The sequence below is a fragment of the Rattus norvegicus genome, chromosome 13 (genome assembly GCF_036323735.1).
Source record: "Rattus norvegicus strain BN/NHsdMcwi chromosome 13, GRCr8, whole genome shotgun sequence".
NCBI classification, from domain to species: Eukaryota; Metazoa; Chordata; class Mammalia; order Rodentia; family Muridae; genus Rattus; species Rattus norvegicus.
In genome coordinates, this window is record NC_086031.1 from 95,109,032 (window position 1) to 95,237,578 (window position 128,547).

The window sequence follows — 128,547 nt, forward strand, 5'->3', positions numbered from 1 at the left end:
GCTCACAGTGGAGGTTTAACAGATTATAGATTGCTCAGGAGGTTCCTGTCCTTGAAAAGTTAATAATGGTTATTTCCTACTTTAAACGACAAATGCTCATTACTTGGGACTTCCTCATAATAGGGATCTAAATACAACTGAGGGATTAAAAAGTGAATTCATTCAGACATTAGGTTTGGAGAGTAGTAGATAGTTGTAATAAATGATGTGGACTTTTCCTGTTAGAAAGGAATCCTTCTGGAGCCTTCCAGATTACAAAGAATTATTCTGACAAGGAAATGTTTCCTAACCTTACACTGACCGTGATCTGGTTGCTTGCAGAGGAAGACTCTGCCAGGCTCTTGAAACGGTCACTTCTGATTCCCAAAAGAGGGAAAGAGTAAATTGGCAGTCAGGACCACATGCTAACGGAAGGAATGGGAAAAGATCGAAGGTCACATGCTTCCCAGTTTGTCCCGCTTACATACTGATGAGAGACATCCATAGGCCTCTGGGTCACTACAATGCTCATTTATAAAATGCTGCTTCTATGCACAACATACTTTGTGTAATTTTTCTTCATCTCCTGGAATCTTCACGAAGACCTCTCTCCTGCCTGTGTGCACTAACAACAGATCTATAACTTCACAGGACTGGAAATCCTATTTTTGTTCATTTTCACAGCTAAAGGATTTCAAGATTTTGTGCTTTCTCCTCAGCGATTAGTTCCATCGGCCTGCAACTTTACAGCCGAGAACATGGCTCTGTGGGCCAGGGCATCTGTGTTCAGGAGACTCGAGTTATCCTCCCGATAATCCTCCCAGCTTCTCACTAGCAGCTTTTAAATTGTTCAGTATTTCAGAAACACCATCATCTCAGCATATTAAATATTAAGGGCCTCCCTCAGCACCCGAACCTTAAAGTTATTCTCTGTAAAAATCTGCGCGAGTGTTCCCATGGCACAGAAAGAACGTTGCATTGGGGTTTTCTGGAAGCAGCGTGACTATAAAAGTCACTCCCGCCCCTACCGTTCACAAGGGCCCATTTGCTGTGAAATATTTTGAAAACACAGCTGAAGCGGGGACAGCGCAGAGCGCAAACAAGCAAACATAGGGACGAGCCGAACGTGATGAAGGACGAAGGGGATTCAGGAAGCGAATGTAAACCTAGAGGGAACTAAGCAGGCCAAGGGAATGCGGTTCCGGGACCACTGGGGGCCATTCCTCGGGATTGGGAGGCCTCGCGGGTGGAGGAAGCAGTAGCCGAGCCCGCTTTCTCCCCGCAGCACCGGGAAGCAGTGTCTGCCAGCGCCACAGTCCTCCCAGTCCCAAAAATAGCTACACAAACCCGACTGGAGCGCTGGCCTGCGGCGCAGGGCGGAGCTAAAGGTAGCTTATCATCCCCAGCCAAAGCGCTCCAGCCGCGCCCAGAGCTCGCCCTTTATAGCCAGTCCCTCGAGCCCCGCCCTAGCAACCGCCCCTAGCAACGCCTAGCTCGAGCGCTCTGCGGTCTTATCGGCCCCGGGCAGGCCTTTCCTGTCCCCTCCCCCACGCCAGCTCGCGTGACGCCAGGTCACGTGATTGTCTTCCGGAAAGGCGGGGGTGAGTGGAAACACCGGAGGCGGGGCACCGGAAGACAAGGCCTTCGGTCATCAGGATGCGACCGGAAGGTTGTGTCGCCTAGTGCGGGTCGCGGTCTAGAGGTTCCGTCACCAAACGAAATGGCGGAGGCTGCTGTGCTGGCGTGGGTTCGCGGCCCCGGTACCGCGTGGAAGGCGCTACCGTGTGCCTCGGTCGGGTGCTCAGTGCGCGATGTAATCTACCGACACTGCGAAGAACAGGTGAGGATCGCGGTTCCCGGAAGTGGGGGAGGAAAGATCACCAGGCCAAGCTGGGTTCGTCGTGGGTGCTTCTGTTCTCTGAACATTTCGGTTTTTGAGACTGAGATTTCTCCAGTTTCAGGACTCATATGGGAACTTCCTCTACTATTCTATGGTTGTAGTTGTTTCGTCTCCATGTTGTAAGAGAAAACAACATTCAGTTACGGCACTTAGTCCAACCTTGATTAGAAACTCGTTCCGTTTCTTTTATCCCCAAAAATGATGCCTTTAAGGTTCTCTTCTCTTCTTACATTCACATTTTGGTTAGGACTATGCCTTCTTATCGACCCATCAGAAAACCCACCCAGGCCAAAGGACGGTTAGCGAAGGACATGAATTCATCCTGTCAGGGCCAGTTATTCACAGATGTTCTATTAACACCGTAGGTCCTTGGGCCTCTTCTTTAGAATCTGCCTGTTCTTCTGTTCCATGTGTATTCATGAAACCCTGGTCAAGTACTTCTAAAGTTCTAAGCTTTAATTCCCAAATAAGCGAGCTTTGACTGACTAATCGCAAGCCTCTTCAATCATCTAAGGAATTTACTGGTTTCCCTGAATCTAATTTTAATCTGGGCATTTGGTCTAGAATGGTTTTTCTTTATGACTACACCTTTCCCGAGTTATAGTCTGTTTTTTTCTGTTATGTTTCAACTTAACAGATGTTAAAATACCAAATCTGGTACTAAAGAGACTTGGACCATGGAGAAGCAATGGGTGCTTGCAAATATGGGATTTTCTTTCTTTTTTTTTTTAAGATTTATTTATTTATTTATTTATTTTTATGTAAGTACACTGTATACTGTCATTGTCTTCAGACACACCAGAAGAGGGCGTTGGATTCCAATACAGATGGTTGTGAGCCACCATGTGGTTGCCGGGAATTGAACTCAGGACCTCTGGAAGAGCAGAGCCACTGAGCTGTCTCTCCAGCTCCAATATGTGATTTTCTTTTTTTTCTTTTTTTTTTCTCGGAGCCAGGGACCGAACCCAGGGCCTTGCGCTTCCTAGGCAAGCGCTCTACCACTGAGCTAAATCCCCAACCCCAATATGTGATTTCCTAATTTGTTTGCACTTTAAAAAAAAAAAAAAGCAAGAAAGTTTTGCCCTATCACGTGGATGGTCTTGGCACACGGGAGGGCTGAGATTATTGGTGTATACCACCATATCTAGCCTTCGTTTTCTTCTCATACTGCAGCCTAGTGAGAAAAACAACCTTTTTTTTAACCATTTGATATTTTCCATAACAGTTGACTTTCAATGGATTCGAAGAATAATTTTCACGATTTGTTTTTAAACTTAAAATTGATCCATAAACAATAGAATCTTAACAATAAGAAGTGTTAGGACCCAGAAAAATGGCAGGTGTGATAGAGTGTGTGTAACCTCAGCCCTTGAGAGGTTAAGTTCTCGGCCAAGTCTTTGTAGTGGCTTTGAGACTGCCTGGACTACATGAAACCTTGTTTCAAAACAAAAGAACCTTGTATCACTTAGTCCTCAGATTTAACAGGGGTGATGTGCATGGGCTGTAGGAGGCCAGACATCCAGAAAAAATTGAGTTGTTTGGATGGCAGATAAGTGGAGCAGTTATCAGAGGGAACGTCTGAGTCTGTTTCTTTTTTCTTTTTCTTTTTTTTTTCTTCTTTTTTTTTTTTTTTTTTTGGTTCTCTTTTTTTCGGAGCTCAAACCCAGGGCCTTGCGCTTCCTAGGCAAGCTCTCTACCACTGAGCTAAATCCCCAACCCCCTGAGTCTGTTTCTTAATTATAGTAAATGTGAATACAAGCAGCTTACAAAGGGTAATTTGATGAAATAGGGAAAATCAAAATAGGTCAAGTTCACACCGCACTTTTTAAGGCAAACTGGTTCTGATCCATTTCTCAGGGACAGAATAAAAGCTTTGCCCTGCTGTTCATTAGCCTTAACAGACACCAGTAAAGGCAACCATGAGTTAATGGGAACCTCCCAGGGACCTACTGCAATAGCAAAATGCTGCAAGGATTTCCAAAAGCTACTTTTACTTGCTGGAAAAAAGTTGGTTTCAAAAACCAGAGACGAGAAGAACTCTGCTGTGGAGGTGTCAGCGAGAGGGGGGCATTCTGTTCTGCTCCTTTGCTATGAAGGCCTAGGTGTGAGAACAACTTATGATTAGGTTTTTAAGATTTATTTATTATGAGTACACTGTAGCTGTTTACAGACACACCAGAAGAGGGCATCAGATCCCATTACAGATGGTTGTGAGCCACCATGTGGTGGCTGGGATTTGAACTCAGAACCTCTGGAAGAGCAGTCAGTGCTCTTGACCACTGAGCCATCTCTCCAGCCCCTGGTTAAAGGTTTCTGAATACAATATTTAGTATCTAAAATTTGTAGTTCCAAGGATCCTGGGTATGCTCAACAGTTAGGCCTGACATTGGTCCTCACCGACCTGTAGTCCTCTCAGAACAGTGCTTTATGTAAACTTCCCCTAACTTCCATCTATAGTGATTCTTGCTTTTTGTTAGGGACTGGGGAAATTTTCCATGGTTTCTCTGTAGCTCCTCACTGCAGTGGGTCAGTACATTTGACCTTTGTGGACTGGAGGTTTGTCTCTGGTGCTTAGGCTCGTCATATAAACAATGTGAGGTGAACCTTAATAACTTAAGGTAGACAGTTTCATGGACAAAAACAGCCCTTCATCCCGATTGTTTTATGTAAATGGCCTCAGCCTCTCCCCCTTCCCTGCCTCATTTGCAGTGGTGTCTCCTGTACCTTCTCATCACTGAGAAGGAAAGCGACTGAGCTCCTCATTAGTGTTTCCACCTTGCAGCCCTGTGTGCAGCCTGCCCTTCTCTTGCTGTGGGTGAAATCTCAGTATTCCACAATTAATGTGTAGTTACCTTCTTTGTACAGTTAGGTTCTCTTGATGGTGGAGCCGAGGGATTCAGTTGGAGGATTTTCTACCAAACTAACCTGTAGGATGGTCTGGGAGTCATTTTCTTAATTGCTATTTGATATTGAAAGGCCAAGGCTACTGGGGGCTGCGCCACGTGAGGCAGGTGGGCCTGGGATGCATAGGAAAGCAAGATGGGCAAGCCCGAGCTGAGCGCTAGTCTGAAAGCTGTGTTTCTTCATGGTTTCTGCTTCAGCTCCTGCCCTGACTTCCTCTCATTGATGAACTAGGATCTGGGAGTGCAAACTGAAACAAATCCTTTCTTCCCTTCGTTGCTTTTGGTCATGGTATCCATCATAACAGAAGAGCCATTGGTTTTGAGTTTCCATTACATGCTGAGTTGGTTGACATAGTCGGCCATGACTGGCCCCTACATCACCATCAACCTCCTCCTCTCTGGCCTCCTTTCCAGGCTCCTTACTGCCTCCCACCTCATCTCCTTACTTTCTAACTTTGGAGTTTCTAGAGTTTGTCTTCTGATCTTCTTTCTTATGACTTTCCTCTCACGTGATTTTATGCAGTCACGTGACTTTAAGTGACATTGATATATTGGCAACTTTGTGTATGTTCTGTTTTTTTCAACTTTGATTCCTTTTTTTTTTTCCCCCGGAGCTGGGGACCGAACCCAGGGCCTTGTGCTTCCTAGGCAAGTGCTCTACCACTGAGCTAAATCCCCAACCCTGTTCTTTTTTTGAGACACTCTCTTCTATGTAGTGTTGTAGACCAGGCTATCCTAGACCTCACAGAGACCTGTCTGCCTCTGCTTTCCATGTTCTAGAATTAAAGGCAGGGTCACCTTTCCAGGCCAGTAGTTTGTTTTTTGTTTTTTGGGTTTTTTTTTTTTTTTTTTTTTTTTTTTAAGAGTGAAATCTAAAATCCTCACTGGGTATGGTGGTGCACATCCTGGTGTCTTTCAAGTGTGCATAGACAATCTAGGCTACATACTGAGATAAGAACTCTATGGGGTTGGGGATTTAGCTCAGTGGTAGAGCGCTTGCCTAGCAAACGCAAGGCCCTGGGTTCGGTCCCCAGCTCCGGAAAAAAAAAAAAAAAAAAAAGAACTCTATAAAAACAAAACAAAAACACCTAAAATGTACTCCTGCCTCTCCCTTCTCCTCTATCCCTACCTATACATGTGAGGGTGATTTGGCAGTTTTAAGTATTGGATCAGTTTTGTTATTAAATTGACCCCCAGTTTATAAAGGTCAGGAGAAATGAGTGAGACTTCTGCCTTACTAGGTCTGAGCCCTGTGTGTGCATGACTCACGTGACCTGTAGGAGAGAAGGAGGGTGCGTAGGTCACAGTGGAAGCTGAATCCTATACAGGGATGATGGGTTTAATCATCTTTGTTTTTAGCTCAACACATAGTGATCTAATCTATTATCTACTGTAGAATGATTAATAAAATAAAGTATTAGGCCTTGTCTAATGTCATAAGACTTGCTCTTGTCTCTAGGAAATTCCTGTGGAATGCTTCTTTGTGAAGTGCAATGGAGTCCTCGTTGCTGCTGGTGACAAGGTGTGCCATGGAGCTGTGTACAGTTTGGAGCCCAGGCTTCGAGGGGGCAAAGGAGGTAGGACGTGAGGCTGATAGCTCCAGGTAGCAGTGTCTGTGCTTTTTAAGCAGTGTGTGAAATGAACACACTTGTTGGTCTCTGGCATACCAGCCTTGAGTCATCTTGTGAAACCATTTATACTAAGTTTTGGGTAATAAGTTACAAATCTCAGCTTCTCCAGGCAAGCTGTTCTTTGAGAAGCCGGTCTCCAAGACTTTAGGGAGGTTAAATGATAAAGGTAACCATTGTTCCCTCCAGTTTGTTGAAGGGCATGCTTTCAACAGTCAGTGCCTGCTTTGATCAAGATTTGTCTCCTGGTGTATGTCTAAGCGTGACCCAAAGTCATCTGAGGAAACTGTTTTTCTCAGGTCAGGCAGACTAAGGTCCTGGGTGTTCTGGTAAGTTTAAGAAGAGAGCAAACAGGGTTGGAGAGATGTCTCAGTGGTTAGGAACACTGGCTGTTCCTCTAGAGAACCAGGGTTCAGTTCCCAGCAGCCACATGGCAGCTCACAACTGTCTGAACTCTCGTTCCTGGGGATCCGTGGCACTAGGCACGCATGTGCTACACATATCTGGGCGTGCAGGCAGAATACCCTTTCACATAAAACAAATAAGTTTGTTTTTCATTAACCTGGCTTGCATCCTTAGCCCTCTAAATCCATGTATTTTTGGTTTTAGGTTTCGGGTCTATGCTTCGAGCACTTGGTGCACAGATTGAAAAGACAACCAATCGAGAAGCCTGCCGGGATCTCAGTGGGAGGAGATTACGAGATGTCAATCATGAGAAAGCGTAAGCTATCCCTTGTTAGTTAAATCTCTGTCTTAGTTGGGGTTTTATTGCTGTGAAGAGATACCATGATCAAAGCAACTCTTCTAGAGGCAAACATTTAATTGGGGCTAGCTTATAGTTTCAGAGGTTTAATCCATTATCATGGCAGGAAGCATGGCAGCCTGTAGGCAGACATGGTGCTGGAGGAGGAGCTGAGAGGTCTACGCCTTGATCTAAAGGCAGCCAGGAGGAGACTGTCTTCTGGAGGAGACTGATTTTACACTGGGTGGAGCTTGAGCATAGGAAACCTCAGAGCCCACCTACACGGTGATATATTTCCTCCAACAAGGCCACACCTCCTAACAGTGCTACTCCCTATGGCCAAGCATTTTAAACACATGAATCTACAGGGCCAAAACTATTCAAACCACCATAGTCTCTTACAGTATTGTGACATTAAACATGACACACCTTTCTGGAGAAATATCATAATATGATTACTAATTGTCTAGGGAACATGTTTTTATGTGGTCAAAATGCTTGGGGGTGAGTTCTGGAAAATACTTTGTTAATAGAATTCCTGGTCAAGCACCACAGAGGGAGCATTGGTGAGTGCAGACAGTGTACTCGATCACCTGATGCAGTGAAGAGATTGGCGGACTGTGCGTGAGTGTGGCTTGTAAGACATGGCATACAGTTTCCTGGTAAACTTGTTTGGTTTGTTTGTCTATTGTGGTTTTGTTTTTTTGAGATAGGGTCTCTCCCTGTATCTCTGGCTGTCCTTTAGTTCACTGTGTAGACCAGGCTGGCCTTGAACTCACCTAGATCTGTCTGCCCCTGCCTCCCAGTGCTGAGATTAAAGTCGTTCGACACTATGTCTAAACTTGACTCAAGGCAGAATCATAAGTGAAACAGTACTAGAACAACAGTGCAGTTTGGTGGTAGAGCACTTGCTTAAGGTCCTGGGTTTGATCCCTGTGATCGCCCTCCCCCCTCCCCAGTAAATAGCTAGATAAATCAATGGCAAGTATTAGCACGCATTATGTCCTGTGCCTGATTGGTCTGTACTTTTTTTTTTCTTTTTTCTTTTTCTTTTTCTATTTTTCGGAGCTGGGGACCAAACCCAGGGCCTTGCACTTGCTAGGCAAGTGCTCTACCACTGAGCTAAAACCCCAACCCCTGGTCTGTACTTTTAAACTACTTGTTATTTAAACTACAGTGTTATTAAGTAACAAGAGTTTTTCAAGTCCATCACAGTGTGGGACCACCTTCATAAGTGTGGTCTACCATTGATCTAAGTGCTGTGTGACATGTGATGTATAAGCCTGTGTGTGAGTTACATCCCCTCCCTCCCCCAGGATGGCCGAGTGGGTAAAACAGCAAGCTGAGCGAGAGGCTGAAAAGGAGCAAAGGCGCCTGGAGAGACTGCAGCGAAAGCTTGCAGAGCCTGCACACTGCTTTGCCAGCCCTGACTACCAGAGGCAGTGCCATGAAATGGCTGAGCGTCTGGAGGATTCAGTCCTCAAAGGTAAGAGCGAGGATTCCTCCACATGCTGTGCAGGCTTCTGGAGCCAAGATCCACTGCTCAAAAGCATCTTGAGCGTTTTGGAGGAGGATAAGGAAAGCCTTAGAACCTCTCCTCGGAACCCAGCACAGCCTGTTGTCACATCCTGACCGTCCACCACACCCAGCCCAGCACACATGCAACATCTGAATGGCTCTCCAGAAATTCCTTAGGCTCCCAGCCTCTCTTCTTGGTCGTGAGTCTAGCCCCTAAAGTCTAAGCCATCTCTCCAGCCCATCTTTTTTTTTTTTTCTCCTTGTGCAGTGCAGGGCTAGGGGAAGTCTTCAGGAATTGTGTACACATCAGCACACCCTTTAAAGCGTCAGTGTAGCGTCCCGGGCCTGTCATGAGTCCAGTTGATCTAAAGGGACTTTTCATCAAGACGACTAGGATAGGAAAGAAATGGATATGAACAACTCCAGCTAGGAACCGGCAGCCTCAAGTCACAAATCACATGTTGTGTTTTAAAAATACTGTTCTAAGCTGGGTGTGGTGGTAACCATTAATCCCAGCACTTGGGAGGCAAAGGCAGGTGGATCTCTGTGAGTTCAAGGCCACCCTGGTCTACAAATTGAGTTTCAGGGCTATACATAAAAACACTGCATTGAAAAAATGAAACAATACATCTCCCCTCCCCAAATCTAGACAGTATCCTAGCTACGAGTGATGGTGCGTATGACTGCGCCACTGGAGCGGTGAACACAGGAAGATCAGGGATCAGGGTCATCTCCAGCTACACAGTGCTGAGGCTTGGACTGAATGAGGCCTGGTCGCAAGCAGGTGTGGTTCCACAGTGGGTTTTTTCCTATTTGAGATTAATCTCATAACCATATAAAATTTGGTATGACAATTTACATTCATCAGGTGAGGAACAGCCTTAACTAAGTCTGTGAAAACAACATAAAGAAACTTGTTGCTTTTTCTTTCTTTATTTTTTTTTAAAGAAATTTACGGGTCAGTAGTTAAGTTCAAATCCCAGCAACCACATGGTGACTCGCTACTATCTGATGAGATCTGATGCCTTCTTCTGGTGTGTCTGAAGACAGCGACAGTGTACTTATATATAATTAATAGATAAATAAAAAATAAACAAGTCTTTTTTTTTTTTTTAAGAAGTTTAACTACGGAGCTTCAGACATAGATTGTACCCTGACAGACACTGGCTAACTTTTCTTAGGTATGCAGGCTGCCTCCAGCAAGGTGGTGTCAGCAGAGGTCACGGAGACTCGAAAACGGCCTAACAGGTCAAAGACAGACCAGGGAGCTGGTGCAAAGAAAAAGAGGTGCTTTTGGTAAGTTCTTCCTGTTTCCTTCACATTGATCTTGGAGGACCTCTGTGACTTTCCATCTCGTTGTTGGTACTAATACCAGTTCTCCTTCCCCTCCTCTCTCCTCTTGATTTTCTTTTTCTTTTTTTAATTTTTAAGATTTATTTATTTTATGTATGTGAGTGCACTGTCACTGTCCTCAGACACACCAGAAGAGGGCACCAGGCCCCATTACAGATGGCTGTGAGCCACCATGTGGTTGCTGGGATTTGAACTCAGGACCTCTGGGGGAGCAGTCAGTGCTCTTAACCCCTGAGCCATCTCTCCAGCCCCTGATTTTCTTGTCTCCTTCCTTCCTCCCTCCCTCCCTCCCTCCTTCCTTCCTTCCTTCCTTCCTTCCTTCCTTCCTTCTCCCTCTTCCTCCTCCTCCTCTTCTTCCCCCTCTCTCTCACTCTCTCCCTCCCTCTCTCCCTCCCTCCCCTCCCCTCCCTTCCTATGTATTCATGTGAGACAGGGTACTGTTGCCCGGCTTCAACCTTGGGATTCTCCTGCATCAGCCCTCTCTACTTGGATCATAGATCACCAACCTGGGCTACCACATCCAGGACTTAAACACTTTTTTAAGTAGCATTGGTGGGAGCTCAAATTTCCAGAGTATTCAGGCTTCAGATTGTGTTGATTGGCACTCTGTACACACTAGTAGTCTTTTCTGCCTCAGAAGCCATTCAACAGAATCTGAACAATAAATTCGGGTGTGTACATGGGTGTGTGTGTCTGTGTGTGTATGTGTGTTCCTGACATTACACTCGAAACTTTCCCTTTCTATATTAATTTCAACTGTTGACAATTAGACACAGTAAAGCACCCCATGAAAATGCTTATGTCTGAAGGTGGCTGGCGGGAGCAAGGCACTCCTGTCTGTCCTCACGGTGGTTGAATGCAGCCCTCTGAGATGTTCCCTTCTATTTATGCCTCGGAATGTACTTTTCCGAAACTTGCCCACTGCCATCTTAAGCTAGCCTGTGCTCTCGCTATTTAGAGAGATATACTCCATCCAGGTAGAGGTGCAGGCTGGAAATGGTGTCATGCCCTCCTGCTGCTTCCCACAGGTTGGGCATGGAAGGACTGGAGGCTGCCGAGGGATCCAGTACTGGCAGTTCAGATGACAGTGAAGATGATGACCATGAAGATGCTCCTGGGACCTCGGGGCCTAGCTGCTGTGCCCGGGAAAATGGCAGTGATGGTGGGGAGGTGGCAGCAGACTCTCCTGGCAGTGTTCAGAGCTCAGGATCTGGTACACGCTCTGAGTCGCCTAAAGAGCTTCAGAACCCCATGACTGAGCCTGGGCAGGGCATTTTGGAGAACACAGGAACTGAGCCAGGAGAGACATCTACCAGGGAGCACAATGAGAGGAAGACGGTCACAGTCACAGAAACAGAGGAGACCCCAGCAAGGAAGGAAACAGAGAGTCCCGAGCCCACAGAAAAGGGCCAAGAGACAGGAGTGATTGGTGAAGACAGAGCTGCCATGGCTTTGTCTGGAGAAGACAGGAAAAGCATCCCTGCTGCTACCCCAGAGGGAAGCAACTCAGGAGACACGGTATGTTGGGGTTTGGTTTGGCTGGGGTGGGTTGCACGTTTTTTAGTCCTAGCACTCTGGATGCAGGGGCAGGTCAGTCTCTGAGTTCAAGGCCAGCCTGGTCTGCAGAGTGAGTTTCCAGGGCAGCTAGGACTACACTAAGAAACCCTGCCTCAAAAATAACCAAGCAAACAGGCTGGAGAGATGGCTCAAAGGTTAAAAGGACTGACTGCTCTTCCAGAGGTCTCAAGTTCAAATCCCAGCAACCACATGGTGGTTGCCACGTGTACTGGGATCTGATGCCCTCTTTTAGTGTGTCTGAAGACAACAACAGTGTACTCCTATACATAACTAAATCTTAACAAACAACAGAAATACAGAGAGAGAGAGAGAGAGCACAAGAGTGCATGCTCTAAAACTTGATATGTAGACCAGGCTGTCCCCAAAACTCTCTTCTGCCTCTACCTCTCCAGTACTGGGATTCTGGGCATGTGCCACCAACTCAGCCCTTACCACTTCTTTTCAAAATTTTGTATGCGTGGATGATCTGCTTGCATGTATGTCTGCGTGAAAAGTGCGTGCTAGGTGCCCATGGAGGCCAAAAGAGGGCTTCGGGTCCCCTGGAACTGGAGTTACAGCTGCCTGTGAGCTGCCTTTTAGGCACTGGGAATCCAAGCCATGTCCTTGGGAAGAGCAGGCACTGCTCTCAACCTCAGCCCTCCCTCTCGACACCCCCTTTAGTCTAGTTGGCTTTTGCTGTTGGTTTGTTTTGTTTGACATAGGCTCTCACCTCTGTGTCTGGCCTGGAACTCTGTATAGTCCAGGCTGCATGACTCAGGGCAATTCTCAGCCTTCTAAGTCTATGATTACAAAGTAATCCACTGCAGGGCTTTTTGCGGGGGGGGGGGTTGGAGGGGTGGTGTCTATCTGTACAGTAAATCAGTAAATGGTTATGATGCACATGTGTCTCCTTCCCAATAGCTGCTTAGTGAGAATCATTTAATCTACAGATGTTGAGAAGCTTGTCCCCTGTAAGCTCTGAAATTACACTGTTTTGCCACTAGGTGGTGTCCTTGGTGCCATGTTCTAAGATATGGCTTCACATATGGCCTGGTTTGGAATTGTTTTGTTGTTTTTTGTTGTTTTGGGTTTTTTGTTTGTTTGTTTGTTTTATGGTTGAGGAGAAGGTTTTCCATGTAGATAGGAGGGAGAGTATAGCCAGAGGCCTCTGAAAAGGGTCCAGACTGAGCTGGGCCATGGAGGGTTGGGGATGTGGAGGGATGGAGAGGGATGGTAGGAGAGAGGGCAAGTGCACCCATAACGGAGCTGAGGACCCAGAGAACCAAGAGAGGGAGTGACAAACATAACAGGTTTATATAAAACGAGAAGCTGGTGATAGGAAAGGAAGTCTTGTTTACGACAGGGTTTCACTGTGTAGCCCTGGCTGTGTTGGAACTCACTATGTAGGCCATGCTGGCTTCAAACTTCTAGAGATCTTCCCAAGTTCTGAGAGGAAACTCATACACTACCATGTCTGGCTTGTATTTGTGTGTGTGTATGTGTGTCTGTGTGTGTGTGTGTGTGTGTGTGTGTGTGTGTGTGTGTGTCTTGTATGTATATATGTATGTATGTGTGTGTGTATGTATGTATGTATATGAGTGTATGTGACCTGGTTTGTATTTATTTGTGTGTGTGTGTGTGTGTGTGTGTGTGTGTGTGTGTGTGTGTGCGCGCGCGCTTGTCTGTGTGCTTGTCTGTGTATATGAGTGTATGTGACCTGGCTTGTATTTATTTGTGTGTGTGTGTGTGTGTGTCTGTCTGTCTGTCTGTCTGTAAGGGTATGTGACCTGGCTTGTATTTGTGTGTCTGTCTGTCTGTCTGTCCGCCTGTCTGTGTATATGAAGGTATGTGAACTGGCTTATATTTATGTGTCTGTCTGTCTGTGTATATGAAGGTATGTGACCTGGCTTATATTTATGTGTGTCTCTCTGTGTGTGAGGGTATGTGACCTGGCTCTTATATTTATGTGTGTCTCTCTGTGTGTGAGGGTATGTGACCTGGCTTGTATTTGTGTGTGTGTCTGTCTGTCTGTCTGTCTGTCTGTCTGTCTTTATGTGTGTCTGTCTGTCCGACTGTCTGTGTGTGTCTGTGATTGCCCACATAGCCCATTAAAGGTGTCTGGTCCTTCAGCCTTATAGCTGTTTGTGAACTGAGCTACCCAGTCCTTGAACACTGAGCCTCCTTTCTAGCCCACTGTTTATCTCTAAACACACAATAACAAGACTGGATTGGCACTTTCAAGTTGACAAGTGTGCTGCTGTGTTTCCCACTACTAAATCAACCTTGGGTTTTCTTTTCTTTTTCTGTCTGTCTGTTTGTTTGTCTGTCTGTCTGTCTCTTTCTTTCTTTCTTTCTTTCTTTCTTTCTTTCTTTCTTTCTTTCTTTCTTTCTTTCTTTCTTTCGAGACAGGGTTTTTCTGTGTAGCCTTGGCTGTCCTGGAGCTCACTATGTAGATCAGGCTGGCCCTCTGATCCCTGTTCTGGGATCAAAGGTGTGCGTTGCCACCACCCAGCTAGAGTTTTCTTTCTTTCTTTTTATTTATTGATTTTTTTCAAGATTTATTTATTTAATGTATATGAGTGCACTGTCGCTGTCTTCAGACACACCAGAAGAGGGCATCAGATCTCATTACAGATGGTTGTGAGCCACCATGTGGTTGCTGGGAATTGAACTCAGAACCTCTGGAAGAGCAGTCAGTGCTTTTTTTTTTTTTTCTCTTTTTTCTTTTTTTCGGAGCTGGGGACCGAACCCAGGGCCTTGCACTTGCTAGGCAAGTGCTCTACCGCTGAGCTAAATCCCCAACCCCCAGTGCTCTTAATGTCTGAGCCATCTCTCCAGCCCTAGAGTTTTCTTTCTTATGTGAGACAGAAAAATTGTCACCTGGATGTAAGGGTCTGGTCTCCTGTAGAAGAGAGAGGCCCATTCCTTTATCATTAGATCTGAGCCTCACGTTCTGTTCATTTGTCCTTTTAGTTGGGACCTTTAGCTTACGAGCTGAACCATCTCTCCAGCTCCTGCCTGGAAATGACTATCCCAAGAGCTCTTGTGAAGGTGAAAGGAGAGGGCAGAGTCCTCACATGCGTGCCCACAAATCACACACAGAACATTGTGTTTCAGGGATCAGGGGAGATGACTCAGAGCACTGGCCTCTCTTCCAGAAGACCTGGGTTTGGTTCTCAGCACACACATGTGCACAGCTGTCTTTAACTCTAGTTCCAAAGGATCTGATATCCCCTTCTCGGCCATGAGGGCACCAGACACACACACACACACACACACACACACACAGTTCTCAGATATACCTGTAGGCAAAATACCCATACACATAAAATAAAATAAAACTTTAAAATGGAAGGAAAATCCTGGCAGGGCATTAGAAGTGTTTAGTTTTGTCTTAAAGTCTATAAAGGTGTTTTTAGGTAGAACAGCTGTAAAATGTACACTTTTTTTTAATCACCATGTGAGTGGAAGCACACTGGCCTCAGCTGTGTAGCTAGAATTGAAAGCTCTAAGATTGTGGAGCTAACAGTTTAAGAGGAAGGGGTGGATATCCGCCAGTATTAAACTTTTGGGTGCCTTCTCTTACTTGTGATAAAATTATAAGAGTAGGTTTGGTCTGTATTACTGTTCAGATTCTATAACCAGTGAAATCTGAAAAGAAAAAAGTAACATTAAGAACGTGTTCCAAGGGCTGGAGAGATGGCTCAGAGGTTAAGAGCACTGTCTGCTCTTCCAGAGGTCATGAGTTCAATTCCCAGCAACCACATGGTGGCTTACAACCATCTATAATGAGATCTGATGCTGTCTTCTGGCCTGCACGTGTACATGCAGGTGGAACGCTGTATACATAATAAATAAATCTAAAAAAAAAGGTATTCCAAGCTGGAATGATGGGGCACACTTCTAATATCCCAGCATTTGGGAGGCAGAGGTGGGAGTATTACTGAGTGTTTGAGGCCAGGGATACATACATAGCAAGACCCAGTTTTAAAAAGCTGAAAATAGATGCCGGATATGGTGGTGCATATCTGTGTCGTAGTCCTTGAGAGGCAGAGACAGGAGGATGAGGAGTTCAAAACCAGCTTCAGCTACATAAGCAAATTCAAAATTAGCTTTGAATACTACGTGAGACCCCATCGTGGGATCGAGGGGAGGAATTGTATGCATGTTGCTGTCCTGAATGTGTCTAGATACTGAGATGGCAAGTCAGTAGCTGGGTGATAGTACAGTGAATGGAACTTCCTAAAAGTAGAATGTGGTCAGTACTTAGTCTTCTGAGGAGGAGGAGGGGGAGGGGGGAGGAGGGGGAGGGGGAGGAGGAGGAGGGGGAGGAGGGGCTGGCTTTAATGTTTCTTTTCCCATCAGGCTCTTGGTGTGGAAGCTCTGGATCTGTCGGCATTCAGCTGTGCAGCCGAGTTGGAGTTGCTGGGTTTGGAGAGGCTCAAGTGTGCACTGATGGCCCTTGGACTGAAGTGCGGGGGAACCCTGCAGGAGCGTGCGGCCAGACTCTTCTCTGTCAGAGGCCTCTCAAAGGAGCTCATTGACCCAACTTTATTTGCCAAGCCTTCAAAAGGGAAGAAGAAGTGAATTTTCTCAGCACTCTCCTGGTGTTCGACACTTCTTCCAGTGTGATGGACTTGTGGCCAATGTTCCTTTTGATACTAAAAGCCAGTTTTTTAATAATTCAGTTCTGATTAGTCTCTTTTCAATGGTACCTGGGCTTGAGGTTTTCATTGGAGGAGAAAACTTTGTATCTTATTCTTTCTGGTATTTTTGTAAGAGACTTACTCTATAGGCCAGGCTCACCAAGAACTGTGTAGTTCACTTTGGTCTGAAACTGGCAGTGATCCTCCTGTCTCAGGCATGAGCCACTGAGCCTGCTTTGTCAGAGGTTTATACATTTCTTTGGCTTTATATATTGTGTCATTTGGGTAAGATGTTTCCAAGAATTCATTTGTGTAACCCACAGCAGTCAGGTTTATAGACACGGCTATTCATAACTTCCATTTTAAAAACCTAGTATAGTGTGTGTTACCAGGGGTGGAGCTAGCCAGGCTTCCCACACGGGATTTTTATTTCAGCTGGGGGGCCTGTCTATTTTGTTTAGTTTTCAAAGAATCAGATTTTTGGCTTTGTGGGTTTTCTCAGTTGTCGTTGATCTCTTTGGCTTTTTTTTTTTTTTTTTTTTTTGTTCGAGCTGGGGACAGAACCCAGGGCCTTGCGCTTCCTAGGTAAGCGCTATACCACTGAGCTAAATCCCTAGCCCGATCTCTTTGGCTTTTGAGTTTATATTTCCTCTCCTACATGCCTTGCATTTACTTTATCATCTTTCTTTAGCTCCCTAAGTCTTAGATCACCAATTAGAGATTTTATTTTTATTATTACTTTTAGTATATTACCCAATTAGTGAGTGTTTGTATTTTCTCTAAATGTTTTATTGATACTGACTTTTCAGGACAGAAGGTACCCTGTATCCTCTTTATGACTGACCTAGGATAGGATCTGACGATCTGTGCTGTGTGCACATTCTCACCGAGCACACACTCAGTGGGCAGCAGGCTGTGTGCGAGAACGCCTGTGAGTGGTTGGCCAGCTCATTCAGGTGACCAGCCTTTGCTGGTTTATTTTCATAAGAACTAAGAGAAAACTCAAATCTCAATTATGATTGTGGGAATTGCCCCCCCTTTTTAGATAAAAATAACTTAATTGGCGTTTGCTAAGTTTTCAGTTTTATATTAATATAGTGATCTTATATATGTTTCTGCATTGCCTTAAAATGTCTGTCTCTGATGGGTTTGGGATTTTTTTCCCATCTGACAATTCACACATGGATACAGCGTGTCCTGATCTGGTCCACCGTGCTTCTTTAATTCTTCCGTTTTTACTTTATATCTTGAAGCTACTGTTAGGTCTTACTTTCTCCTTCTTATTGAACGGTTGATCGTGAAATTCCTTCCTCTCTGGGTTTCCTGTTCACCACGTATTATCTGAAGCACAGCCCTCCCCCTCCAGCTTTCACCTCGTCTCCACAGTGCGCGGTTCTGTCCATTTCCTCTTTCCTGCTCCTTCTGTCTACAGTGGGTGTCTGCAGACTGCACGTTATTGTCTCGAATTTGTGTCTGTTCTATCACCATCACCATCACCATCACCCTCATCATCTGGGCCCTGTCTCTGATGATGGGTCAGCGGTGAGTCACAATCATAACATTTTCTTTGGGGGTGTTTCAGGCATGGTCTACTCTTCTGCCTTGTAGTGTGGTGAGCTTCATGGTTTTGTAAATTTATTCTGTTAATTAAATTTGGAAACATTTTAAGCAATTGTTTTGTTTTTTTCTGAAGATTTCCCTGTCCTGACATTGTTGCTTTTTTCTCCCTGGGAATTACACAGACATGCTAGCCCCCTAAGTCTCCAAGTCCACCACTGTCCCCCCACTGCCACCCAAACATTTCCATCCCACGACTGTCCAGGTTCTATGATGTAGCCAAGCTGCTAAGAGTCTCTGAGGCAAAGTTGCTGGTAGAGGGGTCTGGAAGCCTCAGGATCCCCACTATGTGGACAGAGTTTCAAGACTGGGGCTCTGGAGGAGCAGGCTAGACAAAGTTGTGCTTCCGAGCTGGAAAGAGACGGATTTCTGTTGTTTGGGAAGGATCATTTGTCTAGTGTGGATAGCTGAACCCTCCTTTCATACTGTACTGGCTGGTTTTGTGTCAACTTGATACAAGCTACAGTCATCAAAGAGGAAGGAGCCTCAGTTGAGGAAATGCCTCCATGAGATCCAGCTGTAAGGCATTTTCTCAATTAGTGATGATGGGGGAGGGCCCAGCTCATTGTGGGTGGAGCCATCCCTGGGCTGGTAGTCCTGGGTGCTCTAAGAAGACAGATGGGAAGCAAGTCAGTAAGCAGCACCCCTCCATGCCCTCTGCATCAGCCTGCCTTCAGGTTTCTCCCCTGTGTGAGTTCCTGTCCTGACTTCCTTGGGTGATGAATAGCAGTGTGGAAGTGTAAGCAGAATAAACCCTTCTCTCCCCAAGTCACTTTGGTCATGGTGTTTCGTCACAGCAGCAGAAACCCTAAGACACATACCATGTGGGTGTCTACGAGAACCTTAAAGGGGAAGGGAAGGACACAGTGGCCCATACTTCTAATACCAGGGACTGAAGAGCCAAGGTAGCATTGCTTGGTCCCACAAGTTGGAGGCCTGCCTTACCAAAGTAGCAAGACCCTATCAAAACGGCAACCCCCACCAAAGAGAGAATGTTGGGTCCAGACCTACAGGGTTCATAGAATTCGCTTGGTGAGAGTAAAGGTTCTTCCACCTGGCAGGTCAGTTGGGCAGCCATAGTGGTGGCCGAGACAGTGACCTTTCCTAACGGCCTGCTTCGTTCAGGTTAAGAGCCCTAGCTGTGCCATCTCGGGAGTGTGGCCTTACAGCATGGAAGCCTCAGTCTGCAGCTCTTGTGCTGGACGGCTGCCGTACTCCCGGGATGCTAATGGGTTTCTGCTGTGTCCATCTCCCATTCTCTCACTTTTCATTTCTCATTTACTCAATTTCAAATACCAAGAGCAAGTGCCTTTTAGATATAGAACCCAATCCAGCTTGAGGGGAACTGGGTCTCTTAGGGTGTCCCCAAAGGGAGCCCTGGTCCTTAAATGTGGTCAGGTGTCACGTGCAGGGTGGAAGCTTCTCTTCCACAGACTTAAGAAAGGCCAAGTCGACGGGTCGACAAGTCTTATAAAGGACAACATTTAATTGGGGCTGGCTTACAGGTTCAGAGGTTCAGTCCTTTATCATCAAGGTGGGAACATGGCGGCATCCAGGCAGGCATGGTGCAGGAGGAGCTGAGAGCTCTACATCTTCATCTGAAGGCTGCTAGCAGAATGATGACTTCCAGGCAAAAGATGAGGGTCTTTTTTTTTTTTTTTTTTTTTTTTTTTTTAAGATTCATTTATTTATTCTACATGAGCACACTGTAGCTGTCTTCAGATACACCAGAAGAGGGCATCAGATCCCATTACAGATGGGTGTGAGCCACCATGTGGTTGCTAGGATTTGAACTCAGGACCTCTGGAAGAGCAGTCAGTGCTCTCAACCACTGAGCCATCTCTCCAGCCCTAAGATGAGGGACGCACATCTTAAAGCCCACACCCACAGTGACACACCTACTCCAACAAGGTTACACTTCCTAATGGTTCCTAACACTTCCTGGGCCAAGCACATACAAATGGGCAGGGCTACACAAAGACCCTATCTTGAAAAAAACCAAACAACAACAAAGACTTCTTGTGGCCACTAGAGTGGGCTGTGTACCAAGTTGGAAGGGAAGCAGGGCAGGGGGCTGCCCAGAAATGGCAGGAGCCTGAGAACAGTGCTGTGCGTACCATAGGCAGGGCACTGATTCCCAGAAGCTTGTGGCACCCAACCCTATCAGCTGTGGGCAGCTGACAGTGAGGGAAGCCGGCCTGAACCTGACAGGTCTGTTTAGCTTTGTGATGCTGGGAACTGAACTTCCATCCATAGCTAAGTGAGCTATGCCCAGACCTCTAATGATTGACCTTTCGGATTTCACTTGTTTTCTTTCTACAGGTCCTGAGTAAATCACTTACAAGCATGGTCGACATTCCACACAACACTATTCCCCTCTGTGACAAACACTCTATCCTGACCATTTGCTGCTTTTTTGTTTGTTTTGCTTTGTTTTGTTTTACCCGGGGAGGTGGGGTGCGGGATTTGAGGATGTATTGAGTAGGTCCCACTAATGTTTTATTTTTGTGCTACCAAGAAAAATCTTGGGTGAGTCTCCAGTGCTCCAAGGGCTTGGTGTGGCCTGGTCTCAGATGGGTAGCCTTGGCCTTTATATGGGACTAGGTCATTCTTCACTGGGGTGGGGACAGCCCTCGGCCTACTACAGAAGCTGCTCTGCCCATTACTGTCCTCGGACCATTGATGAAGCTGTAGATTTTCAAAAAGAGGACAAGGAACTTCATCTAGTACCAGTCAGACTCATGTCAAAATTAAGTGTAACTGGCAGAAACCCAGAGGTTTCAATAACAGGGTATAGAGAAGGTTCTAGGGCTGGGTCCTAATGCCTAACACGGTATATGGGACAAGACAATGAAGCGGGGCAGGAGAGAGAATAGCCCAGTAGCTCAGGCTGCAGAGCTCTTCCAGATGACCCAGGTTCCATTCCCAGTACCCATGGCAGGAGTTCCAGCACCTCTGGCCTTGATGGGTACCTGCATTCAGGGACTCATCATGTCCAAGCAAGAAAGAAAAGAAAAAGAAGGGGTTGGGGATTTAGCTCAGTGGTAGAGCGCTTGCCTAGTAAGCACAAGGCCCTGGGTTCAGTCCCCAGCTCCGAAAAAAAAGAATAAAAAACAAAACAAACAAACAAAAAAACCCCAGCAACTCAGGGCCACGTGGTGGTGCATGTCTTTAATCTCAGCACTCGGAAGGCAGAGACAGGTGGATCTCTGAGTTTGAGGCCACCTGATTTATAGAGTGAATTCCAGGATGGCCAAGGCTACGTGGAGAAACCCTGTCTCCTAAAGTAACCCCAAACCAAACACTGATGCCGAGCCTGGGGTGGTAGTGCAGGGCTGTAACACCCACACTCGGGACAGGCAGGCGGGTGGGGCTGGCCAAAGTGGCATGGCGAGACACAAGGCTCTAGATTCATCGACATCCCTGCAAACAAGTGTGTTTGGAGTGATACCAACACCTGTTAATTCTCCTCTGTATGAGGAGGGAAGACAGCATAAGCGGCCTGTGGCCCCTCGACTCACGAAGTGGTCTGGGTGCCAGCTGGGTAGTGTGGCTGAACACTCTAGTGTACAACTCCCGGAACCCTCAGAAATGAGGACCAAGGTGGTGATCACTATTGTGGGAAGAAGCTAGCTTGGGTCTATAACTGGACTTTTGGCTACTTTGTGGGTCCTTCTGTCTTCCCCCTCTCCACCCGTATTCTGCACTTTCAACCCCCCCGCCCCCCATACACACTAGGTAGGAAAGAAAGAGCTCCCTGAACCTACTTTCTTTCTTTTTGTTTCTTCTTCGGCCATGACTATTACCAAACAACGACCAACCGACAACCCACATGTGGGGATCTAGCATTTATAGATCCTCTGAAAAATCCCAGAATTCTGAACGACACACAATCGCAGAAACCGTCTGCAGCTGGCAAAACCATTCCTCTGCTAGAGCGCTAGAGCACAAGGCAAATTACAGTCAGCTGCTGCAGAGCCGTCCCATGTCCCCACGCCTGGGATTAAAATAAAAACATATTTCCATGATATTTCTGCTTTTCAAAGAAACTAAAATTTTCACTTCAGGTTTCAATTATTTCTTTTTCTTTTTTCTTTTCTTTTCTTTTCTTTTTTTTAAGATTCACTTATTTTATGTGTGGGAACACACCATTGCTCTCTTCAAACACAGCATCTGATCCCACGACAGGTGGTTGTGAGCCACCCTGTGGTTGCTGGGAATTGAAATCAGGACCTCTGGAAGAGCAGTGTTCTTAGCCGCTGAGCCATCTCTCCAGCACCTCTTTCCCCTTTTTATGATTTATTTACATGTATGAGTGGTTTGCCTGAGACATACTTACACCATATAGTGCAGTGCCCTTGGAGAGGCCAGAAGAGGGCGTCGGAATCCCTGTCACTGGAGTTAACAGTCGGTTGTGTGCTGCTATTGGGTGTTGGAAACCAAATGCGGGTCTTCTGCAAGGGCAGTAAGTACGATAGCCTATCACTTACTTCTCTTAGGCCCAGCCTACTTAAGTGTTCAGAATTCTTGATGCTACTGTGGGCCTGGCCACATCCACCAGGGCTTTCAGCAGTCTGGCCACTGTGCTGTAGGATGGCCAGGGTGACACTTGCTTTGCAGCCCAGATGGTGGCACAAGTCCTCCAGCTAAGAGACAAGTCACATCAAGGTATTAGGCCTATGAGTCTGACCCAGCCAACACAGAAGTTTGCAGCCTTTTTTTTTTTTTTTTTTTTTTTTTTTATATTATAAGAAAGGAAACTCATCTGCTCAGGGGAAGCCAATGTGAATCCATATTTCTGCAAGTTAGTATCAGGCAGACCAGCCCAGCTGCCGTATGTGGTCCAAGTTCTGTTGACAAGTAGTGTTTGCCAAACACTGAACTCTTTAGGGGTAGATCTGTGGTCTTTTGTTTCCCCAGCTCTGAGCCTCCTTATTCCGGAGTCTTCATTCCCCCAGCTCTGAGCAAGGTGTCTGATGACCCACAGCTGCTGGGTAGATGTTGACTGAATGAACAGTGGATAAGCTTAGCCACCCAAAGCGACCCTTTTACTGGAATTGTGTGACTGTTGACCGTGAGATTAAGGCTTCAAGGAGGGTGTCACAGTGTAGAGAGCGGTGCGGCGAAACAAAGATGGCGCCGACATCCAGCCTTGTCTGGATATAAACGACTTACTGCGCATGTGCAGGCTTGTCCCCTTGCTAGGGCTCCCTCTAGTGGTGAACAGCGGTACTGCACATGTGCGGTTTATGCACCAGGTGTTAGTTGACCGTTAATATGCTAATGAGGTGATTCATTCTCCGCCAATCCCTGGAGGACAAGTAGTGGGGTGATCCAAGCCCCACCAATCCCTGAGAGATAATTAGCATACTGTTGCAAGCGATTTTGGGCTTGGGGTCCCTGTTCAGAAGAGCTGTAACACTAAGAAGAGCTGTAACACTGAGAAGAGCTGTAACACTAAGAAGAGCTGTAACACAGTAAAGGCTTGCTCGCAGAAGAATCCTGTTGCCGCGCGTCGTTCTTGCTGGCGGGACATTGGGCGCGAGACATCACAGCAGGGGGCCTGGGTTCAAACCCAAGTAAGGTAGACTTAAGTCAAGGTTGAGTGACCTGGGGCAAGATGAGTATGTGTGTTTTGGCTTCAGTTTCCCTTCTCAAAGTTCTCCGTTGTGTGGGCTGTAGGAATGGACTGGAGGTGAGGGCAAGAAGTCTAGAGAGACATATACTATTGTGGAGCACCTTAGGCTGGATTAGGAACAACAGGTCCTCTTACCCATGTCAGTTTTGGTCATTCTAAGGAAGGTGACCAAAGGGCTGGAGAGATGGCTCAGTGGTTAAGAGCACTGACTGCTCTTCCAGAGGTCCTGAGTTCAATTCCCAGCAACCACATGGTGGCTCACAACCATCTGTAATGGGATCCGAGATGCTCTCTTCTGGTGTGTCTGAGTACAGTGTAATCATATACATGAAATAAATAATTTTTAAAAAAAGGAAGGTGACCAAGGCTTGATTTCTTTCTTTCTGGAAAAGCTTCTCAAAGGTAGCTAATCACTGTCCCAGCTCCAACCTCAGAGAGGCAGGAAGGAAGCTCTCAACAAATGTCTGGAGGGCTGCCCAGGGATCTCATGTTGGGCTGATGCTGGCCTCCAGGATGCTTCTTGTCCCCATTCCACCCTCTTGCGCAAATGAGAAGGAAATGCATAGCAAGGTTACCTTGGGTCACCTCCCTTGGGGGCCACCTCCCTGGCCTTACCACCCCATCCAGTCCTCTGCCACCACAGAAGGAGGGAGCAAGTGAACACCCAGCAGCGTGTTCATCCCGCTGCCTCCCTTCTGAAACACTGTCCCTTCTCCCCTGGACTTTCTTTCCTGGTATTCTTGCAGTTGGAGCCTCAGGTGCTGGGGACAGCATACCATGACAGGGACTGCCCTAAGCAGGCTGGGATGGAGACATCTCAGAGGCCCACAGCAGCTCTTTTTAAAAAGGATGGGTCTGGGATCCTGAGAAGCAGGAGACACATCCCTCCAGGGGACCCGCCATCTGAAATAATGGACTGCCTGCAGTAGGCCATGATGGAGAATCTCAGAAGCCCACCACAGCCACCTAAGGTTTATCCATTTCTCCTAACCTTAGCCCTGGACAACGGCTGTATAGATTTCATTTGTGCATTTGTACGTGACTGCTTTTCAGTGGACCTTGGTGTGCATAATTATTCTATTATATCTGACTTTCCTACTCCCTTCTCCTTCTGCTCTGGTGAATTCTGTGAAACTAGATGTTCCTTGATGTAACAATTCTTAAACAATTAAAAACTGAGGCGCAGGGGGACAGCACAGCACAGTCCTAATGGCCCAGGTGCATGCTGTGTGTTCTCCTCTTGGAAACAATGTAATAACTGCACAATGGTAGTTCCAGATTAATGCCTGACTTGAAGAAATTATTAGAAAATGAAACAGAGCTATGTACAGCTAGATCATACAGGATTCATTACCAGAAAGTGAAGGAATTTGTTGGAATTATGAAAAGCATTAGTATGAGAGACATCATCATGGGATAAGGGAACACAAACTCCGGATACTTTAATTTAGGAAGGAAAAAAACTACTTAAGTTATGAAATGAGTTTTGTACAACATTCAGGAGTAGTAGTTCCTGGTCTCTGGATATGTATGGATAAGAAAGTATAGAATGCATAAAATGATATACTAGTAAAACTAATTCACAACACTGGGACTCCAAGGAGAGCCATTGTGTGCAATGTGCAGAAGCAGAAAGCCAGCGGAACTGCTGACTTAAGGGTTAACTTGACTCTTTCTGGCCACTTCCTGGCAGCTTTGCCCATGTCATTTATCATTGGAACTTCACAGGAAAATGCAGGTAGCTGACCTCGGAGCTCTGAGCTCTGAAGTATAATAAATCAAAAGATAAAGTTTAGATAATGATAAGTTTGCAACTATTACTATTTGGCCACAGGCCTGGGAATAGGGGAAGCTTGAAACTTTGGGGGAACAATTGTAATTCTTGGTTCTTTGTGGGATGTGGTTATTCTTTTGAATTTGATTTGGCAATGATTATACAATGTCTTTTTTTTTTTTTCTACCTGCTTTTGGAGTAACAAGAAAAGACTGGGGCAAGAGAAAGGTGGGAGAGAGAGTGAGGTGTGCATGGGGTATGTAGAGAGTGTGTGTGAGTGAAAGAAGAAAGAATGTGAGGTGTGTGTGTGAGGAGAGAGTACGGAGTGAGTGTGAAAAAGGGAGTGAGCACAACTCCCAGTCCGGGGGAAGGGGGGAGAGAGAGAGAGAGAGAGAGAGAGAGAGAGAGAGAGAGAGAGAGAGAAACTTTAAGCCTTGAAATTTGCCTGCCAGTTCCCAAAATGGTTGTCTGTGTCTGTGTTTTATGTGCCTTCCACAGATCCCTGCTTCCAGCTGAGGATCCTGTGTCGAGGCTGGACTTGGCCGGATACTCAGGCAGGAGGTCTCAAGGCGATGTTTTGTTTTTGTTGTTTTTATCTGGGACCAGGTAGAGGATAGGTGAGTGTTTATACAGGGTTTCACACTGCCCAGGCTGCCCTCATATTTACTGAGGATGACCTTGAACCCCTAATTTGCCTGTTCCTGCAGGTGCTAGGCAATCAGTACAGTACCTGAGCTCAGTCTGGGCTCCCTACTGAGTTTTAAGGCAGCATCAGCTGCGTAGACAATCTCAAAAGACCAATCAACCAATCAACCAAGAAACAAAAAAACAAATCTGGAATTTCAGATAAGAAGGTTTGTACGTGTCAGCATGAAGAAGACATTTGGGGAGGCTGTCGATATAACTCAGCAGTTAGCCATCTGTAATTCCAGCTCCACGGGATCTGGCACGTGCACCAGTCACACATATGGGGCACACATGCAGACAAAACATACATATACATCTAATGCGAACATACTGGCACATAAAACATAATATATTCAAACATCAGAGGTCCTAAGTTCAAATCCCAGCAACTGCATGGTGGCTCACAACCATCTGTAATGAGATCTGAAGCCCCCTTCTGGTGTGTCCAAAGACAGCTACAGTGTACTTACATAATAAATAAATAATAAATACATAAATGAGTAAATCTTAGAAAGCAAGCAAGCAAGCAAGCAAGCAAGCAAGCAAGCAAGCAAGCAAGCAAGCGTTTTAAGCAGGGCAGTAGTGGCATACAACTTTAATCCCAGGACTCAGGCAGAGGCAGAGGTAGAGGTAGAGGCAGAGGCAGAAGGCAGAGGCAGGCAGATCTCTGTCAGTTCAAGGTCATCCTGATCTACACAGCAAGTTCCAGGGCTACACAGAAAAACCTTGTTTCAAAACCAAGACAACAACAAACACCCCCCACCCCAAAAAAAAGGGAAGAAAAGAAAATGTTCTTATTTTTTGTGGCTTTTGTTTTGCTTTGAGACAGAGTATCACTGTGCAACCCAGGCTAGCCTACAAACCTTATCTGAAATGCCTACTCTTCTCTCAGTCTTCCTGAGACCTGCAATACAGATATATATATATGCCACCAGATCCAATTAAGAAAGCATTCTTCAATAATTTGCAAAAATGTACAGGGTTAATAAATTCAACTTTTGGGCTGGAGAGATGGCTCAGAGGTTAAGAGCACTGACTGCTCTTCCAGAGGTCCTGAGTTCAATGCCCAGCAACCACATGGTGGCTCACAACCATCTGTCATGGGATCTGATGCCCTCTTCTGGTGTGTCTGAAGACAGCAACAGTGTACTCATATACAGGAAATAATTAAATAAATAAGTCTTTTTTAAAAAGATAAATTCAGGGTTGGGGATTTAGCTCAGTGGTAGAGTGCTTGCCTAGGAAGTGCAAGGCCCTGGGTTCAGTCCCCAACTCCGAAAAAAAGAACCAAAAAAAAAAAAAAAAAAAAGATAAATTCAACTTTTTTTTTTTAAAAAGATTTATTTATTTATTATAAGTACACAGTAGCTGTCTTCAGACACACCAGAAGAGGGCATCAGATCTCATTATAGATGGTTGTGAGCCACCATGTGGTTGCTGGGATTTGAACCTGAGTTCAGGACCTCTGGGAGAGCAATCAGTGCTCTTAACCACTGAGCCATCCTCTCCAGCCCAGATAAATTCAACTTTAACAAAGAAAGTAATTATTAAAAGAGAAGATGCCAGTTGCGACATGAAGAATCTAGTCGACATGTTTATAATAAGGAAATGCTCTATGTCCAGAAGCCACAAGGCAACAAGGAAGAGACAAGCTTGAGGGATAGAGCCATGGCTCAGTGGTTAGGAGCACATGTGCCCTCCTCCAGAGGACCTGGGTTCGTGTCCCAGGACCGACAGCTGCAGGGGAATCCAACGACCTCTGACGCTACCTTCAGTTAGTGCACATACCTCCCCTAACCCACAAACATATCCGTAATTAAGGAAATAAAATCTTTTAAGATGTTTTAAAAAGTCATACTTGGAGTAGACAGAGTTGGGTGTTGTGCATGTCTGTAACTCCACCCTGAGGCAGAAGGATTACAGATGGTTTTGTTTATTTTTTTATCATCAGAGTCTTGAACTTGAGCCTAGCCTGATCCAAAAATCACTCTGTAGCCCAGGGCTGTCTATCCTTAAACTCATGGGATCCTCTTACCTCAGCCTTCTGAATTTTGGGATTACAGGCTTGAGACATGCTGGGCAGGACTGCAAGTTTAAGGACAGTCTGAGCCACATGGTGAGACCCTGTCAAGAAGGAAAGAAAAAGGGTGTGTTGGGGAATCTGAGTGCCTATAAACACTGGAACATTCCATCCCACTGATACGCAGAGGAGTACAATACAAAGACAAGCTATCTGATTCCTTCCTGTTCCAACTACACACTAGGTGGACCTAGATGTAGGTGCTTAATTAAGAGACTGTTAGGAAACTCTCTCTCAACCCACATTTAAGTAGGTCTTTAATGGGAGTAATCTACAAGAATCTGGCAAAACCATGAAATCTGAAAATCTGAACACCTTTCAACTCAGTTTCCAGGATCTATTCTCGAGAAATGCCTTTGCACAAGCTCCATTCCCCCCCCCCCTCTCTCACTCGTTCTGTGTGTGTGTGTGCATGCCCGTGTGCGCATTCAAGGGAGGGCAAATGAATAAATGAATACTGGGTCTGTTGGAAATCACTGGGATTACACACACAAACACACACGCACACACACACACACACACACACACATACCATATACACACACGCACGCACACACAAGTTAATACCTGTAATTGATTACCAGCATTCCAAAATGCTGTGGAAAGAAGATTATTGGGAGTTTGTGGCCACCTTGGGTTACATAGTGACTTCTACCCTGGTTCAAAAACCTAAAAGAATAATAGTATAATTAATTTATGGCAAAAATGTCAAAAAAATAATACAAAAATGATAGCAGTGGTTGAACATCTTGGGAGAGCAGCGAGGATGAAGGAATGTACTAGAGTAAGGAAGTTTGAGGTTGTCTTTAAATAGTACTATTTAATCAGTAGCTCGGTGATAGAATACTTGCCTAGCATGTGGAAAGGCCTGGCTGGGTTCAAGCCCTAGAATCAGTCATCAATCAATCAATCAATCAACCATCAATCAACAAGTAAATAAGTCAGAAGAAAGGCGAGGTGCAGAGTGGGGGAGGTAGTTAATGCTGTTTTGTTTCACAGCAGAGAACCGTTAGGAAATCATTGTTTTAAAAAAAAAATCTAATTATGGTTTTGAGGCAAGCCATCAGAAGTTATCTTCAAGGAGTGGAGAAGATGAAACAGGAGGTAATTGCTTCTCTATGCTGTTTGATTTTGGGTCACACGTCTCCAAAAGGCTCCCACCAGGGCCTCCCCGTGCTCTAGGAGGAGGCCAAATGCTGGCAGGGGAGCTCAGAGGAAGCAAAAGCACTTGGTGGTTGGGATGTCACCTTACCTAATGAACACGCAGGAGGGGGGTAGGACAGGCCAGCTAGGCTTCTCCCCAAAGTGATGCAAATGCTAGTTTTCCTCCCATGCCAGCAGCAGCTGAGCTACAGTACCCAGCGGACATTTCTGGAGAGAGAATCTGTCCCCACAGGACTGTGTATCCCAGTGATTCCCAACAGACCCCGTATTCATTACAATGTATCTGTTTGCCCAGCAAACCTCTGGTTGTTAGGAATGTAAATTTCCCCTCCCTATGTTATCACCAACCCGGGGGGATTACAGTAAAGGGCAATGGGCCTTCTCACTAATACCTTTGCTTGCATTAACCTCTCCCAGGCCTTCATCCTGTATATGGATAGTCCAGCCCACAAGTAAAAAGCCGGTTCTGCTCCCCTTCTCTAGGCAGATTGGAGTGGCGTGAACCTATAGTTCCAGCGGAAGTATAAGGTTGGAGGCCAGGGTCCTGGGAACGGCCCTGTCTGTTAAAAATGGAAGGGAGGGAAAGAGAAGAGGGGAGGAAAGAGAATTTTCCACTTCCAAATACTCTGTGACTCATATATGGAAATTAAAAAGGTTATCTGTTTGCAGGGGCAGCAGGGGCTCCAGAGCCTGGTGAGGTAGAGGAGCAGACGGTGGGACAAGGTTTGCTAAGGGGTGTGTGTGAGGGCATGGCTCTGTGGGAGGACTAAGTTCTGGTGTGACTGCATCAAGAGTGGTTATAGACGGCCGCCCCGTTGGAGTTGCTGGGGTTGGAGGCAGAGCTCTGGGTGGAGTGTACACTTGGTATACTTGAGGCCCTGAATTCAATGAGTTGTAGTATTTGTGTGTTACAAAACAACTTGAGGAGAGTGTGTCAGAGTGAAACACAGAGGAGATGAGATGAAAGGGGAGGGGAGGGGGGAGAGAAGAGAGGAGAGGAGAGGAGAGCAGAGGAGAGGAGAGCAGAGGAGAGGAGAGGAGAGCAGAGGAGAGGAGAGGAGAGCAGAGGAGAGGAGAGGAGAGCAGAGGAGAGGAGAGGAGAGCAGAGGAAAGCAGAGGAGAGGAGAGGAGAGCAGAGGAGAGCAGAGGAGAGGAGAGGAGAGCAGAGGAGAGGAGAGCAGAGGAGAGCAGAGGAGAGGAGAGGAGAGCAGAGAGCTCGTGTGAGCACAGGGAAAAGTGATCCCCCAGGGAGGAAGGGGATCAGAGCAGTATTTATTGCCGTATGAAACCAGAGCTCAGTGCAGGTTATCACGGAGACAACCTGCCCACCCTCCTGCTCTGGTACTGTTAGACAGCATTGCTCTAGCCAGGATCGCTATGTCTGTGTAGGTGAGCTTCCTACTGTCTGTCCTTACATACACCAGCGTGCTTGTTTCTTTTCTTCAGCTTTAACATTGTATCTGACTGGAGACCGTTCAGTTCTTACTTTAAGCACTGTGTGGCCTCTGGCTCCATCCTTAGCACTGAGAAAGAGAAGTGCTTGCCGCCGGGTTGACTTTTGACAAAGACCTCCTGAACCCAGACTGCTATCACAGGTATCCAGCTTCTCACTTCTTACTGCTCAGTGATTTTCTCCCCTCCCCTCATCCTCTTCTCTTTACTCTTTTGTATCATCTCCCCTCTCTAGAAGGCTGTGTGAACTGACCTTTTTGGCATTGTTTGTTCCCCATGTGACTGCAGGACCACAGGGAACTGCTTCTCTCTACTGAGATTGTCTCTGCTGTCAGGAGGGAGGGAACAATGCCCAGGGGAGGATGGGAGAGATGCTAACACTAGGAGAGAGTTTTCAGGAAGGAAGGAAGGCTTATGCTGTGAGCTGAAGACTTATGTGTGTGTACTATGTCCCAGGTTCTTTCCCTCACACTCAAAGGAAATAACACTGGAACCTGTAAATGAAATTGAAAATGAACTTGAAAATGAGAATTATTTTTTTGTTTTGTTTTGCTTGAGACAGGGTTTCTCTCTCTCTCTCTCTCTCTCTCTCTCTCTCTCTCTCTCTCTCTCTTCTCTTCTCTCTCTCTCTCTCTCTCTCTCTCTCTCTCTCTCTCTCTCCATATATATATCTGGTTGTCTGAAACTCACTATATAGGCCAAGGCTGGTTTTGAACTTACAGAGATCCTCCTGCCTTTGCCTCCCCAGTGTTTGGATTAAAGGCATGCACCACCACACCAGCCTGAGAAATGTTTTAAGGGTCAAGATGAGAGAGAGGAGAGAGAGGAGACTGATAAAATGGCTCAGTGGTAAAGGTGCTGCCAAGACTGGTGACCTGAGTGGGAGTCCCCAGCATCCACAGGAAAATTGACTCCTGTGAGTGTGTGCACACCACACACACACTTACCACACACAACTCACCACACCCCACACACACACTCATCACACACACACACACACACACACACACACACACACACACACTAGTAAGCTAAATTAGAGAGGAGACTGGTATGTAAAGGGGAAAATGAACAGGCAGAATGCCAGCTTTGGGGCTGGCTCCCAGGATCTGAGCTGGGCTGCTGAGTGGAGGAAACTCTGTCAGGGAGAGGAAGCTGCCACAGTGGTTGCTTGACCAAGGGCATGGTGGGGACCCTTGTGCATAGTGTAGAAATGGAAGGAAGAAGGGGATGGTCCTGAAGCAAGCCCTGGACCCCGAGTCTTAGGAGTGGGAAGTTCCATAGGTAACGGGGAAAGGTACGGCAAGGGGTTTGTGGGGAGTAGGTAGGTGAGGGATAGGAATTTAGAGGAAGATGGAGGTTATTCTGGGGCTAATGTCTTCTTCCTTCCTTGTCTGCAGTGCTGCAACTGAACCCAGGACCTGGAACTCGGCGAGCTGAGTTTCATCCAGAAAAAATTTCCCATGTGATTCGTGTATTCTTTTTAATTGATTTCTAATTTTATTTAGCTGTATGTGTGTGTATCTGTGCAGCTGTCTACCACTTGTGTGCAGGTGCCCAAGAAGGCCAGGAGGGGTTGTTGAATTCCCTGGAGTTGGAGTTATGGGAGGTTATGAGTCACCTGATGTGGAAGCTGGGAACCAAACTGGGGGCCTCCAGAAGAACAGCAGACACTGTGCTGCCCCAGCTCAACTGTGCACTCCCGGGGTTCAGAGCCTCTCTGTCTCTGTCTCTGTCTCTGTCTCTCTCTCTCTCTCTCTCTCTCTCTCTCTCTCTCTCTCTCTTTCTCTCTCTCTCTCTTTCTTTCTTTCAAGATTTATTTGTTGTATATAACTACACTGTAGCTGTTTTCAGACACACCAGAAGAGGGCATCAGATCTCATTTCAGATGGTTGTGAGCCACCATGTGGTTGCTGGGATTTGAACTCAGGACCTCTGGAAGAGCAGTCAGTGCTCCTAACCACTGAGCCATCTATCCAGCCCCTCTCCTTCTAACTTATTCATTGAGTGCAAACACACACAAGTCATTACACTCCTGCAGTGATCAGAGGACAATTTATAGGAGTGAGTTCTCTATTCTGGGGATTGAATTTGGATCATCTGGCTTGGTGGCAAGCATCTTCATGTGCTGAAAACCATCTTGCCAGCTCTTAATTTTTTTTTTTTTTGGTTCTTTTTTTCGGAGCTGGGGACCGAACCCAGGGCCTTGCGCTTCCTAGGTAAGTGCTCTACCACTGAGCTAAATCCCCAGCCCCTTAATTTTTATTCTCTTTTCCTGCTCTCGGTCTCTGTCTTTCTTTGCTAGGGATTGAACCCAGGGCTTTGCATATACAGGCAAGCATGCTAACACTGAGCAGTACTTCAATCCCTAGATAATTCTGACTCCATAGGTCCCCTGACTTCCTACATAGTTAGCTTTGGAGAACTACGTATTATATTTTCTCTTTTTTTGCATATGACGTGATGCTGTTCAGAGTAGTAAGAAAGTAAAAGAACTATTTGTCTGTTTCTGCTCTAAAAATTTCAGACAGAGAAGAACCCGAAACAGAGCTAAGGTCAAGGTTATTGTCCTATGTGTGGTACCTTCTCTTTCCCCTCTCCCATCCTTTCCTTTCTTCACCTCACAGGCAGTCAGGAAGCTGAGGTACCATCCTCTGGAAGGGCTGGGTTGTCTATGAATGGAACCAGTCCTCTCATCTGCCTTAGACATTTGTCTCACTGGACTGACTGCTTTGACACACCCCTGTTCCCTCTGCCCTATTTCTCCAACAGAAGTATCTTTAGCTTTTGATTTCTGGACCCCATCTCTATTGAAATCCAGGCAGAGGGCCAGGCTGGGGTGTGGAAGCCCACAAGTCTCACAGGTGACTCAAATAGCAACCCCGGGAACACACATGCCTGGCAGAGGGTGACAGAACAGTAGGCTGTGGAAAGGGAGGGCACAAGGCCAACCCCAAGCTCAGAGGTGGCTTGCATGGAGGCTCCATGATACTCCACTATGTGGAATGACTTGCCCTGGGCCCCAGAGGATGGGGCAAACTGGGCTCGGGGAGATTGGTGCCCGTGCAGCAGCCCTAAGGAACGCACATGCAGGTGGTAGCCTTAAGGATTTGTAATTTTCCACAGCGTGTCTGCAACCGCTCAGAAGATTCACTGCACAGACGCTCCGAAGGGCAGGGCTGGGGTGGGGGAGGGGGCACATCTACAACATCTCAAGGAATCGTGGTTCATAGAGTCTGGACTGTTCCCGCCTTAGAAGCCTTGGGGAGAGAGGTGAGATTTACACGCTTCAAAAGCAGGGCTGTCTGCTGTCCAGGACCAGAGGTGCTGTTTGACAAACTTTCAGTTTTCAGGCCTGACCCGGCTCCACCTCAGACACCCGGTCGCTCTCAGATCCACAACCCGAAGGAGAGGTCTAGCTTTTGCATGACAAAAGTAGCCGCCCTCCCCCTACTTGAGCAATCTGCCCATTGTCAGAGTTTCCTAATCCACATTCGTATCCTTCTCTGGGCAGTGGCTAATTGCCCAATTGCTGTATTTTCTCAACACGACCCTGAGCGCTGCTGGGAATCCACATCCAGGAAGGAGTCTTGGGAAACAGACCCTCTGTTTTTCTGTCTGCTTCTTACACTGCCCTGCCCCCATCCGGACGGGACCCTGATTTGTCTGAGTTCCCAAGCCGCCGGCGGGGCTGATGGCTGGCATCTGGCAATAAAGCCAGCAGCAGACAGTTTGAGGTGTGGGAAGAGCTTTGGCCTCTGAGTTGGAGTGTCTGTGTACCAGTCCTGTGCGACAATAGGAAGCTGTGGCCCCTCTGAGACGGTTTTCTCTGTACATCTACACTGTCTGGATGGTCAGTTTCTGCTCTGGGAGGTCTGGTTCTACAAATTAGCAGGGGAAAGAGGATGGCCTTGTCTAGACCAGTTCCTTCATTGGTACTGAACCTCTCCAGGCTCCTGCATTTCAGGGAGCGTCCCGAGCGTCCCCTAAATTGGGAAGAGGGCCAGGCCTTAGGCCAAATAATGACTGGGCAGCTCCAGTTCTGCCCTGGGCCCAATTCCGAACTCTGCCCTGTCCCAGGGCAGAAGCACCCAGAAGACCTCTAGGGAAGCAGGAATGCAGGAAAGAAAGGGTCCTCCAGGGGTTGGGGATTTAGCTCAGTGGTAGAGCGCTTGCCTAGCAAGCGCAAGGCCCTGGGTTCGGTCCCCAGCTCCGAAAAAAAGAAAAGAAAAAAAAAAAAAAAAAAAGAAAGGGTCCTCCACCTACGGTAATCCTCTAGGTAATTGACCAAGACTTAGCTATTCTGTAGCAGATCACTCTGGGTGCCGAAGAAGGCCTCAGACCCAACGTGTCCATGAGGTGGCGGTAGAGAGCCCCCGTGTGCATCTGCGAGTCAGGAAGGCACCGGCCGCAGACGCGGGTCTTGGGATAGATGCCTATTGAACCACACAGCAAGACCTTGGGTGTTACATTTTGACACGAAGCCGGCTACGATAAGCCACAGGGTTTCCTCTTACCCACTGCAAGGGTGGTGGACTCCTGCATATTTATAACACACCAGCCCAGAGGAGTTTTCAGGGAGCTAAGAACTAAGGTTCTGCTCGCCTGTGAATGTGACACCTCTGTACCGTTTGGCCGACTAAAGCCCCAGATGTTAGCATCCCATAAAGTCCCTTCCCTGTTAATCACTTGCAAAGGAAGGCAGCCGCCGTTCCTTTTGAAGAAAGCCATGTTTGTCAACCACCGAGGGCCTGTTTGGGCCGGATACAGAGTGGGGGTCTTATATTTCAGGGGATCCTCATTAGGAGACCTGAGCTCCAGAATGGGATTAGGCTTTGTTTTTTGTTTTGCTGTGCTAGGTAAGCACCCAGCCACTGAGCTACCCCCAGCCCCAAAATGAGACCTTTGAAGTCCTTCTGAGGCATTACCTAGTTTCCTTGGAAACAGAGGTGGGAGAGAAGAGAAAAGTGACTGAGAAGCAGCTCAGGTCATTGGTCTGTGACTCTGGGACTTCCCTCTCTGGGGCCAGCTGTCAGGATTTCTGTATTTCCTTATTTCAGCCTTCCTATCATGTAACCCCAAACTCTAAGTCATATATATCCAAATTACCCTAACTTTGTCACTCACTGTCTGTCCTTGGACAGGTCATGTAACAGTTTTATGCCTCGGTGTCCTCATCTATAAAGTGGAAATAATAACGCAAAACTCCCCACCAATCCCCCCAGGTTACTGTCAGGATAAAGAGTTAGCAATGCCAGGCACACTAGTGCAAGCCTATGATCTCGGCACCAGAGAGGCTGAGGTAAGAGTACAAGGCTAGCCTGGGCTACGAAATGAGACCTTGTCTCAAAACAAAACAAAACAAAGCCAACACACACACACACACACACACACACACACACACACACACACACACACCCTGCATACATGACTTATTAGCTATTATGATCAGGGACAGATTTTGTTTTTCTTTTCTTCAAAGTGGTGGAGAGCAAAACCAAGGACTTGCAAACGCTAGGCGAATGCTGTACTGGAGACATGTACCCTCAGCCCTTTCAGAGTTGTTATTTCTGCTCCTCTTCCAAGTTCTAAGTCCACCCGTTTACTATTATAAACCTTCTACGTGTATGAATATGTACATGAGAATTCTCCTCGAGCGCGTGCACGAGTGTGTGTGTGTGTGTGTGTGTGTGTGCGCGCGCGCGCGCGCGCGCGCGTGTGGTGACAGTAGGTTGGGCTGTTATCCAGAGTCAGTGCTGCCCTTGATCCTAAGAATCAGTGCTGCCCTTGATCCTAAGAGTCAGTGCTGCCCTTGATCCTAAGAGTCAGTGCTGCCCTTGATCCTAAGAGGGTTTTCTCTTCTATCAGGGCCGTCTGAGAAAGACAGAAGTAGTTTTGATAGAACACAGGGCATACCCAGGGGCCAGCGTCCTCCACTGAGAAGGCAGAGGTGACTCCTGTCCACTAGGCCCTTTGGCTCTTAGCTCTTCCGTGGCTGTTGCTCACCTCCCATGAGTACCTAAGAGTGGTTTCCCTTTGCACACACGTAGACATCTGAACCTAAGATGCCTTGGGAGGTGCATGCATTATATCTGTACACCAAGGTCTCCTCTAACCGCATACTGTGACAGGTGACTGCGCTGATCTGACTAGTATCTGAAAGGCACACTTGAGACTAAAAACTGCCTTGTAAGGGCTGTGTGGATCTCATACTCTCGGCGTGGAATGGGGCCTGGCATACATGAGTACGCATACAATGTGATACATGTATCACGCATGCATATGTTATGTATTTGTTTTGAGACAGGGTCTTCCGTCATTGTCACCTGCTTCTTTGGGGGATTAAAATTGGATGATTAAAAAGAAGGCACCAAGAATCTATAAAATTTACCAAGCATCGAGACCCCAGCTGTTCTAAAATGGGAGCTGGGGGGTTGGGGATTTAGCTCAGTGGTAGAGCGCTTGCCTAGCAAGCGCAAGGCCCTGGGTTCAGTCCCCAGCTCTGAAAAAAATAAAATAAAATGGGAGCTGGGAGAAGTAGGGACAGTCAGGTGCCTGCAGCTCTAGACTGGACATGCATCTGGGAAGATCTGGCCTCTGTTTGGAAGGTTCCTGTCCCTAAATTCTGCGGCATAAGCAAGACAGAAGCCTGAACACTCGTGGTATGAGCCTAGTGGGTGAGCCTTCCCAGAAAGAATTGCTGTCTGAAAAGGTACATTCTGTGGTACTCTGCAGGCGGAGAGACGTGGGCAGGCTTCATGTTACCTGAGACTGTGCTACAAAATCTCTAGCTAGCATCATCTATCCGCACTCTGGCATGGGAGGGTAGGGAGGGATGAGGACCAAGGTGAACTTCGACTGACCTGTGGGGGTACAGTTCCTTTGACTGAGACGTCTGTGAAAGTGACCAGAGCCAGCTGGAATACAGGACTCTGCTCCTTCTTTCCTTCTCCACGGACAAACCTACACCTACACTGGCCTTCGGAGAAGTCTTCAGGAATCTTAAACGGGTCTGGCACAGTGAGACAGCTGCAGTTCTAGTGTGCAGGGGATGAAAAGAGGAGGATTGTCCCAAGTTTGGGGTCAGCCTGACCTAGACTCGATTCTGAAATTTACAGCCCAGCCATGGTTATGCAGGTTAATAGTACTTCAACAGCTGGTGAAAGAGACACTCCCCTCCCCAGTCCCCGGTAACTCTCTATCCCACAAAACAGGCTGTGTGTGATATTGTCAAAACTCCTACAGGCATAAACGGTAGTATTGAGAGGCAGCGACCCCAAAAGCCAGAAATCCCAGTCTGTGGGTCTTCCAGACAGCTCTCTGCCTTTTCTAGACAGCCCCTCCTCAGGGCTCAGGGGCTTGTCTCGTGCTGAGTTCCCAGGAGGTCCCAGGGGTGTGACCTTTCTTGTCCTTCCTCCCTGCCCCCCACCCCAGGGCTACCTATAAAGAAGGCCAGTACCAGCCCTCAGCAGATCATCTAGGTCCCAAGGGCACTTTAGGGGCACGTATATCCAGTTCCTCCTGGGCAGCGCCATGCAGTCCCTGTGGCTTTGCTGGACACTCTGCGTACTGCCCCTGGCTGGCCCTGGGGCAGCGGTGACTGAGGAACAGGTTCTGAGCAGTCTCCTGAAGCAGCTGCAGCTCAGCCAGGCCCCGGTCCTGGACAGAGTGGATGTGGAGGGGATGGCCATCCCTACCCATGTGAGCTCCCAGTATGTGGCCCTGCTGCAGGGAAGTCATGCTGACCGCTCCCGAGGCAAGAGGTTCAGCCAGAACTTTCGAGGTGAGCTTTTCCTGCTGTCCCTGGTCTTTAGACAGAGCAGACCGACCATACCCACTCTGGCAATGTGGACCCTTTGTGTGTGTGTTGAGGGGTTCAAGCATGTACTGAGGACTCTCAAGGCCAGGAGGTGGTACCTCAGGCTAGAGTGACTGACAAGACCCGGACTCAGAAAAGGGGAGAGCAGGGAAAAGCAGGATCGTAGGGTAGGGGTAGGCATAGCAGGGGCCCAGTTCTTCTGGAGGCAGTAGTGTGACTTCTGGGGTCACCATCTAGGACCACCTGGGACAGGGTCTTGTGCTATAAACAATGATGTGGGTTACTGGTTGATACTACTTTGTGTTGAAAGCAACCAAAACTCTCAGTGTCCTGAGAACGGTGTAGCCTGCTGGGGAGCCTAGATGGAGCCTCTCCCTATTAGGACTGGGATCAGACCTAAAGAAAGTCAGATTCAAGGCCAGGCTCCTGTAAGGACCTGACTCTCTTCAGCTTCATTACTTCTGGGTCCCAAAGCTCTTTGTGCCTGGTTGGGTAGGTTTAGTGAACAAGCTCTTTCTGGAGATTTTAAGTAATTGGTTTTGCCCCGATGGCATCGAACTGAAAAGGCTCTGTCCAAGCCTACTCGGAGCACAGTGGCTCGGCCATCCTAGAGGTCTTGGGTACCTGTGGAGGCCGGGCTGACTCTGTCCTTGTCCACAGAGGTGGCAGGCAGGTTCCTGGTGTCAGAGACCTCCAGTCACCTGCTGGTGTTCGGCATGGAGCAGCGGCTGCCGCCTAACAGTGAGCTGGTGCAGGCCATGCTGCGGCTGTTCCAGGAGCCCGTGCCCAGAACAGCTCTCCGGAGGCTTGAGAGGCTGCCCCCTCATAGTGCCCAAGCTCGGGTCACCATCGAGTGGCTGAGAGTCCGTGAGGATGGCTCCAACCGCACCGCCCTCATCGATTCCAGGTAGGGGATGGCTGGATGATGATGATGATGATGATGATGATGATGATGATGAGAGAGAGAGAGAGAGAGAGAGAGAGAGAGAGAGAGAGAGAGAGAGAGAGAGAGAGTTTAGCAGAGTTGGAAAGTGCGGGGCTCGACCCTGCAGGGGGAGGGGAGCAGCAGATGATAGGGGTGGGGCAGAACGGAACAGACTCCTCCAGGGCTTCCCTAACAGCCTGCCGGTCCCCTCGCCTGACGCGCGCTGCTGTGTCTCAGGCTCGTGTCCATCTACGAGAGCGGCTGGAAGGTCTTCGATGTGACCGAGGCCGTGAACTTCTGGCAGCAGCTGAGCCGGCCGAGGCAGCCGCTGCTGCTCCAGGTGTCGGTGCAGAGGGAGCATCTGGGACCGGGGACCTGGAGCGCACACAAGTTGGTCCGGTTCGCGGCGCAGGGGACGCCGGACGGCAAGGGCGAGCCACAGCTGGAACTGCACACGCTGGACCTCAAGGACTACGGGTAGGCTGGAGGTTGGGTGGCCAGGGATGCAATAGACCGGATCCTCCTCCCTCTCCGTCCCCCGCCCCGCCCCGGCCCGCCGAGTTTTTGTATCAGCTCAGGTGTGGACTGTGTAGGCTGCCCCAGGAGATACATTCCTACCTATAATATTTTCTAGTGGTGCGTTTAGAAGTGGTGTTATAATATTGAATTATAACATTCTATTTCCACTCTCCTCTTCATGATTAAGTCTTTGAAGGTTTTTAGCTTCAAGACAGGCGTTGGTGGCACATGCTTTTTAATCCTGCACTTGGAAGGGAGAGGCAGACAGATCCCTGAGTTCAAAGGCCAGTCTGGTCTACAGAGGATAGCTAAAGCATGTGTGTGTTTGTGTGTGGTGTGTGTATGTGTAGTGCATATGTATGTGTGGTGTCTCTGTGTGGTGTGTGTTTATGTGGTGTATGTGTGTGGTGTGTGTGGTACGTGTTTATGTGTGGCATGTATGTGTATGTGGTGTGTATATGTGTGGTGTGCATGTGTCTATATATATGTTATGATATATATGTGTATGTATATGTGGTATGTGTGTGTGGTGTGCATATGTGTGGTATGTATATGTGTGGTGTGTATATGTGTGTTTATATGGTGTGTGTGTATGTTTGGTGTGTGGTACATGTGTGCACTATGGTGTGTGTGTATATGTGTGGTGTACATATGCATGTGTATGGTATGTGTGTATATGTGTGGTATGTGTGTGTGTGTGGTGTGTATGTGTGTGGTGTGCATGTGTGAGTGTGGTATGTATGTGTGTGTGGTGTGTATGTGTGTGTGGTCTGTATGTGTGTGTGGTCTGTATGTGTGTGGTGTGCATGTGTGTATGTGTGTGTGGTATGCTTGTTCCACAGTAGGCATGTGATGGTCAAAGGATGACCTTGAATATCAGTGTCTACCTTAGGTCTTGTTTGAGAGAGTGGCTCCTTGTTACTTAGCATGCGGCTTGGCTGCAAGCTCCTGGGGGTTCTCCTGTCTGCACCTTCTATTTTGCTTTAGGGGCCTAGAGATTACCGAGGCCCACTACACTGCTGGCCCTCTGTGGACACTGGGGATTTGAACTTAGGCTGGTCTCATATTTGTCACTTCCCCCATTGAGCAATCTGCCCAGTTCTCGTTTTGTATTTTGAGACGAGGGTCTTGTATGACTCAAGCTGCTCATGAGTTCTCTACATAGCTCAGGATGACTATGAACTATCGATCTTCTGACCTTCACCTCCCTAGTGCTGGGACTACAGGCATGTATCACCTGGTCCAGCAGCACGCACTTTTTTTTTAAAGATTTATTTATTTATTTATTTATTTATTTATTTATTTATTTATTATATATGGGTACACTGTAGCTGTCTTCAGAAACACCAGAAGAGGGCATCGGATCTCTTTACAGATGGTTGTGAGCCACCATGTGGTTGCTGGGAATTGAACTCATGACCTCTGGAAGAACAGTTGGGTGCTCTTAACCCCTGAGCCATCTCTCCAGCCCGCAGCACGCACTTTTAACAAGCTTTTCGGTATTCTTGTTTAGTTTTCTTGAGACAGGGTCTCACTGTGTAGCTGGCCTGGAACTCATGCAGATCAGATTGCCCTTAAATGTACAGGTTGATCTGTCTCTGTTTCCCAAGTGCAAGGGGATTAATGGCAGGCATCGCCATGCTGGACTTTATTAGGTATTGTAGGTAACCAAGTTCAAAGCTTACAGAATGGTGTGCATAGGGCATAGGTACAGGCTATACTGTTTTGGTATCTCTGGGCTTTCTGGAGGCCATCTCCCATGGACACTGGACACTGAGGACAAGTGGGGAATGCTTAAGACCAGGCCTTTGTCATGAAGTTAGGCTCTATCTAGCTCTGTTTTTCGTGGGCCCTCTGTCACATCACTGAACACCTTCGGGTCTCAGTGTCCTCAGACATAACAAGGCTAAGACTAGAACTTCCTTCAGGAGTCTTCTGAAGATGGAGTACAAATATCACCTGAGATAACACGTAGGCCATACGTGGCCCTGGCACACCAAGACCTTTAGTAATCAGTAGCTTACTTTATGTTGTAGACATTTATTTGTTCTTTAACCTTCATATTCTTTGAATACCTTAGGAAATGGCTGGGAGGACTCCCTCCCAGATGCTCTTGACCTCTGCCCTGTCAGGTGACCTTTGATCTCTCACCCCTATAGAGCTCAAGGCAATTGTGACCCCGAGGCACCAGTGACTGAAGGCACCCGATGCTGTCGCAAGGAGATGTACCTGGACCTGCAGGGGATGAAGTGGGCTGAGAACTGGATCCTAGAACCCCCAGGGTTCCTCATTTATGAATGTGTGGGCAGCTGCCGGCAGCTGCCAGAGTCTCTGACCATCGGGTGGCCATTTCTGGGGCCTCGGCAGTGTGTGGCCTCAGAGATGACTTCCCTGCCCATGATTGTCAGCATAAAGGAGGACGGCAAGACCAGGCCTCAAGTGGTCAGCCTGCCCAACATGAGGGTGCAGACGTGTAGTTGTGCCTCGGATGGGGCACTCATACCTAGGGGGATAGATCTGTAGTGCCGTGTCTACATTTTTTTTTTTTTTTTTGTCCTTTTTCTTTTCTTTTCTTTTTTTTTTTTTTTCGGAGCTGGGGACCGAACCCAGGGCCTTGCGCTTGCTAGGCAAGCGCTCTACCACTGAGCTAAATCCCCAACCCCGTGTCTACAGCTTTATTGTCCTAACTTAGTACCCACACTTTACCTTTGCCCTACAGTCCTTGTCCATCACTCAGCTTAAGCACTTACATGAGTGAATCACGTCACTCCAGTAGGACACCCCAGCTCCACTTAGCAGAGGACATGGTTATGTGGTGAGAATGTTCCCAGCTGAGTCTGTCTTCTGGCCAATTCTCAGCTAACTGTGTAACAAAACCCTATGGTGAGAACAGGGGAATCAAAGCTAATTTACTCTCACACAGTGATTGCTGGGGACAGCATACCATGGCAGAGACTGCCCACAGCAGGCTGCGATGGAGTCATTTCAGAAGCTCACAGCAGCTCCTTGTATAAAAGGATGGCATCTGGGACCAGCCATCTGAAATAAGGGACTGCCCCCAGTAGGCCAGGATGGAGACATCTCAGTAGCCCTCTGCAGCTCTTTGTAAAAAACAGTTGTTCCCTTTTTGCCTAACCTTAGCCCTGGATAACGGCTGTATAGGTTTCATTTGTACCTGACTGCTTTTCAGTTGGCCTTGGTGTGCAAAATTATTCTATTATATCTGACATTCCTACTCCCTTCTCCTGCTCTGGTGAATTTTGTGAAAGTAGATGTTCCTTGATGTAATGATTCTTAAACAATTAAAAACGGAGGCATAGGACACAGCACAGCACAGTCCCAATGGCCCGGGTACATGCTGTGTGTTCTCCTCTTGGAAACAATGTAATAACTGCACAATGGTAGTTCCGGATTAATGTTTGACTTGCAAGAAATCATTAGAAAATGAAATAGCGCCAACACTGGGACCCCAAGGAAGGTAAAAGTTATTGAAGTTATGGAATAAGTTTTCCACAACATTTGAGAGTAGTTCCTGGATAAGGATGTATAGAATAAATAAAATTATATACTAGTAAAACTAAGTCAGAACAATGGAACTCTGAGGAGAGTCATTGTGTGCAATGTGCAGAAGCAGAAAGCCAGCGGAACTGCTGAGTTAATTCTTTCTGGCCACTGCCTGGCAGCTTTGCCCATGTCATTTATCATTGGAACTTCACAGGAAAATGCAGGTAGCTGACCTCGGAGCTCTGAGCTCTGAAGTAAAATAAATCAAAAGTTAAAGTTTAATAATGATAAGTTTGCAACTATTATTATTTGGCCACAGGCCTGGGAATTGGGGAAGCTTGAAACTTTGGGGAACAATTATAATTCTTGATTCTTTGTGGGATGTGGCTATTCTTTTGAATTTGATTTGGCAATGATTATACAATGTCTGTTTATTCTACCTGCTTCTGGAGTAACAAGAAAAGACTGGGGCAAGAAACAGGCATATGAGAGTGAGCGAATGGAGAGAGAGTGAGGTGTGTGCATGAGGTGTGCATGGGGTGAGTGTGGGGCAAGTGGAGAGAGTGTGAGGAGAGTGTATGGAGAGGGTGTGTGTGAGTGAAAGGGGAACACACAGAGGGGTGTGGGAGAGTTGAGGCTGGAGATAAGAAAAGCTCACAGGAGAAAGCAGTGTTCGAGGGAGAATGCAGAATGGGTGCATCCTCAAGCTGTGGACGACAGAGAGAGAGAGAGAGAGAGAGAGAGAGAGAGAGAGAGAGAGAGAGCTTAAGCCTTGAAATTTTGCCTGGCAATTTGTACCAGAAAGTTGTCTGTGTCTGTTTATTATGCGCCTTCCAGAGATCCCTGCTTCCAGCTGAGAACTCGGATCCTGTGTCCAGGCTGGACCCAGACGAGTGATATTTAAATTCATTCACACAAAACAAACAGAAGAATTTCAACCAGCCCTAGATAGGAGGATATCTGGAAAGAGCCCACGAGGTATTGACCCATTCCAGGCTTTTTTTTTCCTCTTGAGACGAGGTCTCAATATGTAGCCCAGGATGGTCTCAAACTCAAAACTACTCCTGCCTCTGCTTCCCAAGTACTGACTTAAAGGCATTCACTATCATGATCAGCCCACTGAAGATTTTTATAAGTAGTCTGAGGCCCTTGTTCTAAGAGTACTAAAGGCAGGGAGAAGGGCTATAGGCTGGGACACTGGTCAGGAAGTCAAATATTTAGCTTCCAGAACTGACCACAAGCAGGTGTCTCAAGGCAATACAGAAGCCTACGAGTTACTCAATTGGCTTAAAAAAGAGCAAAGGGCTTCAACTCTGAAGCTTCATGGCCTCAGGGAACAGACAGCTTCTAACATTACGTGCTACTCCAGAGTCAGCATGGCCCAGGTGTGTTTAATGTACCCCTAGAGAACTACCTTCAGAAAGTGTATGCATCGACATGATGTTTTCTAACTTAGCAAAAAAAGAAACATAGATAATCTGAAGAAACAAAATTAAAGGAACGCTTTACACAGTGTCTCACATCATTTTGAAGACTCTCAACAGAAGGGGATGATGGGTAATGATGGCAACAAGATCGGAAGCTGGGGGATAACCAAAGTCTCTCAAGTTTGGAAGCTTGAAGGCCACAGTAACTAAGTTTAAATTCCCCATGCAGCTCTCATTCGAAATATTAGTTTGAATAGTTGCATAAGCTTCCTCTTTAGAAAGTATTTTGTCCCTTGCCATGGAGAGGGGGATATGGTTGTGTGGTAAGCAAGCATTTGTGGAGCTTGGCTAGGCAACAATGTGTCTATCATGCCTGTCCTCGGTTAAATCTTTGTAACCGAAGCCAGGCACAGTGGCACACACCTTTAACCTCCAGGAAGTAGAGGCAGGTGGATCTCTCTGAGTTTGAAGCCAGCCTGGTCTACAAAGCAAATTTTATAGGACGGCCAGGGCTGTTATAAGGAGAAACTCTGTATCAAAGTCTTAAAAATAAACTCTTGTAACTAATGCACAGAGACTAGTCCTTTGCATCTCGACTAGAGTATTTATGTGCTAGACTGTTTTTTTTTTAATTTTTTTAAAGCCATCCTTGGGGATAGGGAGATGGCTAAGCACTGGCTACACTTCCAGGGGATCCAGGTTCAATTCCTAACACACAGAATGGCAACTCACAATCGTGTGTCACTCAATTTCCACAGGATCCAACATTGTCTTCTGGCCTCTGTGGGTACCAGGCATGCACATGATACACAGGTATACATGCACACATATTAACTGCCCACATCAATGAAAACACTTTTTGAAGCAATTCGTCCCACGGCTGGACATCAAGAACAGCAGATTCCTTGTTAAGAGCAAGGGAAGAGTAGAGATTAAATAAATATACTTTTTCCGTCTGGTTTTGCTGGTGCCTTTGTTGCTGGAGTCTACAGCCATTTCTAGCTCCTTAACACTAGGTGGCGCTCTGAACTAGAGTTTGCAAATAACGCTGCTATTGCTCTAGTAGCCGAGCAAACCCTGGTAAAGCCAAACTTGTCAGTCTTTCTTTGGTCTGTCTGCATTTCCTTAGTTGGTATGAACAAATATTTCTTTTACACCTCTACTGGGAAAACCCACAAAACTTTATTCCTTTCTTAAGAGAAGGAAACAAATACTAGAAGTGGGGCTTTTTAATTTTCCAATTTTGTATTTATATAGTTTTTCTTTTCTTTCTTTCTTTTTAAGATTTATTTGTTTGCTTATTTATTTGTTTATTTATTATAAGTACACTGTAGCTATCTTCAGACACACCAGAAGAGTGCATCAGATCTCATTACGGATGGTTGTGAGCCACCATGTGGGTGGTGGGATTTGAACTCAGGACCTCTGGAAGAGCAGTCAGTGTTCTTAATCACTGAGCCATCTCTCCATCCCCATCCTTTTTTTTTTTTTTTTTTTTTTTAATCTTTTGTAGCCCTGGCTGTCATGGAACTCACTTTGTAGACCAGGCTGGTCTTGAACTTCGAGATCTGTCTGCCTCTGCCTCAGAGGACTGGGTCTAACGGCTTGTGTGGCCTGTGGCCCAGCCTACTCCAGTCTACACTTAACACTACATGTCATTGGTTTGCGCCAGATGGTTACAAAATCCAAAGGTAAAAAGTTTCATCAGTTTTATCTATAAAATTATTGTTCATTTTAATCTCTTCTATGTATGAAATAGTCTTGTCTCATTCTTAATTTTTTGTTTGTTTGAGACAGGGTCCCAAGGCAGGGTGTATAGCCAAGGGTGACCTTGAACTTTTGACCCTCTCAAATGCTGGGATTACACCATCTCACTGGGTTATGCAGTAGAGGGAAGGAGCCTGGTCCTTCATAAATGCTACCCACTGAGCTATATTTCCAGCCTTCCTACAATAAACTGGAATTTTAATTTATTTTTTCGAGGCAGGATTTCTTCTGTCATATATCCCAGAATGGCCTGGAACTTTCTTTTTTTTTTTTTTTTTTTTCTTTTTCTTTTTTTCGGAGCTGGGGACCGAACCCAGGGCCTTGCGCTTCCTAGGCAAGCGCTCTACCACTGAGCTAAATCCCCAGCCCCGGCCTGGAACTTTCAAACTTCCTGCCTATGCCTCCAGACCAACGCCATTACAAGATCTGCACATCCAAACCATCCTAGCTTATCCCGCTGAACTGCTCTAACAAAAACAGCAAGACTAAAATCTATTTTAAGATGTCCTCATTGTTGGGGGGAAAATGTCATATTGGTCCTCCCCAGGTGGTGAGACTGAAGTCGGTGCTGAAGTACAGGTCAGTGCTCAGCCCATGCCCGATGTGTAAAAGCCTGGCTTCCATCTGAAGTACTGAAAAAGGTAAAAAAAAAAAAAAAAAAAAGCTTTCTACTGAATCTAATTTTGGAGTGATAGCCGAAGGTGAGGGAGGGTTGGCTGCTAGAGACTGGCCATCTGCCTCGCTGGAGGCACCTCAGTATTCCGTCTCATCGCCTAGATCTTCCTAGTCATCAGAAGGGACAGGCCTGTGACTTAGGATAAGACAAGAGGAAGGCCCGGAGGCCCTGATAGAAATAACGCTGGGGGAAAAAAAAAAAAAGAAATAAAGCTGGGGGTTGGGGATTTAGCTCAGTGGTAGAGCGCTTGCCTAGCAAGCACAAGGCCCTGGGTTCGGTCCCCAGCTCCGAAAAAAAAAATAAAAAGAAAAAAAGAAAAAAAAAAGAAAAAGAAAGAACGCTGGGGGCGGAGAACACAGGAGGGAGGAGGCTGAATTGGTTTTCCTATCGGCTGGGAGGTGACTACAGGAAGGGGGAGAACACCTTTGAGACAGACGCCAGGCCAGACGTGAGGACACTCAAGCAGGACAGCAGGGTCAGGGTCGGGCCCTCCTGGAAGGTGTGTCCCAAATGGCGGGGGTTGGGGGTGGGGGGTGGGGGGAGGAGGTAGGCATTCTTCTACCTCACTGTAACAGACTACAAGAAGGCAGATAGAGTGCAAGCTTCCGCTTCTGGGAAGACTGGTAGGAAGGTCCATAGAGCTTAGGAACTTAAGCCCAGCCTGACAACAAAGCAATACTCTAGGGGTTGGGGATTTAGCTCAGTGGTAGAGCACTTGCCTAGCAAGCGCAAGGCCCTGGGTTCGGTCCCCAGCTCCAAAAAAAAAAAAAGACTCATTCACCCAAAGCAATACTCTAGCCAAAAAAAAAAAAAAAAAAAACTTTCCAGTTTAGCAGTTTGTTCACCACAGTATGCCCAGAACCTGGCTCAATGGGTACATCCATGAGTTTGGAATAAATACACGTTAAAATCTTGTATAAAATAACGTTTCGGTGGCATTGGGGAACTGCTTATGATTTGTATACTACAGAAATTTACCTATACACCCCTATAATCCCATCCCTCAAGAGGATGAGGATGTGACAGAAAGGTCACTAGTTCGGGACCAGCCTGGACTATATCGTGAGACACTCTCCAAAAGTCAAACTCAACCTGCAGCTGTTCCAGCGCCCTCCGATGCGTCTGCGCATGTTTGGAGAATCTTCCTGGAATAAACACTACGAGTGGAAGAGAGACGTCAGCGGTGATCCGAAGACAGGACCGCTCCTTCAGGAGCTTCGATGCTGGGTCTCTTTTAGATACTCTAAAACCACAAGGTAGGGTGGGCAGACAAGCAAGACGTTACAGAAACCAAAGTGCCAGTCGTTTCTCATCGTCTCAGCTGTTTCTCCAGGTCATTCTGTTCTGGGTAGCAAGAGAAGTCATGTTGGGCAAACAGGCAGTACAAGCAGGGCTTTAAGGAAATCAATAAATAAACCAAGAAATCACGATATAGTAATTCATCTTTTCTACCTAGTTCTACTTCGGAAGGAGCATGCTGAAGCAGGCTTGCTGTAGCCTGGTGTCCATGTGAGGTTCATCTCTAATAGGAGTTTTGGAGATCTCACTCCTGGATCAGCGTTAGAAGCCAACTCTTCTTTTTTTTTTTTTTTTTTGGTTCTTTTTTTCGGAGCTGGGGACCGAACCCAGGGCCTTGCGCTTCCTAGGTAAGCGCTCTACCACTGAGCTAAATCCCCAGCCCCAGAAGCCAACTCTTCTAACCAGGAATCCCCAGCGTCCCAGGCAGGTCCAGGCAGACAGGGTCCAGCGCAGCTACAGGTTCCACCCGCCGCGCGAGCAGGAGGCGGGCTCACCGTCTGACGGCGCTTCCGATTGGGCCTCACCTAGATTCTAGCCTCGGATTGGTTGCTTGGGACACGTGGCCAACCGGAGGCTGCGTATTTGGCGGTGGATGCTCTGGGATTCTTAGGGCCTGTCTAACTGTCCAGTGCATCCCGGTTTGAAAGCTGTTGCGAGCAATTCGGATCCGTCTTTTTCCACGCGCAGACACTGAGCCCCGGATTCCCAGAGTCTCCGGGTCGGCGCTCGCCGGGATCCTGCAGCCATGAGCGTGGGTTTCATCGGCGCGGGCCAGCTGGCCTGTGCTCTGGCGCGGGGCTTCACGGCCGCGGGTGAGCGGGTGGTCAGCCCTCCTCACCAGAGTGAAGGAGTGGGTGGGTGGGTGAGTGAGTGAATGTGAATGGATGGTAGATTTGCATCCATTTACTTGGAGCCTAGCGTCGGAGGCCGGCACTGGTGGAGCTGCTGTGGGCTTCCATTGTGGGCTGCATGATTGGGCCATGTTCCACAGCTGAAAAACTTTGTTCTCTGCAGGCGTCCTGTCGGCTCACAAGATAATAGCCAGCTCCCCGGAAATGGACCTGCCCACGGTGTCTGCGCTCAGGGTAGGCGAGATGGAGGGGAGTGGTGGACAAGAGGTAGAGGACCAGGGGGGGAAAAAAAGTCACCTGAGGTGCCCGGAGACTGGCTGGCTCTGACCCTCCCCTGGGGATGTCATCTTTATAAGCTCTGCACCTTCTCAGAGGCAGCCTTGGGTTGTGGGAGCCCCCAGGCAAAGTTATTTCCAAACACTGGCGTGAAAGTAGGCATATAAGAAAGGTTCTTTTTGTTTGTTAGTTTGCTTTGCCCTGAATTCACTGCATAGTCCGTGTTGGCGTCTCAGTCCGGAAAGTTCTGCTTCAGTTTCCCAAGTGTTGGGATTACAGGCGTGAGTCACCCAGTGAGGCAGAAATATTATTTTTTTCTTCATTGATTATCTGTGTTTAGTCAACCACTCGGAGGCATTTCCTCATTTTCTGTAGCCCTTTGCTATTGAAAATGACAGGGTCGGAGCGCTTACCTAGGAAGCGCAAGGCCCTGGGTTCGATCCCCAGCTCCGAAAAAAAAAAAGAACCAAAAAAAAAAAAAAATAAAAAAAAAATAAAAAAAAAAGAAAATGACAGGGTCGGAAAAGGACTTGGTGAGTTACTTAGTTTCTCTCAATAAGGTCCCAAGACATAACATCTGGCCAGTGTGGGACAGGTCAGGCAGCTCATGGACAGTGTCTGTGCCTAGTAGGCTCATGTCTCCAACTCTGTAGGGCCCTGATACTTACCTCAGAGCCCTAGAGGGAGCCCTGTGGAGGCTTGTTACTCTGGTAAACAGCTGCTAGGTTGGGAGTGGGCTTTGCAGCTCTGCTCCCAGACCGTGGGTGCTGACATTTCGCCTCTCTCCCTGAGCTCTTTACACCAGTTCTCACCTGGCAGACAGGTATGAGGATTCTGGGTTGAGGGAGCAGCCACTTTTCTGGCTCCATTGTGGAGAAGTTTGCCAAGTAACATCTGTACTTAACTTGCCCAGTGGCAGGAAAGGAAAACTGTCATTTGGGGATAGTCCCTGGAGCCCCAAAGGCACAGAAGAGAGTGTTGGCTGCACTGGCTGTTCCATGGGTGGCATGGGGCTCAGCCATATTACCAAGCACTACTGACAGGGTTAACCTCCTCCTGCAGAAGATGGGTGTGAATCTGACCCGAAGCAATAAGGACACGGTGCGGCACAGTGACGTCCTGTTCCTGGCTGTGAAGCCCCACATCATCCCCTTCATCCTGGATGAGATCGGGGCTGACGTGCAGGAGAGGCACATCGTGGTCTCCTGTGCGGCTGGCGTCACCATCAGTTCTGTGGAGAAGGTGCTGACCCCCGGGTGCCCGTTGTGTGAGGGGAGGGATGGCCTGGGAGTGGCTGCTGATGGTGACCTGGGTGAGCTGTGCCCCCTGGATACTCATTTGGCTTGCTGTCCTCCTCTAGAAGCTGATGGCTTTCCAGCCAGCCCCCAAAGTGATCCGCTGCATGACCAACACGCCTGTGGTGGTCCGAGAGGGGGCCACTGTGTACGCCACAGGCACCCATGCTCTGGTGGAAGATGGGAAGCTTCTGGAGCAGCTGATGAGCAGTGTGGGCTTCTGCACAGAGGTGGAGGAAGACCTCATTGATGCTATCACAGGGCTCAGCGGCAGCGGGCCCGCCTACGTGAGTGGTCCTCACCTGCCTATTGGCTTGCATGAATCCTAGGAGGGGCTGGGGGCGGGAAGAGGGCAGCAGGCACATCTCTTGGACACGGCTGGCTGGTGGAAGGTGCTGACCTTTAGGATCCGTTCCAGTCGTCAGAGAAAGCAGCCTCTGGGGTGTGGTGCGTGGATGCTCGTTCCCGAGTTCAGAGGGTATCTCCACAGGCGTTTATGGCCCTGGATGCGCTGGCAGACGGCGGGGTGAAGATGGGCGTGCCGCGGCGCCTGGCAGTCCGACTGGGAGCTCAGGCGTTGCTGGTTCGTGTGTTTGCGTGTTTGGTTTTAGGGTTGTGTTTTGGGGTGGGGGGCGGTACTGAGCTGGGCGTAGGCTGGGTCTAATTCTTCTTTGTGTCTCAGGGAGCAGCTAAGATGCTGCTGGATTCAGAGGACCACCCGGGCCAGCTCAAGGACAACGTCTGCTCCCCTGGGGGGGCCACCATCCATGCCCTGCACTTCCTGGAGAGTGGGGGCTTCCGCTCTCTGCTCATCAATGCAGTTGAGGCCTCCTGTATTCGAACAAGGTGCGCGAGGCCCCCTCTCCCCAGACTGAGTTCTTCCATTTCCAGCCTACCCTGGGGTGGGCTGCTGGGTTTCAGGAGTGGTCTGTCCTCTGATGGTTACTATGGTTTCAAGCTTCCTTTGGCCAAGGGTTTGCTACCTTTCCTTTACTTAGTTTCTTATCACACTCCTGATGGCTATGATTAACTTTGATTTGTAGATGGGGCACATTCAAGATCTAAATGTTCAATGGTGGAGGTGGGATTCAACTCCTGACTGACTTCAAGCCCTATAACTTCCTATACTTTTTTCCCTCGTGTGGTCACAGATATCACTGAAACACTGTAGCTAGCTTTAATTGCACGAAATGACTATGATAACCCCTGTTAGTTAAATAGGACTCTTGGGAAGCTTGGAGCTCCTCTGGTTTGAGAGTCCGAGTCTTGGTGGTGTCAGACTGAGAGTCTGGGGCTTTATAGGTGGGGAAGGTGGGGGAGGCTCAAAGCTCTGGCTCCAAGGTTTATCAGCTTCCTGGTGGGGCTTTGTTTACAGAGAGCTGCAGTCCATGGCTGACCAAGAAAAGGTGTCCCCTGCCGCCCTTAAGAAGACCCTCCTGGACAGAGTGAAGCTGGAGTCACCCACGGTGTCCACGCTGGCCCCACCCAGCTCAGGGAAACTCCTTACAAGAAACCCTGCCCAGGGAAGCAAGAGGGAGTGAGGAGGAGTCTGTGGGGTGTCCCTGTCCCCTGTAGTACAGGGAGGGCAGGCTCAGGTCTGGGGGTGAAAGCTGCTTACTCTGTTCACCTGGTGCCACCAAGTCCTTCTCTTGTCCTGTGGCAGAAGGCACTCTGAAGAGGCAGCTGATGCCAGAAGCCAGAGAGCCCAGCGTGCCTCTCCAAGAGAGGTGGAGGCCCTGGAGTCTGCATCCCCCTCAGCAGAAGTCTGTGGAGAACTTTAGTTAGATCCAAGGGTGGTTCAGTTTGACCTCCAGGTGAGGTGAGTGGAAACAGGAATCCTCTGAATTAAAAACGTGCAAAAGAAGCATGTGGCTGGGTGTTGCAGGTGGATGTGTGGGGAATCCCAAGACCTTTTCGCTTAACTCTTCTGTACAGGTGTCACCTAGAAGGTGATGTTCTGGGCTAGTTTTAGCTGCTTTAATAAAGAGCTTATTTATTTTTGAGTTCTAGTCTCACTGGGTAGCCCAGGCTGGCCTTGACTTGTGGCAATTCTCTTGCTTCTGCCTGTTTTCCTTCCTTCCTTCCTTCCTTCCTTCCTTCCTTCCTTCCTTCCTTCCTTCCTTCCTTTCTTTTTCTTTCAAAGGGTTTCTCTGTAATCCTGACTGTCCTGGAACTCACTCTATAGATCAGACTGGCCTCTAACCTTGAATTCACAGAGATCTGACTGCCTTTGCCTCCTCAAGTGCTAGGATAAAAAGTGTGCTCCACCCCCACCCAACAAGTTTTTTCTTTACTTTTTTTTTTTTTCCCAGAGCTGGGGACCGAACCCAGGGCCTTGCGCTTGCTAGGCAGGCGCTCTACCACTGAGCTAAATCCCCAACCCCTTTTTCTTTACTTTAAAGTCACTGTCTTAGTTACTTTTCTATTGCTGCCATCAGACAACATGACCAAGGCAACTTGGAGAAGGAACAGTTTGTCTTGGGGGGGGCTTGCGTTTTTTGAGGGTTCGAGTCCTTGCTGGCAGAGCTGAGGCCTGGTAGCAGGAACAGCTGAGAGCTCAGGAAGAGAGAGGGCTAACCCCTGAGCCTAAAAGCCCATCCCTGGTGCCAACTTCCTCCAGCAAGGCCACACCTCCTAATCTTTCCCACACAGCCATCAACTGGCGACCAAGAATTCAAATTCTCAAGACTTGGAGAGAAATCTCACTCAAACCACCATAGTCATATTCTGGTCCTCCCTGTGAGGCAGCACCGTACAAGGGTGGGAAGGAAGGATGAGGGGTAAGGAACCAGGCCCTGAGAGCCTAAGTGACTAACCCACCCCCAGGGTTAGATGTGACACACAAGTGGTGGCAGGGAAGAGCCAGTGTCAGCCAGCAGCCGTCCTTGCTGCCCAGTGCAAGAATGTATCATCCTTCTCCTCACTTGATGAGATAGCAAGGTCTCGTGGGGCCATCTGTCTTTAGCTACTGACTCTCCAACTTGTCAGAAGCCAAGACTAGTACACTGCCCACACAGACTGCCTGTGGCCTGTTCCAGGCTCCCCATGGCCTCCCAGGACTCTGCAGCCAACCCGGAGCAGCCTTCAACCCCCACTGAACACAGATTTTCTGAGGGCCCCAGAAAAATGTTTACCTATTTTTTTAAACTTTTTTTTTTATAAAGATTTATTTATATAAGTACACTGCAGCTGTCTTCAGACACACCAGAAGAGGGCATCAGATCCCATTACAGATGGCTATGAGCCACCAAGTAGTTGCTGGGATTTGAACTCAGGACCTCGGGACCTCTGGAAGAGCAATCAGTGCTCTTAACCGCTGAGCCATCCCTCCAGCCCATTGTTTACCCATTTATACCTCTGTTTTGCTTTTCTGAAATGGCAAGCGATTTACCTGGCTGCTAGCAGTAGGTCCCTGGGGCAGGGGGTTGAGGTTGACTTATCTTCTCACACACTTTGGTTGTAGTTTGGCCGGCATGGTTTTATAGTTGAACGCTTTGGGGCTGGAGGCGTAGCTCGGTGACGGAACATTTACCTAGCATGCTGAAGCCCTCCCTGGCTTCTGTCCCCAGAAGCAAGGGAGAAAACAGAAAGATAGACAGTTTCTCCCCCTCCACACACACACTGTTCCTTTTACAGTGTGCAAAAATACAAGCACACTCCTTCCATCCGTGCAGTCCTCCATGACTGTTGCCAAGCCACTCCCAGAGAGAATAGTTACTGGTGCCCAAGGGCCTGGCTTCACTGGCTTTTCCTCAGCAGTTAAAGCTCTCAGCCTCTCCTGGGCTCTGTCACCAGGAAGGCAGGTGGAATATTGAAGTGGGTATGGTGGGGGTTAGGGAAGTGGCTGCGTGGGAGAGTGTGTCTAGTGTGCATAAGGTCCTGGGCCCAGTCAGCAGCACCACAAAGCTTGGCGTCTTGACTTTTGGTCCCTGGAGCTCACATCAGGGTGCGGGGGAGGGGGAACTGATACCATATGCAGCATGTGATATGGGGGTACATCTCTGTCCCCCAACATATGCAGCATATAAAAATGCAATTTTAAAGAAAAACAAGGGGCTGGAGAGATGGCTCAGAGGTTAAGACTGTTCTTCTAGAGGTCTTGAGTTCAAATCCCAGCAATCACGTAGTGACTCACAACCATCTGTAATGGGATCTGATGCCCTCTTTTTTTTTTTTTTTTTTCTTTTCTTTTTTTCGGAGCTGGGGACCGAACCCAGGGCCTTGCGCTTGCCAGGCAAGCGCTCTACCACTGAGCTAAATCCCCAACCCCTGATGCCCTCTTCTTGTGTGTCTGAAGAGAGCAACAGTGTACATATATAAATAAATCTTTAAAAAAAAAGCAAGAAAAGTGAGAAGACTATACAAGTAGTAAGAGGGGAAGCTAGGTGTGGGCGGGGCAGGAGCAGGGCCTGTCAATGCAGCTTTGATTTGGGGCAGTATTACTCCGTAGACTAGGCTGGTCTTGAACTCATGGCAATCCTGCCTCAGCATCTTTAATGCTGGGGTTATAGGCTCATTACGTGCTTTAGGTATCACTGCGTAGATTTAAGAAAATCCTGTGAAAGTATGTCCTCGTCACCAAGTACATTTGGAGTCCCTGAGGGTGCTGCCAGGTGCTGTGACTGCAGGTCTGAGTCCCAGGTGTTTAGGGCTGGAGCAACACCCTGCCTGCCCTGCTTTGGTCTGAGGTATGTTCAGGAACATTCTTGGCTTGAAAATGCCATTCCGAGGGCCAGAGAGGAGGCTCAGCGGTTAAGAGCACTGACTCTTCTTCCAGAGGTCCTGAGTTCAATTCCCAGCAACCACGTGGTGGCTCACAACCATCTGGAATGGGATCTGATGCCCTCTTCTGGAGTGTCTGAGGAAAGTGACAGTGCACTCACATACATAAAATAAATAATTCACGTACATTAAAAAAAAAAAAAGCAAATGCTTTGGAACAGGTGGGTAGACAGGTACTGTGGATCTCACCTCTTTGAAGCCCACCTGGGCAGCTAATTCCAGGATAGCCTGCATTCCCTCCCGTGGGTGCCTGTTGACCATGGAATGGTTACCATCCTCTTCATGGACTTTCCTCTCCCAAGGCTTGGGAGAGCATGCTCAGTATATACATCATGGCAGAGTAGCACACAGCCCTTAGCCTGACCTTGAACCTGCTACTTGAGTTTTGACATCTATTCTATGAGGGTTTTATTTGTTTAGGTTTTTGTTTCTTGCCATACTAACCCAAGATAGCCTTGAACTCTCTTAAACCAAGGCTGTCCTCAAACTTGGAATCTTCCTGTGTCAGCCTCCCAGGTGCTGGGGTTACAGGCAGCAGGGATTACAGGATACAGAGGTTACAGGATGCCGGGATTACAGGATACTGGGATTACTGTCATACATCACCAGAGCAGTACAGTGGGTATTATCAAATGTCTTCAGGGTGGTGCTCTTGTCTCTAGAAGTTACCCTGGCCTTTTCAGTGTGTGAAATCATACCCTGCTTATTCTTACAGCCTTGAGAATCTTCAGGTTGGAGAGAATGTCTGAGAGACATTTAAATTAAAGCACATTGAGAAGAAAACCAATTTCATGACGGGCTTTCAACTTCAGGAAGATCATGTGGATAAATGTTCTATCCTGAAAACAGGAGTGTCTGGGAATGACTGGGCTTAGAGCATCCTGGGGTTTTTGGACGAGGACAATGGCGGGAGAGCCCTCATCCCACCTCCCAGAGTGTCCATTTGAAGGCTGCTTTGGTTGGGTCTGGAGTCCCATATTATACATCCTTAGATTTTGTGTAAGCTTCTCCCCTCAATGGGAACTGTGTCGTAGTCATTAAAACAGAACTGGGGGTGTGAATCAATGGTGGAGGGAGTGGTCAGTAGGGGGAAAAAAACCCCAAAACCCAATCTCTTGCCTCTAGAACCAAAATAAAAAGATGAAAGGAGGTGGCACGTGGTATTGTTCCTGACACAGGGGCGTTCATTAAGGAAGTCCCTACATTTGGAGTAGCATTAGAGTAGTTCCTTCACCAGGGGCAGGCTGCACTTCATCAGAGCGGAGAGGAGAACTTGTGTGTGTGGTGCTGGGAACACAGGGCTCCCAGCTTAGTAAGCAGGAAGAACCCGACTTTACTTTTGATTACAGACTTTTGAGATAATATGTTCTGTAGCCCATGCTGGCCGACGACCTTGTCTTAGTTACTGTTCTCTCGCTGTGAAGAGACACCAAGACCAAGGCAGCTCGTACAAAAGAGAGCATTTAATTGGGGCGGGCCTACATTTCCAGAGGCTTAGCCCATTATTTCCACCACAGCGAGCACCGAGTCAGGGGTGGTACTGGGAAAGTAGCTGAGAGCTACATTTTGATGTGCAGGCAGGGGGAGGCAGAGAGGGAGGGAGGGAGGAAGAGGAGGGGGAGGGGGAGCGCTGAGCTTCAGAGCCTCACCTCGCTTGGGCTTTTGAGAGTCAAAGCTCACACCCAGTAACACACTTCCTCCCACAAAGCTACACCTATATGAGACTATGGGGACCATTCTTATTCAAACCACCACACAGCCCAAGCTGGTCAGAAGTTTGTGATAACCTGACCTTCCTCCTTGCTTACCCAGTGCCGCGCCGGGATTACAGAATAAAGCACCACACTTTGCTTTGTTTTCTTTCTTCTTTCTTTCCTTCCTTCCTTCCTCCCTCCCTCCCTCCCTCCCTCCCTCCCTCCCTCCCTCCCTCCCTCCCTCCCTTCTTTCTTTCTTTCTTTCTTTCTTTCTTTCTTTCTTTCTTTCTTTCTTTCTTTCTTTCTTTCGTATACACATACAGCTTTCTGCCTGCATGTATGCCTGCAGGCCAGAAGAGGGCACCAGACCTGATTATAGATGGTTGTAAGCCACCATGTGGTTGCTGGGAATTGAACTCAGGACCTGTGGAAGAGCAGTCAGTGCTCTTAACCACTGAGCCATCTCTCCAGCCCTTGCTTTGTTTTCTTTTCTTTTCTTTTCTTTTTTTTTTTTTTTTTTGGTTCTTTTTTTCGGAGCTGGGGACAGAACCCAGGGCCTTGCGCCTCCTAGGTAAGCGCTCTACCACTGAGCTAAATCCCCAGCCCCCCTTGCTTTGTTTTCTATCTTAACAAAATAACCAGAAACTGAAGTAGAAATGGGACTTGCCCAAGGCCTTTGCAGTTTACTAACTAATCAGGTGAGAAGAAAGCAGTTCACAATTGATCATCTGTAGAGATATGCAAAGACATTCTCATATAGTTTTCCCTATGTTAGAATTCAGAGTGGAGGAGAAACTGAAAGGCACCCCCTCCTCGCTCCACCCCTCTGCCTGGTCCGTTGTTGGTCTTGAACTCTTAGGCCGTTATTTTCTTGAAAAGAGCTCCATAGCAACACCTTTTAACTGACGAGGTCAAGGGTGGGTACCCCCATCTCAGGCGGCTGGGGCTGCTGGCAGCAACATTTCAGCCCCTGGATCTGAGTCTCTCCCCCCTACCCCTACCCCCGTTCTCACTGGTGACTCCTAGAGATGTCCCAAGGCTGGGGCACCAGGGGAAGGGAAAGCCCTTGGTCCTGCCAAGGTTGTACCCGAAGTGCAGGGGAATATGGGGAGGGGGGCAATAAAGGGGATGTATGGGGGGAATACCCGTATGGGGGAGGGGCAGGGGAGGGGATGGGAGCTTATGGACAGGAAACCGGGAAGGGGAATAACCTTTGAAATGTAAGTAAAGAAATATATCTAATAAAAAATTAAAAAAAAAAAAAAGATGTCCCAAGTCAGGGAAAAAAGTTGGTGCTTGAGCCTATCGGGTTCCCACTATGTCGTGCAGCAAAGGGCCCTGCCCACTAGAGGACCTCTATTCTGAGCTCTGGGGTGGGTGGGGTGTCAGGGATCAGGGAGAAGGTAGGTTGGAGAGAAGCTGGTGGCTTCCTGTTTCCACTAAGACGTTCAGTGTTCTGCAGCGGGGAAAACCTGAGTTTATTCTCTGCTTCTTTCTCGCTTCTGTCATAGCAGGACAGCCACTGCCTTGGGGGCCCACACACCAGCATCCCCCTTAGGCTCCTGGACAGAGTGTCCAGCCGTTATCAATTGCTCCCTGAACCGAGCCTCCCCAGGTCACCCGAAGAAGCACACACCAGTGTCATGCAGAGAGAAGTTAGAGAGTCAGACCACAGCTTACCAGGTCACCTTGCCAAGTTCCTGAGTCTGCATGTCCTCGCCTGTAGGCTGAGAGTAAAAACAGGCTCTCCTGTCCGTGCTGAGATCTAACAGAGCGGAAGAGTCCGGCATGTGGCAGGCGTGAGCCCTAAGAACCTGAAGGTGCTGTTTTGATTCAATCTGCAAGAAGTCAGAAGCACAGGAGGTCTGGTAGGCAGAAGAGCCAGGTCAAAGCTTTGGGCTGCCTGGATTCATGGCCAAATTCCCTGCAGTGGCATCTGCCATTGTATTTTAGTTTATTTTATTTATTATGCAGTGTTTGGGTTGGAACCCAGAGCCTCATTCATGTGAAGCATGGGACCCTTTCTCCTTCTAGGTACAGGGTTTCAATGAGCTACCCAGGCAAGCCTTGAACTCTCTCACTCTTTTGTCTCTGGAGTAGCTGGAATTACAGGCCTGTGCTGCCAGCCAGCCCTAACATCCTCCCTTTTGGATGATGGGAAATGAAGGGGCTTGGAACAAATTTCCATCTCCTTCCTCCAGAGTGCTCCCCAACTCACTGCTCCCGAAGGGGCCTAGTTTTGATCATCTGGGTCCCTTTCTCACAGATGTTTTCTCATTTATATTCTCTGCCTCTTTAAGTCCAGCAGACTCTACAGCAAACCTTGGATTCAGAGTCCCTCGGGCCCTCTAGGAATGCCCAACCCTCCCGGAGCTGGGCACAGCTCTCAGAAAACTGCCGTAACTTGAATCAGAGCTGACAATGGTTGGTAGCCATCATTCTCAGAAAGCTGGCTAAGGCTGGGGAGAAATGCCTCCCAGATAAACAATGCGTATGCAGATCCCCTTATAGACATATAAAGTGTAACTCACTCATGTGCCAGGTCCCTGGTTTTACGATGCTAGCATCCTGAAACGTTCAAAGGAACTAGTGGCTAGTAAGGAGAAAAACCGAATGACTCAGGACTGGGGGGTGGAGGCGGGGGGGGGGGTGAGGGGGTGAGGTGGATCCAGAGACAAAGCAGGCCTTCCTGTAACTCTGACATCCTGTTGAGTTGGGAGGATTAAATGCAAGTAGCACCTGTTGCAAGTAACCTCCGGCTTTTCCACCCATGCCACAGTTCCCAAAATAACAACTCTGAGACTTATCATTTGTGAATAAATGCATAGGCCATAAGCTAGGGCCTGCTCCTTGACTAGCTTGTAACGTCATTATTCTAGTCTATGGATGCGACATGACTGGTTACTTCTTAGTTTCTTGTGTCTCTCTCCTCAGAGTCCGGGGCAAATCTCTTCCCAGGCCTGACTCTTCCAGAGCCCTTCTCTCCCTACAGGAACTCCCACCTTCTATTTCCCGCCTCGGCTAATAGGCCGTCCGCTTTTTATTGGCAGGTAATGCTTCCATGAGAGGGTCTCTGTACAGCTGCAGTCCAGCTAGTGTGTCTGGATTCACCCCTCACACACTGCTTGCTGTGCGCCCAACCTGGAGTTACAAACACCCGGACCTGATGGCTTCCTCTAATGTAGTCTCCAGTTTGTGATGGGAAGACGAAAAAGGAGATGAAGAAAAGTCTCCGTAGTCCATTGCTCGATGAGCAATTGTACCAAGCCAGGGAAGAGGGACCCATGGGAGGCCAATGTGACACAGGGATTGTGGTCAAATATAGCTCTGGAAAGATGAGAGAAATTTTCAGCTATAGGTGGCTCAGAGCAAGGTGGCTAAGGCCTGATCTCAGAACCACGCCCCTTGTGAGTAAAGTAGGTGAAGAGAGGAGGAAGAGTGTATATGTGCAAGGCATGAGGGTGACCAGTAGTCGGGAGGCTGCACTTGGAAGACATGCGTTCACAGTGGGAATAAACAGGGAGGAAGCCCCCCCTGATCTTTGCCAAAAAAACCCGGAAAAACTATCTGGCGGAGGAGGCAATGGCGCACACGAAGGGACCAGAGCCCCATGCCCAGCAAACCTGCGCATAGCAGTGTGAGCTTTTCATCTCACCGCTGGGGAGGAGGCAGAGACCGGAGCATCCCTGGGCTTGCTGACCAGCATGGCTAGCGGATCAGCAAACTCCAGGTTCATCCAGAGACCCTGTTTCAAAAACTTAGACGGGGGGCTGGGAGATGGTTCAGTGGGTAGAGCGGTTGCTGTACAGATGTGAAGGCTGTGGTTGAATCCCCAAAATTCATGTAAATCTCCACGCTTCTGTGCTGAGATGGGAGACCAAGACTGGAGAATCTCAGCAGCTCGTGGGTCAGCTAGCATGGTATGTGTACAAAGAGAACCTGCCTCAGCCAAGGTGGAAGTCGAGGACAAACATGAGGCTGCCCTTTGACCTCCACGAGAGTGTACCTTCATGGGTGCGCGCGTGCGCACACACACAAGCACACATCGAACACAAAGGAAATAAAAACAGTGACGACTCACGACTGTTGTCTACATTTTTCTCAACCTATTTTAATAAGGGTTCAACCTCCCCTCTAGCCCACCACCCACCGGAGTTAGTGGAAGAGAGAAGTCATTAAGACATGGGGGAAGTGGGGGCGAACCCAGTCTTCGTTACCAGGGTATCAGCAGTTCAGTCTGGTAGCAAACACCAAATACCAATCAGCAGCTGCAGTCCACCCTGCAGTCACCACGCATGGACCACAAGGCCAGTGCAATCCAGAAGAAACCGAAAGGCTAGGCAACCACTGGAGACCACGGAAGTGGCAAGAAGCCGCAGGACTCTCCCGAGAAGTTCTTTGTGAGTTCCTCTCTACAGCGTCATCACAAGTGGAATTCAGGAATGCAGTGTTAGTGAATGGAACATGTGTACCATCAATGAAGAGTAGTGAGGTGGAGCAAACCGGTGCTCCAGCTCCCACTGCCTGTGCAGTCATGTTTATATTCCTTCCAAACCTATGTGCCTGCCTCAGCTAAACGTCCTTTCACCTGTGTGCCCCGGCAAACTATCTTTGACATAACTGACTTTCCAAAGAAACCGCAAGTTTCTACTTCACATGACTTTGACTTCAGACCCCCCACCAACATGTGCACACACACAAGCATGTGCAGACACCTAAACATATGCATGAAAGAAAGAAAAACAAAACATAATATTATATATACATATATATGCATATATGTATGTATATATACATATATATGCATGAAGATGCCATAACGAAGCCCATTGCTTTGTATGTTAACTTAAGAAATAAGTTTTTAGGGGCTGGGGATTTAGCTCAGTGGTAGAGTGCTTGCCTAGGAAGCGCAAGGCCCTGGGTTCGGTCCCCAGCTCCGAAAAAAAGAACCAAAAAAAAAAAAAAAAAAAAAAAAAAAAGAAATAAGTTTTTAGTGCTGGGTGTAAAGGTCTGAAAATCACTGAAGGAAGATCCCAGACACAGATCCTATGCAAAGGCAAAGAGTGTTTATCCTGCCGAAACAACCAGCACGCGGGGGTCAACCATTCTCCAAAGTGGCAACCCTGGCCAAAGGCACGCGGGCCTTCTCATAGGGAACTGTGGGAACTCTCTAGAAGGATTAAGTAATCTAAAATTTCATTGGTGGGTGCTAGGGGGCCACAGGCAGTCAGTGGTCTGCATTCCTCTGTCAAGAACGTTTAACCAGACGATGAGATAGGACTGCCCCAGCACAGATGGCCCATTCTGAGATAAGGTATTTCCTCATTTTGTTTTTTCTGTGGTTATCCCCAAGCTGTTCTTTGGGAGGGGTTTTATGACCTTGTTTCTGGGACTTACAGTCTGTTCCTGGAGCTGCTGCCTAAGGCCTTCTTTTTTTCTGGTTCTTTTTTTTTTTTTTTTTCTGGTTCTTTTTTTTTTTCGGAGCTGGGGACCGAACCCAGGGCCTTGCGCTTCCTAGGTAAGCGCTCTACCACTGAGCTAAATCCCCAGCCCCTGAGCTAAATCCCCAGCCCCAGGCCTTCTTTTTTTTTAAAAATCAGGCCTGTTCCTCAGATGGAGACAAATGGGGTAGGTCTACGTCATCCTTTTTACTGGGCATGGTGGTGCACACCTGTAATCCCAACACTTGGGAGGCAGAGGCAGATGGATCGCTGTGAGTTTCCGGTCAGCCAGAGCTACATAGTGGGGTCCTGTCTCAAAAAGGCAATAAACTATAGATAGATAGATAGATAGATAGATAGATAGATAGATAGATAGATAGATAAATAAAATAGATTTTAAGTGGGAGGAGGGTGGCAAAACCTCTTGTGGGGAACAGTAAGGGGCTTTGCAGCCATCTGGATGAGAAAGGCCAGGGCCATGGAAAGTGTGATCAATAAAGCCTAAGGGTCCCTCGCTTCTCCCCCTTCGCCCACTGCAGTTGAGCCAGTCTATGTGCCACAAAGATGAGGCAGTTCACGTCCCTATTGTGCACTCAGCTAGAGCACAATGCCTGTCCCTTAGCAGGTGCTTAGTGGGACGATTGAGCCTTGAGAGAAGGGGCAAGGTGGGAGGAGAGTAGGAAAGAAGGCCTGTCAAATGGAGCTCCATTACTTGGGTTCATTAGGGTCTTTCCCTCTTTCTTTTCCTTTTCCTTCCTTCCTCTTTTCCTTTCTCCTTCTCCCTCTGCCTTTCCACCCCACCTCATGTATACGTGTGCAGTTCATGCATGTATATCCATACAAGGACACTGAGTTTATCCACCCCTGAGCCCCATCCCCAGGCTCTCTGTGGCCCCACAAGCTAATGAACTAACCTGTGGAACACTGAGAGACGTTTGAGAAGAATAGTAACAGCGCGGTGGATGGCTACCCTAGATGGTAGACCTGTCAACCCAGGGCTGAGCCCTTGGTCTGCCAAGTGGATCATTTGCTCTTTCCTTTCAGGGATGAATTCTACCCGGATCAGGCAGGCATAGAGGCAGAGTCTCTCAGAAGAGACTCTAGCTAGGAGGTAAGGTTGCGAGGCAGCATCATTCCAGTAGAACTGGTGCCCAGTTGACTTTTGTGCAAGGTGGCTTCTTAGGGCTCTGATCCTGCATACATGTACCTCAGATGAGCAGCCTGCATGGCAGACACAAGTTTGCTGGCCCTCTGGCAGTCTGGAAGCCTGACATTTGGGTGTCAGTGGCAATGGAGTCCCCTGGGCTTGCAGATGTCCCCTTTCTCTCATGATATTCTCTCTCTCTCTCTCTCTCTCTCTCTCTCTCTCTCTCTCTCTCTCTCTCTCGACTTCTTATTAAAGTGACACCATCCATCTTGGGTAAGGGACCACCCTCAATGCCTCTAGAAGTGTAGCTGCCTCTTTAAATGCCTTATCTCCTGAGGTACCAGTACGCTTCAATGTTGTTCCGGGTGGCCCAGAGTTGGCCAAAGTATTTCTGAGGCTCACAAATACTCAGGGATGAAGAGGGGGTACAGAGAGAGAGCTGGAAACAGACAGGAGCTGGCTGGCTGAGAGCGGTACAGAGTCTCTGAAATTAGAGAAGGCCAGGGCTTGGTCCTGCAGGAGACCGGGGGAAAAGTAGCACACGTTCTGAAACTCAGAGAAATGGGAGAATGCTCAGGAGGACGTGGCCAGCGCTCCCCGCCACCACTGTGACTCGGACCTGCTTCAGATATGGAGCAAGACTGCTATCTGGTCTTTAACCAGCCTTCCGTGGCGTGACCGTCTGTGGGTGTATAGGTTTTCCCTGAGCTGCAGGGGGCGCTGCTGCACCAACTGCATCTCTGAGCTGGCTAGTTGGAAATGCCTGCTTGTGGAGGCCGTCGCCTTCCTCCGCCTTCCTGGGTCAGCGGGTCCTGCTGAAGCCAGGCCACATATGGGACAAAGGAAACTATGAGCACCAATAAATGACCTAAAGCTTCAGCCTGTCCAGTTTGGGACTCGACACCAAGTCGTCTCATCTTGTCTCGATGCTTTCTTTCTCCATGTTGCCCTGTAGAATTTGCCCTTGGCTGCTCCCATCTGGTTGCCGAGGTACCTTGGACTGTGTGAGATGGGAAAGATCTGGGTGCAGGAAGTCCCAAGTTACTAGACAAGAGGACCTAACAAGTTCAAGGACCACTACCTTTCACTAATATTAGCAAAACACATTCTCTTGGGACCGAGGGGCATGCTGTGGGAACATGGCCCAATCCCAGAGTTTGCCATACCTTCGCTGTTACCCTTAGTCAGGGGTAGCCAGGAAGGGACTCAGACACACTCAAGTATGCACGTCACTCAGGTACATTTACACACCCCCTCATATGCGCTCGTGCAAAATCACATGCACATTTGCACAGACCCACACACCTACAGAACCACACGCTAACTCACGCACACGCACTGACTCCTGCACGCATAAACAGCATCACACATTCACACACAAGCACACGCTCATACGTACTTGGAGTCATCCTCATATACATGCATAGATACAGAATCAACATTTTCATGTGCATATGTACTAGCTCTCACACACACAGGTCATAGACTCATGCATACACAGTAACTGGTGCCCACACTCACTGGGCCACACTCACGCACGGACACGCACCCTGAGGATGCTTCTGATTTACTCCATTGCTGCTGATGAGGGGTGAGAAGCAGAGACTGCCAAGGCCCATTGGAACAGTTGGTGAGCTCAGAGATAACTCTGGTTAGAGCCAGGGACACCAGAGGGAGACACACATGATTGAGGCAAAAACCCTTTACTCTCTAGAGAACCTCATTGGCTGTCCAGGGCCACACACATCATTTGATGCCCTAGGCTGTGCCCAGCCCCCTTAGACTTTTTTTAGCTATGGGCAACTCACAAGGTAGCCTGGGCCTCTTTTGTCAATGTGGATCTACAGACAGGTTCTCTTCATAGCTAGCCCTTGACTAGACCTGAGGCCTGGTGCTTTGATCCAAGGTGGGGCTTTTGAGTTCCTCTGACAGGAGTCCCATTCTCTTTCCTGGATAGAAATCTGAAGAACAATGTACAAGTAAAGTTGAGATGCTGGCTTCATGGTAGGCCCCAGACCCATTTTCCCCTTGTCAGTACACAAGTTATTTCATCGTTAATTTAAAAAAAGCAAGGGGAGGGGAGAGCTGTGGTGTGCTTGTGGAAGTCAGAGGACAGCTTTTTTGGAATCTGTTCTCTCTTCACCGCGTAGGTCTAGGGAAACGTGTGAGTCTGGGGACTGAGGGCAGATCGTCAGGCTTGGTGGCGAGGACCTTTACCGGCTGAGGCCTCTGGCTAGTCAGTCCTGGAACTCTGCTCCTCCTGCTTCTGCCTCCTCCACAGAGCTGAGATCACAGGGTGTGCTGCTGTAGTTGGCTTTTTAATTAGCTCTTTGTTCTTCTGAAGGAGAGTTTCACTGCCTGGCATAAGCCAGGGCTGGCCTGGAAAAAGCACAGGTCTGGGAGACGAAGGTAGAATGTGGGAGTGCTATGCTTGCCTCCTGCCCAGCCCTGCTGTCCACAGAGGGATGGGCTTCATAGGCCTCAGCTTCCTCAGCTGGGATGCTAGATGGTGGACTGTGGCTTGCTGCCGGGTTCTTGGAGTCACCAACACCACCTGAACAGCTCCTCAGTCCCCAAGGCACAGCCGCCTCTCTGACCTCACTTCCATGCCTGAGCTCTTATCTTCTACCGTGAAGACAAAAAGACCCTCGCAGCCTCCCTGGTCCTGAGTCTAGCCCAGCCGGCGGCTATCCAAAGTGAATGTGTCTTCCATCTTCTCTTGGTTCTGTCCCAGCTTTTGTCTTCTCTCCCTCAAGGATCTAGCTTCTAATTATTTTTCCAGAGGCTTCCTCTGTCCTGATCATCTGTCCTGCCACATCCCATCCTGCTCTGCTACGAGTGGAGCCAAAGACACCCCTCCGCTCCCTCCCTGTCCAGCTGACCTCCTCAGGTCCCTGGGTGTGGTCCTCTGGGCATCCCCCCCCCACCCCAGCTCTGCAGGGTGGTCTCCTCACTCCTATCTCTTTTCTGAATATGGTATCCCCACCTCTGTGGGTGGTACCCCTTCCTGCCTGGTCTGTGCTCTGGATCTAGAGGCCTGAAGCTGTGACTTGGGCCAGGAGAAAGCTTAACTTAGGAGCATCTTCCTGGCTTCTTGGCAGCAGTCATCTGCCTCCTCGTTGCGATCGCTCCTCACTGTGGTGCGGTATCTGAAAAGTCTGATGCCAGACTCCAAATCAGCTGGACTTTCTTCTGCGTTATCTTCTACGTGTCTTCTATTTTCATTTCTTTTCCTTGTTTGGTGACAGAGTCTCCTTCTGTAGGCCTGGCTGGCCTAGAATGTACTGGGGGGGGGGGGTAGAGAGACAGCTCAGTGGTTAAGAACACTGACCGCTCTTCCAGAGGTCCTGAGTTCAAATCCCAGCACCCACATGGTGGCTCACAACCATCTGATGCCCTCTTCTGGTGTGTCTGAAGACAGCAACAGTGTACTCACATATATACAATAAACAAACAAACAAACAAAAACGAACTTACTATGTGTGTGTCTGCCCACTCTGTGTCTGGAGTGTTGGGATTAAAGGAGTGTGCTTCTTATATCTGACTATTTTGTTGTTTTAGAAAGACTTCTTTTTACAGGTCTGAAAAATTAATTCAGCAGCTAAGGGCACTTACTGGCCTTGCAGAAGTACAGTTCCCAGCACCCACATGATGACTTAAAACCATCCTTAACCTCAGCTCCAGGGATCCAACTCCCTCTTCCGGCTTCCACAAACACCAGGGACATAGTGGTACACATACATACAAACATTTAGGTCTATGATTTTTTTTTTTGGATTTTTTAAAATTTACATTTCAAATGTTATTCCCTTTCCTGGTTTCCCGGACATAAGCACCCTATCCCATCCTCCTCCCAGGTCTATGATTTTTTTTTTTGGTTCTTTTTTTTTTTTTTTTTTTTTCGGAGCTGGGGACCGAACCCAGGGCCTTGCGCTTCCTAGGTAAGCGCTCTACCACTGAGCTAAATCCCCAGCCCCGATTTTTTTTTAAAATATTTATTTAATATATGTGTCACTGTCATCTAGTGAGAGGAGGGCATCAGATCCTAATTACATACGGTTGTGAGCCACCATGTAGTTGCTGGGAATTGAACTCAGCACCTCTGGAAGAGCAGTCAGTGCTCTTAACTGCTGAGCCATCTCCCCAGCCCAGTCTATGATTTTTTTAAAAGATTTATTTATTATATATAAGTACACTGTAGCTGTCAGACACACCAGAAGAAGACATCAGATCCCAGATGGTTGTGAGCCACCATGTTGCTGGGAATTGAACTCAGGTCCTCCAGAAGAGCAGTCAGTGCTCTTAACCGCTGAGTCATCTCCCCAGCCCAGGCTATGATTTTTTTTTTTTAAAGATACAATCTTACAGGAGCTGGAGAGATGACTCAGCGTTTAAGAGCACTGGCTGCTCTTCCAGAGAACACAGGTTCAATTCCTAGCTCTGACGTGTCATCTCACGATGGTTTGTAACTCTAGTTCTCGGAGATCTGATGCCCTCACACAGACTATCAAAGCACATAAAATAGAAATAAATCATTTTTTTTTTTAAAGTTAAGATCTTACCATGTACCCCTGGCTGGCTTGGAAGTTCCTGTGTTAACCAGACTGGCCTCAGACTCACAGAAATTCATCTGCCTTTGCCTCCCAAGTACTGGGTTGTGAGTTCCTGTGCTCCACTGTAGTTTGAGTTTTGATACAGAGTCTCTCTGTAGCTAGCCAAGGCTGGCCTCCAGTGCACTATGTAGCTAAGGATTGCCTTGAACTTCTGGTTCTCTTGCCTCTGCCTTCCCAGCCTGCATCACTATTCCCTGCTTTTTATAATTCACTTTACAGATTATTTTTTTGAGCAGTTTTGACTAATGCGACTCATCTTATAATGGAAGTTTTTCAAAGATTATCACTTTAGTGAAGGCGACAGTGGGAGTAGGTGGGCAGTCGCCTGGCAAGGGATGGAGGATCTCAAACAGAAAGACCCAGTGAGAGCAGAGGGCTTTGTGGGGGAAATGAGGTAGGGAGGACCTCCCGAGGGCTCTAGGTATGGAGGCCTAGCTGAGTATAGAAGTTGGAAACAAGGAGGTAGGGCAGAGAGCATTCGAACATTTGGTTCTGGGGCCCAGAGAAGAAGCCAAGCTCAGCAGAAGGAAGAGTCACAGATGGGGGTCTTGGCGTGCCTTCCAGCTGTCCGCAATTGAAGTTCAGACTAGGGTTGTGTTGCCTCGGGCTAAGGAGGTGGTGAGACACATCGTTAAGGAAGGTGCAGCCAGCAGACAGGACAAATATCCCTTGGCAAACAGATCTCTTTTCTGAATGTGGATTCTGGATTGTCTTTGGGGAAATACAGTAATTGACCAGAAGGAAGTGAATGTGGATTGGAGATTTTGCACAATGGGCTTGATTGGTGTAAGGTGGGAGGGAGACTGTCCTTTGTCATGTAGAATAAGCTTGGCTGGTCTCTGGAATGAGAGTGGGTAGAACTTTGGTGGTCTTGGGGTCAGACTGGAAGAGGGAGTTACCCTGAACCAAGTTTGTCACCCTACAGGAGAGGGCAAGAGAACGGGTTGTAAGAGGATACTGACTAGTGCAGCCCTGGGCTGGGCTTCAGGTGGTGGGTGCAGGGTAAGAGGTTTGACCCTGATAATAGGTCAGCTGCCAGTTGAGTGTCAAGCGACAATATGGGGTCAGGGTTCACTGGGGGGCCTCCAGGGGTAGGTGTCAGCTAGACAAGGTTCAGAAGGAAAGGGGACTCTGAGGCTAGGCAAGCGAAGGCCCAGGATGAACTCATTCCAGGCAAGGGCCAGCAACTGAGGTCCCTTCCTGGCAGGGGCACACACTTTGTTCCTGTTGGACAAATGCACCAAGGCTAGCCCCAGCTCTAGTCCCACACCACTGAACTCCTAACCCTAGCCCAGAGCACTTGTGGAGTCTTCAAACCCACCCTGGGCAGCCTCACTGCTCTCAGAGAGAAGCCCAGGCTTACTTGGGCCTCCCTGGGCCAAGGAGGGAGGTGACTGGGAATGAACAGGGAACACGGTTCAAGCCACGTGGTCCTGTCCCCTATCTGACAGGTGAGAATCCTGGGTTTAGTTCTACATGTGTATCCTGAGAGGAGCCTTGGGATCTCTCTCCTCTTGTCAGGTGAGGCAACAAGAGGCAGGATTCTACAAACAGGACTAGAAGGAAGCCCAGCAATGCCATTAAGGCTCTTGTCTTAATGATAAGGAAACTGAGGTGCAGGCTGCTGATTAACACCTCTGTGGTCCCCCAGGTAGAACTGGCCATCTGTGAAATGTCACTGGGGAGAGTGAAGGAGATAGGAGGCAGAGACACTGTGAGTCACCTCATCAACCCATGCACCAGCGTCTCTGTGGTGGCAATGGCCTCCAAAGGGTCACAGTCATCAAGAAAATTTGCTTAACTGATTAAAGAGAAAGAGGCAAGAAGAGAAGTGTGTAAAGACCAGGCTTCTAGGTTTTTCTGCAGAGAAAGAAACCACCATAAGAGGTCTTTCTTCCTCAATACCTTTTCATTGTGTGGGGTAGGGTAGGGAGGGAATGGTATGGCAGACAGACAGACAGACCGACCGACAGTGTACAGGGGATGGAACCAGCACCTTGGGCATTTTGGGCAAGTTCTCTTCACCACAGAGAGCTATGCCCAACCCCTGTAAGTTCCTCACCCACTTCCCAAGTCCTCTGTGAAAACAGGTAGAGTTAAGATGTGGCATCTCAGAAGAAATGGCTCTCCCGGGTGGACCCAGGAGAAGATGGGGTCTCTATTTTGTACAGTTGAAGGAGGGACGGGGTCTGTCCCTCAGTGGGACTCCTGCAGAGACTTGGGTGGCTGTGACACAGCCAGGAGCAGAGATGCAGTGTGTGTAGCACAGTGTACTTCCTGCTCCACTTTACTCCTTGAGGGTTTGCTCTAACGGGAAGTGGTTTGCCTGCAGGTGCATCCCAGGTGTAACTAAAGCCCCAAGGAAAACAAACAAATCTTAATGAAACCAAGTTTGTGTATTTGATTCCTATCTTTAGCCTCCCTCCCCTGTGTGTTGGGTAAATACTTAAAATGAAACAACTTCTCAGTGACCTGTGTAAGGTTTCAGGCTGTGTCTGCAGGCTGGCCTTGAACTTGTTTGTAGTAGATGATTCCCAGAGTCCTGGGAGTACCATATGCAGTTTTATGCCACGCTGGGGAATTGAACCCAGGGCCTTGTATTGATCATTCTCCAACAGTATCCAACCTGAGGATGGTGAGAGTGTTTATTTCATTTTGTCTCTGTCTATTCCCAGCCCTGAGATTTCATCTTTCTGCCCATGTAAAAGGGTTGGGGTGAGGGAGTGGGTAATCTTTTCATCTAGATTTTTATAAAAGACCTAAAATAATATGTTTGGGTTACTTTTGTATATGTTTCACGGCTTCTCACCCTGAGTTCCCTGAGTTTGTTCTGGGCTTTGAGCTTCCAGTGAAAAGCCGAGAGAGGGGCCACGCACAGTGGGCTGTGCTCATTCATAATGCCGGCACTGGAAGGCTGAGACGAGAGGTACATAGAGCTCAAGGCTGCTTTTGCTGCAGAGCAAGCAAGCACCAGGCCAGTTGTAAGAAGATAGAAAGTAGAGAAGAAGAGGGAGGAGGAGGAAGAAGAGGAGGAGGAAAACTTTTAAAGTGTACCTGTGAAATAGAAAAAAGTTCTATAATCTCAGCACTGGAGAAACTGAGGCAGAAGGCTTAGTCTATCTTGGAGACCAGCCTGGACTACACAGTGAGTTCCAGGCATGTGTAAACTATAGTGTCAGACACAGTCTCAGACATAACATGACAAAACAAATACCCACCAAATCAAACAAACAAAACATCAATCAATCAATCATCAATCAATCAATCAAAGGGAAAACACTGAAACAGCAAAACCCATGGCGTGACCACATGGTGAACTAGAAAAACCCAAGCTATGGAGGAGCTTCTGGTGCCCCAGCCTGATGTCCTGTGGCACAGCCTCTCACCTTCTGCTCTCGTCAACCCGTGTGGCCCTAACGGGGCGCTGGAGAGCATGTGGTGGCTGCTCACTGCACCCTAAGGCCCTGTGTCCATGAGTGTTCTCAGTCTGATGTGGGTCTTCATACCTCGAGCGACTTGGGCATGGACCTTGGCACTGGAAGTCTCAGTGGGCCTGGCTGCTGTGGGAAGCTCCCTGACACTGGTAGGCATGAATCCAGGGGTTTGAGAACCAGGAACACCCCTCTGCTCTGCTAGAAGACATTTTTACGAGACCCCAGGTATATGGGAATAAAATAGGTGACATTGGCTGGTAGTGATCATGAAGACAGTTACTTTAAAACAACACATTGATATACACACGTCCTGTGCATTAGATAGATAAGCCGCCATGTGCTCACAGCTCTCTAGTCCCAGACTCTGTCACCTTGTCTGGGGACAGGCCGCTCCCTGACTCTGTAAGGAGGAGAAGGAAGAAGAACAAAGGAGAGAAAAAGTAAAACCGTTGTGTCCTCGAGAGCAAACCATGGCTGAGTACCTGATACTGCACGACCGAGAGCATCTTCAGCCTCTTCTGAGTCGTGCTCAATGACTGCAGCTTCCTCAAAGTGAGTAAATGCAAAAGAAAACAAACAAACAGCAAACCCCAAAAATCTCGGCAGCTTAAACGTCAGAAAGAGACAATTCATCATAACCAAATCATAACGAATCATCCTAACCAAAATGACGGTTATTAGCGGTGGGCTCCCTGACCTCCTGCAGAGGTCTACTGAGTGTCTGTGCCGATGAGAACTCTCACATTGTTCTCTAAACAGTGCAGCCCAATTCTGCCTGGTTTTGAGTGACAGGTGACTAAACAGACTGTGTCTCGGTTCTGTCCCCTGTCCTGGTCCTGCAGTGGCCAGTGCTGCACAGCCTTGATTTGCCTTCCCTGTCACAGGATAGTCCGTGCGAAAACTTCACTGCAGCGAGGTATTTCCAGTAGGAGGCTCTGGTTTATCCACTTTGTTTGTTTTGGTCTTTGAGTGGAAGCCAGGCTCTCCTGCAGGATTGCGAAGCCCTCCCAGCCGCAGCCAGCCTGTCTAGACTCTGACACCGCTGTGATAATCACTGTTATGAGTGTATTTATGTCAGACTGAGTGGAGTTGCTGGGTCTTAGGATAATGTAGTTCCTTCAAATCTAGAACGATCTGCCAAAGTATTCTCAGCTGTCTTCCTATTTTTACTACAGTGTGAGAGTTCTCATTGGCACAGACACTCAGTAAATTGGTGGAATTCTGTATCCATTCTTGATTTAAAAAAGAAAGAAATTGGGGCTGGGGATTTAGCTCAGTGGTAGAGCGCTTACCTAGGAAGCGCAAGGCCCTGGGTTCGGTCCCCAGCTCCGAAAAAAAAAAAAAAAGAAAGAAATTCTTATTGAGCTGAGACTGTACCTCGGTGATAGAGGACATCCTCAACATATCTGACGCCCTGGGTTTGATCCCTCAAACTACAACTAATAAATAATAAAAACAACACACATGCACACACATGCACACAAACACACACACATGCACACACACAAGCACACACATACACATGCATGCATGCACACACACATGGGCACACACACATGAAGGCACACACACATGCACACACACACACATGCACACAAACACACATGCACACACACACATGCTCACACTTAAACATTACTTTAGCTATTTCCTTAACAAGAGGATCCATTTATCTCAATTATAAAGGTCATACTTAGGGGAAACAGTGAAGGAGTCCATTAAAATCAGGAGCAAGACACTGATATCTACTCTTATTTCTTAGCATTGATCTGGAGATAGTAGCCACAAAGGTCAGACAATAGAGAGGACCTCAGCTGCAGAGTTTTTGTCTAACACACAGGAGGCACTGGGCTCCTCTCCACTCTGACAAATAAACTAAGTAAGTAAATAGAAAGATAAAGCTAAGGAAGAAAGGAAGGGGGAACCAGGGGAATCAGTTTTGAAAAAGAGGAACCCGTTAGCGGGTGTGGAGAGACGGCTCCTAGGTTAAGGGCACCTGCAGATCTTCAGAGGACTCGAGTTTGGGTCCCAGAATCCACGTTGGGTAAACGCAGCCACCTATAACTCCAGCTTCAGGGCCTCCGAGGGCACCTGCACTTATTACACACATCCCCGTGCCCCATGATCATAACAAAAAAATTACATACCCTTAGTAAGGGGCTGGGGAGGAGTTTAGTTGATAGAATACTTGCCTAGCATGCCTGAGGCCTTAAGTTCAATCCCCAGCACTGCACTAACGCCTGCGTGTTTGGAGGGACGGGGCAAGAAGATGAGACGTTCAAACTCATCCTTGGCTACACAGTGAGTATGAACCCAGCCTGTAATACACGGGGGTTGGGGGCAGAGAGTGCCAGAGCCAGAGCCAGGGGGGAGAGACAGACAGACAGACACAGAGAGAGAGAGAGAGAGAGAGAGAGAGAGAGAGAGAGAGAGAGAGTTACAATACCACTGATAGATATTCCATTTGTACCTAACAAAAAGCAATGGATTTAGAAATGGGAGTTACTGTTACAAACGATAGATAAAGAGAATCCAGGAGGGAAGCGGAGCTGGAAGTCAGAGGTAAAACAAACAATTCGCAGTGAGCGATTCAAGCAACAGTCAAGCAGGTCTGTGAATTGAAAACCCCCTTTCCATAGCAGCGAGAATTACAGAGGGCCCAGGGATTTACTGGACAAGTTACACATAGACCCATATATCTAATTAAAAATAAAATAAATCTTAAAAAGAAAAAACCCAGGATATCCCCACTGTAGTGTGTCATCACAATAACACTTGCCAACGTCAGAAAAGAGAGCTATGTGTGGCCTGCAGGAGGCCTGAGGTCCATCCCCAGCACTGAAACAAAGAAAGAGCCAAATCAGCTATGAGTGGGTCTCCATTGCCACCCAGCTCACAGCAGCGATAAGGTCTAATTGCAAAGAGGCAAGCTAAGTGTCAGAGTCAACAAGTGGACCTCCAGGACCTCCAGAAGAACTAAATCTTGTTGCCTCCTGGGAGGGGACCCTGGGTGGGAGAGACTTTTCACTGGACTGCTTAAAATTTTAAATTGGGGGCATGTGAACGTGCGAGGGTGAAAATTTCATACGGTTCCATCCCTAGACAAAGAGCTACATAGGACTAATGACCTCGGGACGGGGAGAATTGACCTTGGCCAGGTCGGGGATGAGCTCCCTTAGTGGATGAGCACTCCAGGTTGGCTTGTCACAGGGACTCTTGCTCCGCAGTGTTTATTGTGGCTCTGTTCACAGCAGCAGAGTCAGGGAAGCCACCCAGATGTCTTACGCAGAGGGACAGAAGCGGAGAATGTGGTGTGCACACACAACAGCTCTCTGCTGGTGTGAAGGATGAAGCCATGGTGTTGGCAGGAAAGTGGACATTCCTGGAGGTAGTCACAGTGAAGGAGTTAAATGAATCTCAGAGACAGTTCTCATATTTCCTCTCACTTTTGGCTCCCGGATTGTATGTAGGTACAGAAGTTGACATTCATATATCACGAGAGTAGAACTGTCTGGAGTTATAAGGCAAACCAATGGGATGGGGAATGAGAGAAAGGAGAGGGTGTGTTCAATCTGTAGTATATGCATGCTCTAAAGCTTCAAAACATTAAAATCTGGATCCGTGAGGCACATTAGTGGGTAACGGTGGTTAATACCAAGCCTAAGAACCAGACTTCAATTCCTAGGACTAACGAGGTGGAAGGAGAGAACCAGCTCACTTGCTTGTTTGTTTGTTTTGAGACAGGGTTTCTCTGTGTAGCCTTGTCTGTCCTGTAACTTACTCTGTAGACCAGGCTGGTCTTGAACTCACAGAGGTCCACCTGCTTCTGGCATCCAAGCAGGGAGATTAAAGGTGTCTGTCACCACAGCCCCAAGGGAACCAAGTCTTGAAAGTTACTCTTTGATATTCACACACATACTGTAACCTGTGCCTCCTCCTCCCCCAATAAATAAACAAAAACAACAAAAGTTTAAAAAAAATGTCAATTAAAAACACAGTTTGGGAAAAAATATAAAATCGGGAACTGGGTACCATGGTCTGAATCTGTACCCACTGTGGAGGCTGAGGTGGGGAATCACTTAAACTCAGGAGTTGGAGGCTAGCCAGTGGAACCTAGTGAAACCCCATCTCTTAAAATAAAACTGGGACCGGACTATCGCTGAGTGGCGGAGCTCATGGTTAGCATCTCTAAGGCGCTGGGTTCAATCTCAGCATTGTGCAAAAGCAAAACAAAAACCAACTCACTAAACAAAACAGAACATATCTTTATACACCCCTGGGAATTCCACATCGAAAACCCAATTAAACAACAACCCCCCCCCCCCGCCAAATCTGTAAAGATGACTTTTATAGAAACTAAAATTTTTATACTTTAAAAACACAGGTGCAAATAACGATTGTTAGTAAAATCTGCACTGGGGTTGGGGATTTAACTCAGTGGTAGAGCACTTGCCTAGCAAGCGCAAGGCCCTGGGTTCGTCCCCGGCTCCGGGGGGGGGGGGGGAAGAAAGAAAGAAAAGAAAAAAGAAAAAGAAATCTGCAGGATGAGAAAAACATTCCGTGTTACTCGCCAGAGACACAGAGGTAAAGCGAGCAGGCAGGGCAAAGAAAGAACCTGCCTCTTCCTACGTTCCCTTCCACAGATTTGAGTGTTGCTGAATTCTAATTGTTTTTAAGAGAATTAAAAAAAAAAAGTCAAGTTACATTTTAGACAGTTCACCGAGTAAGTGAACAGTGCAATAGGCAGCTAGCATTTCTCGAGCACCTACTGTGTGCCGAGAGACTTGCCAGGGATTCTGGGAACATCGTGATTAAGTGGCTAATTTCTGGTGTCCGTTTTCCCAGAGGGAAACTCCAATCACCTTGAGGGGACTCACATTTCCCAGGGGGGACCTACGTCACATTGTGAGTGTGGTGCAGCGAAGTTTGCATTCAAACCTGTAGCACGGAGAAGGAGCCAATGGACTAAAATGCCGTTTGTATCCTTGCCTGTTCCTCCTCTTTGACCTAGAAAGTCTAGGAGGCTGACATGCTCTGGGAGAACGTGGAGTCCATTAGGGCATGTCTAGAAGTTCCTCTGCACGGTCCACAGAAGCCACACCGCCTCAGGCAGGGATTAGGGAGCTCCACGTGTGGGGTCAGTCTGGGCTGGCCTTGCTGTGCTTGCTAAGCAAACCCAAGGGATCTATCCTGCCCATTGAGGGAACCCTAGACACTAGGCGTGTCCTGGACCTTAGCTTCCCTGAACTCAGAGGCCCTTTGAGTCTCATACTCCTCCTGGTGTTAGCCAAATCTGGAAATCCCAAGGTGACTCTGTTCTCATTGAAGCATTTGCCCCAGGCTTCCCTTGCAGCCCAACCTCTGTTTGGAGCCAGAGAGAGGTAGGGAATACCAGGCTTCTCTTTTACCTTCGCCCTCATTCCGGGCATGATCAGGTTACTGCCCACCCCTGGGTCCTGAGCACTGGCCTGGAGCCAAGAAAGGTGTCGTGCCAGGAGCTGCAAGCTTCATTCCAGGGGTCCCCTCTCCGGGTCTGGGGGCTGCTTCCTAATCTCAAACCTGACCAGGGTCAGACCCAGGCAGGAGTGGTGAGGAAGGCAGCTGCTTTTCTACATAACAAAGGGCAGCCCTGCTGGAGAGGGGGGGGCGGGGGGGGAACTCAAGGACAAGTCTGACAATCCACTACCGTTTCTCTCCGTAGCCCCCGGACTAAGATTGTCAGAATCTGCAAATAAAAACTCTAGATACTCGTGTCATGCAAATCCCAGGTAAACAATGACTAATATTTTAGTGTAATCAGTCCCAAATTCCGGACGAGTTTTATTTAGCAGCCCTAACCCAGTAGGTTGCTCAACTCTATTTCTCCAGTAGAATTCTAAAACCGGCTCGCAAATCCACAGATCCCAGCTGTGTTTTGGAGAAGGCTCGGTATACTCTGTCGTTGTAGAACCACACACCCCATCCCCCCATCCCCACCCCAGCCACACACCCATATCTGGCTCTCTTCAAGAGCCTGGGCACACACACACACACACACACACACACACACACACACACACACACACACACACCCCAAAAAAAAAAAAAAAAAAAAAAAAAGAGCCTGGGCAGGACTTGGAAGAAAATAGAGATGTGGAAAGCTCTACAGGGGCACCCATAAAGATCGTAACTATGTTGCCCCTCTCTGAACCGCTGTTCTTTTGGTTCAGAGATTGGGAGCAGGTAGGTTTTCAACTCTAACTCAGCAAGAAAGGGAAAGGATGGGTTTCTTATTGGCTAGTCCCAGACTTTGTGACTAAGGAAGAACCCCCCCCCCCCGCCCCAAGTCCCCCAAACCCTCTAAAGTGGAGCAGTTTGAGTCTTTTTTTTTTTTTTTTTTTTTTGGTTCTTTTTTTTGGAGCTGGGGACCGAACCCAGGGCCTTGGAGCAGTTTGAGTCTTAACAGCCCTAGACGCCGTTTGGACACCTGGCGAGGTGTACTGGGAAGGCAGTCAGCTGGAGAGCCCAGGTGTTGATTGATATCTGGTTCTTTCCAGGGGCTGGAAGCAGAATGAACGAGACTACAGGTGCACATTCCAGACGCTGGGAGCAGGCACCCAGCCGAGAACGAGACCTCCACGCTCCTTCGGGACACACCTCCCAACCCATGCTGGGATTGAATTTAGGGCTTCTTGTGTGCAGGGCTGGTGCTCTACCACTGAGCTATTACCACCTCCGGCCCTGAATGTCCTAATTGGTCAGACACCCTTAAGTCAATGGCGAAGTATATGGCTAACAGACAGTGGTGACCAGATGTTCTCAGTCCAGACAGGCTTTTGTGTCCTTTCTAGACTGCCCCTCCTCAGGGCTCAGGGGCTTGATTCATGCTGAGCTCCCAGGAGGTCCCAGGGGTGTGACCTCTCTCTTTCTTCCTCCCTGCCCCCCACCCCAGGACCAGCTATAAAGCTGTTCTGTACCAGCCCTCAGCAGACTCAAGACCCTTTCAAGACACCTGAGGGACACAAGAGCTACAGGTTCTCTTCCTGGGCAGCACCATGCGGTTCCTATGGCTCTGTTGGGCACTCTGGGCACTATTCCAGGTTAGCCCTGGAGAAGCCCTGACTGGAGAGCAGGTCCTGGGCAGCCTTCTGCAACAGCTGCGGCTTGATCGACCGCCAGTCTTGGACAAGGCTGATGTGGAGGGAATGGTCATCCCCTCGCATGTGAGGGCCCAGTATGTGGCCCTGCTCCAGCACAGCCATGACAGCCGCTCCCGAGGCAAGAGGTTTAGCCAGAACTTTCGAGGTGAGCCCTCCCCGGTTGTCCTTGGTCTCTAGGAAAGGTGGGCTGATCATGCCTTCCGTCTATAGTGTGAATGGGCCCTTACTTTGTGGGGCTGAGAGTCGAAGTCATGGGGGAACACAGTCTGAGGCAGTTGTGAGAGGGGAGCAGGTCTGGGTCTGGGCACTGGGGATTTGGCTGTGCACTGAAGGACCCTCGGGATAAAAAAAGGGGGGGCTGTGCTTGCTGGTAAATTAAGGAGCACCTCGAATAGCGACTATGTCTCACCACGGACAGAGGATAGCATGGGCCTTCATGGTGGCACAGCCGTTTCCAGCTGGAATCAGCCCTCAGTTGGGCACAAAACAAAACTTACTGTCCTATGGTACCTCGGTCTGGAGACATAAGTTGCTGGTTCTGAACAGGCAGGCAGTGGGGATGTCTGCTGAGGAGAGGTGTGACTGGCCACACAGGTAACCACCCAGCAATCCTGAGAACGCACTGGCCAGAGCCATTTAGGAACGCGACAACGTCCTTAACATTTGCCCCAGTGTTCAGTCCTACAAAGATGCTCGCAGACTCCTGTTCCGCCGAACAGAACCCCGGCAAGAGCATCTGTCCCTTAAGAAAGGCACGGTTCGGGGCTGGGGATTTAGCTCAGTGGTAGAGTGCTTACCTAGGAAGCGCAAGGCCCTGGGTTCGGTCCCCAGCTCCGGAAAAAAAAGAACCAAAAAAAAAAAAAAAATAGAAAAGAAAGGCACGGTTCGGGGGCTGGGGATTTAGCTCAGTGGTAGAGCGCTTACCTAGGAAGCGCAAGGCCCTGGGTTCGGTCCCCAGCTCCGAAGAAAAGAACCAAAAAAAAAAAAAAAAAAAAAAAGAAGAAAGGCACGGCTCCACAGTGATCTTGGGTTTTCTCTCTCTAGCCTCTGCAGCCTGACTCTGTACTGCCCCCCATCTTCTCCCAAAACCTTCCAGGAAGAACCCAGCATTGCTATGCTCTTGAGCCCAACCAGTTCCTTCCTTGCACAGGGTTCCAAAGTCACCACTAAGGGTGGGAGAAACAGTAAGAAAAAGAGAACCCCACTGATTGCTTTAGCATTCAGGGCCTCGTTGCAAAATTTACAATTCCTGGATATATAGAGACACTTCTTTTTCACGTTGATCATGGGCTTCCTGCTCACAATTCTCCCTGAGGGTTACTAAGGAATCTTGGCTATTGGCCTTGGGTCCTTGCCACCCTGGGTGTAGAGGCCGGGCTGACTCTGTCCTTGTCCACAGAGGTGGCAGGCAGGTTCCTGGTGTCAGAGACCTCCAGTCACCTGCTGGTGTTCGGCATGGAGCAGCGGCTGCCGCCTAACAGTGAGCTGGTGCAGGCTGTGCTGCGGCTGTTCCAGGAGCCTGTGCCCAGAACAGCTCTCCGGAGGCAAAAGAGGCTGTCCCCACACAGCGCCCGGGCTCGGGTCACCATTGAATGGCTGCGCTTCCGCGAGGATGGCTCCAACCGTACCGCCCTTATCGATTCTAGGTATAAGCGCTCGCTCTCTCTCTCTCTCGTATTAGGAGCGTTAGAAAGTGCAGGGGGAAAAAAAAGTGCAGGGCTCGGCCCTGCAGAGGGAGGGGAGTAGCAGATGATAGGGGTGGGAACGGAATGGAACAGACTCCTTCAGGGTCTCCCTAAAGCCTGCCAGTCCTCTCGCCTGACGCGCGCTGCTGTGTCTCAGGCTCGTGTCCATCCACGAGAGCGGCTGGAAGGTCTTCGATGTGACCGAGGCCGTGAACTTCTGGCAGCAGCTGAGCCGGCCGAGGCAGCCGCTGCTGCTCCAGGTGTCGGTGCAGAGGGAGCATCTGGGACCGGGGACCTGGAGCGCACACAAGTTGGTCCGGTTCGCGGCGCAGGGGACGCCGGACGGCAAGGGGCTGGGCGAGCCACAGCTGGAGCTGCACACGCTGGACCTCAAGGACTATGGGTAGGCACTGTGGGTTAAGTTACAAGCAAAATCGAGAGACAAATGAGGAATTTGACCTAACTGTGAAATGACAAAATTTCAGAATGTGAGAATATTTAGAAAAGCTTCCTCTGACTGTTAGGAAGTTCCCAGTAAATAGGATTTATTTTATTTTATTTTTTATTTCTTAGCTATTTCATCCCCACATAAATATTCAGTATTCAGTTGTTTTCTTTGCTGTGGCACTGGGATTTAAATCTAGGCCAGAAAACTGCTCCTAATGAGCTACACACCCAGCCCAGTTCCTCAATTCCGGCAGAGCAAGATCTTAGTGTCTCCACAGAATGCCAGGATCTCAGCCGAGCCTCAACTGACTTCTTGACTTCTCACCCAACAGGGCTCAAGGCAATTGTGACCCCGAGACACCAGTGACTGAAGGCACCCGATGCTGTCGCCAAGAGATGTACCTGGACCTGCAGGGGATGAAGTGGGCTGAGAACTGGATCCTAGAACCCCCAGGATTCCTGACTTACGAATGTGTGGGCAGCTGCCTGCAGCCACCAGAGTCCCTGACCATCAGGTGGCCATTTCTGGGGCCTCGGCAGTGTGTGGCCTCAGAGATGACTTCCTTGCCCCTGATTGTCAGCATAAAGGAGGACGGCAGGACCAGGCCTCAAGTGGTCAGCCTGCCCAACATGAGGGTGCAGAGGTGTAGCTGTGCCTCGGATGGGGCGCTCATACCCAGGAGGCTGGAGCCATAGGCACAGGGCGTGGCCTCCCCAAGGACGTGACGGTAATATACGGGGAGAGATGGGGATTCTAAATCCCTAAGGGGCGAATGCTCTGCGTGGTCCTCTGAACCAGCCCCATCCCTAAATTTTACCTTCAAGGAATGTGACTCGCTGGCCACTGGAGGCGCCACCTAGTGGTCTCTGTCCTTCATATTGTTTACTGCACTGTATACGAAGCACTTACCTGTATAGAAACCGTAAACTAAGGACAGAATCCCGAACTGCCATTGCTCCCTTAATCTGTCCCTGTATCTGGGCTGAGCCCCAGTCTTGTCTCTGGACCTAAGACCCAAGTGTATCAAACTAGGTAATACCAGCTTTGCTAGATGGGAATAAAATATGTTTTGCTTTGTAAGTTTTTGTTTCATTATTAATAATAATAATATTATTATTATTTTCCTCTCAAGACAGGATTTCTTTGTGTAGCTCTGGCTCGTTTCTCCATTTAGACTACCTACATCTGTGCAAACTGAGGCAGAAAAAGAAAGGCGTTAGGTCAGCATAACTGAGAACTAAAGAGCTTGATTTAGCCAAGACTGGGTGGGGATCCCCCCCCCCCCAGCTGAAGACCGAACCCAGGGCCTTGCGCTTGGTGGGGGTTTCAACGATAAAGGAAGCCAAGACTGATACTCATTTGGACCCCAGTCTGTGGTGGTATCTGGTTTTCAGACCTAAGATAGAAATGTTTTGTTTGCTGTTGAGATTTTGGCTTTTCTGGGCTTGCAATTAGGGTTTTCTTTCAATTCTGGTTGCATTAAGAAAACAAACCAGGGCTTGGGGATTTAGCTCAGTGGTAGAGCACTTGCCTAGGAAGCGCAAGGCCCTGGGTTCGGTCCCCAGCTCCGGAAAAAAAAAAAAAAAAGAACCAAGAAAACAAACCAACCAACCAACAAACCTGGACTGGAGAAGATGGCTCAGTAGTTAAGGGCACTGACTGCTCTTCCAGAGGTCCTGAGTTCAATTCCCAGCAACCACATGGTGGCTGTAACCATCTTTAAAGGGATCTGGAGCCCTCTTCTGGTGTCTCTGAAAAGAGCCACAGTGTAGTCACATACATAAAGAAATAAATTTAAAAAAACCAAACCCTTATCATGTCAGATGTGGTGGCATGCACATTTAAGCCCAGCACAGGCAGGCAGATCTGAGTTTGAGGCCATCCTGTCTACATAGGGAGCTTCAAGCCAGTCACTACCACACTGTCAGACCTTGTTTCAAATAAAAAAAAAAAAAGTCAAGTCCTAATTCTAGAAGGCTGGAGCTCACTCCTCTCGGACTGACATAGGGAGTGGTATTCACAGCATTGGCTGTGCCATGGTAGGATGCCACGTATACAGAGACTTTTAAGAAATAAGCTTGACCAGTGTCTCAGCTCAGTGAATGGCTCTCTGAGTCTCCCCACAAGTCTGCACAGCTGTTGGCTTCAAATTCCATATCTTGAATTCCATATCCTCTAGTCTAATCTGAATTTTCTAGTCTTGATCCCCTAAAAGCAGCAACCCTTACCTTCCATAGGTTTGGTTTAAGGAACCAATAATTTAATAATTACTTTACACACTGAATGGTACAACCAGGCCTATGGCTAATTCAACTCACACCCTAGCCTAGATTTATTTTTTTAGACTGGGCCTTACTATGTAGCTGTCTGTTATTATTTATTTGTTTATTATTATTGTTGTTGTTGTTATTATTGTTGTTATTATTATTTTGAGAAAGGTGTTATATAGATTAGGATAGCCTCTAACTCCAATGCAGTCAAAGATGACCTTAACTTTTTTTTTCTCCCACCCCCTTCTTTTCTTTTTTTAAAAGATTTATTTATTTATTATATATGAGTACATTGTAGCTGCCTTCAGACACATCAGAAGAGGGTATCAGATCTCATTACAGATGGTTGTGAGCCACCATGTGGTCGCTGGGAATTGAACTCAGGACCTCTGGAAGAGCCGTCAGTGTGCTTAACCCCGCTGAGCCACCTCTCCAGTCCACTTTTTCTTTTTCAAGACAAGACAGGGTATCTCTGTGTAGCCCTGGCTGTCCTGGAACTCACTCTGAAGACCAGGCTGGCCTGGAACTCAGATCTGCCTGTGTCTGTCTTACAAGTGCTGGGACTAAAGGTGTGCACCACCTTACCTGGTTTTAATTTTTTTATTTTTGTTTTTTGTTTTCTCCAGACAGGGTTTTTCTGTGTGGTCTCAGCTGCCCTAGAACTCACTCTGTACGCAAAGGTGACCTCAAACTCCCAGGAATTTGCCTGCTTTTGCCTCCTGAATGCTGGGATTAAAGGCATGCACCACCGCTGTCCGTCTGACCTTAAATGTTTTAAAATATTAAATTGTGTGTGTGTGTGTGTGTGGGTGTGTGTGTGCGCGCGCGCGCGTGCGCGTGTGTGCCCATGGTGTGCCAGCATGTGCTGTGGAAGTCAGATGGAAATTTTAGGGAGCCGGTTCTCTCTTTCAACAGTGGGTTCTGAGAAACAGACTCTGCTAGTCAGACTTCTGTGGCAAGCACCTTTATGCCCTGAGCTTACATCTTGAACTTCTCCTCCCGTGTCCTCATCCAGAATGATGCACCAGAATGATGTAATAACATTACAGGCTTGTGCCACCATGACTAGCTTATGGCTCACTAAGTATCATGCATGCTACCCAAACTCTCTGCCCACTCGAGCTACATCTCTGGGCTTTGTCAGCTCACACACTCTGACCCCTTGCAGTCTTCTGGATTTTGAGACAACTGTAACATACTGCAGACCAGACATGGAAAGCCTTTCCCCTCATCACAGGCTCTGAACCTTTTCTTTGGTAGTCACAACATTATCCTAACATAACTGGGGCTAGACCCCAGGGCACAGACCAGGCAGGTGTCAGCATCATCAACAAAAGCAGAAATGAGGACTAAAGATGTGTCGAATGAGAGCCAGGAGATCAGTCAGAGCCAATCTGAGGAGCCAAGGGAATGACCAGGGGCCTACAGCCCGGGACCTAGAGAAGCTGGTTGTGGGGTCCTTAACAAAGAAACAAGGACAGAGGAAGTCTCTGGGAAATTAACTATTAGCTAGGTGCTTACGGGGATGGGGGATGGAAGTCGGAAGAGACAGAGAACTGAGACAGGAAAGAGGCAACCCTTTTCAGATAGCCGCTGGCTGGGCTAGAATCAGGACCAGGGAGGCTGCGAGGGTATTTTTGTCTTTACTGTAGAAGATGAAAGCTCGGGCGTGGAAGTGAGGTCAGAGAGGCGGCTGTGCCTTGGGGAAGGAGGAGCTGTTCAGGCTTGGCGGTGTTAGTGCTGGCAAGAACTCCACAGAAGCTTTGGTCCCACTCTTTTCCTTGTGGAAACTGAGGCCTGCAAGTGGGTGATTTGTGGCAGTGGCCCTGCCAGGGTCCTTATTCCATTCCTCTAACACATCCAGCGCTGGTCCTGCCCTGCGTGAGGGCACAGATCAGGTGTAGTGGCTGCTGGTTAGCTGGAAACCTCCAAGTCCCAGCCAGAACATACCCAACGCTCAGCGGGTTTGGTCCCAGTTGGCAACGTTGGTAGCCGGGACGGATGTGTAACGTGTGTTCCTAGGGAACGCTGGAAATGCTGTACTTTATTTGGGAGCAGGACAGAGCTTTGGAACTTTCAAGCTCTCTTGGCTACAGATGGCTGGAAGCAGAGCAGCGTAGGTTCACTGTGTCCTGGTGCTCCCCCGCCCTGCAACCCAACTGGGCCAGCTTAGAAGTTCCTGCGGACATTCAATCACGAACATTTGCAGATGCTCTCCAACGCCGCAACCATCCTAGACACGGCCCAGTGTCCTCTCAGTGGGGATGTGCTAGGGCACAGAGAGACAGTCGGGACACGCTCTCCCAGCCTTGTGGGCGTCAGCTGGTTTGGTTCCGCCCGTAGACCTCCGTGAGGACGGCCACGCGTGGACCAGAGTCAGAGAACCACAGAGAGGCTCACTGCCCGGCGCACAGTCCTCAACGTTCAGCTGGCGCCGGCGGGAGCCAAGAGTCCAAATTAGGCAACGCGTGGAAACAGTTCTGCGCATGTGCAGGAGGCGCCGGAGTTTCACTTTGTAACTTTTAAGTGGTGGGGACGCCGCCCCGCCCCGCCAGGTACGGACTGACCACTCCCCCGGGCGCGCGCGCCGCGCCGCCGCCGCCACCGCCGCAGGTAAAGTGGGAAGGGGAGCAGAGACGGAGGCCGGACCCTCCCAGGACGCGCCGGCCCCGGTCCTCGAGGGGCGGGGTGCCTCGGGTCGCCTTCCCCGGGGACTGTCTGGTGACAGTAGCCGGGTAGGTGGCTAGAGAGTGCCAATCAAATCCCGCGCCGCTGGGACTTCCTGACAGCCTTTGGCTGCGTGGCGGATCCTTCCCTCCACCTCCTCCGTGGGCTTTGGAGTTTGTCTGTGGGGTCCGATCTCCCCGCCTAACCCAAAGGGCAACGTCGGAGCCCTCTCTTCTTTAATTCTTACCGGGCTAGACCCGGCCTGAGCGCGCTTCGTACGGTCTGGGTGATCACTCATTCCTGCCCTGGTAGCACCTGGTGGAGGAAAACTGGGGACTTGGGGAAAGGCGGGGGGGGGGGGGGGGGGACGAGCTGCCACGGCAAAGAAACCGGATCCGACAACAACTCACTTACCCAGACCCGATAAGCCTGGCTACCTGACACCTCGGGTGAGGTGGAGTTGTTGTCTTTCAGCCCCAAACAGGGGCCAACAGCTGTAGGGACTTTTGTAAAAGGCCTGGGAACATCTTTTCTGTCCCGAAGCTCTGATTGGGTCCCAGGGCCTGTCCCGTCGAGAGTTTGGGGTGCAAATGAGAAGATGGTGGGGTGCTGAGCATTTGTTTGCATGTGTGAGTATTCGTTGGATGTGGGATGGTGACTGTTGCAAAGTGTGTGTACCTAGGCACGGCTCCTGAGACCACAGTGTCGAATTGCTTTTTAAAAGGCCCCCTCACCCCGCGTAGTGATGGGGTTGGAATACAGCCTTTTGCCTTGCACATTCTAGGCTTGCGCTTTGCCCTGAGCACCATTCCCGCCCCTCGGGGACTTGTTTGATTTCCTCCCCACACCCAGTGCCTCCTCTGTCTGGCCTGGCTGCCCCTTGGTGAGTGTGTTTCCCCTGCCCTCTCAGAGATGTTCCTTCGGAAAGGCAAGAAAGCTTTGTCGGGCTCATGGAGAGCCTAGGGAATGTTTCAGTAGCAGCCTCTGCCTGTTCCTGCGGCTGCTGGGTGGGGACAGGTTGCTCCAACTGGAGGAGCCTAGGGTCTGGGACTGTGGGTCTCAAAGGCCTTCACTTGGCTTCTCACCCTTTCACTTTCCAAGCCTTCCTTGTTTGCTCTGTTGTATTTGATTTCCCTGATTCTAGCCCACGGGGGTGGGGGTGGGGTGGGAGGGTGGAGGTTGGAGGGTGGGAGTGGGTGGGGAGGATGTCAAGGCAGGGCAGCTGCCCTTGGTGACTGCACCAGGCAGAAGGCCACCTGGTTGAGGAGGCCTGAGACTGGACCTGCCTGTGCCCAGGCTGTCTTCTCTGCTGGCTGACCTCCCTTAGTTCTTCTGTTTTGTTTTTGAGTCAGGGTCTTACTAGGTAGCCCTGGATGACCTAGAACTCACAGCGATCCACCTGCCTCTGCCTCCTGAGTGTTGTGGTTAATGGGTGTGTACCAACATACCCAGCCTCCCTTAGTTCTTACCAAACTTTGTAGATTCTCCTGGGAAACCTGCTTGGCAAGAGAAAAATGACTTAGGAGTGTGGCCGGTCATTAGGGAAAGGGAGCCACAGGAACCCTTCCGGGGGTCAAGGCTCCTCTGTTTCTCCAGGCCCCTGAAAGAGACTTTGGTGAGTCACCCTTCCTACCCCCAGCACCGCCCCAGCCCCTCCCTTCCTAGGGACGGCATTCTGTCTGGGAGCATTTATGAGGATGTTTTTCCTTTTCTCTTTCTGAGCCTTCTTTATTTGTTCTGTGGTGGCTCATTTCCCCTAATTTTAGCTTTAGGGCACCTTGAGGTGCTACAGCAGCCCTCTGGGTGTCTAGATGAGGCCTTGGCTTGGTATGCCACCTCAAGCACCAGAGGGAGAGAGGCCCTCCTGACTTTGGCAGGGCCTAGTTCCAATGGACAAGAGATGTGAAGCCTGGAGCTGCCAGTCCTGCTGGGTGAGGAGAGAGGAACAGGGAGGCACAGAGGAACCCTGGCAGGTGGTGGAGAACTTGTTCTAGGAATTTAGGTGCAGAGACAGGTAGGAAGAAACTCACTGGGCAAGACCAGAAAATGGGATGAGAGTCACTTGGGCAGGCCTCAGAGTAACAGCAGAGTGGAGAGGGTTTCTGCTCTAAAACCCTAAACTGGAAGAAAGTGGCTCCCCTGTGACTTATGTGACCCTGGTGGCATCAGGACAGTGTGTGGATGTTGGTGCTGCAGGGGCAGGTTAAGTGGACAGCCTAGCAGGAAATGAGAAGCAAGCCAGAGGCCTGACTGACTCACTAAGACTTGGAGCTGTCTGGGGTGGGCGGTGGGAGGATCTGACCCAGCTGAGGACTTCTCCAGCGGATGCCCACAGTCCTTCCTCACTAAGTGTGTCAACAACGCAGCCTTGCATCACCAGACAGGGATGTTTCGAAGTATTGATGTCCTGGTGGTTTTTTTTCCCCTTTGAAACAGCCTTATGTAGAGATTTCCATCAGTGCCTGGGTGCCTGGAACCTCAGGAGGTGTCAGCCCTGAGGCTGGAGCCTTGTCTGTTGGACTCAAGCTTTCTGTGCAGCCAAGGCTGGCCTTAAAATCCTGATCCTATTTCTTCCTTGAGTGCTGGGATGGCAGGTCTTCTGAGACCATTCCTTGCTTCTGTGGGTGAGGTTTAAAGGAGAGAAGCAGGAACGTCAGCTCTAGGTAGAAGTGCCATTCGTTTCAGCCACTAACCCTATGGCACCAAACACATGTCTACCTCCAGCCACCAGAAGTTCCGTATAGAAGGAGAAAGTGATCCAGTCTCTTAAGCCCAGTCTCCTCCCTCATGCTTCCCTCACCTTCTGTCAGGCACATTGTAAGTGTGAGTCTGTGCTTGAGCTTCTCTCTGTGTGTGTGTGTGTGTGTGTGTGTGTGTGTGTGTGTGTTGCATATGTGAGTCTGCACAGGCATGTGTGTGTGGGTCTTTGTGTGTCTGCACAGCAGGGTCAGTAGTCAAGAACTGGGACCCTACCCCACCCAACCCAGAACACCTTACCAGCACTTTCCTAGTTCAGACATCTGCTTCCGGTTTGTTATACCCTCTTTTCTTGTCACTAATACTTGTGCCACTCTTGCAGGCAGAAGAAACAGACTTTGAGGAAGGAAGTGCTCTGAGAATTACGATTTGAGCAGACTTTGGGAGGTGGCAGCCTAAGGAGGGAGGTGGTTTCTTACGACTTCCCACTCATAAACGATGTGAAAAGCAGGCCAGAACCCGGGCACCAAAGTCCTTGGGCTTCAGTGCCAGGGGACAGACTGTAGATTTCCATTAAATTTGCCAGGGGTTCTGGAAGCCTTCGGAGTCAGCGCACAGCCTGCGGCTGTGCCTATTTGAAACACTGAACCTTCTGTTAGAGGGGAGGCATGACCATAAGAGGGTGGGGCTGAGCACAGCTGTGCCCTGAGCCCTGCCCAGCAGAGGGCGGAGGCTTCGCTGCTCTGACTGCCCCGCCCACTTTTGCCTCTCTGGGAAGCCCTCTGTGGTCTCAGTTACAGAGCGAAGACCCAGGCTCTGCGACTCAGGGTTGGAGGTGCCATCCTGTGGCACCAAGCTTCTTAGTCTGGGAGATGAGTGGATATTAAGTGTCTGGAACTTGGATTCCAAGAAAAAGCCAACCAGCCTTGGAGACCCCAGCTCTGACATTCTGAGGATAGCCGGAGTGGGCTCTTGTTCTCTCTAATGGACCAACAGTGTCCCTGGCTGTTCCTCAGCTGGCAGCTGAGGTTTCTTCCCCTCCCTAGCTTTTGTGGATCTCTCTCTTCTCTCCTGTCTGTTTCTCAGTGCCCTGAGGACTCCCAGTTATTTTCCCCGCAGTACTTCAGGCTAGAGGAAGCTTAACAGTGGCTACCTCTGACCACCCCCACCCCTTCACCTTCTTTACTCCTTTTTGGGGCATCTGCTCTTTGTATCCCTGAACTGGTCGTCTAATCTGACCTTCTAGGCTGTCCCTGCAAATGGAGCTAGTCTTTATGACTCTACCAGGCACAGAGAGAAGTCGGGCTCTCCTGACTCTGTGCTGATGGTTCTCACTCTCTCCTGGTTCTGTGCCCCACCTGCGTGGGGCTGGGAAGATGGGAAGCACTTACCTTAGCTGTGACAGCACTGACTGGTGGAGAACTGCAAGTTCACACTCTGTCCTTATACTTCTTGTTCCTAGGGAGAGAAGACATAATGACCAGCTCCCCATTCCTGGATCCCTGGCCATCTAAGGCTGTATCTATCCGTGAGCGTCTGGGTCTTGGGGACCGTCCCAATGACTCCTATTGCTACAACTCAGCCAAAAACAGCACTGTGCTCCAAGGGGTCACCTTTGGAGGCATCCCCACTGTCCTGCTCCTAGATGTTGGTTGCTTTCTGGTAAGATCCCCTCTCAGTTATGTGTTTAACCCCTTGTTCTCTAGGACCTTCTAGGAAATCACCTGAGGTTCTGTGACCCTGGACATGGAGTAGGTAGACCTTGAGTTCTGGAAACATTGTAATGCGTCCTTCCACAGAGGATCTGGAGATTGAGTAGGGCCTTGTGTGTCACTGTGATCCAGATTACACAGCCACTAGCCAGTCCTGTCTTATCTCACTGGCCCTCAGGGTGGGTGGCATGAGAGATGGGAATGGGAGACTATGGACCAGGTTAGACCATGTGCAACTTCTTTTTTTTTTTTTTTTTTTTTTCCCGGAGCTGGGGACCGAACCCAGGGCCTTGCGCTTCCTAGGCAAGCGCTCTACCACTGAGCTAAATCCCCAACTCCCATGTGCAACTTCTAGTGTGTGAGTGGTGCTTCCTTTTGCCCTGGGATGCCTGGGGCTTTCAGAACCAGAAATAGATTTCTTTGAGCTGACCTAAGGGGACATGTGTCTCTTTCCTTAATGCTGACCGTCTGTTCACAAAGATTCTTCCCATTTGAAACAGGAAGGGCATTTCTTCCTAATTTTGGTTCCTAGGACCAAGGTCTACATTGTTGCCCTAGAGGTTGGCTACATAGTTGCTCATCAGGGTTGCTATGGGAACTGCCTGCTTCCACCTTGGCTTTCAGGGAAAATGGAATTCCTACTACCAACAAGCATTCCCAGCACACTCCTTCCGGCAGGAGAAGTTATCCATGCTTGTGGGCCCAAGAGAGGGGAGCAGGCAGGGTGTGGCAGATGGGAAGAGTTGGCCAAGTCAAGGGGTCTGGGCAGGACTAAATGGGGCCCAGGTGGGTTGGGGAGCTGCTTAGGGAGAAAGTCACTTTCATCTAGATTGTGCTGGTACATGTGATTTTTTTTTTTTTTTTTTTTTTTTGTGAGGGACGGGGTCTCACTATGTTGCTGAAGATGGTCTCTGAGCTCCTGGCCTCAAGAAATCCTCCTGTCTCAGCTACCCAAATAGGCTTTAACAACCTTGATGGATTTGGAAAGATTATCGTTATTTGCACAGGAGAGTGAATCTAAGTCTTCTCATACTGTACCATTCCACGCTACCTCCAGTCCCTCTGAGTTTGGATTTTTATTGTGGGAATTTATACGGTCAAGTGGGGACTGTGTTCGAACCAGAGAAGACCTAGATGTGGGGGAGATGACTACACCATGTGCAGAGAGGCAAGCAATGACAGATGGTGACTACGTCCTAGGGGGCTTGTGTTCTATAGTGGGACTCATCTGTCTTTGGGAACGCATCACCCACTTCCGGCTCACCTTAAGAAAATCCCCCAGAAATTCAGGGCTGTGGATTTCCCTTAATGAAATAACATCTGCCCTCAAAAACCTAGTACATCTAAGGTGCCAGGTTCCACCCCAGCACTAAATAAACACATGGCCAGAGCAGGCAAGCCTGTGCTACTTGAGATGTCTTTCCCCCTCTCTTACTCTCAGAGAAGCCCATATAAGTTGGGGAGAGAGGCAAAGACACACTAGAGAGCTGTCCAAGGCAGAGGTAAAGGGTCTGAGGAGGTAGGTGAGTGTCTCAGACATCTAGACCTAATAGGCAGAAATGGATCTCCCTCTGCACATGAGGTCGTTGCTGTCACACAGGCCTGTTCTTCTGTCCCAGCTCTCTGGGGTTGGGCCAGCCTAGAGTGTCAGGGCCTGATAGGGTTCACTGGATGCACTTGCTGTGTGGGATCCGAAACCCTGAAGAATTGGACACAAATTTAATGAAATGTAATTTTAAAAAAAATCAAGCCAGGTAGTCTCAGTTACCAAGGGCTAGGGCTGGAGGACTTGAGTTCAGGAGTTAGCGGCAAGCCTGGGCAACCTGGTGAGGGTTTTACTCTAAGAACAAGGTTTTGGGATGAGGTAAAGAGGAGAGTGGTCTTTCCAGTCTGGTCAGGCCAGGCCTCACCTTCTGACTTGGGGTCTGTTGTGGGTGATAGGCTTCACTAGAAAGACTGCATCCAAGCCCGAGGCTGTGTGACACTGTTGGTGACGTGGGCACGGTGGAGGAAGGTGCCAGGCTGCTGAGCTATGGGCTCTTTCTGGGCTGGATGGAGTCCTCTGCCCTCTGAGTCTGGCTGCCCTAGGGCCCAGACAGTTTACCTTGACTTGATTTCCTTTTTCCTTTCAGGTTTTAATACTGGTGTTTTCCATCATAAGGAGAAAATTCTGGGATTACGGCCGCATAGCCCTGGTATCAGAAGCAGGCAGGTAAATAAAACAGCAGAACATTTTTTTTTTTTTTTGGAGCTGGGGACCGAACCCAGGGCCTTGCGCTTCCTAGGTAAGCGCTCTACCACTGAGCTAAATCCCCAACCCCTTTTTTTCTTTTTTACAGAGCTGGGGACCAAACCCAGGGCCTTGCACTTGCTAGGCAAGCACTCTACCACTGAGCTAAATCCCCAACCCAGAACATTTTTTACCTAGAATGTAAGCATGTCTGTGCATCCTTCTGAGTGTAAATATTGTATATACACATGTGTGCATTGCAAATATATGTATGTATGTTGATGCATGTATGCTTACATGTATGTATGTATGTATGTATGTATGTTTGTTTGTTTGTTTGTTTGTTTGTTTATGTTTCTGTGCTTCTGGAATGGGCTGGAGCCAGGCCTATGCCAGGAGCTGTATCTTCCTTTCTGTTGCTCACTAAAGCCCCTGTGAGGCCTCACTGCTTAGAGCTCTGTTCACAGGAAACCAAGGGCTGGAGATCCTCTGTCTCCTGGGGCTCTGGTTTCAGGCTGCGGAAGATCAGCATTGCTTTTAGGGTTTTGTCACCACTGAAGGAGGATGCCATTTTCTTGCTCACCTTGCACACGTCTTGTCTCCCTTAGACTATCATATTTGAAGTTAATTACCTTGGCCAGGGCTGGCTTAGTGAGTAAGAAGGAAGGCAGGTGTGGGGAAGATGCCCGCCTTTCTTCCTGTTCAGGGCTCAAGTTGGACAAGCCTGTTAACAAAACATAGGTTCTCTGGCCAGACCGAGGCCCTTATGGTTCCGTGCTGGGTGGGGACAGCTCTGAGCACTTTACAAAAGGTGAAGAGGAGTCCTAGAACCAGACTTTCCTGTTCCGTCTGGCTGCTGTGGACCTCTGGAGCTTGTGTCAGATGAGGCATCTTGAAGCAAGTGGAGACTTCAGGTGCCCCCTCCAGGTCTGTCCCAGGGGCCCATGGTCACTGCTTCATCTTCTGAAATGTTGCAGTGGTGGGATGAGGAAGAAAGGTACATTTAGGGAGATGCTTCTCTACCCCCAGAAGATAGATCCCTTCGACAGTTCCTAGTCAGCATGGGCCTGAGCATGTCCAGACTGCAGGAGAGACTGTGGGAAGTGTCTTCAGTGTGGATGGCTTACTTCCTGTTAAGGATACAACCATTCACACTTGGGGCTAGTTTGCTGTCTTCTTCCCTCCACATCACGGAGCTGAGGAGGGACATCTCATTCCCTGACAAGGGGTCTTGGAGGACACTTTGAGACAGAGCTGTCTGGTTCTGAGATGCAGTGAGATCTGGGATGAGTCCCAGAGACAGCCTCTCAGGGAGCTCAAACAGCACCTGACAGTTTACTAACGTAATTTTATACCCCTTAGCCATAGCACCATGCTCCAGGTTCAGTGAGAGACACTGAGGAAGATGCCGTGTGTTGGCCCCTGGTCTCTACATGTGTGTGCACATACATCTGCACCTGAGTGCACACACAAGACACACACACACACACACACACACACACACACACACACACCACACCACCACCACCACCACCACCACCACCGTATTTAACATGTCTGTTCATTCACTCTGAGATACACAGTTTAGTATTTTCTCACCATTTCTCACTATCTATCTATCTATCTATCTATCTATCTATCTATCTATCTATCTACCTACCTACCTACCTACCTACCTACCTACCTGGACGTCTTTTTTGTCCTGGCCTCCCAGGTAGGCCTTCTTTGAACTTGTGATCCTCCTACATCACCCTTCATTGAGTTACATTGTTACAGATGGTTGTGGGCCACCATATGGTTGCTGGGAATTGAACTCAGGACCTCTGGAAGATCAGTCAGCTCTTAACTGTGGAACTATTTCTCCAGCCCCTTATTTTTATTTTTTAAGACAATCTCTCACCTTAATTTTTTTCATTAATTAATTTATTCACTACACATCCCAACATCAGCCCTCCTTTCCCTCCAGACTCCCCACAGTCCTCCCCCCACCCCATTTCTCTTTCTCCACCCCTCCAAAAAGGGGAAGCCCACCCTTTTACAAATTTTTATTTTTATATGCATGTGTGTTTTTGCATGCATGTCTGTGTACCACTTGTGTGCTTGGTGCTGGCAGAGGCCAGAAGAGGGTGTCGACAAGAGGATGTGGGGTCCCCTGGAACTGGAGTTACAGATGATTGTGAGTCATCATGTGGGGCTGGGATTTTAACTCAGGACCTCTGGAGGAGGCCAGTGCTCTTAACCACAGAGCCATCTCTCCAGCCCCATGTGTATGTGTTTTGAGGGGGACCCATTCCAACGATGAGGCTTTGCAAGTATTGTTAGTTTTCCTTAACAGTTTCCCGGGTGCAGGGGTAACTTGTTCCCCTGCTCCCTCGTGTCCCTGTGTCCGCTCTTTCTCAGGCTGTTTCTCTGGAATGAAGCCCCTATTTCCTGTCATTCCAGTCACTGTGGTAGGGTAACATGCAGCATTGCACATTGGTTTGGATGTGTTTGGAAAGGTACTGTAAACAGGCCACACCCTCAAGTTCCTGCAGGTGGACCAGTTCAGCGCTGAGGTTGGAGGGTGTCACATTGCTGTGGTCCCTTGATGCCCTGGCCCTGTGCACCGCCCATCCAACACAGTTTTATGCCTTGTGGGTTTATGAGTGTTGCTTCTGGTTTTTGAAGTAGTTCGTATTTGCTGCCACCACTGAGAGTCAATAGCTTTGATCCCGAACTCTAAGATTAGAAAACAAAACACTGGGCTTGTTGTATTCAACCTTTTTAAATTTCAGAATGATTTATCTTTTCTTCCCCTCCCTTTTGTGTCTGCAGTGAGGCCAGATTCCGGAGACTGTCATCTTCTTCCTCAGGGCAACAAGACTTTGAAAGTGAACTGGTTGGTATCCATGGATGGTTGTTTTGTGGCTTGAGGACAGAGGGTTCTGCCTGGTAGTAATGATTAATGGAGGTCTAGGCAGTTGCACCCCTTGTTTAGTGACTAACAGCACTGTGGTCTGGGAGTGGTCAGCTCTGGAGAAAGCTCCCCTCTGTATGAACAGAAATGTGAGGACTTGGAAGTACCTGGAAGGAGATAGTGGTTAAATGACCCCTCACTGCGAAGCTCCATTGGCTTCCAGGTAGAGCAGGTTGTGCATTTCCTGGGCTTTGCCAGCAACTTCTCTCTGACGCTTAGGGTTTTTATAGAAGAGTTAATTATTGACGCGTCTGCTAGATTTTGAGCCAAACGTGGGCAAATCCTGCCTCATACAACCTTGTCCCCAGCACTAGATATCTGGCAGGTACTCAGTTACTGTTGACTGAGTGATGAGCAAATATTTGTCTTTCCCAGATGGTAACAGGCTAGCTTTATAGAGCAGTAAGACCCAAGAGATCATGGAGCCTACACATATTTCTTCCCCTCTCTAAGGCCTGTGCTGGGGTACTCTCCAATTGGTCAGACTGGTTCCTGCCGTGTCTTATTTTTTTTTTTAAATCCCCACCTGCCTTATAAAATATAAGAATTAGGAGGGCAACTCACCAAATGTATGAAGGGAAAAAAAAAATCCTCTTTTACACAGCTCGGAGTAGAATGGTGATTTAATCTCAAGGATCTGATTGTGTTTGCCTCCCAAAGATATAGGTGCTGGATGCTAATACCTGTTCTCTGTCTCCAGGGATGCTGCTCTTGGCTATCGGCCATCTTCCGCCTACAGTGAGTAAGACGGGGGTGTCTGTTGGGGCATGTGACTTTGTGTGGGTGCTTGGCCATTCAGGAGGAAGTAGCTGAGATGTTTGATTCTGAAGTGGTGACTCTCATACTTTTCCAGTGTATAAGGCTGTGAAGTCCCTGTGGACAGGGTTACAGGGACGAAGGAGGCCTTCTGTGTACACAGTCCTTCTGGGGCTCAGACATCTCCAAACTGCAGTTGGATTTTAGAGGTTCTCGAATCTAGTGATAAACTTTTGAACCAAATGAGGTGTCTGAGTGGAATTGAACCCAGGGCTTCGTGCATAGTAGGCAAATGAACTATTTCCCCAGCCCTTAGCTAAACGAATTTAATTTCCCAACTTACTCATTCTGATGCATATAAAGCCATATAGCACAGTTCCTATCCGTATCTAGTCAACGCTATATATCAAGTAGAATCATTCCTGTCTAAAGCAAAACAAAACAAACACCCCTCTAAAACAAAACGACAAAATTTTAATTAGATTCCATAATATTATAAAGGAAAAGGACATTGTGGAACGAATTGGGGAAATTGGCTTGGGGATTCTGAGGTCCTCTCCCAGGGCCTCAGTTTCCCCACCTGATTTGTGTGGGAGTCTGGTGGGAGTTGTCCCTGAGGTTGCTGGCAGGAGGCAGGGTCACAAGGAGAAGCCAGTGAACTTCCTGAAGCAACAGGAAGCAGATGGGCGGGTGCGTGGCTTGCTTGGAAGAGGGAAGATGTTAGGTGCAAAACTCATCCCGAAATGAGGCACTGAGCAAGTGTGGTGCCCGCCGCTGCCTGTCTGTGAGCTCCCTTGGGAGTCGGATGTACTTTAACCCATAGCGTCCCGGAGCTCTGCTGGGTGTGTAAGGCGGAAATGGACAGTCAGTTCTGAGCCCATTTGGATGTGACAATCGGATGTGACCGTGTAACTCCACAGAATGGTTCCAGACATCAGTGCTGGGCTGTGTAAATTCACTTTTTTCATGCTTCTTTGCTTGTTTTTCTGGCCTTACCACACAAGACTTCCCTGGTCTCTGGAGCAGGAGCCTTGAAACCCCTCTGTGTGCAGAATGGGGAGGAGTAGGAGGAACCTCTGACTCTCCTCCCGCTATGGAAAGGAAATCTGGCTGTTGTGAGCCTGGGACTTTACAACCGACCCAGAAATTCTTTGTGGGTCGGAAGGTCCATCAAGTTACTTCCCTGTTTCTGGGGTCATGGCGTCGGCAGAGTTATACAGTTGGATGGAATGAGACAGAGAATGTTCAAAACACAGTTCACTGCAGTCTCCCAGCCCATCCTGGGGTTGGGGAAAGGGAGATACAGTGAGGAGGAGGGCCCAGGTGAATTGTATGGCATTCCCAAAGTGGCTTTCAGTAGCCATCTTGCCATGGAAGCGGGTAAGGATTGTGGAGAAGTTTTATGCACGTGCCTCATCCATCCACCATGTGACAGGATCGAGTAGCAGAACACGGGAGATGGTAGTTCATTTGCTGAGAGCGTGATGGCCTGGGATCTCGTGTCAGTAGCTTCACCTTGACACATTGTGTGGTCCTTAAGGCCACACAGTTTTTCTGTGCCTTTGTACCGTCGTATATCTACATTAAAGATGTGGCATAAAATGCCATCTCCTACGATTCTCATGAGGGCTGGATGAATTCCCCGTGCAAGGCCCTGCAGGCCTGGCTTCCACCGATACCTTGTTAAGAGTGTCTCTGCGTGTGTCTTGGCCAGTGATGACCAGATCCTGGAGTGGTGTGGAGAAGATGCCATCCACTACCTGTCCTTCCAGAGACACATCATCTTTCTGCTGGTGGTGGTTAGCTTCTTGTCCCTGTGCGTCATCTTGCCTGTCAACCTCTCAGGAGACTTGCTAGGTGAGACCCTGACTTGGCCAGTACCTGTGTTGGGAGAGAGTGGGGCTCTAGGGAAGGGACTCAGTTTGGTAGAGTAGACCCTGGGGAATGTGACACAGTCTTAGGGTGACTTTGGGAAAATTATCATCCAAATAAAGATCTAGAAGAGAACCCTTCCGAATCTGGGGTGCAGGATGGAACCCCTTAAATATCAATTTTTGGTTCTAAGTAGGGAAAAAACTGGCAAACCAACCACAAAGCCTATAGAATTGGGCAGGTTTCAGCAAGTGTGTTTTTGCTTGTCTTTTTGAGACAAGCTCCAACCATGTAGTCCAGGCTAGCCTTCCCTTGCCCTTCTGAGTACTGGAATTATAAATAGAGCTACCACCCCCAGCTTTAGAAGTGTATCTTTCAATTTCCTACCTTTATCCAAGTCCTGAGGCCACCATTCGTAGGCTTACATGCCTATGATGACGTAGTCAAAGTCATTGTGGAATAATTATATCTCCTTAGCTTCCAAAACGCCTCCACAGATCCACTTGTGACATCCAGGTTCTCCACTTTCTTTCTGGGGACAACCAAGGATGCTACTAGTTCTCATCAAAGCATCTTTAAAACAAGCCTCAGTGCCAGGCGAACTTAAATTCTGCCTTTGCCGGCACGGTGAGCTGTAACGGAGGTCCTGAGTGATGGAGGTTTAAGTTGATGGATGTTGTCTTCTGTCTGGTCTAGGCATCTTATACTGCTTCTCCTCCGAGCTCCAGACCTCTATAACCTGAGGTCAGTTAGTCCTCTTCCCGGTTTCTCACTGTGATCCTGCCACTAAGTGTCTGTTTCTCTGCAGATAAGGACCCTTACAGCTTCGGGAGGACAACAATAGCAAACCTGCAGACAGAGTGAGTATGAGTGGAGCCCTGGAGACACCTCAAAGCTGCTGGACTGCTGGACTGCTGGACTGCTGGACTGCTGGGCCGCTGAGCTGCTGGGCCGCTGGGCCGCTGGGCTGCTGGGCTGCTGGGCTGCTGGGCTGCTGGGCTGCTGGTGTGAACATGTCTTGGGAAGCTTGTTTTTCAGGAGGCTTAGAGCCCCATGTCAGGACAGAGAAGCTGGGGTGTGAGCGAGCATGTCTCAGGCAGCTTCAGTTTCGTAGACAGCTTAAAGCCCACATACGAATAGGGGTCTCTCTGAAGTACTGTGGCCTCTGTTGGGGGCAAAGTCACTGGCTCTTAGCAAAGTACCCATTGAGGGTGATTGAGCCCCAGCCATGTACCTCATCCCTTCTGTGGGGATGCCCAGCCCTGGTAACAGGTGATATCTTCCTTAGCAATGACCTCCTCTGGCTGCACACTGTCTTCTCCGTCATCTACCTCTTCCTCACCGTGGGCTTTATGTGGCACCACACACGGTCCATCAGATACAAAGAGGAGAGTCTGGTGAGTGAAGCTGGGGCTGGTGGGGGGAATGTTCTAGGAGGGTCTCAAGTGAGAGATGGAGGGGGGACAGTTCCCATGGCCTCCACAGAACTACATCAGTAGTGAACTTGAGGGGTGCTGGGACCTAATTTCTGTCTTTATGCACTCACCCGGCATCACCACTACCACCTCCACTACCACACCACCACCTCCACCACCTCCACCATCACCACCTCCACCATCACCACCTCCACCATCACCACCTCCACCATCACCACCTCCACCATCACCACCTCCACCATCACCACCTCCACCATCACCACCTCCACCATCACCACCTCCACCATCACCACCTCCACCATCACCACCTCCACCATCACCACCTCCACCATCACCACCTCCACCATCACCACCTCCACCATCACCACCTCCACCATCACCACCACCACCATCACCACCTCCACCATCACCACCTCCACCATCACCACCTCCACCATCACCACCTCCACCATCACCACCTCCACCATCACCACCTCCACCATCACCACCTCCACCATCACCACCTCCACCATCACCACCTCCACCATCACCACCTCCACCATCACCACCTCCACCATCACCACCTCCACCATCACCACCTCCACCATCACCACCTCCACCATCACCACCTCCATCATCACCACCACCACCATCACCACCTCCACCACCTCCTCCACCATCACCTCCACCTCCATCATCACCACCTCCACCATCACCACCTCCACCATCACCACTACCACCACCACCATCACCACCACCACCACCACCACCATCATCACCTCTACCTCCACACCACCTCTACCTCCATCATCACCACCACCACGACCACCACCACCACCACGACCACCACCATCACCACCATCACCACCACCACCACCACCACCATCACCACCACCATCATCATCATCATCATCATCATCATCATCTATTGATGTTTTTGTAAAGACGGGGTCTTGTGTAGCCCAGCCTCATTTGAGGTAGTTATGCAGCCAAAGATGACCTCATGCTCATTTTGCCCCCACCTCCCAGGTGTTAGGATTACGGGCACGCATCAACGTCTTCAGCTTAGTAGTAGGGTCATTATTATTTAACTTACTGGTCAACGGCAGTGGAAATTTTCCTTCATTTTGTCTGTGGCTACTTGATCTGTGGGGTCAGGGCTTTAGCTGCTGCTCTGAGGTGAAGAAGTCTGTGGAGGACTGTGAGCCCGTGGTTAGAGTGCTTGCCTGACGTGTGCCAGATACTGGTTGATAACTCAGCATGCAAAAAAACCCACTCCTCTCACTCTAGTTTGCTTCCGGTTACTGTGATAAACACCATGGTCCAAAGCGACTTAGGGGAGGCAAAGAGTTTATCTCAGCTTACCGGTCCAGAAATTGAAGGACGTCTTAGCAGGAACTGAAATAGAAAGGAAGAATGCTCCTTACTGGCTCATCCCTAGGCTCACAGCCTTCTAACTTTCCTATACAGCCCACAACCACCTGCCTAGGGATGGTGCCGCCCACAGTGGGCTGGGGCCTCTGACATCAATCATCTATCAGTCAGACTCTCACAGATATGGCCACAGACCAATCGGATCTGAGTGATTCCTCAATTAAGGTTCCTTCTACCGAGGTGTGTTAAACAAAAAGAAACGGGCTGGAGAGATGGCTCGGTGGTTAAGAGCACCGACTACTGCTCTTTCAGAGGTCCTGAGTTCAATTCCTAGCAACCACATGGTGGCTCACAACCATCTTAATGAGATCTGATGCCCTCTTCTGAGGTGTCTGAAGACAGTGACAGTGCACTCATATACATAAAATAAGTAAATAAATAAGTAAACAAATCTTTAATAAACAAACAAACAACTAGCATCTCCTCCTCCAAGCCAAAACAGCCTGGCTAAGGCCAGGTGACCCCTGTGATTTGTTGTGTGACCCCTTAGAGCTGTGTCCCTTTCTGGAATCTTTCTCGGTTTCCCCGCTGTGCAAAGGAGGCTCATGATTCGCTTTGGAAAGGGATACCACGCATCTAACACCCCTGGGCCTCTTCAAGGCCAAGCATGAGAAACATGAACCTCCTATCTGCCATCTTTCTTGTGATGTGAGAGAGATGACACCCCGCCTCGCCAATCACCCTGGACTTTCTCTGTGACTTTCTCCTGGTATGTTCCCTGGCAGGTGAGACAGACCTTGTTCATCACAGGACTCCCCAGAGAAGCCAGAAAGGAGACCGTGGAGAGTCACTTCCGGTAAGAGAGAGACCCTGTGAGCCACTCATGGTGAGCAGGGCTGTGGAGGGCCCGCCCCTGAGGCCTGTGCTATAGTGGACATCTGTGTCTTCTGTCTGAATATGCAGGGCTGGTCCCTCTCTGCTATAGGTATCGAGTGGCTTCTTGGTGTGGCCCTGATGAGCTGTGCCAGCAGCCTGGCTGGGTTGCTATGCACTCTGTTTAGCAGTTGTGGTTAAGGCTCGGGGACCCAGGATCCAGCGTGCAGGCTGAAGTCCACGCTGGATGAGAGCTGTCCCCAGGTTCCTGTATGTTGGTTGTCTCTAGGGAAAACGTCTGACTCTCAAGGGCTCTGGGACAGCCTCGGCAGCCACAGGCCCTGCAGGTAGAGTAGGAATGCTCACAGCCACAAGCATAGGAAAAGGCTCAGCTTTGGCCCAGAATTCCACAAGGCCACTCCCTGGCTGGGGTGTCAGCCTCTCTTCATCCCTTGTCAGTTCTGCCACAGCAGCAAATACCAGGAGTTAGCTGCCGATGAACTTTGTGCAGCCTATGAAGAAAACACTAGCTGAATAGTTAGCATAAACAGAACTGTAAGAGAATGTTTAAAATTACTGACCGGTCTCCTTCAGCAGCTACAACTATTTAGAAAACATTTGCATATACATCAACATATCTGCATATTGACAAACATTTGCACATATAGAATATATTTGCATATTCACTTGACACTGGAATGATTATAATTTTTTCCCCCCATTTCTTGAAAAAGTTCCTCCAAGTTGCCTGGTAGGTGGCTTTTGGAAATAGTGTGCCCACTTCATGCCCGGACTTTAGGAAGATGTGTGTCCTCATTGCCATGTAAACATTGTGTGACTTAGACACCCCCTGTTTAGGAAGGCTTCCTGGGGGAGACTGTGGCTGTGCACAGCCACGAACTTGTGACTCTGCTCCACACCGGGTCCGTCCTGTTCACTGCGAATCTCCTTCTCAAAGCCTTTTTCCCCCTCATCTTTTTGTGGTTCTGATTATCGAATCTTACCAGACAGAGGCTCTACCACTGAGCTTCATCCCCACTCAGCCCACTTCTGAGCTCTTGTCCGGGTCAGAACTGGTCCCACTACTAACAAACTCGTTGGTTCCTCCATGGGCTTGCCTTCTCACACACTCACTAAAACGCAAGCTGAAGCAGGCTGTGTTTCCAGGACCCAGACTACAGCAGGTGATGCCTGAGAGGCCCTGGAGTCCCAGGGGTCATGTGGACAGCGTTTTGTGTATGGTACAGGGGCATTTTGTGGTTAATCTTGGCTGACCTTGGAGCTAGGCTGCCTGGATCAGCTTCTGGCTCAGATATTCACTGTGTGATCCTAAGCCTCCCTTGGTGAGGCAGGCATTTTATTGACTGGTGTGTGTGTGTGTGTGTGTGTGTGTGTGTGTGTGTGTGTGGACATCTTCCTGCTGTTTCCTACTGTTGTTAGACCCTTTAGAGGTCTGTTGCTGTTAGGAAAGCTGTACGATTTCAGCCATAGCCAAAGGTAGACCCATCCCTAGAACAGATGACCAATCTCTTTCTTTGAGTAGCTGGGAAGAGCTCTTTCTTTTTGGTGCTGGGGATGGGACCTGTGACTGAGCCTCACCAATGAGCCACGCCTCAGTCCTGGTATGCTCAAATTTCCCATGAGAAATTTCCACCAACCCCAAAACAAATGAATATAAATTTGTCAATTTAAGGCAATTACTTTCATGTTTTTGAAAAAAAGATGCCTCTGGGGCTAGTGATGCAACTGTAATAAGCAATTCCTATATGTTTAGCATCACATGGTCATGGGTTCAATCCCTAGCGCACACACACACACACACACACACACACACACCACACACACACACTACCACACACACATACACACCACACACACACACACTACCACACACACACATACACACCACACACACACACACACTACCACACACACACACACACATACACCATACCACACACACTCACAACACACACACACACCACACACACCACACCACAAACCACACACACCACACCACACCACATACACACACACACACACACCACACACCACACACACACACATATATACCACACACACACACCACACAGCACACACACACACACACACACACCACATACACACACACCACACCACACACACACACACACACATATATACCACACACACACCACACAGCACACACACACACACACACACACACACACACCACATACACACACACCACACCACACACACACACACACACACACACACACACACCCCTCTTTGTATTTGGAAACTTAGGAGCACTTATCAGACAGAAGCGTCATGACTCCCAAGGAAGGGTGAGTGGGGTGGTCAGTCATTCCTGCAGGGATGTCTCTTTCAATGGCTTTCTTTGTCCCTGTCTTGCTGGCCACAGGGATGCGTATCCCACATGTGAGGTGGTGGACGTCCAGCTGTGCTACAGCGTGGCTAAGCTGATAAACCTGTGCAAAGAGAGGTAAGCGAGGTGGCCTGCAGTTCTCCCATCCCATGCCCCGAGATGCCCACTTCCTTCCTTCAGCTGGCAGGGGGGAGGATGCTCCTGCCTCTTTCTGGACCTCAAAGCTAAACTCTCAACCCTGCCGGTGACTGATGGCTGGCTGTGGTGTGGTGCCGGGATGGAGGATCTGAGTTTGTGTCTCACCCCAACCTTACAGGAAGAAGACCGAGAAGAGCCTTACCTATTACACAAACCTGCAGGTGAAGACAGGCCGACGGACCCTCATCAACCCCAAGCCTTGTGGCCAGTTCTGCTGCTGTGAAGTACAAGGCTGTGAGCGGGTGAGGCCTCCTGGAGCAGGGGACAAGCCTGGGACTGGGGCTAAGGCGGTAACAAGTGGTAGAGCATATGTTTAGCATGCACACACGCACGCACGCACATGAGCGCATACATACACACACACACACATACATAGTCATGGTCACGTCACCCACCCAAGGGCTGTGTCTCCCGGCAGGAAGATGCTATTTCTTACTACACTCGAATGAATGACAGCCTGACCGAGAGAATTACAGCGGAAGAGTGCCGGGTCCAGGACCAGCCCCTAGGAATGGCCTTTGTCACCTTCCGTGAGAAGTCCATGGCTACCTTGTAAGTATGGCTGAACCCCTGATCCCACCTGCTGACTCTTGTCTCTTGTGTAGAGGCACACTGCTCTCACCTCTCGGAGGAAGCCCAGTTTGTGTCTGAGTGACATCCAGTAGGGCATGGCTCCTGCTGACCCCTACCAGGTGCTGTCACCAGCCACCCCAGTCCACCCTGTTGCTTCTGTGTGTAGCATTCTGTCAGATGGATTGACACTCAGGACCCAAGGCCCTCCTCTGTCTGTTGACAAGCGGACAACTGCAGGGAACCCCTGGAGCACTCTGGGTGTCCCTAGCTACAGGATCCTGGAGCTGCAAGCTTATATGATGCCCACAGGCCTAGGCTCTTGTGTCATCTCACCTTAGAGCATTGAGTGTGTGTAGGGTACAGAGAGGGGAAACCAAGCCTCGTGTGCTTTCTGTGCCTCGGGCACGGTGGCTCTGGGCTGGGTCTCTGGGATGTTACCTCTTGCCTCAGACTGTACCAGGAGGAAGAGGAGACAGTGGGGTAGCAATGGAGATTCTGTGGGTTTCTTGATGGGCAGCCAAAGTGGATGGAAGCCTCAGATGGTGGGGATGGGCCAGAGTCCTAGGAGGGAACTTCAAGAACGGGCAGTGTGTAATGTGACTTGATGCTATTCCTGACCTGGGGACAGAGTGAGGGCTGGGAAGGTGGAGTCACTGGGCTGGAACAGTGTCAGCTTTAAGGTCCAGTGTCATGAGGAGGCATAGAGGTGACCCGTTGGAGCACGCTGTAGTAGGGCAGTGCAAACAACATGTGAGCTGGGCCAGGTATCTGGGATGCTAATCTTTTGCCCATTGAGTCATAGTGAGGACGAATCGCCCCCTGAAGTGTGGCAGGCATGGCGTTTCCTTCTGATCATTTGAGACAGGGTCTTATGTAGCTAAGACTGGCTTGAACCTTACTCTGTGACCGAGGCTGGGTTTGTCTACTCGTGATCCTCCTGCCTCACTCAGCCTCTCCAGGGTTGGGATTACAGGCCAGTCTTTCCTCGCACTAATTATAATAAGGTAGCGACAACGGGGTGGCGTCCTGTGTTCTCGCTCTCTTCTGTCTGCAGTCGCTGTGGCTCACAGTGAACTCAGTAACAGCCTTGCGTTTCTTGACAGCATACTGAAAGACTTCAACGCCTGCAAGTGCCAGGGCCTCAGGTGTAAAGGGGAACCCCAGCCATCCTCCTACAGCAGAGAGCTCTGCGTCTCCAAGTGGTCGGTCACCTTTGCCTCCTATCCTGAGGACATCTGCTGGTAAGTGCCCAGACTGGGGACCTGTGGGAGAGAGACCCCACTTCCTGCAAGGGCGGGGGGATACCTGCTTACCTGGGGCATAGCCTTTTTTTTTTAACTTTTAAAAACAAATTATTTATTTATTTATTATTTTATTTTATTTTATTTTTTGGTTGTTCTGAGACAGGGTCTTAGTATGTAGATCAGGCTGTCCTTGAACCCAGTGATCCGCCTGCCTCTGCTTCCTGAGGACTGATAATAAAGGCATGGGCCACCACTGTGCCCAGCTTTTAAACAAATGTTTAAACATCTACGATATGCCAGATACTCTCCTATTTTCATTGGTTTAATTATTTTAGTTTTCCTCTTGGGGTCCACAGGGGCCTCAGCCACAGCCCTAGTCTGGCCTCCCTATGGTTGACCGGCCGTGCCTCAGCCACAGACACCGCTGTTGTTGCAGAAGGTCTGTGACTGAGAGATTAAGCCTCTCGGCTGGTGTTGCCCTCCGCAGGAAGAACCTCTCCATCCAGGGTGTGCGGTGGTGGCTCCAGTGTCTGGGCATCAACTTCTCCCTGTTTGTGGTGCTGTTTTTCCTGACCACACCTTCCATTATTATGTCTACCATGGACAAGTTCAACGTCACCAAACCCATCCATGCACTGAACGTGAGTGACCAGCCTGCAGAAGGGGGCGGCGGGGAGCAGTGAGGCCTGGGCATGGAGGGTTTGAAACGGGGGCCTGGATTACTCAACTTTGTCATGCGTGCATGTGCGTGCGTGCGTGCGTGCGTGCGTGTGTGCGTGCGTGTGTGTGTGTGTGTGTCGTGTGTTCGTCTGTGTGTGTGTGTAAGTTAGAGAAGGACACTGGTTGTCTTGCTCTATTGCTTTGAGACAGTCTCTTGGACCTGGCAATAGGCTGGTGCCTAGAAACCCCCCATCCCCACCCCACCCCACCCCATGATCTTCCTGCCTCCACTACCCACAGTGCTGTGGGCACAGGCATGCTCAAACCTGGCTTTCTCCAAGGGTGCTGGGGATTTGAACTCAGGTACTCATACTTGCACAGCAAGCAGTCCTATCAAATGGAGCACTCTTTGCCCTTTTAAGCTGAAAGCAGGCCTGGCGACGTTTATTGTAGTGCCTTATGGTAGTGCAATTATATTCACTTAATGGGACCAGTCTAATGCTCATCAGGAGGGGACGTTTCAGTTGAGTGAAGTGTATTTAGTCTGGAAAAAATGTGAAAAGTTTATGAAAAGTCACATAGCCATTTTGGTAAGGTTATAATGAAAGTGGGATACGCAGGGGCTCACACCTGCAATCCCAGCACTTGTGAGGGAGAGGCACCCCATACATACCTGGTGCCAGAGGAAGCCAGAAGAGGGTGTTGGATCCCCTAGAACTAGAGCCACAGATGGCTGTGAGCCACCATGTGGGTGCTGGGAATTGAACTCATGACCTCTGGAAGAGCAGCCAGTGCTTTTAACCACTGAGCCATCTCTCCAGAACCTGGTTTACTCTTATGTAATTCAACAACATATTTTCAGAAATTTTTCTTTTCGGAAAAAAAATTCTTTTAGAGATTTCTTTTCAAAATGTTTAACTTTATCTTTTATTTCTTTCTTTTTTTTAAAATATTTATTCATTTATTATATATAAGTACACTGTAGCTGTCTTCAGACACACCAGAAGAGGGCATTGGATCTCTTTACAGATGGTTGTGAGCCACCATGTGGTTGCTGGGATTTGAACTCAGGACCTCTGGAAGAGCAGTCGGTGCTCTTAACCGCTGAGCCATCTCTCCAGCCCTAACTTTATCTTTTAAAGCTTTTATATAATTATTTTTGAGGTGCTTGCGATGGAATCCAGGGACCCACACATCCTCAGCAAGCACTCTTTATGGACCCATACCCCTAGATAGCCCAGATTGGTTTTTAAAGCGAATTTCTTTCTGTTTTTATGTCCCTTCAATCAGTGAAAATAAATTCTGTAACGTTTGTAACTAGTACCAACTAGTATGAACAGGATTGGGATCAGACAGCTTAGAGTTGACTGGTGGGCCACGTGGAGAGGAGCCCTGGCCTCCAACTAGCAGCTGCCAGCTGTGCACTGGGGATGGGGAAGCCTCCCTCATCAGCCTGTAACTCCTTTCTTTGCTGTGAATGGCCGTGTAGCTGTAGAGGGTAATGTATGTTCACTTGCCCACGTTGGAGGACTTTCCACCCTTTCCCCAACACAGCTTTGGCTCTGGAGGATGGCAGTGAGCCCCTAGGACACCAGTGACTCCAGCCGCTGCACCATCTTGACTCTCTATGTTGGTCCTTGTCTTCCAGAACCCCGTCATCAGCCAGTTCTTCCCCACACTCCTGCTGTGGTCCTTCTCCGCACTGCTCCCAACTATTGTGTACTACTCCACACTGCTGGAGTCTCACTGGACAAGGTGAGCATGGCCTGGGCCTCTCACCCCTCCGCGAGGGCAGCGGCCACATTGCGGGAATCTTACTTTGACAGCTTACAAACTCACCAGTGGCTCCCCCCTCCCCCCTGCAGGTCAGGGGAAAACCGGATCATGGTGTCGAAGGTCTACATATTCTTGATCTTCATGGTGCTGATTCTGCCCTCCCTCGGTCTCACCAGGTACCTTCCACCTCCTGCCTAGCCCCAGTCAGACGCAGGACCCGTCCTTGCTGTTGGTCTGGAAATCTAATAGCCCTGAAAGGCAAAAAGCTTGTGAACAAAACTTACTGCGGACTTCCCTGGTAGGGAGGGGCTAATCCTTGTTGTGTTTATCTTGTTCAAGGAAGTGCCAGTTAAAGTATGTGTGACCTCAGGGGACAAATGTCTCAAGATGGGGGCTGCTTTTAGGGTGGAAGAAAACGAAAGTGTCTCACGCTATGACAGTGTGAGGAAGAAAACTGGAGGGTTGAACTCTTGATTGGTGTTGAGCAATACCTTGGGTTTCAACTCTAGTATTGAAAAACAAACAAGCAAACGAACGAATGAGTAAGAAACTTATGGAATTAATTTGCTTTTCAGCTTGGATTTCTTCTTCCGGTGGCTCTTTGACAAAACTTCCTCCGATACCTCTATCAGACTAGAGTAAGGACTGGCTCAGCCTCCGTCCAGAGTGTGGGGGGAGGGTGGCAGTGGGTGGGGTGAGGGAGGCTGTAGCTCTGGGTAGGGCTGCAGTATGCTGTCTCCCCCCCCCCCCCCCATCACCCTCACCCCCAGCTTCAGAACTGGCACCTTCCCTGGAAATGACAGGCCGTGCACTGACAGCAGCCCCTCCCACATTCCTGGAACCTGTTGTGGGAGCTGACCTACTTCATGTTTACTTGCAGAAATGTGATTGTCTTTTAGCCCAGGACTCAATTAGCGGCCTCTACTCTCCTTGTTTGAGGCTTACGTACAGATCACAGAGCCTCTGGGGAAGGTACTTCTGGGTTTTAGTAATGCCCCAGCCACAGAAGGATAATTATTAAACGTAGTGTCGGTGTAGCCTGTGGGTGGTTTTTGTCAGGAGAATGGAGCCCAGTTTAAGGCTGGTGTGCGCCCCTGTTCGTTCTCGAAGCCTATGATACAGCTAACTCCCTAATAGTAATATTATTTAAAATGGCTCTATGCGAAACGTTTATGAGTCCTTTACTTAATTAACCCTCACCAGAAGCTATGCGGGTGGGTGAGGAGATGGATCTGTGTGTAACCTGTGTGTAAAGTGCTTGCCGTGTTTTCTAGGCACCAGGGGACAGAGACAGGAGGATTGCAGGAGCTCATTGACAAGCTCTAGTTCAGTGGGAGAGAGACAGAGTCTCAAAAAATAAGGTGGAAAGCCATAGACAAAGATATCTAGCGCGCGCGCGCGCGCGCGCACACACACACACACACACACACACACACACACACAGAGACAGAGACAGAGAGAGAGAGACAGAGACAGACAGAGACAGAGACAGAGAGAAAGACAGAGACACAGAGACAGACAGAAACAGAGAGAGGGAGGAGGAGAAGGAGGAGGAGGAGGAGGGGGAGAGAGAGACAGAGAGAGAGACAGAGAGAGAGACAGAGAGAGAGACAGAGAGAGAGAGAGAGAGAGAGAGAGAGAGAGAGCGAGAGAGCTGTGAGGTAGATGTTATTCCTGTCTCCATTTCACAGATAGTGGGGTGCGGAAATATTGGTTATCACCCAAGGTTATCCAACGAGTTTCTCATCCTATGCCACTATACTTGAGGGCTTTCAACAGCCCTGAAGGTTTGGGAATAATTACGGGGGAGGCCTATAAAGATGGAGCAATTGCTTCTTGCTGACTTGGCAGCTGACTCGGCAGGAGCAAGTAGCTACACACACACACACACCTACCCACCTCACTCCTTCCTGGGTAGACATGGCTTCTGACTCCCACATCCAGTAGCCAGCTGGCGGTTCCTATTCTCTGACTTCTCAGCCACACTGACACACTGGCTGAGGCTCTTCCCAGACACAATGTTTCCATTCAGATCAAACCCTGCTCTTGCCTTCCCTACCCACAGCATCTCCTTTGCAACTCCTTGTGACTTCCTGCAATGCTAGTTGTTGGCTAAGGAGGGCTCTATCCTAGCCCCTCCTCCTCTGGTCTCATGGCTTCATTGCTATTTGGTTACTGAATTAAAATACGTACACGAAGGGGTGAGGGGTATGCTGGGCTGGGCTTCATCCCCAACACCAAGAAGTTAAAGAAAAAAAAATCTGAGTATCCACACTACCACTTTGGAGTATTCTGTCTCCTGCCTCAGCTTCAGGTGGAGCCCCTGCTGGGCACTGTGGACTTTACCTGCCTTAACCCAGATCTGCTCTGTCCCAGATCTCCTCATAATTCTCCCATGTTGGCACCCCCAAAAGCCTTGGAGCATACCCTACCTTTTTCCTCTCTCTCCTCCCCCTCTGGTCTTATCCACAGACTCCCCCAGTTCCATCTCCAAGAAAGACAGAGAATCAGACCCTGCCTCCTTACCTCTCCCAGCACCACCCTCCTCCAGCACAGCCCTGTGACAGTGTCTGCCGCGTCTTTCAGCCTCCCGTTCTGTCTCCCCTCGCCCACTGCTTTCCAGACCCACCTGCCCTCCTACTGTTACTTGGCACTGCCAGGCCCACAGCTCTTCACCGATGTCATTATCCATGGTCTCTTGGTGTCCAGGTGCTCTTCATGCTCAGTGGCCTTTTGATGGGTCTTCCAAGCTCATTGACATTGCCCTTGAGCTGGACAGCCCCTGGAACACTGCCTGCCACCCTGTAGATACCTATATTTGATTGTGTCCCCAGAGACTGCAAGTGCAAAGAGAGCAGAGTCTGAGGCCTGTTTTTTTTTTTTTTTTTTTTTTTTGTATTTTGTTTTATTTTAATTTTGAGAAAAGATCCCGCTGTGTAGCCTAGAAGGGCCTAGAATCACAATCCTCCTGCCTCCACCATCTCAGTGCTGGGATTACCCATGTCATGGCTTGATTTTATGCTTGGCTTTCAGTACAGTAGCTGACACACAGATGGTCACCACAATGTGTGCTGAATGAGGGGGTGTGGGGAGAGCCCTCCCAGAGGTCCCCCATTATTTTTCCAGCTGGAAGGAAGCTCTGAGCCCCCCAACTAACAGACCTGTATCATGTCCTAGGTGTGTCTTCCTGCCGGACCAGGGTGCCTTCTTTGTGAACTACGTCATCGCTTCAGCCTTCATCGGCAGCGGCATGGAGCTGCTGCGGCTGCCCGGCCTCATCCTCTATACCTTCCGCATGATCATGGCCAAGACGGCCGCTGACCGCAGGAATGTTAAGCAGGTACCACCTTGGGTCCTGTCCAGTGCTCCCTGTCTGTGGGTCTCTCAGTTCTCTGGGATAAATCCTAGGCACAGTGACAGGAGCTTTTCAAACCTGGGCTCAGGGTCGCCTCTGCCTGGAACCTCTGTGGATCGTGGCAAGTCTTTCTCTAGCTTCCTTTCTGATTCATGGGCCAGAGAAAAGTGCTTGGGGTTTTTGTGGTCTAATGCGTCTGGCCACACAGTGATTTACTCCTCTCATTGCCAGTACAGAAGGAAGGAGGGATTTGTTTTGGCTTTCGGTTTGAGGGAACAGCTCATCATGATGGGGAGGTGTTGGGGTTCAAAGCATTTCTACCTGCAGTGTGGGAGATTACTGGTTCACTGGATCCGATTCGGAAGCAGGGAATGAATGCTGCTGTTCAGCCCTTTCTCTCTTCCTTCGTTCATTCAGCTTGGGACTTTAGCCCACAGAATGGTGCCACATACATTGTAGGGATGGCAGTCTTCTCTCTCAGTTAAACCTCTCTAGAAACTCACAGAGAACTGTGTCTCTGAGGTGATTGTGACTCCAAACAAGTTGAGAATCAAGGTTAATCACCACACAGAAAATTCATAGCTAAAATCTATGCATTCAATGCTTTAAGCCCCTGCGGAGTAAGAGAAAGATAATATACAGCCCCTAGACCTCTTTCCTGGGGACCTCTGTTTGGACCTTAGGAGCCCCTCCGATGTCCAAGCTCTTTGAGGCTCTGACACTCATTCCAGAACTCAGAGTTGTGTGGTGTAGGGTCACTATGACTTGGTGAGTTCTGTTAGGGGGAGCAGGAAGTCAGCAGTCCTCTGAATTTTGTGATGGACACCCCTGATCTCCTTGTTTTACAGAGGTACAAACTGAGCTGGCCCAGGTTACCTGAACGAGGGCTTAGCTGATGGCAGGGAGGATGCCCAGTCTGTGTGGAATCTCTCTATGGTGTATCCTCCCGCTGTATCTGCCCCAGGAGCTCATAGCCCTGGTGGGTGGTACAATTAGAGAAGGGGAACCCCGTGAGAGCACACATCACCATGCCTTGGAAGATCTGGGTGTGGATTGAGAGGATCTGGATCTGGCGGGAGAAGAGAAAGCCAAGCCTTAGCATTCCTGACTACCTAGTCCACCCTGACCCATTGGGCACCCCCCACCCGCCATGCTCTGAGGGCATAGAAGGAAGTCTGGGGACAGAAGCAGCTTGTGAGCTCCTTAACCCTTTCTCTCCCTAGAACCAGGCCTTTGAATACGAGTTTGGAGCCATGTATGCGTGGATGCTGTGCGTCTTCACCGTCATCATGGCTTATAGCATCACCTGCCCCATCATTGTGCCCTTTGGTAAGTGGCCCTGGTGTCCGTCTCAGGACTCATGGACAGCTGGCCCTGTCACACCTGCCAGAGATAGCTATCACCAGGTCACACGGATTCCCAGCAGAGTGCCCTCTCTGGTTACTGAAATATAAAATTTCCTTTCCTTTCCAAATCGTTGCTGCTGCTGACCTCTACGGTGGCCTCTCCCAACATGTCTGCTATGAGTCTCTGTGTTGGCACATCATGGTATCTTGTTTGGATTGTGAATGTATGTGTGTGCCTGTGTGCATGAGTGAGCATGGGTGCCCGTGCACTCAGCATATAGACCAGAGACAGATATTTCCCTTCTTTTCCTCTCCTCTCCTCCCCTCCCTCCCCTCTCTTTTCCTTCTTTCCTTTCCCTCTCCTTCCCTCTTCTTCCCTTCGATTATCTCTCCTCCCCTTTCTTTTCTTCCTTTCCCTCCCCTTCCTTCCTCTCCCCTTTCCCTTCCCTCCTCTCCCCTGCCTTTCCCTCCTCTTCCTTTCCCTCCCTTCCCCTGCTTTCCCTTCCTCTTCCCTTCCCCTACCCTCTCTTTTCTTTTCTTTCTTTCCCTCCCCTTCCCAACTCTTCCCTTTCCTTCTTTCCCCTGTCTTCTCCTTCTCTTCCCTTTCCCTCCCCTCCCCTGCCTTCCCCTCTTTTTCCCTTTCCTCCCCCCTCCTCCCCTTCCTTCTCCTCCTCTTCCCTTCCCTCTCCTCCCCTGACTTCCCTCCTCTTCCCTTCCCTCCCCTACCTTGCCTTCCCCTCCTCTTCCCTTCCCCTCCCCTCCCATCTCTTTTCTTTTTTGAGACAAGGTCTCACTTTATAGCCTTGGTTGGTCCGGAACTCACTATGTATATATGTACACTAGATTGAGGTTGGCTCAAACTCCCGAAGATCTTCTGGCCTGAGCCTCTGCCTCCCAAGTTCTGGTATTAAAGGTGTGTGTTAGCTTGTCCACTGTATTTTTTGAAATGGTCTCTTGATAAACCCAGAGATCTCTGACTGGCTAGACTGGCTAGCTCTGGGGCTCTGCCTGTCTCTATTCCCTCCTCCCAGTGCTGTAGGCACAGAAGTGTTCCTACATCCAGTGCTTACACGGGCACTGCATCTGATCTCAGGTCCTCATGCTTACGGCAGGCAACTCATGATGTTGTTGTTGTCGTCGTCGTCGTCATCATCATCATCATCATCATCATCATCATCATCATCATCACCTAAACCATATATAGTTTACAAAGACTAAGTCTTGCTATGTTGTAACACAGGTCAACTTCAAACTTGGGACCTTCTACCTTCCCCTTCCAAACATTGGGGTTGTAGCTATGTGTGCTACAATGACTGGCTCTTTTTAAAAAAACAAAACAAAACAAAACAGATTTATATATTTTAGTATATGAGTACATTGTAGCTGTCCTCAGACACACCAGAAGAGAGCTATCAGACCATCCCATTACAGATGGTTGGGACTCACCATGTGGCTGCTGGGAATTGGACTCAGGACCTCTGGAAGAGCAGTCAGTGCTCTTAACCACTGAGCCATCTCTCTAGCCCTGACTGGCTCTTTTTAATGTAATTTAATTTTTTAATTAATTAGAGGCTAGAGAAGTGGCTCAGTGGTTAAGACAAAGCACACACTGTTCTTGCTCAGGACCCGAGTTCAATACCCAGCATCCCCACCAGGCGCTCTCTGAAACCCCAGTTTCAGAAAACGGACACCTCCCTTACCTCCGTGGTCACATGCACAAACACGTAAACACTCACAAAAATAGATAGTGAAATCAAAACTGTTAATTTATTAGGTAAGTAATTAATTTTTTGAGGCAGGGTCTCTGTAGCTCTGGCTGTCCTGGAACTCACTGTGTTCCACTTGCGGCCCTGCAAGGTCTCCAGCTTACAGCCTCTCTTTTGCAGGCCTCATCTACATCCTGCTGAAGCACATGGTGGACCGGCATAACCTGTACTTTGCTTACCTCCCGGCCAAGCTGGAGAAGAGGATCCACTTTGCTGCCGTGAACCAGGCCTTGGCTGCTCCCATCCTCTGCCTCTTCTGGCTTTTCTTTTTCTCCTTCCTCCGTCTGGGTGAGGGGCATTCCGTTCCGTGCCCAGTGCCAGGCCTCGTAGTACCCCCCACCCCCCACCAGCCAGTAAGATCACTAGCCTCAGTGTGGTAGAACATGGGGCTCCTGGGTGAGGGCTGGTTGATGTGGCGTTGACAACCCAGCTACTGAGCTCGGTCAGGTGTGACAGAGCCCCAGGAAGCCCCATGGAGAAGACAGCTGCTGTCAGTTCTGGGGGGGACTAGCCAGAGGATATGGTACTCTGCAGTCAGCCCCGGGAACCCCCATCCTGTCTAGCCAGCCCTAGGCTCTGGAGGTTGGCGGTAACTGTCCTAGCAGGCTCACTGTCAATGGCTACTTGGTGTCCCAGTGTCTAAAACCCAGTCAGGGATGGGTCTAGCCATCATGTGGGTCATATACCCTGTGTTGTGTGCTTTTAGCAGTGAGGCTACCATTTTGACTATTGGACTGAGGGGCAGGGATGGGGACTGGGGAGAAGTCACCCATAGTTTGTGCACCCGGCCTGGCCCCTTCCTCAACAGGACAAACATGACAGGAAGGCCCCTGTGTTCCCAGGTCTGACCGCCCCTGCCACTCTGTTCACCTTCCTGGTGGCTCTGCTCGCCATTCTGGCCTGCCTGCTCTACACCTGCTTTGGATGCTTCAAGCACCTCAGCCCATGGAACTACAAGGTACCGGGCTGTCTGCCGCGCCTCACGCGCCTCAGGGTGGACAGCAGCGAGAGCGGCTCTCTCTTCCTCCCCCGTCCCCACGTGAATGCAGTACCAGTCTTCTCCAGCGTTTCTTTGGGAGTGGGGTGTGTTGTGGCTTCCCTCCCTCCCACCCCTATTCCGGGCTCCTGTTCCTGGTCTCACTTGAGCTGCACTGGGAGCCTGGTGCCCGCTGGTCCTATTGTTCTTCTGGGTTTGTTTGGAGGGACCTTAGTTCAGAGAGATTGGCTCTGTTCGTCATTGTGTCTCTGCTGTTGTCCACAGACGGAGGAACCAGTTGGTGACAAAAGAAATGAAGCTGAGGCCCATGCGCCCCCGCCATTCACAGTAAGCTATCTGTGTTTCTGACCCCATGGTGGCTACTGTTTGCCATGCTGGTTGCCAGGTCCCACCCAGAGAAGCCACCAGCTGGAACAGTTCTGGCTAAAAAAGAAACCCCAGGCCAGTTGTCAGTGTCGTTTTGAATTAATGTCAGTTAAGAGAAGTCCCTAGTCAGTCAGGATGCCATATCTGTTCACTGGAAGCCACCTTGATGACTGAGGCATGCCCAGTCCACTTGTCTCTCTGTCCCGCTGCCTGGAGAGTTGGGTCTCCAGCTGTATCAGGAGGTTCTCTGACAGCCATGGGGCGGACAGCAAACGTATCGTACCCTTTGAGTCCAGCAAATGCATGGGGCGCCTATTCCAGAAGGGGGTGCCAGGCTGGAAAGTCCCCCCTCTTCTTCCTGGTGTTCCCTGACTCTATCCTCCAAGGTGCTCCCTCAGGGTAGAGTGTGGCCCTTGAGCCCCGGATGGTAGAGTGTTAACCTTTGCTCATCCTAACAGAGGTGAGGGTAGGATGCTGGTCACCTCAGCCTCAGGCCTTCCAGCAGCTACCTCCTTAGGGAAAGGACTCCTCAAAGCCCAGGAGTGCTGGGGTACGCCTTTAATGCCAGTACCTAGGAGGTAGAGGCAGGTGGATCTCTGAGTTCAAGGCCAGCCTGGTCTAAGGATGGAGTTTTGGGATAGCCAGGGCTACGTCTTGAAAAAAAAAAAGGACTTAAACCCCCAATAAGTAGGTATTCAGGAGCGTAGTTACCCAGAGGCAGCCATGGCACTGGCCCTGCCAGCCAGGAGAACAGGCCATGTGGAGGTTTCAGATCCTTCATTCCAGCCTGGGCCTGGGAGCTAACAGACACATATTCCTACAGACAAACAGACAGTTCCCAAATAAACAGTCACCCAGAGTACAGTACCAGGAAGGAGTGTTTCCTCTGAGAGCTGGAGGAAGCTGATCTTCCTTTCTTATTCATACAATCATGAGAACTGGGTCGTAGACGGCTTCCCATTTGGCTCTGGCCTCTGAGAAGTGTACGGTTGACATATTTTGGGTCCAGGTGCCCCATGTGAATGCTGTTTCTTGATCTGTGTCCTGTTGGGAGAAAGAGGGGCAGTGGGCACGACCAGGATGTGGGATGTCAGATTTGCCACCATCCGAGATTTAACTCTTGCCTTTGCCAACAGCCCTATGTGCCTCGGATTCTGAACGGTCTGACCTCAGAGAGGACAGCACTGTCCCCACAGCAGCAGCAGACCTACGGTGCCATCCGTAACATCAGTGGGACTCTGCCTGGACAGCTCGTGGCTCAAGATCCTAGTGACACTGTGGCTGGTGTCTACCAGGAATCCTAAGAATGGGCAAACTGGAGCAAGCCGGTCTGGCAGGCTGGGCGCACCTCGGAATACTGAGGGACACTAGGGGCTAGTGCCCCAGTCAGGCTCTTGAGGGTTTTGCTGTTTAAGGCTCCTGCCTTGTGAGAAGTGGGAACCAGCAGGTCTTGGGACTTCGGTCCTTGGCTGAGGGTATACGGTGGGACTGCTGTCCCTAAGCGCCATCTGTAGGTTTCTTTTCTGTTCCCAGTGTGGGGAACATTTGCAGCTCCCTCCTGTGGTCATCTGAGGAAATGCACTTTTGTTCCCGCATCCACTGCTAGGGATGCTATGCAGTGGGCATGACATCCCTGGTGGTTTGCAGCCAAGGTCACATGTTGGAATTTTGCCTTAGAATGATCATATCTGGAGACTACAGGTTGATGGAGAGATGCGTCCAGGGAAGACTTGGTCCCTCTGAGTCCTGGAGCACTGCTTAGCCTTCTGCAAGCCCTGCAGCGGTTGGGTCTGAGATGGAGCCCACGTGACTCCAGGATCCGTGGATTCGCTATAGGGTCCAGGAATATCTTGTTCTTGTTGAGGGCAACAGGGCAGCAGGCTACGGCCCACGGGCTTTGTAGCCGCCTCTGCACCTGCTGTGCTTCTGGGTTTTTGTATCATGTTCCCTGAGATTCTGTGATGGGGTCGGCAGACAGGGACACTAATAAAGTACCCACTGGGCTGGCCGTGAGACCCCACCTCTCGTGCCTTTCCCAGGTTAATGTACGGTTTTCCATGTCCACGCAGCCTTCATCCAGTCTCTACCTGATAAGTCCGCTCTGTCCAAGATAGGAGGGGCAGTGTCAAGGGCACCCTGGAATTAGGAGAAGTCAGAGAGAAGAAGAGGGTGTTGTCCCTTAATTTCTTCTGAGTTGGGCAGCTTTTTCTATCTTTTTTTTTTTTAAGAATTATTTATTTAGGGCTGGAGAGATGGCTCAGTGATTAAGAGCCCCAACTGCTCTTCCAGAGGTCCTGAGTTCAAATCCCAGCAACCACATGGTGGCTCACAACCATCTGTAAAGAGATCTGATGCCCTCTTCTGGTGTGTCTGAAGACAGCTGCAGTGTACTTATATATAATAAATGAATAAATCTTTAAAAAAAAGAAAGAAAAAAAAAGGGAATTATTTATTTATGTATATGAGTACACAGTCACTATCTTCAGACATACCAGAAGAGGGCGCCAAATCCCATTGCAGATGGTTGTGAGCCACCATGTGGTTGCTGGGAATTGAACTCAGGACCTTTGGAAGAGTAGTCAGTGAGTGTTCTTAACCACTGAGCCATCCCTCCAGCCCCACTCATTCTTCTTCTATAGTGGGATCTGGGGTTGGGCCCTAGGGGTCAGGCTGAGGCCCAGGCCCACATGGATGAGAAGGAGAATGCAAGACACATATGGGGATGAGTGGGACTTAGCATCCATGGTTGGGTAAAGGTGTCAGGTGTCGGGCCAGGCCAGGGCTGTGGCAGACCACAAGCCAACCATTTGAGCCTTTTCCATTCCAGCCCCCTTACGACAATGGACAAGGCAGGGTCTCCCATTCCTCTTTTCACAGGTCTGGTGGCCCTTGGCTACTTGAGCCAGCCAGTCAGCCGCACTGCCTTTTCTCCTGAACTTTGTGGGTGTCGGGATGGTACCATCACTACTCTGGGGGCTGCTTGGCACAGGGTGGCCCCGGCCAGTGACTGTTTGCCAGTCCGGATTGATTCAGAGGGCCCAGTGGGCATCAAAGCACTTGGCAGAAGTGTGAGCTGACCTCTAGGAGGAGAGCGAGTGTGGCTTGTTTATTAGTTTTATGATGCACAGAGCGGTCTGAAAGAACGGAGCAAGCCGGAGATCCTTCGTGGGCGTGGGGCAAGTGGGGAGATCTGGCTTAAGTGTTAGGTGAGCAGGAAGGCACTGGATAAGATAAAATCCTCAAAGTTGCCTTGGGTCTTGGCAGCTTGGGGTTGCTTGCCACGCCTGCAGGGTGGAAGGAGAGCTTTGGGGACAAAGCAATGCTTAGTTTTCTTTCCTCCAGGCTAGTCCCTCTGTGGGGAGGCAGGCATGGCTACATCTGTCTGGAGCTGGGGTACCTGGGGGCACCTACTTCTTAAAGTGGCCTCGTGTTTTAAAGTCTGAGACATAACTTGGGGATGGTAAGAGGTAGAGGAGTGGACCTAGGCTCCCAGAGCCTGCAGGGCACAGAGACTTAAGTTCACTCCTCAGAATTGTGTGTGCAGCATCTTACTTCAGGAAGACTGGGGAGGAGGCAGGGCTGCTGAGGCTGCAGGTGAGCCCTGCAGGCATCACTGGCTCCCTGCCACTGATACAAACTTGTGGATGTCCTGGGCGGGAAGCTTGGGCTCTTCAGAGGCAGCAAAGTGACCCCCACATTCCTTACAGGAATAGGAAATGCATTTGGGGTTCTTGACGTACACCCATTTTTTTCTGGGACATGCAGTATTTCTCAAGGGAAGGCAGGATAGTGGTGGACACAAAGGCCTTCATTCTGGGCATTGTGTGTGTGTGTGTGTGTGTGTGTGTGGTATGTGTGTGTGTCTGTGTGTGTGTGTGTCCGTGTGTGTGTGTATGTGTGTGTGTGTCTGTGTGTGTGTGTGTATGTGTGTGTGTGTGTATGTGTGTGTGTGTCTGTGTGTGTGTATGTGTGTGTGTCTGTGTGTGTGTGTGTGTGTCTGTGTGTGTGGTATGTGTATGTGTGTCTGTGTGTGTGTATGTGTGTCTGTGTGTGTGTGTGTGGTATGTGTGTGTGGTATGTGTATGTGTGTCTGTGTGTGTGTCTGTGTGTCTGTGTGTGTGTGTCTGTGTGTGTGTGTCTGTGTCTGTGTGTGTGTGTCTGTGTCTGTGTGTGTGTGTCTGTGTGTGTGTATGTGTGTGTGGTATGTGTGTGTGTGTGTGTGTCTGTGTGTGTGTGTGTGTGTGTGTGTCTGTGGCTTAGCACTGAGGTCCTGCTTCCATGTCTTTAAAGTGTCACTAGGGTCTCAGGGCCAAGGCAGGCCATGTGGAACTGTACTGACAAGGGCAGACTCAGGAATTAGCGAGCCATTTCATAAGGCCTGGGTTCTACATACTAAGGGCCCAGTGCCTGGGAAGACCATCTAACAGGTCATGCTAGCCTCTAACTATCCATGTTGCTAGTCTGTTTCCTATCTGTCACTTGAGGGTCTCTATACAGTCCTTGCAAATCCCAAAGCCTCTGTCCCAGCCGGTCAGGATCCTCCTGAGGACGTCCTGTCTTTCTTACCATGCCACCGTGCCTTCTTTGGACTAAAGACCAAGAGGTTACAAGCTCCAGCCCCAGAGGTCCCCGCCTCTGCTCAGCCAGGCTTTCCTCTCCCTTTCTACTTGTGCCTATGGAGTATGACAGACACCCTGACCCATGTTCTCCTTGCAGAAGCACTGGGAGGAGACGATGGTTGCTGACGTCTGGTCGATCATGATGCTAGCCAGCAGATCTCCCAGGGAGAACCTCAGGGAAAGCACACAGGATGCCCAGGCTCAGTGCCCAAGCTCCTGCCTATTCTGCTTCCCTCAGATGACCAGTGCCATATTCTTCCATGGGCCGCTTAGGCCAAGGTCCTCTGGATCCAGGCAGATAGCTAATAAAAGTCCTGACCACGACAGGCAACAGTTCCTGAATGCACCAGCTTTCTTTCCTTCATGAGTTCATCTCAGTAACCTGTCTCCATGGGAAGTAACATCACCTCTATTTCACCACCAGGTGGCACTCTGCACCCAGGTGCTTTGAGCCCAGAGGTGCACCAAACTGCCCCCACCTTCCTCCTGGGCTCTCCAGGTCTCTGCTAACACTACTTTCCTGTGACCGGTCTTCTACCCCAGTTCAAGATTCCAGGTTTCTCAGTGCAACGAATTTCCCACTCTTAGGATCTCAAGGGACTTGAAACTGGCAGAGGAAGACGCTGGTCTCCTGGCTAGTGGCAATATGCTAAGAGTCAAGGCACCCAGAGGCTACATTTGGCCATAGTAATAAAGAGCCCTGGAACTCTTGACAGTGGTTTGCCATGTCTGGGTCCCAGTTTGTCCTCTGGTACAACAGAATGAATGATACTTGGAAGACATGGTGGGGGGCATCAAAGCACAGAGAAGGTAGGCCTCTTACTTTGACCGCATGTCAATCAACTTGACGAGGACAAAGGCTTAGAAACTGCCTGGAGCAGAATTTGAGGAGAGGCTTTGGGGAAGTGATTGGACATGAGGGCTCCGACCTCATTATTAGGCAAATCCACAGATGGTCTTGTAATATGATAGCATTTGGGAGGTGTTAGAAATCAGGGGGGAGGCCTGGCTGAAACAGGGTGCTGTGAGCCTGTTCTTGGGGCTCTATCCTGTTCTCTGTCCATCTGCTTGAGGCTCCACTACCTGCCTTGATGTTTTGCCTCACTGCAGACCCAAAACAGCCAGATATTCCAGCTAAGATCTCTGAAACCATGAGCAGGATAAATTCTCCTTTTTAAGTTCACCATTCCTTGGTAGAGATGGGGAAAGGCAAGACTCAGGGACAGGTTTAGCCAGGGTTGAGGACAGCTAGGAAAGACATCTCTCATATATGACCTTGACTGAGTCTTGAAAGGAGTGCAAATTGATGGTGGTGGTGGTGGTGGTGGTGGTGGGGAGGTTGCAGAGAGAAGGCTAGCTTGGCAAACAACACAGGGCTACAGGGGGGCAGGCAGCCTTAAAGCCCAAACCGTACTGTCTCGGGGACCAGGTCTCATGCTGGTCCTGAGAAGCCTACATTCTCATGAGCTCATCAAGGGGCTGATGAATCCCAGTTGTCCCGGAAGGATGTGGCCTTTGGCAGGGTTATAACCACTGAGATGCCCCAGAGCTTTCTGCCCTGTGCAGAGCCCCTGCTCTTGTCTCAGGCTGCCTCCTGGGGGAGGATTGCCATGGATCCTGTGATGTCCCCTGATCTGTTGTCTAGATCTTCAGTGGTCCACAGTTCTCATGTAGTTTCCTGTCCATCCAAAACACTGCTTCCTCTGAGTTTCCCAAACTGCTTCTTTCTAACAGGCTGGCATCCACGATTGGCCCCCATTTCTTGCTGCCCTCTTTGAGGACATCTTAACCCAGCAGATAGCAGTGTCAGCCATCTGTCTTTATTCTCAGGTCTTTCTGCTGGAGAGGAAGCACTTCAGTCACCTCCTTCACACAGTCTACAGGACCGTGATGGCACTAGGGTCCTCCTACTCCCACCCTGGCTACTCTCCATATTCCTGTTACCTGCTCCCAACCTCCTCTGCAGTCTACAGGATCGTGATGGCACTAGGGTCCTCCTACTCCCACCCTGGCTACTCTCCACATCCCTGTCACCTGCTCCCCAACCTCCTCTGCAGCTCTTCTCAGTCCTGTATTCAGAAACTGTCCCTGCTGCTCGGGCCCATAGAAGGGCACCCTCTACTGTGTGTGTGTGTGTGTGTGTGTGTGTGTGTGTGTCTCCTGTCTTCCTGTCTGTCTCTCTGTCCTTTTCTTTTTTCTCTCTCTCTGCATTGTATTCAACAAAGCTTCCCAGCTTCCCTGGGTGCTATCCTTCGAATTTTCCCTATTAGATCAAACTTGGCTCTGAAAGACCCCTCCCCCGAGCTCTGCATCCGTGGGTCCGGACTCTGAGTGAACATCTTTACCTGGATCCTCTGCAGACTCTGTCCCTCAACACAGCCATGCCAAAGATGATCTTAGTGTCTATGCTGGGACAGACCATTTGACATTCAGGCCAGTATGCATGTATGTACACACTGATGCGTGTACGCACACCTACTTAGTCACAGCGTTCAGTGGCCTGCACATTTATGCCCATGCACATGCACACATGCACAATGTGTATACACACACACACACACACACACACACATATGCAGTGGTCAAGAGCATGTATGTACACTTATACACCTGTGATTGCTGATACACATACACACTCATAGTTATGCACACTTGCCTGTGTACATGCATGCATACACATAGTGTCCAGGAGCCTGCACCGTTCATACCTGTGTTGGCTCTTAGGAGTGTTTGCACACAGACACACACATGTCTATGAACGCTCTAGCATGCGAACATGCATGCTTAAACACACAAGGTTCAGGGGTCCTCACACTCATGCCTACAGGCTCCTTCCCTCCATCCTCCATTTTCAGACATTGACATCTGGGTCAGAAACCTTGTCCTGTGTCCTCCCTGTAACCACAACCTCAGCTTCCCTGGCTCTCCTCTCTTCCCACTGGTGTCTGTCCCTGCCCCTGCTCCTGGTCCCCAGACAATACACAGGCTGCTCTCCCTATCTGGCCATCAGCTTAGCTCCAGGTCACGTATCAGCTGACGTATCAGCAGCCATGGGCTGAGACAAGTCAGTCACTGGAGGAGTTTGCTGCTCACCTCAGCTTCCTATATCTTTTTGGCCAATGACCTTTTCATTCTCTGAAGTGTGCTGTAAAGGACATTGATTTGCCTCTGCCCTGCTTTTGCTAATGGAGGAGAGGCAAGGAGATCCTAGAGTTTTGAGGGCTAAGGGGGCGCGACAGAAATATTCCCATGAAATGGAAAATAGGACGACTTAGGTGACGAACTTCCTTGGAAGGAAGACTATCCCCAAGACTAAACCAAATATGAATCCTGTGCACTGGAACTGTGCCATGTCCACCCCCTTACCTCCCGCCTGAGTCTACCTTCTCATTTACCACATCTACCACTTCCGCCTGGGGTATGCCTCTTCTTTCTGGACCCATAACTACCTGGCTGTCACTGCTTGGACATCCACACTTCCCACACCAGGGTATGGTGCTGCAGGCATTGGTGTAGGGAGAGTACCAAGTCCTTGCCAGGGCCCCCGTGGGGTTCCATCACTCATGGATCCTGTTGAGTGTGGTCTGGGGGAACAGATTCAGGGCGAGGACTTGTCCAGGTGACCTCCCTGGAGGAATGATTTTGTGACCCATCTTTGATCGGTGACCCTGTGATCTGCTCAAGCCTCTGAACAAGTCCAAACTCCACTTGCATTTAAAAGGCCCTTCCCTATGCTTCAGTTCCTTCTCCCACCCAGTAGATGCTTGCTCCCTAGTTCTTCAGGGCCGGGGTTCACATTCTCTGTCATTTCCCCGCTGGACAAGGCAGATGCTTTCTCTGGGCTGGCACAGGCTTTTGTACACATCGTTAGGGCTTGCTCATCCACCATCCATTTCTTCAAAGCTCACTATATCCAGCTGTTGTGGGTGCTGAGCTGAGAGTCGGGCCAGAACAGCGTTCCTGTCCCTAAGTAATCCTGTCCGGTTTCATTCTCTCTTTGCCCCACAGCTCTGAGATTGGTGCTTTCTATGTCACCGAACACGGAAAGAAGGCACCACCCCGGGGGCTGGGTCAGAGCAAAAGCCTGCACTAGGCTTAGGAACAGGACTCAAGCTCTGCGCTCTTGTGGCTTTTGTCCACCGGGATTTCTAGATATAAAAGCTACTCCTGATAGAGGCCACAGTGTAAGAGAAGGTCGCAGGCTGCCTTTGGCTGGTGAACCGTGGTGTGCCAACATTTGCTGACAGCTGAATGAGTCACCTGGTCCCAGTGAGAAAAGAATGGACTGTCTAGGAGACAGGGTCCAAGGCACTGGGAGTGAGTTGGGATAGCAGTTCAGCAACCCAGCCTCGCATGTTAATTCAGCTCGTGAACAGCTCAGTGCGACCATTCACTTTTGTTCTTGCCAGCAAAGGCAAAAGGTGTCGATCCTTGATGCCCTCACCTGATGTTTCCACCTTGAAAGGTTGGAAGCTCCCATTTCTGTGGCTGGGGGCTTCGCCAACCCTTTTCAAGTGGTAAGGTCTCCTCCGTATCCTGGGAGACAATCCAGAAGATGACGAGACCCAGCTCGGGAGCCAGGAGACTTCTGGGAGATCGAATGGGCAGGGAGAGATAATAAGCTTAACATTACTTCAATATGACAAAGGGGTTCACGAATAGACTTGCTTAGGAAGCACTGGATTGTATAGAAATAAATTAAGCTGAAGGGCTCTGCTTCAGTGTCACTGGGATGTAACTGTGAGAGAGGCGACTCTCCACCTGCTCTTCCTGATCAGTTTCTAGAGCAATGAGAAATCGTTGTCCTTCTGATTTAGTAGGAAGTTAGGTTTGTTGAAGCTGGGCTTACCAGGAGCCTCTCCTCTCGTTAGAACGGAGCAAACATTTGACAAATTGCCTTGAAGGAATGGCCTCAGAGCTGCTCAAGCCTAGTTTAAACATAGATAACCATGCTCTTCAGCCTCTGTGACATTCAGTTGCTCAAAAAAAAAAAAATTCCCCTTAGAGATAACCAAAGGCCTTCATTTTCTCCTTCTGCATCTCTTGCTTAATTGCTTAAAAATGTAACTTGCAGGGGGTTATGTATGGACGATGACACACGACATGGGACTTAAAGACTTCTACAAATGGAAGCATGTGTAAGATTGCATTACTACTGGGCTGGAGAGATGGCTCAGCGGTTAAGAGCACTGACCTCTTCCAGAGGTCCTGAGTTCAAATCCCAGCAAGCACTTGGTGGCTCGCAACCATCTGTAGTGAGATCTGATGCCCTCTTCTGGTGTGTCTGAAGACAGCTGCAGTGTACTTATATATAATAAATAAATCTTCAAAAAAAAGAATTAAAAAATAAAGTCCCTCCCTTTGCCTCTGAGTGCTGGTTGAATTTCTCTTGAGTTGGGTGACTTTCCATTACAAGATGAAGGGAGTAGCAAAAGGAGTGACTTGGCCAAGACTTGGTGCCTGGCAGGCCAGAGGCTCCAGCTGCTTCTGCCTCATGGACCCCTGACTTTAATACCTGTCCCACTGACCCCTGGCTTTATTCATGTTTGTCCTGTGATATGTTTTTCAACAATGACAGAAGGAAAGCCATGCTTCTTGTCTCAGCTGCACCAGAAAACACAAAAATCCCACAATCCATGAGGAAGATACTTCTGTGTGACTGCTTGACAGCAACTGTCACAAAACACTGACCCTAGGCCTTCACACAGCTACCATGGCCTCAAAGAAATGCTTCTGCAAGGAGTCAGTGCAATGACTGTGTATGGGATCTCAGTCTGAGGCCACTATCCTTACTGATCATCATTGGCAAGGACCATTAAAACAAACAAACACACCCTGCCATGGTCTTTTTGTGTTTTCAATTCCTCTGGCTGGGACTATAACCTACAATCTTAACCACACTAGGCTGTTGCAGGATATTTGATCAACTGTGAGCCCTAAGGTAGTGTTTACTGGAAAAACTTGGTTCTAGTTGAGGCGTGGCTTGTTGGCCTGCATGCAGGAAGCTCTCCACGGAGATCTCTGGTTCAACTTGGTGTGCAGGATTCAGGCAAAGGGGAGAGAACTCGGGCAGGGAGGGGAAGGAGGGGAACTGCTCACTTCGGTTGGCCGGGCTGAGCCAGCAGGAGCTTCTGGTGGCCGCTGGTGATTTCAGGAGAGCAGATCTCTTCCCAAGCAGTGGCGTTACATCTCTTATGACAGAAGCTCTCAGACGATGGAGCAATTCCTGCACACCTTTAATCCTTCTGAATAGGATTCTTTTTTATTTTTTTATTTTTTTAAAGATTTATTCATTTATTATACATAAGTACACTGTAGCTGTCTTCAGACACACCAGAAGAGGGCATCAGATCTCTTTACAGATGGTTATGAGCCACCATGTGGTTGCTGGGAATTGAACTCAGGACCTCTGGAAGAGCAGTCGGTGGTCTTAACTCCTGAGCCATCTCTCCAGCTCCTGAATAGGATTCTTTTTTTTTTTTTTGGAGCTGGGGACCGAACCCAGGGCCTTGCGCTTCCTAGGTAAGCGCTCTACCACTGAGCTAAATCCCCAGCCCCCTGAATAGGATTCTTAAATACAGTTTTGGGATGGGTCAGGGTATGACAGCAGGTACTTCCTATTGGTTTGGCCTGAGAGCTTGGGAATATTTCATCTACATATTTCTGGGCGTGGTCTTGCTTCTACATGATTGATCTGTCTAGAGCTTACATGACCTGTCCTCATCTATGGAGGAGGGGTTTGGGGTGTTGCCCTATGTGACTAATCTGTCTCCAACTTCTCTATAGGGGGCTGGGGGGTGCTGTATCTAAGTGAGAGGGGCCTGATCTCCTGGGAGACTGGGAATGCTCCTGTCATCCCTTAGGGTCCCCAGGGATTTGACCTATCTCAACCAGGAATCCTGATACCTAGTACCTTTCACAGCCCACTGCTCCACAGTGGCTCAGTCTTAGCATATACCTTTAATCCTGCTGGCTGGAATACAGACATGTCCTTAGTCCACACTTTTGATCCCAAACAATGAAGGTAAAGTTTGTTTGTACAAGTGTTGAGGGTTGGTCTGTTGCTATGTATTAT

The 128,547-nt window shown here is 49.1% G+C and overlaps 5 protein-coding genes and 1 long non-coding RNA gene across 17 annotated transcripts; 5 read left to right on the plus strand and 1 right to left on the minus strand.

The window, feature by feature from the left end:
- The first annotated feature begins 1,566 nt into the window (after positions 1 to 1,566).
- On the plus strand, positions 1,567 to 17,898 carry Sde2 (SDE2 telomere maintenance homolog). 6 transcript variants are annotated; one of them, XM_039090555.2, is made up of 8 exons: positions 1,567 to 1,819; positions 6,242 to 6,359; positions 7,020 to 7,131; positions 7,686 to 7,718; positions 8,469 to 8,638; positions 9,852 to 9,966; positions 11,052 to 11,541; positions 15,946 to 17,894. In XM_039090555.2, the coding sequence occupies exons 1-8, from the start codon at positions 1,700 to 1,702 to the stop codon at positions 16,165 to 16,167; spliced, it is 1,380 nt and encodes a 459-aa protein (XP_038946483.1). In that variant the 5' UTR covers positions 1,567 to 1,699; the 3' UTR covers positions 16,168 to 17,894. The 6 variants fall into 6 exon arrangements, with proteins under 6 accessions (XP_038946483.1, XP_038946485.1, XP_038946486.1 ...); XM_039090554.2 differs by having other exon boundaries at positions 1,681 to 1,819; positions 7,686 to 7,776; NM_001024970.3 differs by lacking the exon at positions 7,686 to 7,718 and having other exon boundaries at positions 1,632 to 1,819; positions 15,946 to 17,898.
- A 20,209-nt stretch (positions 17,899 to 38,107) lies between these two features.
- On the plus strand, positions 38,108 to 42,626 carry Lefty2 (Left-right determination factor 2). The gene is given in 5 exon segments (NM_001007556.1): positions 38,108 to 38,421; positions 39,118 to 39,364; positions 39,620 to 39,859; positions 42,061 to 42,422; positions 42,425 to 42,626. Coding segments are annotated over 4 exon segments (1,099 nt in total). The 5' UTR covers positions 38,108 to 38,171; the 3' UTR covers positions 42,425 to 42,626.
- A 6,578-nt stretch (positions 42,627 to 49,204) lies between these two features.
- Positions 49,205 to 52,999, plus strand: Pycr2 (pyrroline-5-carboxylate reductase 2). The gene is made up of 7 exons (NM_001012208.1): positions 49,205 to 49,386; positions 49,589 to 49,659; positions 50,764 to 50,943; positions 51,062 to 51,283; positions 51,487 to 51,579; positions 51,679 to 51,842; positions 52,372 to 52,999. The coding sequence occupies exons 1-7, from the start codon at positions 49,320 to 49,322 to the stop codon at positions 52,535 to 52,537; spliced, it is 963 nt and encodes a 320-aa protein (NP_001012208.1). The 5' UTR covers positions 49,205 to 49,319; the 3' UTR covers positions 52,538 to 52,999.
- A 26,060-nt stretch (positions 53,000 to 79,059) lies between these two features.
- On the plus strand, positions 79,060 to 82,457 carry Lefty1 (left right determination factor 1). Its single transcript, NM_001109080.1, has 4 exons — positions 79,060 to 79,391; positions 80,646 to 80,892; positions 81,089 to 81,334; positions 81,711 to 82,457. Exons 1-4 carry the CDS (start codon positions 79,142 to 79,144, stop codon positions 82,072 to 82,074), a joined length of 1,107 nt encoding a protein of 368 aa, NP_001102550.1. The 5' UTR covers positions 79,060 to 79,141; the 3' UTR covers positions 82,075 to 82,457.
- Positions 82,458 to 85,291: 2,834 nt separating this feature from the next.
- Tmem63a (transmembrane protein 63a) lies at positions 85,292 to 118,913 on the plus strand. 7 transcript variants are annotated; one of them, XM_017598727.3, is made up of 23 exons: positions 85,292 to 86,204; positions 90,476 to 90,675; positions 92,858 to 92,937; positions 95,770 to 95,833; positions 96,612 to 96,649; positions 98,382 to 98,524; positions 99,348 to 99,399; positions 99,828 to 99,936; positions 102,114 to 102,184; positions 104,609 to 104,689; positions 104,889 to 105,012; positions 105,189 to 105,322; positions 106,447 to 106,584; positions 107,075 to 107,228; positions 108,896 to 109,002; positions 109,113 to 109,199; positions 109,599 to 109,661; positions 112,201 to 112,363; positions 113,602 to 113,707; positions 115,611 to 115,778; positions 116,333 to 116,448; positions 116,752 to 116,814; positions 117,990 to 118,906. In XM_017598727.3, exons 2-23 carry the CDS (start codon positions 90,490 to 90,492, stop codon positions 118,155 to 118,157), a joined length of 2,415 nt encoding a protein of 804 aa, XP_017454216.1. In that variant the 5' UTR covers positions 85,292 to 86,204; positions 90,476 to 90,489; the 3' UTR covers positions 118,158 to 118,906. The 7 variants fall into 7 exon arrangements, with proteins under 7 accessions (XP_017454216.1, NP_001127968.2, XP_006250427.1 ...); NM_001134496.2 differs by having other exon boundaries at positions 86,179 to 86,262; positions 117,990 to 118,913; XM_006250365.4 differs by lacking the exon at positions 85,292 to 86,204 and adding an exon at positions 86,248 to 86,384.
- On the minus strand, positions 85,771 to 89,580 carry LOC134481606 (uncharacterized). The gene is made up of 2 exons (XR_010057309.1): positions 89,314 to 89,580; positions 85,771 to 88,934 (listed from the first exon to the last, which is right to left on the minus strand). It is a non-coding gene; the product is annotated as an uncharacterized LOC134481606 (long non-coding RNA).
- Positions 118,914 to 128,547: the final 9,634 nt, after the last annotated feature.

Bases quoted from the DNA above. Each gene is read 5' to 3' on its own strand.
- Sde2 (XM_039090555.2), top strand. From the start codon at position 1,700: ATGGCGGAGGCTGCTGTGCTGGCGTGGGTTCGCGGCCCCGGTACCGCG. The intron at 8,639-9,851 runs GTAAGAGCGAGG...AACTTTTCTTAG, and splicing joins GGAGGATTCAGTCCTCAAAG to GTATGCAGGCTGCCTCCAGC. The intron at 11,542-15,945 runs GTATGTTGGGGT...TTTTCCCATCAG, and splicing joins GAAGCAACTCAGGAGACACG to GCTCTTGGTGTGGAAGCTCT.
- Pycr2 (NM_001012208.1), top strand. From the start codon at position 49,320: ATGAGCGTGGGTTTCATCGGCGCGGGCCAGCTGGCCTGTGCTCTGGCG. The intron at 49,387-49,588 runs GTGAGCGGGTGG...TGTTCTCTGCAG, and splicing joins GCGGGGCTTCACGGCCGCGG to GCGTCCTGTCGGCTCACAAG. The intron at 51,284-51,486 runs GTGAGTGGTCCT...GTATCTCCACAG, and splicing joins GCGGCAGCGGGCCCGCCTAC to GCGTTTATGGCCCTGGATGC.
- Lefty1 (NM_001109080.1), top strand. From the start codon at position 79,142: ATGCGGTTCCTATGGCTCTGTTGGGCACTCTGGGCACTATTCCAGGTT. The intron at 79,392-80,645 runs GTGAGCCCTCCC...CCTTGTCCACAG, and splicing joins GTTTAGCCAGAACTTTCGAG to AGGTGGCAGGCAGGTTCCTG. The intron at 81,335-81,710 runs GTAGGCACTGTG...CTCACCCAACAG, and splicing joins CTGGACCTCAAGGACTATGG to GGCTCAAGGCAATTGTGACC.
- Tmem63a (XM_006250364.5), top strand. The intron at 96,650-98,381 runs GTGAGTAAGACG...TGTCTTGGCCAG, and splicing joins TCGGCCATCTTCCGCCTACA to TGATGACCAGATCCTGGAGT. The intron at 116,449-116,751 runs GTACCGGGCTGT...TGTTGTCCACAG, and splicing joins TCAGCCCATGGAACTACAAG to ACGGAGGAACCAGTTGGTGA.